This window comes from Oryx dammah, unplaced genomic scaffold, assembly GCF_014754425.2.
Source record: "Oryx dammah isolate SB20612 unplaced genomic scaffold, SCBI_Odam_1.1 HiC_scaffold_8, whole genome shotgun sequence".
Classification (NCBI taxonomy): domain Eukaryota; kingdom Metazoa; phylum Chordata; class Mammalia; order Artiodactyla; family Bovidae; genus Oryx; species Oryx dammah.
The window spans coordinates 22,676,427-22,805,992 of NW_024070192.1; the positions used below are offsets into that span (position 1 = coordinate 22,676,427).

At 46.9% G+C, this 129,566-nt stretch overlaps 2 protein-coding genes and 2 non-coding genes across 4 annotated transcripts; all 4 read left to right on the forward strand.

The window, feature by feature from the left end:
• Positions 1 to 394: 394 nt before the first annotated feature.
• ARL5C (ADP ribosylation factor like GTPase 5C) lies at positions 395 to 9,085 on the forward strand. The gene is made up of 6 exons (XM_040245508.1): positions 395 to 2,533; positions 3,157 to 3,217; positions 4,747 to 4,894; positions 5,751 to 5,834; positions 6,381 to 6,532; positions 8,501 to 9,085. The coding sequence occupies exons 1-6, from the start codon at positions 2,488 to 2,490 to the stop codon at positions 8,547 to 8,549; spliced, it is 540 nt and encodes a 179-aa protein (XP_040101442.1). The 5' UTR covers positions 395 to 2,487; the 3' UTR covers positions 8,550 to 9,085.
• A 1,049-nt stretch (positions 9,086 to 10,134) lies between these two features.
• On the forward strand, positions 10,135 to 10,206 carry TRNAC-GCA. The gene has a single exon. It is a non-coding gene; the product is annotated as a tRNA-Cys (tRNA).
• Positions 10,207 to 10,885: 679 nt separating this feature from the next.
• TRNAC-GCA lies at positions 10,886 to 10,957 on the forward strand. The gene has a single exon. It is a non-coding gene; the product is annotated as a tRNA-Cys (tRNA).
• A 1,851-nt stretch (positions 10,958 to 12,808) lies between these two features.
• PLXDC1 (plexin domain containing 1) lies at positions 12,809 to 76,374 on the forward strand. The gene is made up of 14 exons (XM_040245509.1): positions 12,809 to 12,969; positions 20,544 to 20,722; positions 43,723 to 43,866; positions 44,156 to 44,225; positions 44,820 to 44,942; positions 45,570 to 45,688; positions 46,684 to 46,783; positions 55,913 to 56,008; positions 59,413 to 59,494; positions 62,852 to 62,912; positions 64,246 to 64,381; positions 70,784 to 70,819; positions 73,600 to 73,760; positions 75,054 to 76,374. The coding sequence occupies exons 1-14, from the start codon at positions 12,894 to 12,896 to the stop codon at positions 75,171 to 75,173; spliced, it is 1,503 nt and encodes a 500-aa protein (XP_040101443.1). The 5' UTR covers positions 12,809 to 12,893; the 3' UTR covers positions 75,174 to 76,374.
• The last annotated feature ends 53,192 nt before the right edge of the window (positions 76,375 to 129,566 follow it).

The following is a 129,566-nucleotide window of genomic DNA, read 5'->3' on the forward strand; positions in this document are numbered from 1 at the left end:
ACCAGGACCTGGGAGCAGGGCAGAAGATGGGTTGGTTTCCAGCTCAGTAACCTCAAGAAAAATCTCATCTCAGCCCCAGTAATCACATCAGCAGACAAGTGTGCCTTGCTACTACTGCTGCTGAGTCACTTCAGTTGTGTCTGACTCTGTGCGACCCCACAGACGGCAGCCCACCAGGCTCCCCCGTCCCTGAGATTCTCCAGGCAAGAATAGCTCCCCTCTAAATCAGGTCTTTCCCCCACTTTCTCTTTTTTAGTTTTTTTGTTGTTGTTGCATATATTTGTCTCCCTAACTAGATGGCAAGCTTCATAAGACCCGGACAGGCCTGTTTTGTCTGCTTGGCATGTTTCTAATTCCTGACTCACATTTGTCAAATGAATGAATAAATGAATGAGTCCCCCCTGAAGAGCCTACCTCTGGGCCTCACAGCAGAGGCAGCTCATGTCTGTTTACTGAACGTGCTCCAGTGAGCAGAAACAGTCACTTTCAATTCTGCAATTGATGGTGGGGGCAGGGTGCACTAAGAGGTTCCTTCCCTCTTCCCACCCTCCAACCCCCCCAGGAAACAGATGGTAAAAATGCTTTAAATATTGCTGCTTCCCCTAGCACATTTCTGAGCCTCCACCCTACCCCACCCCAGCGCAACCCAGCCCATTTTTAACTAGCGCAGAAATGGAATCAGCCTAGATGGGTTCTGGTAGTCAATTCTCCTTGCATCTAACTCTGGGCACCACTCTGGGTGGGATGAAAATTCTGTATTTAGTGAACTTTTCCCTCTTCTCTCCACAAGCTACCCAGCCTTCTTCAGTCCTCTTCAACTTCTGTTCATACTCCTTTTTTAATACTCCAAACACAATTTCTCAGGCTGTAACTTAGCTTATAGCCCTTCAGTCCAAAAGCAACACATCCCCACTGTGCACCAGGCTCTGGGCTGATGGGGAGTAGGTGGTGGGGAATACACAGGTGAGAGAGACATAACCCAGCCCTCTAGGACTCACAGTTGATTGGAGAAAGCAGACAGACCAGTCATCATCTCAGTGTAGAAAGGAAGCCCCATTTGACTGGAGAACCAGGCCAGGGCTTGGGAAGTAGGTGGCTTATGTAGTGGGCACTTGAAGGGATTTAGGAACCCACCTTTCTGAGAAGGTGAAAGGCGCTCAGATGGAGGAAACGCAGAAGCAAAATCATAGCTGGGCATGTGTGGGCAAGAACCATGGATGCAGAGCATGGGGGATAACCCGCAAAGGCAGGTGGGACGTTGTTCTTGGGGGTTCTTCAATGTCAGGTGAGGAGATGGATCTGAATCCAGTGGGCAACAGGGAGCCATGGAAGGTTTATGAGCTGTGGAGTAACAGACTCTGAGCTGTGCTTGAGAAAGGTTAATAGGGCTGTGAGGCAGATGCTCTAGGTAAAGGGAAGGCAGGGAGACCAGTTAAAAAGTTGTTCTCTTGGGGGAGAGGAGCACTGATGGGCTGTAGGTGGGCAGTGGCAGTGGGCTGGAGGAAGCTGAGTCTCTTGTGTGGTGATGGGTCTCTCTTAACTGCCCCCTCCACCTGATGTTGGTTTGCTTTCTTCACATCTCCTTTTGTCTTCTGGTTTCCCCCAGTTTATGCAAAGAAGGAAATTCACACACAAACAACAACAAGCAGTTTCCCCCTTCCTCTGTCTCCTCCAGCCTGGTTCTCTCTTGGCCTGGGCTCTCCTTCGCTGGGTCTCAGGATCCTGGACCCCTTTGTAGGGTCTTTTCCTGGCTGAAGGCTCTCTCTTTGCTCCATCCCTATCTTCAGATGCCCACTCTTGGGAATCAGAAAGCTATGTTCAAGCAGGTGGTTTGCCAGCAAATCATGGGAGCAGCACTGCTTTACTCCTAAGAGTTGTTCATCACCAAGGAGCCTGCAGAACGAGAGGACACCCAGCCCTCCCTAAGGAAGCTCACCCAAAGGAGGCCTAAAGGCCCACACTGATGACACAGCTGGAGACCTGTTGAGGGGTGGAACATTCTCCCAGCTCAGAGGGGATCCATGAGCCCTCTCTGCTCACACAGCTAGTAGGTACAGAAGGTGGGTAGCTTAGGGTTTTGCTTGTTTTGAGTACCCCAGACACGGTACTTGGAGAAGCGAGAGCTGGCATCTAGTGTGGGCCCCTGTGCTAGGTCTCCTGATTTGCAGGGGAGACTAGCCCACCCAGAGAACTCAGGGGTTTCCTCAGGGTAAGGGGGAAGATGTAAATTCTGGACCCCGTTTTCCTTGCACCTCCAGGGCTCTGGACAGGTAGCTCATTGTCCCTGTGAGGTCCATGGTGCCCTCTTGGGGCCAGCGTCCCAGGGGATTCCCAGGTCCCTTAGGGGACAGACTGGCGCGGCTTCGGAGACCTCATAGGCAAAGCTTGTGAGAGCCTTTCCCAGGGGGCGGGGCTCCAAGCACCTGGGCTCGACCTGGGCCCCCGAAGAGCCCCCGAGTCTTAGCCCCGTCTGACTCGGGACGTGCCATGGGACAACTGATGGCCAAGCTGATGAGTATCTTCGGGGAACGGGGTAAGAGGCACATAAGTCATCCAAGTGACCACTTTGACCCAGCTCCCACCTGCTACCCGCCCCCTCTCCTCCCCCTCAACCTGTGGGGTGGTCTGGGAAGATGCGATGGGGCATCTCAGGCTCAAAGAATCCTGCGTGGGGGCTGCTCGGAAGTCTCCCCTGCCCCATCCCCGCCCACTCCTCGTCGGTGGCGCGCTTCGGTGCATTCCCGGGCGCCCGGCCCGGCGAGCCTCCTTCCTCGGGCTAAACGCCGTCGCCGGTTTCCTACGGTCGTGACTTCACGCTCAGCTCTTTCTTCAGACCCCTTCTCTTAACAAGAAGCCCTGAGCTCCCCGGACCTTTTGCACAATCATTTTTCTGGAAATGTGGAGAGGGGACAGTAGGGCTCAGCTCTCATTTCCGCTGTCCCGAGGTGGCTCAGGGGTCCCGTCCCGGTGGGAAAGAAACCTGTCCTGTTAGTTTCTTGTGGGGGGAGGGGGCGCGGGAGCAGAAGTAGTACCGTGGGCCGAGGTCCCCCAGCCTGCCGGGAACACTTGTCTCCTTCCTGGGAGGCCTGGTGGGGCACACAATCCCTTGGTCATCGGGTTTGGCCCTGACCTTGCCCTTCCCCCGGATGCCTCCAGAGCACAAGGTTATCATCGTGGGACTGGACAATGCAGGGAAGACCACCATTCTCTACCAGTTGTAAGTGACTCTCGGATACGGAGGGGGCTGGCCTTCCTACTAGACTGACAGGCATTTGGACCAATCACCGGAGCCCTTTCTTGGGTCTCTTGTAGCCGGGAGAACAAACAGGCGGAAGGCTAGTGTGACCTTCCTGGTACAGGGGCCCCTCAGTTCAGTGGCTTCTCGGTCAGGCATTCGAATCCTGCTCGGTATGAGCAACCCACTGCTCCCCGCCATCTACCCGCGGTCCCTGCCAAAGCCGGTTGTGAGCTTAAAGCTGTCCAAACCTGACCGATGATCTCCTGCTTCGCTCCCCCTAGCGGAAAAGGCAATGGCACCCCACTCCAGTATTCTTACTTGGAAAATCCCACGGATGGAGGAGCCTGGTGGGCTGCAGTCCATGGGATCGCGAAGTCGGACACGACTGAGCAACTTCACTTTCACTTTTCACTCTCATGCACTGGAGAAGGAAATGGCAACACTCCGGTGTTCTTGCCTGGAGAATCCCAGGGACAGAAGAGCCTGGTGGGCTGCCATCTCTGGGGTCGCACAGAGTCGGACACGACTGAAGCGACTTAGCAGCAGCAGCAGCAGCGTCAGATCTCTGTTAACTCCGGCACTCCAGCCTTGTGTCTTCATTTTTCTCCCCCTTTCAGTCCCTTGTCAGACTGGCGAAGGAAATGGCAACCTACTCCAGTATTCTTGCCTGGAAAATCCCATGGACGGAAGAGCCTGGTAGGCTACAGTCCATGGGGTCGCAAAGAGTCGGACACGACTGAACGACTTCACTCACTCACTTTCAGACCCAACAGGGAGGGCCGGCTTTGGGTCTGGCTGGACTCTGTAGGTCCCGGTCTAGCAGAGCCTGGCACGTGTGCATTTCCCGATGTTCACTCTCTGGATCCCATCCCTCCTGTTTGGAACTTCCTGAGTATTTACTCAGGAATATTCTCCCTGAAAAAATATAATTTTTCCTGAAGAAAAGAGAAGTTAGAAGAAAAGAGAAATTCAAACAACATGAGCATATATATGTACAGTATAGTAAAGTTCCCTCTCATCCCTAACTCCCTGTTTTACGTCCCACGTTTTCCAGAGGTATTTCCTACATATAAAAACATGTGTTTTTTTTTCTAACTCACTTTAAACAAAGCCCCTCTCTGAAGGCCCTCACTTATGTCTGTCTCCTTTTTTTCAATCCCTTGCTGCTCGAACTGCGGTCCACAGACTGGCAGTACTGACATCAGCTGGAAGCTTGTCAGAGATGCAAAATGTTGGGCCCCAGTCCAGACCCTCCGGATCAGAATCTGCCATTTAGCAAGACTCAGCTGCATATTAAAGTTGGGGGAGACTGTTCTAATGAGTCTCCCCTCTCTGGGGTCCAAGTCAAGCAGGACTTGATCTCACTCCTGTCTGCATTCCCTCATCCCCAGCAGAGACTGTCAGCCTGGGCTGAGTTGCTCTGAGTTCGATTCAGCCTGACTTAACGTGGGGGCCAGAGCTGACAGTGGGCTGGGCTGAATGGTTGGTGACCTCTCCTACCTCCCTAGCCTGACAAATCAGGTGGTCCATACATGTCCCACCATCGGTAGCAACGTGGAGGAGATTGTTCTGCAAAAGACCCACTTCCTCATGTGGGACATAGGAGGACGGGAGTCTCTGCGCTCCACCTGGAACACATACTACTACAACACTGAGGTGAGGAGGTGGCCTGGGCTGGGGGGGCTGTGTGATATTAGCCAGCCACTTAACCTCTCTGAGCCTTGGTTCCCCCACTGTGAGATGGAAACTGCAATAATGACCTCTCTGGGACTTCCCTAGTGGTCCAGTGTTTAAGAACTCTGTGCTTCTGTTGCAGTGGGTATGGGTTTGATCCCTGGTTGGGGAACTAAGAGCCCACATGCCGTGCAACTTGACCAAAGAATTAAAAAAAAAAAAGATCTTATGAGTTGTGAAAATTAAAAAATTAAACAAGAGCTGATTCAGATGTGTTGAATACTTAATGCAGCACAATGCCTGTTAAAATTTTTGAATACTTCCTGGCAGCTTTTTTTGCTTGCTGGCAGCTTTCTGTTTGATGCATCGGATGGGGTAAGCTCTTTGTCTCTGGGGGCCTTACTTTCTCACTCTGGCAGCAACAGAATCCAGTGGTTTCATTCCTGGAGTGAGAGCTGATTTCAAGCTCCAGCGCTACCACTCTTAGGCTGTATGGCTGAGGGCAAGATACGCCACATCACGTCACCGACCTTCAATCTCCTAGTTTGTAAATGGGGATAGTAACAGTTCCAGTTCCACAAGGTTGTGGTGAGACCCAAGTGGAGTTACAATGCCCAGGACTTGGCATAACCTCTGGCACACAATCAGAAGTTGTGCTCTGTCCACCCTGGGTCCGGATAAAAAGGGAATTCAAATGGGACTAGGGCAGTTAGGTCTTGAGACTGGACAGTTTGTTTTCTGTGGGGCTCACATCAAGGCAGAGTAAAGTGGGAAGAGACACATTCATGGGATGAATGAATGTGTGTATCATCACTCACAACTTCCCTCTGCTGGCCAGTTCATCATCCTTGTGATTGACAGCACAGACCGGGATCGGCTGCTGACCACTCGAGAGGAGCTGTATAAGATGCTGGCCCATGAGGTAAGCTCCCTGCAGTTGGGACCCAGGGCACTAGCTACTAGCTGTGACCTCATTCTACTCACACAGCTTCTTGAGTATCATTACTGATGCCCCAGTCTCTCAGCACCTCTATCCTAGCAGCTTGGGCAGGGCAAGATTATTCCAGATGAAGGGCAATAACGCCTTCAGCGCAACTGATCACAGAATTCAGAGTTGCAAGTGCCAGTCCTGACCTCACTTGGCACTCACTGTGGTGAGACCCCACACGAGTTACTGCACTTCTCTAATTCTCAATTTCCCCAAGTACAATATAAGTGGGGAAAGGTCATCAATTCCTACCTCCTGGGATCACTGTAAGGATTCTATGAGCTGGTTGGGAGGCATTCTATGAACTGTTGGTGTCGTTTCATGTGGTTGTTACTGTTGGGCAGGGCCTCCATACTTGCCCCACCTGGGCATGGGGCTGTCTTGCTGGGAAAGCAACAGAGCTAGAGAGGGCTCATGGGGCAGTGAGAAGGGAGGCTGGGTCCTGGCAGGCTGACTGGGGCTGGGTTCCTCTCTCCACAGGCTCTACGAGATGCTTCCATCCTCATCTTTGCCAATAAGCAGGACATGAGGGACTCCATGACCATCGTGGAGATCTCCCAGTTCCTCACCCTTAGTGCCATCAAAGACCACCCGTGGCACATACAGGGCTGCTGTGCCCTCACCGGGGAAGGGTTAGTGGCTGTCCTACCTGGACCTTCAGGGCCTGTCCCAACCAGCTGAGCATCAGAAACTTCTCTCGTCTCTCTCCTGTCAGAATCTGACTCATAGCATCCCTTAGCATCTGGGTCAAGACAGCTGAACAGCTACCCACAGTTACGATCCTGGGGGTAAGCAGTGAGCGAGACAGTGTCTCTGTTCTCCAGGGGCTTGTTCTACTGGGGAGAGACGTGACGCTCCGGTCAAACACAAACATTTTCAGTACTGAGAAATGCTACGAGGAAAGTGAAATTGAATGACAGGAATGTGTTTGCTAGAGCTCTGGTGGTTAGGGGCCTTGTCTACTAGGAGGTGACTTCTAAACTGAGACCTGAGTGAGGAGACAACCATGGGAAGACCTGCGGGACAAGCCTTCCAGGCAGAAATCACTGACTCTGGGCTTGAGTTTCCTTATCTGTAAAGAAAGCTGTTTCCTTCCAGTGTTTCTGTAGAGAATAAATGATATCATTCAATTAACATTCACTGGGAACCTACAGTTGTTCCTCCATATCCATGGATTTCACATCCTCAGATTTAACCAAATGTAGATTGGAAATATTCAGAAAAAAAAAAAAAAAGCCAGACAATTCCAAAAAGTGAAAATTGAATTTATCGTGTGCTAGCAATGATTTACATAGCATTTATATTTACCACTTTTTATATATCATTTACAATATATCAGGTATTATAAGTAATCTAGAGTTGATTTAAAGTACTGATTTAAATCAGTGACTAGGTTATATGCAAATATACGCCACTTTATACAAGGGGCTTGAATGTCTGAGAATTTTGATGTCTGCAGGGGTCCTGGAACCCTGGAACTCCATGGATACAGAGAAACAACTATACTTTGTGCCAGGTACTGTTCTAGGCACCTGAGAAAAATTAGTGAACAAAACAGAAAGAAATCCCTGCCCTCACGGAGCTTACTTTCCAGGAGGGGAGAAAGAGACACTGAACAATAAAAATAAGAAAAATGTACAGTAAGTTAAAAAGTGGTAAGTGTGAAGGGGAAACATCATCAATAGGAAAGGGAAGTTGGATGTATGTTGGGGAGAACGTTGCAATTTTAGATAATGTGTCCAGGGAGGGGCTGCTGAGAAGAGAGCTGGTAATTAAACATCTGAGGATGTGAAGGAGCTAGGTCATGGTCACACAGAAGGGGCCTTAAATCAGGCCTGGAGAATCCCCTGTCCTCTTCCCTCTCAAGTGGAGTCACAGTGGGTTAGGGGCTTGGATGCCCAGTTGAAGAAGGGGAGAATTTAGGCAGCCCAGCGCAAGGAACCACATATTTCTGGCCATATCCTTCTAACTCCTGGGTCAAGAGGAGCCCCCCACCCCCGTCTCCAACCCATATTCAGTTCAATTCAATCAGCATTTCCTAAGTAACCCTCATGTGCCATGCATTGTGCCAAGTGATACAGACATGACCGAGACCCCTTTCTTGCTTGGAGTTGCTCACAGTCTAATGAAAGAACTTGCTTATGGAGCCTCTTCCCAGGCTTTTGAAGCCACCCTGGCACTGACCCAATGATGGAGTGGGTGGAAAGGTGGTATTGGAGGCTTGCCCAAAGACATTGCTAAGGTGGGTCTCCAGGCCTCTTTGTCCAAGAAGCCCTCCCTGACTCCCAAACATCCAGAGGTCTCTGTACATCTCCTTTCTAAACGTTATCACAGTATGTAGTTATACAATTATTTGTTTGACCATCTGTTTAATATCTATCTCCTCTGCTAGACTGCAAGCCCTAGAGGGCATGTCTATTTTTTCACCAGTAACCCCTAGCATAATACCCATTGCACAGTTCATTTATGTTTGTTACCTGAATGCAAAACTGGATATAAATTTGGGCGTTCCAGCAGTCAGCTCTGGGCGGGGCTGGGGGTTGGGAATGCCATCAGCCTCATGGGATATGCTTATCCTCGTCCGTTCTTTCCTTCCTCAGGCTGCCTGCCGGGCTGCAGTGGATGCAGTCTCAGGCCACTGCCAAATGATGTCCCAGCCTGAGGCCAACCAGAAACTTGGAGGGTTTTGCATGGACTATGTGGGTAGAAAACCCAAGTGACTATTTATTATTTTTCTATGACGCTCTAGTGACCAGGGGTATCTATGGATGGTGAGATTCCCACTGTCCACCCAACCCCCACACTGAGGAGCTAGATGGAACACCCTGAGTTGCTGCAGGCAGGACAGCAGAAAAAGCTGCCCTTCACTCCATGGAAGCAGGCATCCTTCTTAAAGACACCAGGAAAGCTGTTGGGGATCAGGAAGTGGAGCCCCCTCCCTTAGTCCTCAACCTCTCTGTAGGAAAAATGGAGGGCAGAGTAAGAGACCCCTGGAATTGTTCTTTATTTCCTAGACCTCTACCCCAACCCCTTAACCCCCACTCCAGCTTTCCGGCCCCTTAGCCATCTTTGTCCCGTACGCTTCGGTCAAAGGAGATTCCAGAAAGGTGAAGGGGCTGGCTCAGGAGAAGGAAAGGAAGAAAGTGAAGTCACCTCCATGGACTAGCCTACCAGGCTCCTCCCTCCACGGGATTCTCCAGACAAGAGTACTGGAGTGGGTTGCCATTTCCTTCTCCAGGGGATCTTCCTGACCCAGGGATCGAACCCAGTCCTTCCGTATTCCAGGCAGACACTTTAACCCTTGAACCACCAGGGAAGGAGGACACAGCCAAAACCTGAAAAGGGAGAGGGTGGAGGACCGGACCTTCCAGCCAGAGACAGTTCCTCACACTGCAGGGGGTTCCACCCCTTCCTCACCTTACCGTTCCCTCTGAGATGCTGGGTCTGACCACAGCTTTTGAGCTTTAAGCTACCCCTTCACTCCCAGTGTCCTTCCAGTGTGAATCCCACTCCTCCCAATATCCCAGATTCCTACAGCATTTGTTTATCTTGTCTTTTTGTAGTGATTTTTTTCCCACACTGTAGTAGGAATTTTATGAAGGTATAATAAATGCCATTGAAAACTGCTCACCTTTTATTGCTGCCTGCTCCTTTGGCTCCACCTCAAAACTGACTTTCAGTTTCATACAAAGTTCTCTGGCAGGGGAAATCCACCAAGGAAATGGAAAGGGGCTGCCTCAAGGGCCCTGGGCTCTATAGCCCTCTGCCAGGTGACTAACACCAGGTTTGTCAGCACTCAGAGCTCTAGGCTCTGCCTGGGCCTAGGGGAAGGAGGGGAGTAGGGGACTTTAGGGGTTGTAAAAGCCCAGGAGTCCTATCAAAGTAGAGCTGAAAACAGGATGGAAACCCAGGCTGCCTGTCCTGTACAGGGAGCAGTGCTATTACCCCCCAGAAAACCTGGGATGGTCCTGAGGTCAGTGGGTATGTTCTCTTCGCAAGTCAGGAAGTGCACAACGCTGTGAGTCTGGACACAGAAACAGTGGGCTCAAGATTTCTTAACCCGGTGGTTTCCATAAAGAGTGATGAGGGGGAAGAACTTAGGAAGTCTAAATGTCTCCATTCAGATGCCGTCTTCCTTCCATTAGGTTAGCTACAAAGAACACAACAGGTAAAAATTAATAATTCCCTTATTCCGTAGAAATTCACCCTAGCTGGCAAAGCTCCCCATTACCACGGGGGTATAGCTCAGTGGTAGAGCATTTGACTGCAGATCAAGAGGTCCCCGGTTCAAATCCGGGTGCCCCCTCTACGGCCTAGTTTGTTTTTTCTTCCCCGGCTTCTTAGTCCTGCAGTGCTCCTCCTGAAGTTCCCTTACAGGCTAAAAGGGAAGGGTCCTTCAACATTGCGGACCTCTTTTGCCGGCGATCAGGGTGGAGCCCCAGGTCCTGCCAAGCCACGCCCTCAGCCTCTTGGGGGCTGTACAAAGGCCCTCGCTCCTGATGGTAAGGTGGAGGCGTGAGCGCCCGCACGCAGATCTACGTGTCCCGTGATCTCAGCTGCCCGGGATCTCAGTCTGTTGGAAGACAGACTGAGTTTCTAAGGGCCGGGCTTGGGCTGGGATAGGAAGGACTGGAGGTGTCTGTGAGCGTGTAGGAGAGAGATGGGCGCCAAGAGAAACGCTAGGGGCGCTCTAGCAAGGCAGGAAAGGCGGACCCAGGCCCAAAGGAAGGTCCAGGAAGTGAGAAATCTAGGGGAAGTGAGGGGCTTCACCTCCCGCAGTCCCAAATTGCTTTTTCTTACATCATTAGAATTCTTTAGTTCAGAGTTTCAGGAAACAAACTCTGCATTCAGATAAGTAGTCTCTCGAGATTTATAGTCTCTCTGTCTCTTGAAAATACTGGATTCCACTTCCGTTTGAGGACGCAGTCACAGCGCCTGCGCTGGAGTACCACTAAGAAGTCATCCGCAGGCGGGAAACCAGCAGAGGGGGTATAGCTCAGTGGTAGAGCATTTGACTGCAGATCAAGAGGTCCCCGGTTCAAATCCGGGTGCCCCCTAGTATACTTTTTTAAGGATCCAAATTCGGATTTTCCCAGCCACCACTTTTCTTACAACTTTCTACTTCCACGATTTTGTATTGACATTTATTTCACCACTTCTATTTTGGGCAAGATGAGGAACGGCGAGACAGCAAAACAAATTTAGAGCAGAGGTTCTCAAAATGTGTTACTGAGAACAGCACCACCAGCTGGGAACGTGTAAGAAATATGAATTCTCGGCCTCAGAACTATGGTACTTGGGGGTGGCTCCCAGAAATCTGTGTTTTATAAGCCCTCCCCCCCCCCCAGGTGATTCTGATGTACACTCAAGTTCTAGAAGCTTACATTAAAAAAAAATTTGACACGTCATTTGCTTCTAATTATTTCCAAGTTGCTGTTTCAGCCTGAGTCCTTTATTAAGAGACCTTTTAAAACAGACCGCGCGCAGGGCATCCCGGACAGGGGACTGTTCAAAAAGATCATTGCCGGAGCTGAAATTCCGTCCTGGGTCCTGTCACCTTGACCTCTCGGAAGGTAGGGGCAAGGAGATGTGAACCTACCTGGCTGGAGTCGGAGATAGCGCGCCCCGCGTAGGAAAATCGAGGAAAACCGCAAAACACACGCGTTGCGGCTCGTCACGTGGCCACTAGAGGGCAGCAAGAAACAGCAGCTGGAAGCAGCAGCCTTTTTGATCCTGAGAGTTGGCAAAACCGCAATTTAAATGAGACAACAAGAAGAACTTACAGACAGGCCTAGCCTTGTCCCATTGTAAGTGATTAGGGGACGTGGGGCTAAAGGAGGTCGGTTCTGGGACCCTGGGTCCTGAGGAAGAAGGAACTGGGATTCTGAAAGATTAGTCTTTAGGGCCCCAGCCTGTATATGTCAGGGCGTCCCCTTCACCCTCATTCTCCCTCCATCCAGCGCGGGATCTCCTTGCCTTCGCACGAAGTAGGTCGAGGAGGGAAGAGGCACCTCCGGGTCCTGACCTGATTCCCTGCCATCTATTAAATCTCCTAAATTGAGGGTATTTTTATTCTGTTCTGGTAGGGTAAAAAAAAAAAAAAATCTATTCCCAGAGCTTGCTTATAAGGTGGTGGCAGTTGGGGTGAGACATTTCCTTGCTCTCCTCTGAAGATTGACTGAGTCGGGCCCTGTGGAGGTCTGGGGTCCCCAAAGAGGAGGGTGACCTCAGTTACTTTCTGGTTGTGGGAAGAAGTCCAGGTTATTTCAAAGTAGGGATGATCCAGGTCCCCTCCATCTCCATGTCTGCGGGGTGGGATAAAGTGGAGAGAAGCCATAAGAGGGCGTGGAATTCAGGCCTCTGCTGCAACGGGAGACTCCGGGGGTGGGGGTGGGCATCAGATCCCTACACAACTCTGTGGAACAGCCCAGAAAGTCGGGAAGCCTGGTGGAAATGGGTCGGGGGTGCATGGTAGGAGCCCAGGGTCTGAGGAAGGGGCGCCCACTGTCCCTTCCTGGGATCTGGCCCTTCGAGCCTTCTCTCCACCGGTTTCCCCCAGGGAGTGGAGGAGGGGAAGGCAGGCAGAAGCTAAGGTGCAGTGTAGGGGTAGCTGATGCTCTTCGCGGGTTCTCCCAGCTCGAGGGTTCCCCGCCCTGTCCCCTTCCTCCTCCCGCTACCCCCCTCCCCACGCCTGGGAAGCGGCCGCGGGAGCTCTCGGGGAGCGCTCGGGCAGGGCTGGGAGGGCTGGGGAAGACTCGGGGCGAGCTCCGGAGGCGCCGCGCCCCCCCCCGCCCCGCCCCCTCCCCGGTCCCCGCTCCGGGAGGCCGCTCGGCTCGCTCGCCGCCCGCTGGCGCTCCGCCGCTCTCGCTGCTTGCCTGCCCCGCGCTCCGCTGCCGCTCCGCCGCCCACCCTTCCGCCAGCCAGCCCGGGGGACCGCGCCGCCCGAGCCGGACCGGGACAGCTGCGGGCCGGGGGCGGGTCCTGGCCTCCACCATGCGGGCCGAGCTCTGGCTCCTCGTGCTGGTGCTCAGGGAGGCTGCCCGGGCTCTGAGCCCCCAGCCCGGAGCAGGTAGGACTGGCCAGAGTTGGTGGGGGTGGGTCAGGGTCGTGGGTCGAGGGGGCAGGTGGGCGGGCGTGGGCATGGACAGGTACCGGCAGGCTGGCGATGTCAGAGGCGCCGGGGGTCGTGTCCGAGGGAGGCCAGGAGCGCTGTGGACGGTGGCAGGTGAACAAGGACCCCTACTTTCCTAAACACACAGGGTGTGTGAGTGAGGGTGGAAGGATCAGACACCGATGCCCCGATTTCTCCTTCCCTCCTGGAAGGACACTGGAGGGACCCCAGTAGAGAGGGAATCCATAAGGCATTGGGCTCTGGCCCCAAAGGGGACGGTGGGAGAGTCACAGGGACCCCTGGCCACACTGGGTGAGGCTGAATTCTGATGAGATGCGGAGTCTGGGATGTCTCTTGCTTCAGTTTTGTTTCCTTTTTCTCTCCGCTGCCCTCACTCCCAAGCTGACCCAGTCTGGGGGCTGAGTGGCAGTAGCCAGGAGGATGGAGGAGACCCACCATCTCTCCTCCAGCAAGGGCAGTGGGGAGCTTGACGCCCTCTCCTCTCTGTTTGGTACTTGAAGAGCAGCGCTGGGCCCAGAAAGAAGCAACTTGCTGCTTCCCCACCCCCAGCCTCTAGGGTCCTCCAGTCACTCTTGCTCTACTCTGCCCTGGTGGCCCTTGGCCTTTAGCTGTTCTGGCTCTAGATTAGGAGGGTGGGGTGTCCTACCTTCCCCACAGCAGTTCTCTGCAATCATTCTCCCACCTGGAAAGTCCTTTTGGAGATCTACCTTGAGTCTCTCCTGTTATAAGGGAGAACCATTTTTCAGCAAGTAATTTTGCATTCTCCTCTTTCTTCCTTATGTATGCAGGCATTCTCTGGGGTTGAGGAGGTGGGTAATTGCAGTCAAGCCTCTTGACAGAGAGAATTGGGAAGATAGAGTTCTGTGCCTCACGGGCATAGATGTCCCCCAGGGTGGGATGGAGCAGGTGGAGGGTTTGTCCACGGGGATGCTGTAGTTGGGCTGCTGTGTCTCAGAGGTCTGTGGGCATCAGGCACAGCATCAGTGACGGCATTCTTGACTTTAATGGTCCCTGAATATAGTTGAGACAGGCCTGGGTTTCTGTTGAGAAGGAGAGTGTGGGCAGAGGGCAGCGAAAACCTAGGTGGCAAGAGGCTGCTGATGCAAAACCACCAGTTTTCAGAGAGACCACACAGAGCGTGGCCAGAGACGTGACTTCTAGTTCCAACATCTTGCTTGCTGTGTGACCTTGAGCAAGTTACTTTCCTTCTCTGGGCCTGTTTCCTCCCTTATAAAGTGAGGCTGTGGGCAAAATCTTTGTGGGATTATAGGATTATGAGAGTTTTTTTTCTTTTTTATGACTGTCTCTCCTTTTCAGATTTGTTATGATGTGTATGAGGTAATTGCAAAACACCAAAAATTAAGTCAATATAAAAAGGAATGCGTTGGAGGCCAGTTTTTGAGATCTTTTGCAAACCCATCCTGATGGGATCTTCTGAACTCTGGATATGACTGGGTTGATGAGGGATGGCTCTGAACCTGCCTGAGATGGGAATTCACGGAAAGGGGTGGGGAAGAGGGCACTGGAAGGAGACAAGGATGGGCAATGCCAGGGCCAGAGCCAGGCCGGGCTGAGGGCTGCCTTTCAGAGGTGTTGGAAGAGGAGATACCCTGGGGGGCCAAAGAGGGGGCAGGCAGAGATTCGAGTCACAACTCTCAGTAGAGGATGCCCTGTCTCAGCTTTGGCAGATTCAGCCAGGAGAAAAGAACTTTTCTCTGCAGCAGCGAGACTGGTGAGACTGAAGGAAGCCAGCGGGGGCGCTGCTGACTCTCAGTATCCAGCTTTTTTTTCACAACGACCAGACTGGGTTTGAGCGGGCCCTGTTTGGAGGCAGGGGTTGTCTTCTAGGGAGAACAGATGTGGGGGTGGCACCCTCTGGGAGAGGGCTGCTCCGATTGGTGGTGGAGCCCTGGTGACAGGTGAGAGGGCAGTGGGGAGCTGGACCTGAGGGGTGGGTGCTGCCATCCAGCCCCAAGGCTCCAAGTCCACTGTGCTGTGCCGGGAGAGGGGATGCGGGTGGGGGGTGGAAAGGGGCGGGGCTGGGGAGGAGCTGAGATCTCCCCTCCCTCTTGATGAACTGGCCTTGAAACTGCATCTATCATTAAAACAGGAGCAGGAGAAAGATGGATGAGTGACCCAAAGATACAGTCAGCTGGTGAGGGAGACCAACAGAGGCTGACAGGCAGATAGACAGGTGGGGAGACCGGAAGATACTAGGGTACATGGTGGGAGCTGGGGGCACCCTGGGTCTGGGCTGAGTGAAACTGGAAGTGCCTACAGCAGAGACAGAAGGAAAAGGCCACTGGAGGCGGCATCCTGTCCTGGGAGCTAGCAGATCAGGCCCAACTCCAACCCTGGGTTACCCTGGCCGCTTTATCCTTTTTCTGCCCCTTGGATTCTCCATCCATAAAATGAAGTTTGGACCAGATTGCCTCTAGGGGCCCTTGTAGCCTTGACTCTGCTTCCAGCCTTCTCCTTGCTCACCAGGAAGGGATCTTCAAACAAATGGAGACTGAAATCCAATCTCCGCCCAGTGGCCATTGGACAGCCTCTCCCCACCCCCACCTCTGCTCACACTCCCCAAACACTCAGGCTGCTGTCCCCTGGGATCTCCAGGTAACTGGCTTCTCTTCATCCGGGTCTCAGTCAGCTCAAGAGCCACCTCTGAGAGAGGCTCCCTAAGGGCCCTGTGCAGAGCAGAAACAACCCCAACCCTTCCGTCCTTCTGTTTCCTCCACAGTCCTCAGCATCTCACATTGTCTTACTGGCTGAATTATTCATCTTGTGTGTGTCTTTCCCGACTAGAATCTTCATGGGCACAGGGCTTGGGTCGACCTGTTCGCTGTTTTTGCCCCAGCACTCACACAGTGCCTGGCACATAGTGTGTGCATGCCAAGTCGCTTCAGAGTCTTTGTGACCCTATGGGCCTTGGTTCGCCAGGCTCCTCTGTCCATGGGATTCTTCAGGCAAGAATACTGGAGTGGGTTGCCATGCCCTCCTCCAGGACATCTTCCCAACGCAGGGATTGAATGTGCATCTCTTACGTCTCCTGCATTGGCAGGCGAGTTCTTTACCACTCTTGCCACCTGGGAAGCCCGCCTTGAACACAGGGCTCAATAAATGTGTATTGAGTGAGTGAATGAATTGGAGGGGCTCACAGATCCCATTTGAGAGAAACTCAGAGAGGCAAATTCCTCTTTTCTCCTCTCCTCCCCTCTTTTCTTCTGAGCCACTGGCCATCCCTCCCTGCCCCTTCCTCATGCCTCCCTCTCGCTCCCCAGATCAGGGTCCTCAGTGAGTCTCTGCCTGCCTGCAGGAGGGAAGAGAGTGCGGTTGGCAGCTTTGTCACTGAGAGGCAGGATTTCAATTCAGGGTCTGGAGCCTTCCCCAAAGCCCTTGGAAAATTGGTCCTCATATGAAACCCAGGAAAGGCAGGAGGACCCTGCAGGATGCTGTGTGTACAGTGTTTTGTTAAAGACTCACAATGACTTGCCAAGTGTAGGTTTTATCATTTCGGTTTTCTAGAGGAGGAAACAGAGCTTGTGCAATTTGTCCAATGTAGTAGTCAGTAAGCGATAGATTCAAGGTTCAATCTCAAGCTTATTTGATTCCAAACTTGTGTTTTTATTGCTGTGATAACAAGGAGGGTTTCTGGGGAGGCTGTGCCCCAAGAGAAGGGTCTTCTAAGCCCTGTGGGTCTCAGGAGTTCTGAGAATTTAAACATGCCTGCCTTCCTTCCTTCCTTCCTTCCATCCATCACCTGTGTGTGCTTGACCAGCATCTACTCTATGTCAAGCACCTAGAGCTTGTGGTTGCCCAGATACCAGTGATTTGTCAGGATCAGGGCTGGGGCTATGCACATAGCATTTGGGGTGAGGCACAGAAATGTCAGAGAAGGTGCTGGGAAGAAGTGACATCTCGTGAGACTTGAAGGATGAGCAAGAGCTCGTCAGCTCCATTTATTTATGGAGCAGAATGCTCTAGGCTGAGAAAACTGCCTGTGTGAAGTCCCATGGCCAGAGAGAGTGGGGCTGAGTCCTGGAAAGGGCTGGGGGACTGAAGAAGCCAGCAGAGATCTGATCACGAAGAGGCACTGCTGAGTGGGAGAGCTGAGCTGTCAGCTGAAGGGTTGTGGCAAGAGGGGAGCACAGGAGGGGTGGGATGGAGTTTTTCCTCTGGACAGGATGCTCCGGCAGGTGTGTGGGAGACTGGCCCAAGGGCATGAACGATAGAGGCTGAAGTCATCACCAGGAAAGAGGTGATGGTGGCCACAACCAAGTGGTGGCCGTGGGGCTGGAATGGCATGCTTGGGTGACGGGTGGGATGAAGGTGGCTTGGCTCAGGCACTGGGATGGTGTGACTAGGCCTCCTGAAGTCAGCCCATTGCTTCTTGCCCTGGAGCAGGGCAGCGGCACCAGAAGAGGGTTGGGGCATGGCCACTGGGTTGCCCCTCTGCATTCCAAGGGGTACAGTCTGCCCGGGAACCTCCCAGGTTCGGGCCAGCAGCACCTGTGCATCCTGCCCTGGGGCTGCCCTGCACCTTAGAGAACGGCCTGGCGTGTGGGTCACCTGGTGTACTGTGGTGTGAGCAAACCTGCCCTTGCTGTGCCTGACTGCAAACCCGGTCATGGACTGGTCACGTGACATGGGTTTCCCAGTTTGTAAAATGGGTCTACAACAGCACCCCTCTCATGAGGCGATTGTGGAGATTAAATGAGTCAGTGGGTTTAAAACCCTGGGAATAGTGCCAGGACAGGGTAAGCGTTTTCTAGAAGTGAGCTATTATTGTTATTACCCCTCACAGTGCGAACACTACACTTGTTCGATACTTGGGGTCGTGGGTGGTGGAATGGATGAATACATGGCTAGCAGTGCTCTGGCAGCTTCTTGCCATCACTCACAGGCAGGTCCCCTCACATGCAGAGGCAGGGGATGGGTGCTGGGAGGAAGGCAGAGCAGGCAGTAGCTGGGGCTTGGAGCCCACAGGAGGAGGACCCAGGCCTTCAGGCAAGTGTGTGTGTGTGCACATAGGCCCTTACATACGCACGTGCAAAGCCAGCGTGCTGGCTCCTTCTGCAAGCTGAGGGAGTGATGTCCCATCCTAGTCAACTGGGTGTCGGGGAGACAGTCGTGGTGGGGGCTGGGAGGGCAAGATTCAGGGTTAGGTCAGGGTGGGGCAGGTTGCTCGGTGACCTCCTTCTCTGTCCCTTGGCCCTTCTCCTTTCTGGATACTTGATCTCTGGTCCTGGCCCCGAGTCTTCCGACTTATAAAATCGTATTTTTGCTTCTTACTGTATGCTCATGGTGGCCTGTACCATAGGCACACTTGTCATTCCCATTTTCTACTTCTACTTAGACGGGTAGACTGGTGGGTCCAAGGCCACACAGCCTGTGGCTGTCAGGTGTGCCGTCCCTGGCCGCACTCCTGGTGGGGCCCTCTCACCAGGTCTCGGGCCGCACCGTCCAGGCTCCTTCTGTCTCGGATGCAGGACTATGATGCCTGCAGATCCCTTGCATCCCTTTCCGGGCCAGCTCAGCTCCTCTGCTTGTTCTGCACAAGCTCCTTTCCTGTTCTGGCTCCTGCCCAGGCCTGAGGGCTGCTTGCAGGAGGACCCAGGCAGCCCAGCACAAATAGTTCTGACTCCAGAGACAGCTGTGGGCCCCACCCGAGAGGGGCAAGACAGCCCTGCCTTGGGGTCTGAGCCACAGGCAGGCTGCCTTCCCATTATTGGGTTCAGGTCCGCCTCAGCCAGTGGGCATCTTGGGGCAGGGGTCTGGAGACCACCCTTTCCCCATCTTCTCCAGAGCATCTGGTTGCAATTAGGGGCAGGGGAGTGAAAGGGGGCCGGCAAGGATCCAGCAGGCGCCAGCAGCCAAGAATGACTTAATTGGATAAAATGTCTAATGACAAACCAGAGCCCCACAGCAAAGAGTCCTGGCCCTAGCCCCAGGCCTGGTCCTGGCCAAGCCTTTTCTCAACCTCCGTCCTTGCTGGCTCCCAAGTTACCTCCAGTATCCTATTCTCAGTTGTGCAGTGATTGAGCACCCACTGTTTGCTAGGTACCAGGATGCACATTTATGGTAGGTGGCAGAGTCCTAGGGGAACCCAAGTCTACCAGGGAGACGGGCACATAGTTGGACCACTGGCGGGTGCTGCAGGAGAGAAGGCTACCCCAGGAGCTCTGGGGACCAGGTGGGGCAGGGCATCTGACACAGGCCTGAAACTGATGGAGGTCACAGGGAATGTCAGCTCCTCCCAGCTGGTGCATATACACGTCCATAATAGGTGTGGCAATTGCAGAAACAGGATAAGACACATCTTTGTGGGCATCCATAACTCTGTTTCTGAAATGGAAAAGCATGATTTCTGTGTCATTTGGAATACATTTAATGACCAAGAGGGAACTGGAGAGAATATTGGGTCGAGGAACGGCTGCTAGATGGCCTGGGTGCAGCCACTCTTCAATCCTGTGCTCACTGCAGACATTGCCAATTGATCATGACCATCTTTCCTGCTAAACACAAATGGAGCCTCAGAATTCTTGCCAATTAGAGCATTCCTGATTCTCACTAATCCATTGGAGGTGGCTTTTGAGATGAAACCCATTTGTTATCCTCAATGAATTTGTAAAGCTCCTTGTTTCATGGGGAAAGTGACTTGCTCAAGGTAATGATAAGAGTAAACAGTGCTCCCCACTATAGAGACATCTTCAGTTGTCACAGCCTGGGAGGAGGGGCTACTGGCATCGAGTGGGTAGAGGCCAGGAATGCTGCAAAAAAAAAAAAAAAATCCTGCAATGCATGGGACGGTCCTCCACAACAAGGAATTATCCAGTCCAAAATGTCAGTGGTACCAAGGATGAGAAGCCCTGAACTAAAATAACTCTGCTCTCTGTCTTCTAGTCCCTGGAGTCCCTTGGAAGATGAGATTATGTGCCATTTCTGGCAGAGAAATAGGGAATTGGTTTGGAAAGTACTAGAGCGGTTGTTCTCACCCTTGTCTGCCTTGTTAGGTCCAGGGCTTTTCAAAAACTCTCCTGGGGATCATTTAAGTGTCCTCATGCACAGGCCACACCACAGACTTTAACTACATCAGAATCTCTGGGGTGGAGAACCCAGACACCAGGAATTTTTAAAGCTCCCCAGATGATTCTAGTGAGGTTGAGAATAATCAACCCTTTAGGGGCAGATCAGCCTGGGTTTGAAACTTATCTCCATCCCTGATCTGCTCTATGACCTTCTTTAACCTCTGTGAGCTGCTGATTCCTGTTCGAAAAATGGAGAGCATCAGATTTTCAGTGGAGGGCTGGAGGGAGGGCTCAAGCATTCCGTATGCAAAGTTTGTGGGGTGGAGCTTGGTGCATGCTGGGTGTCTCCTGCCCTGGTGTCAGTGTCCCCAGAGTCAATGATGGTATCAGAGGGGGTCAGGGCTTTTCAGAATAAGTGGGCTGGTCCCCCTCCCGGCCTTCACTCTGACTGCCAGGACTCAGCTTTCTGTCCCTTTCTCCCAGGTCAGGATGCAGGCCGAGGTTCTGGAGGGGCCATCCAGGGAACCGCGTGGGGCTGGAATCGGAGAGCCCGAGAGAGCCCTGGCCAGGTGTCAGAGCTGGACAGGACTCAGCTGAGCCAGGACCTGGGTGGGGGCACCCTGGCCATTGACAAACTGCCGGATAACAGGACCAGGGTGGTGGTGAGTGCTGGAGGGACACAGAGGGGGAGGGCGGTGGCGGTGGGGGGTCCCCAGGTGCCCCTTGTAAGCTTGTCAAAGCCACAAGTGTATCCTTTGGGGTCGATCCTGGAGGTCAGCGTGGAGAGAGGGCTCCCAGGGGAGGGGATGGAAGCCTGGCCCAGCCTGGGTCAGAAAATCTTAATATCTCAGAGCTTCATAGGCTGCCTACCTCCTTGTGGACTCAGAGAGGGGCAGTGACTTGCTCAAGGATGCACAGCATTACCACAGGGTTCAAGACACTGGACTCTTCCATGTCTTAGGGCCTCCACTAGAAGCAGAATGAAGGTGGCTATTACTAGTCACATTGACTGCCAGCTCTGGCCCTGTGCCTACCTCATTTCTGTACCATCTACAGACCACATGGCCTCAAAGGGTTAATGGTGTGACTGCTCAGCCCCAGGGCAGGACACTCCAGAGCAGAGAAGGCAATTAGGGTGGTGCAGCTGCAGAAAACCTCCTCTGCCTGGGGCAGTCCTGGGGCTGGTGAAGCAGGGAAGAAGAGGAGACTGCAGTAGAAGAGCTGATGGGAGCTTCTGTGTCTGGGGGAATCTGTAATCATGTGTGTGTCTGAGGGTTACTGTGTATTATGTACCTTTGCCTGTGTGTCTGTCACCGTGGGCTGCTGTGTCTGTGATGAGTGTGAGTGTGTGAGAGAGACTGTATGAGCATGGGTATGAGCGGAGGCGGCCACGGCTGCAAGTGAAGAGGGTGGATTCTCAGGAGGCAGAAAAACTACGGAAGGAGAAGCAACAAGAGGATGGGCATTTCTTTATGTTTCAATAACTCATTTTTTAAATCCAAGACACGCATGCAATCAAAAAGGTCAAATAGTGCTGAAGTCAGAAAATAAAACACAGCAGGCCGCCCCTCCGCTCTGGACCTGCCCACCCCTTGCTCAGAATATGGCAGTTTGAGCTTTTTACCTGGCTGTTACCTCCGTGTTCCTAAGTAATTTGCTTATGCAGCTGCCTCTTGATAAATCTGTTTAGACATTATATGTTGATTGCCTGTTGTGTAGATGAAGATTCACCTTCTGTATACTCCCCCAAACGGGGTTTAATGCTCTCAATATTGTTAAATCCATAGGCTCTGCTTTCTATCTTTATCAGGTAAATATTGTTCACTACTAACCGATCAGGGCACTATCATTGTTTCCTTTCTTGCATCATTTTTGCTTTTCCTACCTCCCACCCCCACCTATTGCACCAACAGTATATGTACTTTTTTTTTAATTAAAAAATTTTTTAAAATCTTTTGACTTCACTGCACAGCATGTGGGCTCTTAGTTCTCTGACTAAGAATCAAATCCACATCTCCCTGCAATGGAAGCACTGAGTCTTAACCACTGGACCACCAGGAAAGTCCATGGCTATGTATTCTTAAACATTCACTGGCCTCAAACATAATTTTTGGCATGGTCAAACCTGTCTTTTTTTTTTTGAATCTTTCTCCTGTTGTCATGCTGCTCCAACCTGGCCTGGTGCTCGCCTGCCTGCCCGCAGCCATCCTGGAACTCCCTAATCTCTCTCTTCGCTGGGTGCCCTATCCTCTTGATCCTGTGTCTTTTCTTTCCTGCTTTGCTCCCTCATTTGTTTAGCTTCCTGAGAAAGGTTATAGAAGAAGAGAAATTCTTTGGAGAACTTGCACGTCTGAAAATGCCTTTATTCTATCCTCACACTTGATTGATGGTTTGGCTGAATATAGAATTCTAGATTAAAAATAATCTTCCTTCACGAGTTTGCAGGCATCTCACATGGTCGTCTGGCTTCTGATGTCACTGTTGAGAGGTCTGATGTCGTGCTTATGCTCATTGTAGATAACTGCTTTCCCAGAAGCTCTCAGAGTGTTACCTTAAGTTAACCCCAGCCTTTTAAAAGTGTCTGTCCTGTCTTTCTCTCTCACGGCTCTGGACAGTTGACGGGCTATTTCAACCCAGGCACTTATATTCACCAGTTCTGGGAAATCTTCTTGTTTTATTGCTTTGACTATCTTCTCTCTACTGCATACTCAGTTCTTTCTTCCAGATCCCTTGATTAGCTGTCCATCTAGGGAATTGATTCCCAAATTTTCTTCTCTCTTCTGTTGTCTATCCCTTTGCATTTTTTGTTGTCTGTCTGTTAGTTGGCTTGTAAATGTTGTTGATCCACTTTCTGGGATTTTCTTTCTTTCTTTTTTTTTTAGTATTTATTTATTTGGCTTTGGTGGGTCTTAGTTGCAGCCCATGGGATCTTTGCTCTTTAGTCGCAGCATGCAAACTCTTAGCTGCGGCATGTGGGATCTAGTTCCCTGACCAGGGATCAAACCCCTGCCCTCTGCATTGGGAGCACAGAGTCTTAGCTACTGGACCATCAGGGAAGTCTCCTCGACCTTATTTTCTTAATGTTACCGATTTGTTTTCTACTATCATATTTTTCATTTCCATGAGCTATTTATCCTTTTTTTTAAAAAAAATAGTCTCCTATGGTTCTTGTGTCATGGATGTAATAGCTTTTCTAAGGATATCTTTTGAATTTTAATATTTTTTCCTGCATCATTTCTTTCTTTCTGTTTTTTAAAGAGTTTAATGTAGGAACAGTATACACAGAGGGGCCAGGAGTGGGCAGGGTGAAGGAAGAGAAGATGTTAGGAGAAGCTGCAGCAGGGAGCAGCTAAAACTGTCCACATGAGCCTGAGCTGGCAGGGAGAGAAGCTCCCCAGAGGAGGGAGAGCTGTGCCACTCTGCCACAGGGGCTGCTGGACGGGGCGCAGCAGTGTGCATGGGAGAGGGACCCAGCCTCTCTGCAGCCTGGTAGGGAGGGAGCAGGGTAACACATGCTCTGAACTGTCTTTCTGCATTGTTTCTGTGACTTATTTTTCCCTTTACCTCAGCCTCCGATGTGGCTTGGCACCATTACTGATCCTGTCTTTATTTAAAACATTAATCTTTTGTTCATCGTGGACTTTTTGGCATCAATTGAACTAATTAATTTGATTTAAAAAATATATGGCATTAAAATATTCTCTTGATGGCTGAGTTTGTTGATGCCACTTTATTATTTTAAAATTTTTTATTGGAGTCTTGTTGATTTACAGTGTTGTGTTAGTTTCAGGTATGTGTGTGTGTTAGTTGCTCTGTCGAGTCTGACTCTTTGCGACCCATGGACTGTAGCCCACTGGGCTCTTCCGTCCATGGAATTCTCTAGGCAAGAATACTGAAGTGGGTTGCCATTCTCTCCTCCAGGATATCTTCCCAACCCAGGGATTCAACCAGGTCTCCTGCATTGCAGGCAGATTCTTTACCATTTGAACCACCAGAGAAGCCCAGCTCTAGGTATATATACAGCATAGTGATTCAGTTATACATACATATTTTCATTCTTTTTCAGATCCCTTTCCCATATAGGTTATTAAAGAACATTGAGTAGAGTTCCCTGTGCTATATAGTAGGTCCTTGTTGATTACCTATTTTATATCTAGTAGTCTATGTGTATGTTAATCCCAAGCTCCTAATTTACCCCTCCCCACCGTGTTTCCCCTTTGGTCCCCATAAATTCATTTTTAAAATCTGCAAGTCTGTTTCTGTTTTGTAAATAAGTTCTTTTCGCTGGTGCCATTTTAAGGGTTAGACTGGAAGTCGGGGCCTCCCTCACCTCACCCTAATACCAACCCTGAGTGGAGCCTCAGAGAAGGCAGTCCCATTCACTTCCCATCCTGCCCTGTCTTCTTCATCCTGCAGAACCGCGGAGCCATGGGGGGGTGATGGGACGGAGGGCCAGGGCAGGGGAGGCACCCCGAGGAAGGGAAGGCCTGGAGGCTCACCCCTCCCCCAACCCCCAGCTTTGTTGGGCCATCCGTTAAAGAACTGGTATTTGCTCTGGGCCAGACACCACGGTCAGAGGACTATGGCCCAGTTTGGGCAGAGAGGCCCTGGCGGAAGAGAGCCACAGAGACGTGGCCTTCTGGAAGCAATTGTCTGTGGGCGTTCGGAAAGGGCAGTGGGGATCGTTAAGAGCCAGTATGGATTCAATAACCCCAGAGCCTAAAAAACAACATAAATTCTCGGGCTCCACCCGGAACTGACTGGTTGAGAAACACTGCCGCTGGGCATTTGTTTCTTTAAGTCTCGCCATGTGATCCTGATGGTTCTCTACCTGTGGGAACTTCTGAGCTATAACATTCCACGCCCATTTTAAAATCCATTACCAGACTGATCACCGGAAGGGGAGGCTTTCTCAGGTGCCATGCGTCTGTACTTGATCACAAGACTTCCACCACCCTGGGGGCTTTGTGGCCCCCTCCACACATCAGGAGTCCACACGAAGGAGGACTTCTCTGGTGGTCCGATGGTTAAGACTCCGTGCTTCTACTGCAGGGAGCAGGGGTTCTATTCCTGGTTGGGGAACTACGATCCCCATGTCATTTGGTGCAGCCAGAAGGGGAAAAAAAAAGAGTTCACGTGAAGGAGCACGGCCCCACCCTGGCAGGAGGCCCCTCTGACTGCAGTAGACGTGTCCCTAGCTCTGCCCAGAAGATTGGAAAATCAAACTTCTAGATGAGACTTCTCCGACAGCCGGAAGAGAGTTCAGATGTCAGATTAGGAACCAGAAGCCCTCCTCTGTAGGCTGGATGATAGGTGGCCTCAGGCCGGATGAAACTTTCGGGACAAATATAAATCCTGGCACTTCAGCTTAAAATCAGGTGGGAGAGATGTGGCTTAGCAGTGGTTCATGAGGAAAAGAGTTGGAGCTCCTCACTGCTTGTGGGCTGGGATGAGTCAGGAGTTTGGAGTGGCTGCCAAGGACGGAGGTGGGAACCAGCTGTGTTCATGGAAACCCACAGAAACCCCGACGACAAGGGTTGGGGCTCTGGGAATCCTGTGGTGGGGAGGGAGGGTGTTTCTTGCCTTGACCATGGCTGAGGGGCTTGTGTCCCCTTTCAGATGGTTATGTAGAAACCAGAGTAGTCTGAATGGTTGAAGGAGGCTGGAGTATTTAGCCCGCAATAGAGAAACTTCTAGATGTGGCTGTTTTCTAATAGCTGCAGGGTTGGGACTGGGGCAGAGGGAATGGATTATTTTTCTCTATAGCTCATATCCCTTCCTGCATGGAATTATCTGTTTGTTTTTATTGCCTCTCTTTCCCTGAAACCGAGGCACATGAGATCTGAGATTGTCTTATCACTCTGTCGCCAGTGCCTGGCCCACAGTGGGCGTTCCTCCTTTGAAGGAACAAAGGAGGCAGGGATTTCCCATCTCCAGAGGCCTTGAAAGACAGGGTTGGTGAAAAGAAGAGGTTTTGCCCGGGGTGAATCGTTGGACGTACTGGCCTCAAAGGACCCAACTCTACAAGCTTCTGGGTTCCCACACACGTAAGACGACGTCAGTGCTTATATACCCTATACGCACCGGAACACATGTACATACACTGCGAGCTGGCGTGGGGGCCTCGTGCCTGAATCCTCAGAGGGGTCTGTGCTCCATTTCTACCTGGCCTTGAACCCATTAGGCCTTGCCCTGAGCAGCGCTCAGTGGAGAATGGTAATGACTGCCTCTCTTCAGCACAGCCAGACCTCCACAGCCCCCGGGCTGTGTGCTCACCCTACCCTGGACAGCAGGCCCTCTTGAGGTGTCCTGGGAAGGGGCCCAGAGATGCCTGCTTCTCCTGTGTCTCAGCATCTCTGAGAGCTGGATTCTCCTTGTCCAAAGGAAACTCCATCTTGGCAGCAGAGGGCTGAGCGAGAGGGAAGTGGCAGAAAGGGGACATTTCAGCAAGCTTGATTTGGTCTGCTTCAGGAAGTTCTCTTCGGCTTCTACAGGACAACATTTCCACCGTTTATCCACATCACAGTCTATTCTGTGCCAAAAGGAACCAGACTCTGGTTCCCTCTGCTCAAGAGGCTGAGGGCCTGGCACCTGGGCTACCATCCCTTTTGCCCCCACCCCCCACCCCACCCAGGAGCCCCCTCATTTCCGTTCATGGCTCCTTAGTCTGCCCTCCTGGCCCCGGCTTCCCTGCTGGCCCAGCTCCCTCACCTCAGCCTGCCTGCCCAGCCCCCATTCCAGACCTTCTCCGCCCCGCCCCCCCCCCCCCCTCCCCCATCTTCCTGTCTCACCCCTTTGGCCTCACCCCTTCTTGCTAGTCCCTTCTGCCCAGCACCTCCTGCCTGGCCACCTTGCCACAGTGCTCCTTCAACTCGGACCTCTTGCTTTGGAAACTTTGAGGCATCTGGCCTGTGTTCCCAGGGTGGACTCAGAGCCATCTCCTTGGATTTTATTCCCATGCCCACTCTGCCACCATCTACCATCCTATTTCCCCGTGGAAATAGGATTCTTGTCTGAACTCAAGCTTTCCAGAGATTTTCCACCAAGGCCAATCCTGAGGCCCTGGGGACACTGGAAATTTTATAGGGGAGGGAGGGATTGGGGAAGGGTGTAGTGCTAAGTCAGAAATCTGGGAAGAGGCACAGTTTATCCTCCAAGAGGCTGAAGGGGAATGTCTTCAAACCTGGGGATTTCCAAATCCAAATGAAGGGTTTTCTTGGTTCTGTGGTTCATGTCTGGTACAGTTTGGGAGGAACCAAGTTTAAGAGCATTCAGATTTGGGAGTTCCCCCGTAATAGAACAGTTTTACTCCATAACAGAAAATTCTGACTCCACACCTCTCACCCCAGTATTCCCCCTGGCCTCCCTTCCCTGAATTCCTCTCCTCTCTCTCTGACCCAAGCAAAACTTCCCAGCTCATCCGACCGCCCTGGCAAGCCTCGGAATGCTGAGGAACTCTGCAGCTGGGCAGGACCACAGCATTTAAGACAGTTGGGCAGCAAGAGGGACAAGTGGGTGTGTCTGCCTGATTTCTACACCCACCCAAAGGAGGTAGTTCCCCAAACGAAACCTCTAGAAGGCCCCCTCCCCAGACCTAAGGGCCTAGGGGAGACAGGACAGACAGACTCGAAGCAGGGACACAAGAAGAGCCCCAAGCAATAGCTCGGGGAAGAACCCAGGCATGCCAGTGCCTGCACTCAGGGGCAGAGGTGGGGTGAGGAGGCTGCTAGGGGAAGATTGAGGGTAGAGGGTGAGGTCGGTGGAAGGAAAGTTGTGAGCTGAATTGCAAAGAGAGAAAATAAGAGATTTTGTGAAAGGAGGCGTGTCCTGAGAGGTGAAAGATGGAGTCCGGACATTCAGTCTTCAGCGCTGTGGAAAGAGTACCACCGTCCTGGCCTCCCATCTGGCATGCACCAGCGGCAGACCTTGGGCCGGGCACTTAAAAACCCTCAGTTAATGAACCTGGCATTTCAAACCCCTACTAGCTTCAGATTTCTCAAATGGAGTGGGTAGGTACTGATCTTACAAAGTTGAGACTCAAGAGCAAAACGCCAGGCACTTGATGGGTTCTCAGTCGGGGATATCTCCCCTGCGTAGCTCGGTAAGGGTGCCACAGCGCCCTCTGCTGGCTGCTCAGCCTAAGGCGGTCCGCCTCCCACGCAGGTCCCATTTGTTGACCGTTTCCCTTTCCCTTCAGTCAGCTAGTTGGTCGGTCGGTTGGTTGGTTGTTTGGTTTTCTTTGTTGTCGAGGTGAGATTCACATTTAAAAAATTAACCATTTTAAAGTGAAGTGCGTTTAACACGCCCACAGTGTTGTGCAACCATCACCTCTATCTAGTCCCAAAACATTTTCATCCCCCAAAAGGAAACCCTGGATGTAGGCTGTCGCTTCACACCTCCCGCCTCCAGGCCCAAGTAACCCCCAATCTGTGTTCTCTTTCTATGAATTTACCTGTTCTGGATAGTTCATATATAAAAGAAATACCATATATGATCTTTCATGTCTGGTTTCTTTCCCCTGGCATAATGTTTTCACGGCTATCCATTTTATGGCTGAATAGTGTCTTCCATTATATGGATATACCATAGTTTTGTTCACCTGTTCCTTAGTTGATAGACATTTAAGTTTCCTCCTTTTGGCTATTGTGAACAGTGCTGCTGTGAACATGTATACGTGTACTTGTTAGAGTACATATTTTCAGCTCTTTGGGGTATATACCTAGAAGCGAAATTGCTGAGTCGTAGTGTAATTCTATGCTAAACTCTTTGAGGAACTGCCAGACTGTTTTCCACAGTGACTGAACCATATTACATTCCCACCAGCAATGTATGAGGGTTCCCATTTCTCCACATCCTTGCCAACATTTGTTCTTTCTCTCTCTCTTTTTTTTAAATTATAGCATCCTAGTGGGTGCGACCTAGTATCTCACTATGGTTTTGCTTTGTGTTTCCCTAATGACCTAAATCAAATCCCTTATAATTATACAGTGGAAGTGAGAAATGGATTTAAGGGACTAGATCTGATAGACAGAGTGCCTGATGAACTATGGACGGAGGTTCGTGACATTGTACAGGAGACAGGGATCAAGACCATCCCCACGGAAAAGAAATGCAAAAAAGCAAAATGGCTGTCTGGGGAGGCCTTAAAAGAAGAGAAGAGAAAAGCAAAGGAGAAAAGGAAAGATATAAGCATTTCAATGCAGAGTTCCAAAGAATAGCAAGGAGAGATAAGAAAGCCTTCCTCCGCGATCAATGCACAGAAATAGAGGAAAACAACAGAATGGGAAAGACTAGAGATCTCTTCAAGAAAATTAGAGATACCAAGGGAACATTTCAGGTAAAGATGGGCTCGATAAAGGACAGAAATGGTATGGACCTTACAGAAGCAGAAGATATTAAGAAAAGGTGGCAAGAATACACAGAAGAAGTATACAAAAAAGAGCTTCATGACCCAGATAATCATGATGGTGTGATCACTCACCTAGAGCCAGACATCCTGGAATGTGGAGTCAAGTGGGCCTTAGAAAGCATCACTATGAACAAAGCTAGTGGAGGTGATGGAATTCCAGTTGAGCTATATCAAATCCCGAAAGATGATGCTGTGAAAGTGCTGCCCTCAATATGCCAGCAAATTTGGAAAACTCAGCAGTGGCCACAGGACTGGAAAATGTCAGTATTCATTCCAGTCCCAAAGAAAGGCAATGCCAAAGAATGCTCAAACTACTGCACAGTTGCACTCATCTCACACGCTAGTAAAGTAATGCTCAAAATTCTCCAAGCCAGGCTTCAGCAGTACGTGAACTGTGACCTTCCAGATGTTCAAGCTGGTTTTAGAAAAGGCAGAGGAACCAGAGATCAAATTGCCAACATCTGCTGGATCATGGAAAAAGCAAGAGAGTTCCAGAAAAACATCTATTTCTGCTTTATTGACTATGCCAAAGCCTTTTGCCAAAGACTGTGTGGATCACAATAAACTGTGGAAAATGCTGAAAGAGATGGGAATACCAGACCACCTGACCTGCCTCTTGAGAAATCTGTATGCAGGTCAGGAAGCAACAGTTAGAACTGGACATGGAACAACAGACTGGTTCCAAACAGGAAAAGGAGTATGTCAAGGCTGTATATTGTCACCCTGCTTATTTAACTTCTATGCAGAGTGTATCATGAGAAACGCTGGACTGGAAGAAACACAAACTGGAATCAAGATTGCTGGAAGAAATATCAATAACCTCAGATATGCAGATGACACCACCCTTATGGCAGAAAGTGAAGAGGAACTAAAAAGCTTCTTGAAAGTGAAAGAGGAGAGTGAAAAAGTTGGCCTAAAGCTCAACATTCAGAAAACGAAAATCATGGCATCTGGTCCCATCACTTCATGGGAAATAGATGGAGAAACTGTGGAAACAGTGTCAGACTTTATTTTGGGGGGCTCCAAAATCACTGCAGATGGTGTTTGCAGCCATGAAATTAAAAGACGCTTACTCCTTGGGAGGAAAGTTATGACCAACCTAGATAGCATATTGAAAAGCAGAGATATTACCTTGCCAACAAAGGTCTGTCTAGTCAAGGCTATGGTTTTTCCAGTGGTCATGTATGGATGTGAGAGTTGGACTGTGAAGAAGGCTGAGTGCCGAAGAATTGATGCTTTTGAACTGAGGTGTTGGAGAAGACTCTTGAGAGTCCCTTGGACTGCAAGGAGATCCAACCAGTCCATCCTAAAGGAGATCAGTCCTGGGTGTTCATTGGAAGGACTGATGCTGAAGCTGAAACTCCAATACTTTGGCCACCTGATGCGAAGAGTTGACTCATTGGAAAACACTCTGATGCTGGGAGGGATTGGGGGCAGGAGGAGAAGGGGACGACAGAGGATGAGATGGCTGGATGGCATCACTGACTCAATGGACATGAATCTGAGTGAACCCCGGGAGTTGGTGATGGACAGGGAGGCCTGGTGTGCTGTCATTTATGGGGTCACAAAGAGTCAGACACGACTGAGCGACTGAACTGAACTGAACTGAACTGAATAACTAATGATATGAGCTTCTTTTCTTGTGCTTGTTGGCCAATTGTATGTTTTCTTTGGAGAAATGTCTACTTATGTCCTTTGCCCATTTATTTTTCTTTTGCCCATTTGTAAAATTGGGTGATTTGTCTTTTTGCCTTAGGCAGGTTTCTTAACCTCTCTGACCCCATTTCTTCATTGTCCCATGAGGATGCTATTGCCTAATAGCAAAGGTGTCATATACTAACCTATATAAAGGGGCCTGGGGTTGGGAATGACAGACATTAGCTGACTCTGAATGAGGCTCTGGTTAAGTGACCAACCATTTGTGTTTTCCCAAGATGGTCCTGCTTTTGGCACTGAATGTCCAGCATGCTGGGAGACCCCTCGGTCTCAGGCACGTTGGGACATTGGGCCATCTTAATCTGGTCCCAATATGGTAAATAGTGTGTATCTTTGCTGCATTGTCACTCTAAACCTCGGTTTCCTCACTTAAATGTGTCATAGAGTTTTCATAAAAATCAGTTGAGCTAATTGACTGAAAAGTTAATCAGAAAGGTCTAGGAAAAATGAGTAGTGGTTTCCCCCCAGATCTTAGCTGGAAGTACAAAAATGGGACCCCAGCCGCAAAGGAAGATTTCCTGGCCTTGAACCTTTAGGGGCTACTCTTCATATTATCATAGTTCCTCACTGTATAGTGAGAGCTTGTTAGGAATGCAGTTGCTCAGGCCCCTCAGACCTGCAGAAACAGAATCTGACTTCCAGATGATTCTTATGCACATTAAAACTTGAGAAGCACCGCTTGGTATCAGAGGCTTGGAAGCAGGGATGATAATTCCAGATATGAAAAGTGTATCAACAAATTCATCAGAGTAGTATTTAAAATAGAAAAATAGAGCATAAAAACTGGAAACTATCTAAATGCTCCTGAATAAGGAGATAGTTAAGAAAATTATGTGTTTTCTTCTGAGTAGATGGTCATGACTCATTTACAAATGATTGTTAAAAGACCATGTTCAGCATCAGAAACTGCTTCAGATATCATGAAACATGACAGAAGCCGTCCACACAACTGGGTAGTCAGCAGGATTATAGCCATGTGAAATTACATCCAGATGAAAAAGACTAGAAGGAAATATGCCAGAATGGGACCAGGTGATGGGTGGAGGAGGCCTGTTTTTGTTTTTGTTTTTTTTTTGTTCCTTGTTGTTCTAATTCTCTGTGGTTATGTGAAATATATTGATGCTGTCAAAAATCTCTGGTTGACTGATAGATGCTCCTCCAAAAGCCCACATATTGAATCAGTGTCAGGATAAGATGATTCTTCCATTTCCATGAAGTGTCAGGGGGTATTAAAAAATGCTTTGTCTAGAAAGCCAGTTCACACCCTCTTTCCAAGCCTGGTCCAAACCCCTCTTTCAGCACCTTCTCAGGTCAGCCTCACACACCCTGACACCTCTTTAACCCAGGTCTTCAGCACCATATCAAAGCCTCTTTGTCTAGCCTGGGTCTCTCCCTTTCCAGGCTAGCCCACGGGACCTACTTTCTGCAATTCTGTGATGACAATGTTCCGTGTGGTTTATTTCAGTCTGAGGCTTGAATGCCTCAAGAGGGCAGATCGAAGTTATTATGGAGGTGCATGAGGTGAGGGAGACTAAAGGAGCCCTCCCTGAGAGCTGGCCTCACTCCCCGGCCTTACATTTCATCCACTCAATGACAAAGGTCAGTATAGTCAAAGTTGTGGTTTTTCCAGTAGTCATGTATGAATGTGAGAGTTGGACAATAAAAAAGGCTGAGCGCCAAAGAATTGTTGCCTTCAAACTGTGGTGCTGGAGAAAACTCTTGAGAGTCCCTTGGGCAGCAAGGAGATGAAACCAGTCAATCCTAAAGGAAATCAGTCCTGAATATTCATTGGAAGGACTGATACTGAAGCTGGAACTCCAATACCTTGGCTGCCTGATGCAAAAAGCTGACTCATTGGAAAAGACCCTGATGCTGGGAAAGATTGAAGGCAGGAGGAGAAGGGGACGAGATGGTTGGATGGCATCACCGACTCAATGGACATGAGTTTGAGCAAGCTCTGGGAGTTGGTGAAGAACAAGGAAGCCTGGCGTACTGCAGTCAATGGGATCACACAGAGTTGGGCACAACTGAGCGATTGAACAACAACACTCCAGGAAGCAAGTGTTTCTCATACTATCTGGGAACAGAGACCTAAAGTGCTGGGCAAAGGTTGCACAACTAGTGAGTGGCAGAGCCAGGATGAGGACTCAGGTCTTTCTGTCCTCGGAGATCTCAGAGACAAAAATAAGTGACATGTTGGTCCATACAGAGGGCAGTTCTTGACCAGAGCTTTTCAAACTTTATTGTGCCAAATAATGCCCTGGGAAGCTTGTGTAAATGTGGATTTTGATCCAGCAGTTTCGGGGTTGCGTCTGGATTCTGCAGCTGGCACTACTGGTAAAGAACCCGCCTGCCAGTGCAGGAGACATAGAGATGTGGGTTCATTCCCTGGGTTGAGAAGATTTCCTGGAGTAGGAAATGGCAACCCACTCCAGTATTCTTACCTGGAGAATCCTGTGGACAGAGGAGCCTGGCAGGCTACAGTCTATAGCGTCGCAAAGAGTCAGACACGACTGAGGTGGTTTAGCACACACGCACCTGGATTCTGCATTTCTGGTGAGCTCTCAGGTGAATCTGAAGGTGCTGGTCCCTGGGCCACACTTTGAGTAGCAGGGATCTAGAAAACATTTCCATTGGCCTTGTAAGGCCTCCTAGAGCAGTGGAGGCAGGCAGTGGGATACCGGTAATCCCTTCAGCATGTCTTGGGTTGGACCCTGCTGCCTGGCCCACCATTCTAACCAGCACGGCCAGTTTGGCTTCTTCAACAGGCCCTGCAGGGCACACTTGGTTGCCTGCCCCAGCATTTCCACCTGCCAGTTGGCTGGCAGGTGATGGGCTGATGGTGACAGCTTAGCCAGTTTTTGTCCAGAAACGGCTTGAGCTCAGCCAAGGTAAATGCTGCCCCGCTGTCAGAAATGAAGTGCCTGGCAGGCTCCCAGCATGAATAATTGAGGCAGAAGAGACACTGAAACAGCAGGCGCTGAAGATGGAGCTGGGGATGGTTTTGAGGAGGCAACCTCCACAATCAAGACCTTTCCTGGAAAGGTTCAACAGATTTATCATAACAGCTCCCACTTTTCAAACCCCTACTGTGGCTGCTGGGTTAAGAGCTTTATGTGCTCATGTTTTGTCTAATTCTTGCAAGAGCTCTGTGAGAAAGGTTACTGATGAGGGAACTGATGCTCAGAGGGGAGAGGAATGTGTGGCACCAACTATTATATAGTGAGGCTAGTTGTTGAACTTGGGTCTGCTAACTCCACAGCCCCAGCCCTTGATCCTAGAACAGTGGTTTTCAAGTTGCAGTCCACAGAACCCTAAGGGTTCCCAGAGGTACTCTAGGGGCCACCGTGGATGGAGGGTGGTAGAGAGGGAAATAGAACAGCAGGCTGGGTTCCAGGCCTTCTCTTTTCTCCCTGCAGAGTGCTTTACTTTGATGTAATTTATGTATTGCGCCTCCATGGAAGGTTAATTGGAAGAAAGGGTTTCATGGCCAAAAAAGTTTGAAAGCCACGTCATGCTGCTTCCCCAAATGAATGTGGTTTACCCACTGGGGCTTCTTACAGGCATTTCAAGGAAACATGGCTCCCTTTGGCGGACTTGCCAAGTGGTCTGGCTTGTGCCGCGCTCTCTGCCCTTCTGTAGTGTTAGGTCACCCCCATCACAGCTTCAAGCCTCTGGCCACAGTGCCTGGAAGGCTGCGCTCCGAGGTAACAGGTCTGCCCCACAGATAGCAGGTCAAATGCGGTGTCAGCTGTGAAGTGTGTGAACTCCTCAGGTGAGTTCACTGCCAGGCAAGCCTCTAAGTCCTTTTCCTTTATTGTGCCCAGTCACTTCAACTGTGTCTGACTTTTTGTGACCCCATGGACTGTAGCCCGCCAGGCTCCTCTGTCCATGGGATTATCCCAGGAAAAATACTGGATTGGGTTGCCATTTCCTCCTCCAGGGGATCTTCCCGACCCAGGGATCAAACCTGAAGCTCCTGCATCGGCAGGCAGGTTCTTTACCACTGAGCCACCTGGGAAGCCCTTTCAGGAGACATATCTATGTGGAAAACAGTGAAGAAGGCTTCGGATTGAGTGGCCTAAGGAGGCCCTTTAGAAGCTTGTATTAATTAGGATACAGATTCAGCTATTGTAAAAATGACCAACTGACAAGGTAATTAGACATGAAAGAGGTTTATTCCTTTCTTACATGTAATAGTGTGAGCATAAGTAAGCAGGAGTTGCTATGGTGTCTCTATGGTGTTAGACACCCAGCTTCCCTCTACAACATTTATCTCTCATGTTATGGTCCAAAATGGCTGTTTCAGCTCCTGCCATCACATCTGCATCCCAGCCAATGGAAGCTAAGAAAGGTGAGAGCCCCTACATTCCTATTGAGGGGAATCATTCTTCTCGTCTTCCATTGGTCAGACATAGTCATATAGCTACATGTAGCTGTAAGGAGGGCAGGGAAATGTGATCTAGCCGGATGCCCATGTGTCTAACAAAAACTGGGCGATTCTGCTACTGAAGGAAGGAGAGGAGGAGGATTACTGGGAGACAGTTTTCAGGGTCGACCACGAGTGGACTTGCACCATCAAAACTGCATGCCGGTGGCACATGCTAAGGGACCTGCAGTGGCAGACAGGAAGCACCCCCATGGCTGGTGAATCCCAAGCCACCACCAAGCCCAGAGGCCAGTGGCAACTGACTTTGTAGAAGGAAAAACATGGCAGCTGAGGAAAAATTCTCCCAGAAATTTAGTTTCTCATTTTTCTCTTTCCATGCAGATTCTTGCTGACTATGCTGGTGAAGGACTATCTGGGCTATCCCTCAAAATCCTTCCTCTGATCACCCCTAGAGCACAACTCTTCTCTTTAGGGCTCTTTTGGTCCCAAGGAGCCATTCAAGCTGTCTTGGGAAAGGTTTATAGAGAGAGTTCAGAGGCCTACCATGGGATCCACGGGCTAGAGATGAAGCCTGACCTTCCAGCCTGACCTCCGACCTAGAAAGCCATCAGGAACCAGGGCTGCTTTTTCTGTCTTTCGAGACCCTCCGCAACTTGGTCTCTTTTTCACTTATCCAGCATATATTTACTGAAGCCCCATGTGAGGGCTGGCTTCCTTCTCCTTTCTGTGGAACAGCAGTCACACTTAGGAGAAGGCCTTGATTACAACAGAGGCCCTGTGCTCCTCACTTGCTGCCCTGCTGCCCTCTCAGTCACATGACCGAGTACATGTCCTCTTGGGTCTATTGTGGTTTTTGGTCAGGCGGCAGCATGGGGAACCTCCCTGCCCAGGAATCGAACCCATGCTTCTTGTGTTGGAAATGCAGAGTCTTAACCACTGGACTACCAGCACCTGCTTCGAGTCTGAGCAGGTGGGATCAGGGTTTCCTTGCATGGCCTGAAAGGATCTCCTGCGTTAGCTTCACTTCCTTGGAGAAGAGCTTGAGGAATTAGGCAACATCCTTCCTTCCTTCTCTCCCTCCCTCTCTCCTTCTTTCCTCTTTTGACAAAGAACTGTTTTTCTCATCCTCTCCCCTTGCCTGCGTCTCAAATTCCTCCTACCCTGCCCCACTCCAGATAGGAATACAGCCCAAGGGATGTGCTTCAAGCTGCAACTGTACCAGTTCAGGTCTTTTGACTGGAAGGGCCTCCTCAGGTGATGGTACGAGCCTTTGAGGAGGAGAAGACGGGGAGCTGGAGGCAACTTGCCGTGTGCCTGATGTCCTGCCTGTGGGATGCTGTCCAGAGACTTGCTTCCTTCACAAGTGGTGCTTGTGTCTGTTACCTGCCATCAGGGCTCGGGGAGGATGCCGTCCTTGTTGGAGCTTCAGCTTCAGCATCAGTCCTTCCAGTGAATATTCAGGGTTGATTTCCTTTAGGACTGGTTCGATCTCCTTGCTGTCAGTTAAGATGTGCCATTGGAAGGCTTCTTGGGAACTCCAAGAATGAGCTGATCCTGTCCCAGGATCCCGCAGTAGCACACAGCCTCCTCAGCGGAGGAGCGCTGGCTAGGGTGGTGAGCTGTTTGTCCTTCATGGGCAGAGGACTCAGAGTAACAGGCTGGTAAGACACATCCCCAGTCACCCCACCCTTTGCCTCTTAGGTGACATAGCAAGAGATGTGTCAGCGTCTGTTTGGGCTTCACAACTGCAGAGCGTGGCTTCTGTGCAGGGCTCTCATTTCCAATGCTTGGAGGTTTGCTGAACAATGTCACCAGGTGAGTCCCAGGGATTAGGTGATGGAAACCAGACCCTTTTCCAGGCCTCCAGGCAGCTGTTTTAAACCTGTTCCCCATGAGCCTCTGTCTCGCTTTGTTTGGTAATAACATCCCATCCTGCTCACTAGAATGCATGGCGATAGCAATAAAACAAAGGAAGAGTAGGCTTTCAACAAACTATGGTTTGAAATTATGAATGGTTGGTCATTCATTTATCAACATATCCTCCAATCGAACGCATACTCTGCTTAAACCCCAGAGGTGGGACTTCCCTGGTGGTCTAGTGGTTCACACTCCACACTCCCAATACAGGGGGGCACGGATTGGATCTCTGGTTTGGGAACTAACATCCCACATGCTGTACAGCACAGCCTAAAAATAACCCACCATAGGTAAAGGCTGACCTTACTTTTGAGGAAATTATAGTCTTCTAGGAAAGGCAGGTATGGAGATAACAAGTCTAAAAGTCAAATCAGTCATCGCAAGTGTGCAACACACGGAGAGGCAGAAGACCGAAGTGTGATGACCGTGTAACAGGGACATCAGGAAGCCACTCCTGATGAAAGAGCACCTGAGGAAGTGACCACCGGACTGAGGTCTGAAGGACCATGAGGAGTCAGCTTCTGAACCGCATGAAAAAGAGGTTTTGAGGCATAGGAAGTACCAAGGCCCTGAGTCAGACAAGCACTTGGTATTTCAGGAATTGAAAGCCCAGGTTCTATCTAACTGTCCACTCCACTATCCTATCTTATCTTTATTGCTTCCCTGGTGTCTCAGATGGTAAAGAATCTGCCTCCAATGTAGGAGACCAGGGTTTGATTCCTGGATTGGGAAGATCTCTTGGAGAAGGGAATGGCTACCCACTCCAGTATTCTTGCCTGGGGAACCCCATGGACAGAGGAGCCTGGCAGGCTATAGTCCATGAGGTTGCAAAGAGTCGGACATGACTGAGTGACTACCCTTTCACTTGTCTTAATGCTCACAAGATGGCTGTTGAAGCTCCAGTCATCACATCTGCATTCCAGGCAGGAATAAAGAGAAGGGGAAAGACAAGAGGGATGAGCAGTCAAATTTGACCTCTTGTAAAAGGCTCTACTAGAACCTTCAGTATATCTCATAAGCCAGCCTGTATCACATGGTAAGCCTTAAGTCATCCAGTGAATGAAGTTTTTTAGTTGACTACATTGCTGCTTGCTACAAAATCAATGTGCTATTAATAAAGAAGCAGGGTAATGAATATTGGACAGGCGAAGTCTAGAGTTTGCCTCACAGGGCCTTGGAGGTCATGGTAAGGAATGTGGCCTTCAACCTGAGTGCAGCTGGGAAGCCGCAGAATGTTCCAAGCAGGACTGTGACAAGAAGGGGGAGACAATGAGGGCTGCCCCCTTGAGGCACAGCATCACACAACTGTGGACTTGTGTATTAGCCTCCTAGGGCTGCCGTAACAGAGTATCACAGACCGGGTGGCTTAAAACAATAGAAATTATTCTCTCACAGTTTTGGCCAGAAATCTGAATCAAGGTGTCAGCAAGGTCACCGTCACTCCGGAGGTTAGGGGAGATCTTCCTTGCCTCCTCCCAGTTTCTGGTGGCCTCTGATAATCCTTGGTGTTTCTTTGTAAACTGCATCACTCCAGTCTCTATCTTGTCACATGGACTTCTTCCCTGTGTCCCGTCTGTGTCTCTGTATCTAAATCTCCCTCTCCTCTGTTTTGTAACAATCATATAACAAGCCTGTCATTGGATTTAGGTCCAACCCTAATGCCGTAGAACCTCATCTTAACTTGACATCTGCAAAGACTCTTATTTCCATATATGGTCATATCCAAAGTAGTGGAGGTTATGACTTAAACATAGCTTTATGAGGGACACAATTAAACCTTCTGTGCATTCAAAAGGACTAACCTGGTTAGTTCACCAGGTCAAAGAGGGACTTCCTTGATGGTCCAGTGGCTAAGACTCCCAACTTCCAATGCAAGGGGCCTGGTAGGGTTTGATCTCTGACCAGGGAACTAGATCCCGTATGTCGCATCTAAGACCTGACACAACCAAATAAATTAATTAAATTAAATAAATATATTTTTTAAAAGGACTAGAGTGCCACCTAGACCCTGTTTGGCTCTGTTGGCTGCTCATGTCCTCCTCCCCTACTTTTTATGAAAAGACAGCCCAGGAATTAGGGAAGCAAGTTTACTTCCAAAATCTTGACTGTGCTAGGCACTGGTCCCTCTTACTTCTATAAAAGGGCAAAAGGAAGGTTCTGGGCTCCCTGCACAGGCCTCGCCTCACCTCAGCAAAGCCTTCTCAGGCATCGAGGATTCAGGGATCCTGAGCCATGGTGCAGAGGTGATTTTGCCTGTCCCTCTGTGTCAGGGGCTCAGAGTTTAAGGCGATGGGGTGGAGGTTGGAGAGGACATCTCAATGGTGGGCTGAATAGCATCTAAACTAGGGTTTCCTTTCTTCAGGCAAAATGTTAGGCCCACTGATGCTGCTTAATAAACCACTCCTTTGCTGGACCCAGTGGAGAGAAGAACTGAGCGATGGCTGTGTCTGTGGCAGGTGGTCGCAGCTGAGCCTGAACTGGCTTCAGAGTTGCGGTCCTGCAGACTTTCAGGTGCAGAGTGTTGGTCAGGGCCCCCTGTGATTGTTCTTTGAGGTGGAACAAAACCCACTCACCACGTGATTCCTGGAAGCAGCTTGGGGGCCTTCGGACTCTTCTCGTGGGCACATTTGTACATGTGTCTTTGCATGAGTTGGTGTGCAAGGGGCTTTCTTTCTTGGAAGGTTTTTTTTTTTTTTTTTTTTGGAGCTTTTTTTTTTTAAATTTAACTATAGTTAATTTACCAGGTTTCCCTGGTGGCTCAGATGGTAAATAATCTGCCTACAATGCAGGATACCCAGGTTCGATTCCTGGGTCAGGAAGATCCCCTGGAGAAGAGAATAAGAGAGGAGCCTGGCGGGCTATAGTTCATAGGGTCTGAAAGAGTTGGACACGACTGAAGCAACTTAGCATGCATGCATACATAGTTAATTTACAATGTTGTGTTAATTTCTGCTATCAGTTCAGTTCAGTTCAGTTCAGTCGCTCAGTCGTGTCCAACTCTTTGCGACCCCATGAATCGCAGCATGCCAGGCCTCCCTGTCCATCACCGTCTCCCGGAGTTCACTCAGACTCACGTCCATCGAGTCAGTGATGCCATCCAGCCATCTCATCCTCTGTCATCCCCTTGCTCCTTCTGCCCCCAATCCCTCCCAGCATCAGAGTGTTTTCCAGTGAATCAACTCTTCGCATGAGGTGGCCAAAGTACTGGAGTTTCAGCTTTAGCATCATTCCTTCCAAAGAAATCCCAGGACTGATCTCCTTTAGAATGGACTGGTTGGATCTCCTTGCAGTCCAAGGGACTCTCAAGAGTCTTCTCCAACACCTCAGTTCAAAAGCATCAATTCTTCGGCACTCAGCCTTCTTCACAGTCCAACTCTCACATCCATACATGACCACTGGAAAAACCATAGCCTTGACTAGACGGACCTTAGTCGGCAATACAGCTAAGTGATTCAGTACATATATATATATATACACACACACACATACACACACTTATATATACACATTCTTTTCTATATTCTCTTCCATTATGGTTTGTCTCAGGTTACTGAATTGAGTTCCCTGTGCTATACGGTAGAACCTTGTTTATCCTCTCTACGTAAAATACTTTGCACCTGCTAATCTCAAACTCCCAATCCATCCTTTCTGTACACCCCCTCCCCTGTGGCAACCACAAGTCTGCTTTCTATGTCCGTGAGTCTACTTCTGTTTTGTAGACTGGTTCATTTGTGTCCTATTTTAAATTCCACGTGTAAGTGATATCATATGGTATTTGTCTTTCTCCTTCTGACTTCCTTCACGTATATGATAATCTCCAGTTGTATCCATGTTGCTGCAAGTGGCATTATTTCCTTCTTTTCTGACTGAGTAGTATTTTGTTGTATATATATGCCACGTCTTCTTTACCCAGTCATCTGTCCATGGACATTCAGGTTATTTTCATCTCTTGGCTATTGTGAATAGCGCTGCTATGAAGATAGGAGTGCATGTATATTTTTAAATTATATGCTCAGGAGTGGGATTGTTGGGTCGTATGATAATTCTAGTTTTAGTTTTCTGAGGGACCTCCATACTGTTTTGCATAGCGATGTCAAGTGATTTGGGGGGTCGTTTTTTGCCTTTTTTTTTTTTTGGTGGTCAAGGTGGGGATACCAGCAGAAATGACTAGGGATAGGAAACTTGGAGACCCAGTGGGGAAAATGTGACTTCTGGTCTTTGGCAGGGGGTGGGATGAGGGAAGAAGCAGGAGCTGAAGGGGCTGCTTTCTTGAGAGAGGCTGTGAGCACAGATATTCCAATGCCTGTGGGCAAGCTGAGATGCAGTGCTTCCTCCTCTGGGCATCTTCTAGGACCTCAGGGTGGATGACTGTGGCAGCAGTGGGAGGCAATATCCATGGACACCCATGGTTGGTGGCATCAGGTTGGCTCCCCCTCAGGAGGTTTCATGAGTAAAACCAGAAATCCAACAAGCATGGGCCCAGGTGACTTTCACAAACAGTACCCATGAGTCACCCCTTGAGGACTACTGTGGATGGTGGAGGTCCTCACTGGGCAAGTCGGGGGAGAAGATCAATAACAAGGTGATCTTTAAGCTGAGCATTGAAGAGGAGGGATCTGCCGGGGGAGAAAGCAGAGTCATTCCAGGCAGGAAGATCAGCATATGCAAAGGCCTGAGTGACCACTGGCAGCCTGAGACTGCTGGGGAGTTGGTCTGGTGAGTGGGTGCCCACAGATGCAGAGGTGGAGGAGAGAGAGAAGTGAAGCTAGAGAGAGGGTGGGGCGGGCTCATGGTGGAACCTCATGTGCAAGGCTGAGGTTTGGGTTTTCGTCTCCAGGGCAGTGGGAGCCCCAGATGGCTTATGAGCAGAGGAGTGTGGCCTCATGTGTTTCCGATTTGTTTAGATTTGCTTGATGTCCGTGCTAGGAATGGGTGGAGGGGGCGGCAGTCTAGAGGCTGGAGGGGAGGAACCAGGCAGTGGCCAAAGGAAATCTACCCCCCACCCCCACCCCCACCCCGCCTGGCCCTGTGTTTCTCCTGCTCGTCTTCAGCCAGCCCTGCCCCAACCCCAGGCCCCAGAGTGTGTCACTTGTCAGAAGAACAGAGTCTGCCTCTGGGCGGGTGGAGAGAGCAGGTGACCCTCACCCTGCTCGTGCTGGGACCCTGGCAAGGGCTGCCTGGGCAGCTGGCAGCTTGGCAGGGAGAACATGGTTAGCTCTGCTGTGTCTGCAGCTACTGCCGCCCGACAGCCTGATTAATGACCCGCAACGCCCAGGGCTCTGCACGGGTCAGCAGCCCCATGGCTGTGGCAGCGGCCAAATGGACCTGCCCGCTGTGCCTCCGCTCCTCCTCGGCTACGCTCCCAGATGGGCTGAAAGGCTTTGACATGGCCTCCTCCCCAGGCTCTTCCGCTCTTTCTGCTGATTGTTTCCCAGCCTCCTTTAAATCCTGCCCCTAAATGCTCCCTTGCAGGAGAGGCTTTACAGAATTAACTCCCAGCCCTCTGGATTCTGGCTTATTCTTTATTTTGTCCCAATCAGGCACATAGTAAAGGTTAAGCATATGTCTCGAAGACATCATTGCTGCTTCTTTCCCCATTCTGAACTCTTTAGTGACTCGTATGGGCCCTGTCTTATCTCTCTGCTAGAGGGTGTCTGTTTGCACGGGTCCCACCTCCTCCATTAGACTAGCAATGCCCAAGATCAAGGATCTGCCTCTGTCTTTAGATGGGCAGCTTCCAAGATTCAGATTTTTCTTCTCTGTTAAATTGGGTGCTCCCCAGGGCAGGGGGCTGTGTCTCCCCCTCAGTCTGGGAGCTCCCTGAAAACAAGGCTCTGTTAGGGGCTGCCTTATCTGTTTCTCCTTCATGTCCCGAGTTGAGCTCTGCCTTGGGTATGCTCTGGGGCGGGGGTGAGGTAGCGGGGAGTGGAACTCAGGGCTCCAGGAAAAACCCCCTGGCCTGTTCTGGGGATGGCAGAGTGCAGCACAGGTAGAGCAGGCATGGGTTTAGCTGGAGCAGAGCTGTTGGAGGCGTAGCTAGGGGGCAGGTACTGAGCTCTCCAGGGCCAACGGCACGCAAGGGGCTCCCAGGCCTAAACCAGCTCTTCTGGGCTATGGTCTGGGAGGACTGTGAATTCTCTATCCAGACATCTGGATGGAGGAGGTGCAGAGGGTGGTTGCTAGCATGCTGTCTCCTCACCCTCCTGTGGACTCTGTCTTGGGTAACGCAGGAGGACAACCACAGCTACTACGTGTCCCGTCTGTATGGTCCGAGCGAGCCCCGCAGCCAGGAGCTGTGGGTGGACGTGGCCAAGGCCAACCAGAGCCAAGTGAAAGTTCACAGAATCCTCTCCAACACCCACCGGCAGGCTTCGGTGAGTGCCCCAGTCCCTGGCAGCACTGCCCCAAGCTGGGAGGCTGGGGGCCAGCCCACTCTGCCTGGTCAGTGGGCATGGCTATGGCCTGAGGTCTGGGGTATGGGGAGTGCCTTCCCAGAGGATCCTAGGGGGCTTGACCAGAGTTGGGGTGCCCACCTGTGGTCCTGGGGGCCTGCCCTGGACATGCCTACCCACCCCCCCCATTCCAGATAAGCATGGGGCAGTGTGACTGCCCAGCCACCTGGCCTGTAGGTTGGCCTTGCTGACTCTCTCCTGTCCCCTGCAGAGAGTGGTCTTGTCCTTTGATTTCCCTTTCTACGGGCATCCTCTGCGGCAGATCACCATAGCAACCGGAGGTAAGGCCTTGTCTGTGGGGCTGGGAGAGGGTGTGGAGATTTCAGCCAGAACCTGAGACCTAACTGGGAAGGTTCACGGGAGACAGGTTCTTATAGATGGACTGGGGTGGGTCCCACGTGTGGCTCTCTCTTGGGACCCCACTCTCAGGTGAGAGGTCATGAGTGTTTCGGACCACCTCCCTCACGTCTGCTGACTCAATTGTGTGTGTGTGTGGATGTGGGTGCATGTGTCTCCCTCTGGGTCAGCACAGGCCAGTGTGGGCAGTCCCTTGGCCCTTGTGCTTCTGAGTCTGTGAGTGAGAGGGAGGAGACTGCACTGAGAGCCTGTTTCCTGGGACCAGGCTCCCTGTTAATATGAGGGAGCCCATCTTGGATTCCTGTGCACTTTCCAAGGGACAGAGATGGGTGGAGGGGCAGAGAGAACCTTCTCTAGTCTGGGGCCCTGTAGCTCTATATACACCAGACCCATGCCCAACATGTGATGCTGGGGGCCAGAGGTCCAAGACTCACTTCCAGCTCCATCTACGCTACTCCTTCCTGCACGAGGAAGCAAGTCCATCTCTGATGACTCATCTACACTTCTTCCCACCCCAGGCTTCATCTTCATGGGTGATGTGGTCCATCGAATGCTCACAGCGACTCAGTATGTGGCCCCTCTGATGGCCAACTTCAACCCTGGCTACTCTGACAACTCCACAGTTGCTTACTTTGACAATGGTGAGATCAGAGCTCAGAGTTTAATTCATCTAGCTCCGGGGATCCCTTGGTCTAGCCCCTTTATAGGCGTCCAAGGCCCAGAGAGGGCAAGGGACTTGCCCACAGTCACACAGCATGGCAGCTACCGTACCTTTGTGTTCATTTTCCTCACCTGGGGACAAAACACCTGCTACCTGATGAGAAAATTAGATGAAAACAATTGGCTCTCGGTAGAGGTGAAATAAATACTAGAGACCTTGATTGCTTCTTACTCTCACCAGGTTGTCCCTTGAGAACCTACCTTCCGCCCCAGGAGAACAGAAGTTTCTACTGTTTCTCCTCCTTTTTATCTCAGGGAGTCAGGGTAGGCAAGAAGGACAGGGCCGTGCTTGGGGTTGGAGATGATACAGGTACAATCATAGTACCTGGTTGGCGGCGGGGAGGGTGAAGCAGGGTCTCCTGGCTCCTCTCCAGCTTGGGAGGCAGACTGTGGGCTGCCCAGCTTCTGCCTCCTGTCAAATTTGCAAACTGCCCCCATCATCGCTAAAGGCACCAGCTGGTGTCCCATCCACGTGGGCCACCATTTCTGCAGGGCCCTCCTCCCTGCACGACCTCCCTGACCAGCCAAGTCTCTGCTCTCCTCACCAGGGACAGTCTTTGTCGTTCAGTGGGACCACGTCTACCTCCAGGGTCGGGAGGACAGGGGCAGCTTCACCTTCCAGGCGGCTCTGCACCAAGACGGCCGCATTGTCTTTGGCTACAAAGAGGTGAGTGGGCCATTCTTTCATTCAACAAATACGTTGAAGCTCTGTAGTGCGCCAGACTTAGGGTGTGGTGCTGGAGATACAGAAGTTCACAGGATGGCTGCCGGCCCATCTTTGTGCAGCTGAGAATCTGGCTCGGGGGATAGATAGTAACTGTGAGGGCAAGTGCTCTTAAATAGTGACGCCGGGAAAGCCTTTCACGGAGCTCTTTCCCTGAACAGGAGCCTGGGAGGCTCTCCTGAGGAAAAGAGTTGAAATCTTCAGAACATGTAGGAGTTAAGGAAGCAAAGAGGAGGGTGGAGTGGGTTCTGGGAGGGAGCAAAGCATATGCAAAGGCTCTGTGGCAGGACTGAGCATGGCTGGTATAAAGGACTGAAAGAAGGAGGCCTAGGGATTTCCCTGGCAGTCCAGTGGTTAAGTGCAGGTGGTGTGGGTTCCATCTCTGGTTGGGGAACTAAGATCCTACATGCCTTGCAGCTGAAAAAGCAAAACAGAAACAATATTGTAACAAGTGCAATAAAGACCTTAAAAATGGTCCCCATCAAAAAAAAAAAAAAAATCTTGAAAAACACCACTCTGGCTTCAAAGCGGAGAGCAGAGGGCTGGGACTCAGAGGGAATGCTGAGAGATGATGCAGCAGAACGGGCCAGCTTGGGGTAGGCTGGGGGTGATGGAGAGAACTGGATAGATCTGAGAGCCTGTTAGCAGGCCAGTTAACAGGATTGGAGATGTGTTTGACAGAGGAGGAGGGAAATGAAAGGAAGCCGGGAGAGGCTGAGGGTGACTCCTCCATGGAGGTGCCATTCACAAAGAGAAAGAAAAGAAAAAGGAAACGTATTTGGAGATGATGTGGGGGAAGACTTGGAATTTGGATGGGTTTGAGATGTCTCAGCCCTCCAGGAGCCAACGCCCACCAGGCAGATGGGTCTGAAGCTCCAAGGAGAGCTGGTCCAAGAATGTTTGGGGGGTAGACGGAGCCTCTTCTTCCCCCTCTGCAGATCCCTATACCCGTCCTGGAAATCAGCTCGTCCCAGCACCCTGTCAAAGCAGGCTTGTCAGATGCCTTCATGATTCTCAATCCATCCCCAGATGTACCAGGTGAGACCCCAGGGACCCACAGAGATCACTGGACAGGGCTGGACTCAGCTCCGATTGAGCCAGACTAGTCGGGGAGAAGGGAGTGGCAGGAAGTGGTTGGGGGAGTGGGGAGAGTTAAGTGTGGAAGAAAAGGGACAGAGTGAGTTCCAACTTCTCTTCATTGGAGCTGAGGGACCATTTTTCCAATAAAATCTCCAGTGGGAGGCACTGCTCTGGTGGTGGAGGGGGCTGGGGAGCCAGGGCCCTTCCACTCAGCACATTCTCCACTTAGAAAAATCTCCAAAGACACCAAATTAGGGTTTATTAGTCCTCCCAGAACACAACCATAATTGCCTCCCAAACCCAGATGATAGAAGGAGCCTCACACGGGGCTTCAGGAGACAGGAAAATTAGATTTCTCTCCTGTCCCTGATCCACATCCCCCAATTCCCCTTCCTGGAGGCAACCAGGGCCACGAGGGTGTTTCTAGAGCTACAAGCCTTCAGATAAGTATACATAACATAAACAATGGCATAAGATGTCCTCTGTTCTGCTCCTGAATAAAGTATATCCTGCCCATCTTTCTGGATCACTCTTTTTATTTTTTATTTTTTGGATCACTCTTTATAATAACTGTATACCCCTTGCATGCTGCTGCTGCTGCTGCTAAGTCACTTCACCCCTTGCATGGATGTACCTTAATTGAACCAGTCCCCTGGGCCCAGACTTTTCAGTTGTTTCAATCTTTCATTACAACAAATAATACTGCAGTGAATATTCTTACAAATATGTACTTTTATGCTCTTGTGTGAGTATTTCCATAAGGTTAATTCCCATCACTTCACCTGCCCCTCCACTGTCCCTTCTCCCACCCCCAAACTCCCAGCACTCTAGTGAGTGACTCAGATCCTGCTCTGTTGCACCAGTCAACTTTACTCTAATTGGTTAGTTAAAACCTATACTGAGCTAGTTATGAGTTTCAGTATCACCCTGATTGTATTAGTTAGCTACTGCTGCATAACAAATTGTGCCAAAACTTAGAGGCTTAAAACATTATCTCAGGGTTTCTGTGGATCCAGAAATAAAGCATGACTTAACTGGGTCCTCTGGTCTAGACTCTTTCACAGGCTGCTCTCAAGGTGGTTTCCAGGCTTGCCTCAGTGACTGTTGGGGGACATCTAAGAGCTTTCGTGTGGTTGTGACAAGATTCAGCTCCCCCTTCGGTTCTGGCTGCTGAACGTCCCCATAGGACAGGTCATAATGTGGCAGCTGGCTTCCATCAGAGCAGGCAAGGAAGACAGCAGTAGAGGGTAAGCGAGAGGAAAGCCAGGGCCTTCTCATAACCTCATCACTTTTGCCACTTTCTGCTGGTTGGAAGGAAGTTCCTAGGTCCAGCCCACACTCAAGATGGGATTAAACAGGGTGTGAATCCCAGGAGGCAGGGATCACTGGGGTCATTTAGGGGCACACTGATTACAACCCCATCCCTAGATACTGAGCTTATCGTTATCTTATTGGATTATCCTGCAGCACTGTAAATGAAGTCTGTGCATTTGTCTCTTTCTAAATGAAGTCAAGGAGGCTCAGAGAGGTGGCGTGACTTGCTTTTACACAGCTCTGAGGGTTAGAACTGAAACCCAAATCTTCTGTATTTTAAACCCTAGTGTCCACCATTGAGGCTTTCTAAATCCGACCAACTCCCACTCCATCCAGAGCAGGGAATCCTTCCCTCCTCAGTTCCCCAAACACCCACAGCACTGTGTGCACACACCCAGGCTGCTTTACAGGAAGGACTGCTCTGGGTATCCATGCCTCCCTGCCCCTCACCACCACTCTGTTTGACGCACCTCGGGGGTAGGGTCTGTGCCTCCCTCACAGGCTCTGTGCCCAGTGGCAGGAAATGTGTGTTGGATCCAGCTGCAGAATGAGGTTGAGTTAGAGGAAGTCAGATCCCCCGAGAGTGTCTGCCTCTGAGGCTCCTCTGTGGTTCTAGAATGAAAGGCTGTTTTAGAGCAAGCCAGGGCGATGTGGGGAGGTGTGGTAATGAGGGACGAGGGAGGAAGCAGAACCCACCTGAAATAACAGGAGGGCGGCTGCGCCTGTTCCGTGAGACCTGGAGGAGATACAAGGGCTGTTGTGGGAGCAGCTAGGTCAGGTGACTCCAGCTGTGGTTCGCGAGGCGCTGAGTCTAGCAGCCAAGGGAATCCCACGTCTGACTCCAGACGCTGCCCGGCAGCTCCCGGCCTCCAGGCTCCTGCCCCCGTCCCCTGTCCCCCTGCTCCTTGTTGTCACTGCCGACAGAGCTGATCTTGTCATTCTCTGCCTCCTTATGGCCCAAAGCATTAATTCAGAGTTCTTAGTGCGGCACTTGGGGCCTACACAGCTGGGCATAGCCTACTGTTTTATCTTTCTTTCAGTGTTATTGAGTCGTGTCCTACTCCTTGCTACCCCGTGGACTGGAACCCTCCAGGCTCCTCTGTCCATGGGGATTTTCCAGGCAAGAATATTGGAGTGGGTTGCCATGGCCTCCTCTAGGGGATCTTCCCAACCAAGGGATTGAACCCAGGTCTCCCGCATTGCAGGTGGAGTCTTTACTGTCTGAGCCACGAGAGAAGCCATATAGCACTGTGTAAATTTCAGGTGTTACAGCATAAGGATCTGACTTACACACATGATGAAATGATTACAGTAAGTTTAGTCAGCATCTCCCATCTCAGGAAGATGCAAAATTAAAGAAAAAAAATAGATTTTTTTCCCTTGTGATGAAAACTCTTAGGATTTATTCTCTTAATAACTTTCATGGATAACACACACAGTGTTAATTATATTTCTCACATGTATTACGGGCACAGACCTACCCTTATGGGCTGGTCTCTGAACCCTCCTGTCACCCACCACTCTGTCCAGTCAGCACTGGTCTGCATGCCCTGTGTTCCCCAAACATGCCAAGGGGGAATCTGCATCTTTCCGATGCAGTTCCTCATGTAAAATGCCACCCCCTACCCTAGTCCTTTTACCACTTGGCAAAATCCTACTTATCCATTGGTCCAGCTTCCTCCATGCCGCAGAATTCACGTTCCTCCTCCATCCTCTGGGGACTTTGTTAAGAGCTTTAATATAGAACTCATGACACCATCCTGCCTCATTCGTCTTCTCCCCAACTAGCTGTGAGCTCCTTGGGGCTCCAGCACTTAGCCCAGTGCCTGCAGCAGGGCAGGTGCTCAAAAAATGAGCCCCGGAACGGGTGCTGAAGAGACTGGGTGTGGTAGAGACCCTGTGCTCTGCCCTCTAAGTGAGAACAGAGCCTGACATCTGAGTTTAGGGGTGAGTGCTCTGATAACCCTGGAGAAGGAAATGGCAATCTACTCCAGCACTCTTGCCTGGAAAATCCCATGGACTTTCTGTCAGAGATTTTTCAGCTTGGGGATCAGGTGTGGACTTGAGAGGAACACTGAGGTGTGGGTGAAGTAAATCACGTATGTGCATTTTTCTAGGGCAGTATTCACGGCCTTCAGTGGATTTTAAAATAGGCTACAACTCCTGCTTTACAGAATGATGGCTTTTATGTGGCTGAGAGATCAGATTCCTCTGGGTCTGATAGTCAACCCAGCAAATAGGGAATTCATTTGAATTTGGTTGAGATGCAAATATTGGGTTGGCCAAGAAGTTCATTTGGGTTTTTCCATAAGATATTATGGAAAATGAACTTTTTGGCCAACCCAATAACAACACATTTCAAAACACCAAGATAGAAGTTCAGGGAGAGGCCTTTGGTCCACAGACAATGTCACTGTGATAGTTACTGTGGATATTCCTGTTGTCCCAACCCATCTGTCCTATAGAATAGGTGATGTCCCTGCCCTGGCACCCAAGCTTGCCTCCTCCCTGCCTGGGGTGCTGTGGGGAGTGGCATTTAGTCCTCACTACTCAAGAATCCCCCAGCCACTGAACCATGTCTGGGGGACTTTCTCCTTCCCCCAGGCTCCCAACACTTTCCTCCCACCCCTGTCTGAAGGTGGAGGGAATTCTGTACCGTCTCATTCCCGGGATTGAGGGAGGAAAACAGGCAGAGTTTCTCTTACCATCACTTCCTTGCAGAAACTGCTCTGCAGGCTTTGGAGCAGAGTCTGCAGAGTGTCCTTTGTTGCAGAGAAAAGATTCAGATTAGTAGCGTCTGTTTGCAGAAGCAGGCAAAACATACAGAGTAGTTGATACACTTTTTATTTGACTGGAGGGGGGCCCAGAAGTCAATATAATTTCCTGTATTCATTTAAGAAACCCTGTCTTTCACGGACAGTATAAAAGCAACTTTAGGGTCTCCAATATCAAAACTGATAGATTCTGAATTAATGGAATCGATTAATGAGGATTTCCTTATTAAAAGCTCCAAATGGCAACCTGCCACTTGGCTGGCCCCAGAATAGCCTTGGATGGCCCAAGCACTGGAACCTTCTCCTGTTCCAGAACCTTCCTTTTGTTGCAAAGGCAAACTTGAGAATTGAGGCAGAGGCCCGTGCTGTACCTTGGTGCTGGGTGGGGAAGAGGAGGCCCGGGAACTGGCAGCAGAGGAGTGAGAAGGAGCAGCCAAGTAAGGGCATGGGAGGGGGTGTCGTCACCGTGCCCATTTTGTCATCTCCCTGCTCCTGATAAGGATCCTCCATGGTGTTCTTTGTTGTGGCTTTTTATCCATCCTGGTGCCCTCCCCCCAACCCCGCCCCCATGGCCCTGATTTTTACTTTTATTTTCTGTTTTTCCTCCTACTCTGCTCCGTTTCCTTTCCTTGTCTCCTCTCCTCCCTCAGTCCCTTTTCTACTTTGCATCTGTGCTGAGGGGCCTCCCCCGCTGGGCTGCAAGCTCCTTGGGGTATAGGATTCTCATTGTATTTATCTCTGGGATCCCCTGCTAAGGCTCGAGTCGCGATTATTAAATGAATAACTGAATGAGCAGAGGAAGATGTGAATGAGTAAATGAAAAATTCCTCCCGATCCCCCATCTTCAATTTTTTTGTACGGTAGCCACCATCTCGGAGGGAAGTTTGTGGCTGGATCTGTCAGTCTGATTTCTTCTGACCAAACCAACCCTCTCCCACTGGTGTCTGGTGTGGAAACAAAACGGGACATGCCAAGCTCTCCTTTGAGCCATGGATGTCTCTTGATTGCATGGCAGGGCTCTCTGGGTCTGGATCATAGCATTTCTGAATGTTTGATGAGTGGAAGCAGAGATAACACAGCACGTCTCAAACTGCCAGGAATGTGGCTCTGGGGCGGCCACCATCTCGGTTCCGGGAGGGATCCGTTGGTCATGAAGATGGACGTCATCATCTTTGGGCGAGCCCCAGATGTTGGCAAGATAATCCAAATGCAAGTAACACAGACTGGGATACTAAGGGTTCTGTTGATTGAGAAATAAAAGTCTTACCAAATCAGACACTTAAACAAGTACAAGTTGGCCACTGCAGTGAGCAAATATTTTTAGTCAGAGATATGTTTCCGTCCACCCACCCTCTTCCCCCTTCTTACCACACACATCTCCCCTTCCCTGCTGGTGGGGCTGTGCTGGGTTTTGGAGGATATATCCCATTATCTCTGGCTGAACCCTCACTTGAGGCACATCCCCACTCCCCAGCTGGCTGGTCGGAGACCCATCCCTAGATTCTGGGCTAGGGTTTACTGGAAGCCCTGGCTTCCCCAGCTGCTGCTTGCTCCTCTCTATCCCTAAAATCGACTCTCTTGACAAGTTCATGCATGTCTCTTCATGCCTCAACACTGACCCCTTTGCCCTATTTCACTTCCTTCTAACTGAGGTTTGATTCCTGGGTCGGGAAAATCCCCTGGAGAAGGGATAGGCTACCCACTCCAGCGTTCTTGGGCTTCCCTTGTGACTCAGCTGGTAAAGAATCCACCTGCAATGCGGGAGACCTGGGTTCGATCCCTGGGTTGGAAAGATCCCCTGGAGAAGGGAAAGGCTACCCACTCCAATATTCTGGCCTGGAGAATTCTATGGACTGTATAGCCCACGGGGTCACAAAGAGTCGGACACGACTGAGCAACTTTTGGGGGTGGCCCTTTTGAGAAAGGGCACAATCTGTGGTGGGCTGGGGAGGAAAGGTGTTCTTCCTTTGTGCTGCGGGCTGAAGTTATGATAAACTGCTAGGGTTTTCCTGACTGTTTATAAGCATTTCGTTCATTCACAGTCCTTTCTCAAGATCCTGTTGTGTGCCAGGCCTGGGGCGAGGGGCTGGGGGACAGAGAGGTATTACTTGCAGGCTCTGCCCTTGGGGAGCTCACAGTCTCGGGGGGGGGTGGGGGGTGGCCAGCAGAGTAAGTGTTTGGGAAGCAGGCAACACTGGTTGGGGCACAGGGGGCTGGGGCTCTCAGAGGAGGGGCCACTAACTGCGTCCCTGCTTGGGGGATGTCTTCAAGGAGGACCTGTCGTTTGAGCTGAACCTTGACAGAAGAGGCAGATTAAGGAATAAATGTTTACACAGAGTCTAGACTCCAGGGCCTCAGGCATCTTGGAAGACCTGGCTTCACATTTACTTTTATCCTATTCCATTTGGGTGTTGAAGGGGGTGATTTTTTAGTAGAGCTGGCCCCTGGGGGTGGCGGGTGGGATGGAGCTGCGGAAGGCTGCCTGGAAGTTCCCCATCCTCCACCTAAGGTCTCACATGGCTCAGGCTCAGTCAAGTCCAGGCCACCTTTGCAGAGAAGTTGGTGTCACACAGGGAGGGCCCTACCGCACCTGTGGGCTGTTGGGTGAACTGAAAATTGGAGACTCTTCTGAGCAGATAACCTCTCACCTCAATCTCTTTCAGACCCACCCCTGCTTGGCAAGGGGCCTTTCTTATATCAAAAGAATCTCGTGTGTGTGTGTGCACGTGCAGGCACTCACACACACACATATGACTGTGTGTGTGTGTGTGTATGTGCAGGCGCTCACATGTGCACACATGAGTGGGTGGTACTCACATTTCAAGTGCAGACCTTTGAAACGGGGCTGCAGATTCCTCTTTAGTTCCAGGGGAGCTTTGTGTCCACCTGCGCCAGAGCAGTTGCCTTTGTGTTGCACAGAATGTCTCAAGGACATTCTGTGGTTGCAGACGTTTCAGGGACAGAGGTGTCCCCAGGCTCTGCCACAGAGCAGAGAGCACAGTGGAAAGAGCATGCTTTGGGGTTATCACCTGGGGTTCAATCCTGGCTTAAGCAGAAGGTGTTAGTTGCTCAGTCGTGCCCGACTCTTTGTGACCCCATGGACTGTAGCCCACCAGGCATCTCTGTCCGTGGAATTCTCCAGACATGGTTTGCCATTCTCTTCTCCAGGGGATCTTCCCGACCCAGGGATCAAACCCAGGGTCTCCTACATTGCAAGTAGATTCTTTACAATTTGAGCCAAGCTATAGATTGAGGATAAATAGATGATAGAAACATAACCGAAATGTTCTTTCAAGCAGTATATGCTGCCCTAGATTCTTCATTCAGGTCGGGGTGCCCAGCGGTTGCACAGGACACACTCCTTTTTATGGATGCCCCTACTGAGTTCACTCCAGTGATCTTGCCTGGAGAATCCCAGGGACAGGGGAGCCTGGTGGGCTGCCATCTATGGGGTCGCACAGAGTCAGACACAACTGAAGCGACTTAGCAGCAGCAGCAGCAGCAGCAGCTACTGAGTTCTGCCACCTTAGGAAACTTTCCTTAAAATCACCTTCAGCTGGAAGGAAACTTATATCCTCACCTATTCTGGGCTTCTAGTGATAAAAAAAAAGCCAACTGAAACTAGTTTAGCTGAAAAGGGGTGCATTGGGAATACTGAAGTAGCCCAAAGAACCAAAGGAAGAGCCAACACCGGGAAGACAGGACCAGGGCAGGTCCCGGGACTCCAGGGACTGGGATGCCGCTAGTACTCCATGCTTCTTTCCACAAGGTGGCTTCATCCTCTAGCTTTCCCCGTGAGACTGGAACTGTGGCCATTCATGGACACTGAGCTTGCATCTTCTCAGCATTATTACTAGAGAGCAAACGGCTGCGTGGTTACAATTAAAAAGTCCCAGGGAAGGTCTCTGATTGGTCCAACTTCATCAGATGCCTAACCCTGGACCAATCACTGTTGGCCAGGGAGGCAGAGTCGTGAAAGAAGATACAGTACAGACCACATGTAGGAAGGGGCTGGGGGCAGTTCCTTGTTTCCACAAGGAAGAAGGGGTGCTGGGTAGGCCAAATACTAAGTGGCCCTTTCCCCTCATGGGAAAACTCATTCATGAAACTCAGCTGCTTGGAGCCTGTGTTTTGGAGCTGAAGGAAACCAACCACAAGTCATGGTTCTTCGGTGGGCATGGGGGAAATATCAGAGCATCTCAGACTGCCATTTTAGGAAAAGTCTTTCTATCTACAATTCCAGCTTTTTCCTCGCAAGGGTGTTGGGACAGTAATATTTTTCCACTTCACAGACAAGAAACTGAGGCCCTAAGGGTATCCAACTTGTCAGGAGCAGAACTTGACTCAGAATTCAGGTCTTTTAACTCTGAGGTCCCCTAGGAAGTTTCTGCAGGGACTGAGGCAGGATGTCAACCTGACTCTGGCCCTTGCACCATCGAGGAGGGGAGAGGATCTCCGAGGTCAGCCTGTCCATCTGCAGACATTTGCAGAGCACACACTGTGGGTCAGGTTCAGGACCAGATGATCACAGCTGAGTGGTCCCCACCCTCCAAATTGACCATCATGACCACCTAATGCAGGAGTGCGGTGGGAGGAGGGCCTGGAGCAAAGGGAGGGAGCTGGTTAAGGGGGGCTGCTCAGAGGAAGTGGCCCTGAGCTAGGTCTGAAAGAGTGAGCCAGACAAGAAGAGAAAGGGTGGAAGAGTGTGATGGGCCAAGGGAACAGCAGCTGTGAAGGCACAGAGGGTAGACTCCTGTGTTCTGGCCCTAGCAGCAGCTGGGCCTCTGCATTTTCAGCCTGCTTATGACACAGAGCTCACCGCTCAAAGTCAATTCCCATCCTCCTGTCTCTCCAGAGTTTCAACAGCATCATCCCGGGATGATGGTTTTACTTCCTGCCCTCAGGGGTTCCTCTCACTACAATCTCCTGCCCCCCTGTCAGGCTCCAGGTCCCAAAGCCTATGAAATGCTCCCGATGACAGGCTCTGTCTCTGTTTCAGAATCTCGGAGAAGGACCATCTTTGAATACCACCGTGTGGAGCTGGACCCCAGCAAGGTCACCAGCACATCTGCCGTGGAGTTCACCCCATTGCCAAGTAAGTAGGGCTTGTCCCCACTGATGGAAGAGAGGCATTCCACCATCCTGGCAAGAGCACTGAAGTCAGACTGAGTTCCATCCCAGGCTCACTAGGGTCCCCTGTCTAGATACGGCCACCTGACTTCTCTGGGCCTCCATTTCTCATTTGTAACATGGGCCTCACACTGCCTCCTTCCCAGGGCTATGGTATGGGTGAGAACTGCAAGAGGTAGAGTTGAGGATGCAAATGAAAGTCCAGACACTCACTGGCACATCCCAGGCCCAGGGCATGGCTTGTGCTTGATACATGACAGCTGCTGGTATTAACGGGCTTCCCCGGTGGCTCAGAGGCAAAGAGTCAGCGTGCAGTGTAGCAGCTGCAAGAGACGCAGGATTGATCCCTGGGTCTGGAAGATCCCCTGGAGGAGGGCATGGCAACTCATTCTAGTACTCTTCCCTGGAGAATCCCATGGACAGAGGAGCCTGGTGGGCTACAGTCCATGGGGTCGCAAGGGGTTGGATACGGTTGAAGCGACTTAGCATGTAGGCGCTGTTATTAACATGTAATTGTAACCCAGGAAAGAGATACCTCTGATAACTTGGATTGAGCTCGTAGAAAAGATAATGCAGGAACTGAATGGAACCATAAGTTTATCACTGCATTTTCTTCAGAAGAGGCGTGATGCTGGCATCCACAGGCAGGAGGCAGCGTCGGGATTTAGCCCGCAGCCCTCCAGGATCCAGGGGGCTGGGTCCTGTCACTCTTTTGCACCTTGCTCACCTGCTGTTGAAGGCACGCCATGGTGGAGGCCCCCCACTGCTGCTGCGGAGCCTGAAGGATACAGTCAGGGCAGATGGGGAGAGTGAGGGAAGGACAGTGCTCCTGTTCATATATTTATTTATTTATTTATTTATATAAACTGCACCAGGTCTTTTGTGTGGCTCATGAGCTTCAGGAGTTATGGCACATGTGTTTAGTTGCGGCATGTGAGATCTAGTTCCCTGACCAGGGATTGAACCCAGGTCCCCTGCATTGGCAGCATGGAGTCTTAACCACTGGACCACGAGAGAAGTTGCCACCCGCCCCCATGCTTATATTTCTAAAGACAGTTTTAATTTCCTCTCCTGTTTCATGATACCTCCCAGCTTCCCTCTGGAGCCATGGCTTTCTCCCTGCCTTCTGGGGCGATTCTTGCCTCTCTTTCTCCTCTTCCTTTTCCTTGGAGGTTCTGGGAGCAGGGGGTGAAGAAAGAAGGAAGGGTCTTCTCAAATGCTAGGCCATGTCCCAGCAGGTGTCCTCCCCTGATGCCTAGGGACAGGGCTGGGACCCCTGGGGTCCCAGGCTCACCCCCATCTCAGTCGCCCTCCCTCTGGGCAGAGCTTCCTCTAGGACTGGTGAGAGCAAACCTTGAGTCCCAGGAATGACTAAACTACATTTGGGAGCAAGGACATCCAAGGGCAGGGCTAACCACCCAGGCAGAAAAAGTGAAACATCCTGGGAATGCAGTTTCTGGGACACGTTTGTACATTTAAGCCTCTTCCCACCCCTCCAGTGAATTTTGTGAGCATTTAATAGCACACAGGACATCTGAAATGCAGATGAAAGTAAAGGTCAGTGTGTTTTTTTAATGTCTCATGAGGCTCCTAGGGATTTTTCTCAGTTTGACTGGAGCCATTTAAGGGGCCTCCAGAGTCACTTGGGAATGACCAGGTCATGGGCTCCCAAGTCCAGGAGGGAACTGCTACCGAAACTGTGATTTAAACTCCTGGAAGCTGGTTGCCTTGTTCTCAGAAAACTCTGTACCCCACAGCCCCAGGTTTTCTCCCTTACCTTTGGGGGTCAGGGGGACTTAGCCAAAATTCTTCCAGAGATGTGGCTCTTCAAGCCAGAAAAGGTGGCCTGGTGTGAAGGTGGAAGCTGGGGAAGAGGGTCTCCCAGGGGGACCTCAAGGCTAGGAGCTCAGGTTCTTGGCTTAGACAGACCTTGGTTCAAACCCAGATCTGCCTCTCTTAGCTCTGTGACTCTCTCCAAGCCTCAGGTTCCTCCTCTGTAAAATGGGGATGAGAGCAACTCTGTATTGATTCCATAAACTTTTGTTAACTGCCTACCACATGCTGGGCACTGCTGTAGACCCTCGGGGTGCCAGACTGCTGTCATTCTGGGGTCAGGCCAGTCCTTGCTTATTCTCTGCCTATGGAGTTCCCTCCACCCTTCCAAAGCCTGCCAAGCCCTGGAAAGCACACAGTGCCCCCTGCAGCCACTCCCTCCCACAAGGCAACCAAAGGTGACCACGCTGTGCCCGAAGCAGCTTTTCTTCCCCTCAGAGGGCCGGTTCCCAGATGCTGCCTTGCTGGGGGTCCACAGAATGCAAACTGGTTCCCTAATTAATGGATTGTGGTCCAGGCCCATGAAAACCCACAGAGTGAAGAAATTCCTATTGAATAAGTGGTCATTTTCTGTGGTTAGCGGTCACTTCTTGCTGTTACCAACATGTTCTGTGCAGCTGCTCATCAGATGAGTCCTCAGACCGCATACAGTTATTCCGGGTCAGTGCCTATCTGTCCTTACAGTAAAATGGATGGATTTTGTGGCAGCTGCTTGCCACTCCGAGGTCATTTAAGTGGGCAGCACTTGAGCGCATGAACAACTCTTAAAATCCAGCCCCCATTCTCCCTGCTCCCCTGGCTCTCTCTGCTTTTCTGGCTGGCTGGTGACAGAAGGGATCCATACACCCTCCAGCCGCCGCTTCCGCTAAGTTCCCTGCTTTCCACTCCTGCCTTGCCCAGCGAGGCCCCAGCTGCCATTCCTCCTCATTCCCACCACCTTCCACCTCCCCACCCTGCAGAGTGCTGCCTGCTGTTGGGAGCACCCTGGAACCTACTCCTCCTGGGCCTCTGCCCAGAGGGGCCCTCTGCTTGGACTTCTCCCCCAGGAGAGCTGCCTGCTGGCTTCCCTTCTCTGCCTCTCCTCAGAGGCCTTCCCCAGCCTCCCTGAGTAAAACACATCCCCCGCTTGTTCTGCTCCACTTTTCTCCTAGCCCTTCTCACCACTGGAAACCCCAAAGTAATGTGCTAGTTGCTCAGTCGTGTCCGACTCTTTGCAACCCCATGGACGATACCCGACCAGGCTCCTCTGTCCTTGGACTTCTCCAGGCAAGAATACTGGAGTGTGTTGCCATTCCCTTCACCGGGCATCCTCCCGACCCAGGAATCAAATCTGGGTCTCCCGTATTGCAGGTAGTTCCTTTACCATCTGAGCCACAAGTGAAGGACTCAAGTGAGGGTGGCCTTATAAACATCTAGGGTCCCTGCTGGTCAGAGCCTCCGGAGTTCTGTAAGGACCTAGCATTCAGGAAAGGTGCACTTCTGGAGGTCTGTGGCGGGATTGGTGCTGAGTGACTGTTGCCTTCTTCTTCTTCGCAGCCTGCCTACAGCATCGGAGCTGCGATGCCTGCATGTCCTCAGATCTGACCTTCAACTGCAGCTGGTGCCACGTCCTGCAGAGGTTTGTACCAGGCTCACCCTCTGGTTCCCACAGGCAGACTGTGCAGGGGCAGAGGGTGGTACCGCCCTGCTCCCTGCCTCAGGTCTCATGGCCAACATGAGGGTAACTTTGGCCAGTGCTACTCTGATGCTTAGGACAAGAATATTACAGCAGTGAGTGTCTCCCTGAGGCTTGTGACCCATCAAGGTGACTCTGTCACCCTGCAGTGACTCTAGACTTTGGAAGACCATTCAGAGATTCCAGCTACTGCAGCTCCCTCCTCACAGCCGGGAGGGTTGGTTCATCCTCTGGCAGGCCTTTTTCAAGAGTGGTCCACAGCTGTGAGCATCCCAGAATCAGCTAGGGCTCGAGCTAAATGTGCAGATTCCTGGGGCCCACCCCTGGCCCCCCGCATCAGGGTCTTTCAGAAAGAAGCCAGGGAGCCTACATTTTACCTCATTGTCTCATCTGTAAGCAAGCATGAGACCTGCCAGCTCAGGGGTGAGCCTAAGACACACCGTCATTGGGCAAGAGCCCCACGATCCCGAAACCGCACCTCAAGACTGTTCTAAGGCTACAACAGGGTTCCCTGAAATCCAACGGTGTGGACATTGCAGGCATCTGTGGAAAGCTGGGGCAAGTTACAAAGCTGTGTCTGCTTGGTTTTGGAAGCAGGGAAAATTCTGGATAAGACTCAGTTTCAGGGATAAAGCTCCTAAATCCTGCTCATCCTCTACTCCTTGTTCTGAAATCATTTCCTCACAGATTAGACTCAAAATTGATCCCTGTTCTCCTGTCCAGGATAAATAAATGGTGGGGGGAGGGGGGGTTAGGGGGGGAAAAGACTTTCTTGGGGGACTAGAGCTCCCATGAGATTGGGAAGACCTATGAACTCTAAGAACCTTGGAATCTTGAAAATTGCAAATTACAGAGGCTTTGAGTTCCATGCAGTTGTCCCGTAACTGTCAATATTTCCTTTGCTCCTTTCCGATGTCCTGGTGCAGAAATAAAAGCCACTGCCTTTACAGGTGGCCTGCCTAGCAGACAAGACACAGCTCAGGGCCAGGAGGAGAAAGGGGCCCTCATCAGGCCTCCCAGCTCTTCTTCCCACCAGCTGTGCTCTTATTCACTCTCTTGCGCCCTCAGTTTATTTTCCCTGTAAAATGGGCTGGAGTTATGTGATTCAGGGAGATGTGGGTGAGGAACATGCCTGATATTTTAACTCCTCAAATACCAAACAGAATTTTTGCAAAGTGTTCAGAGTCCTTCACATGAAATGCACAGAGCCTCAGAGAGAGTACACGGGGGAGACCCGAGATTACGTCTTCCTGGCACTGAGTCTTGCGGTGTGATCCATCTTGTGCACTCTCAAGTGTGAGAGCCCCGTGTGAGTGTGAGGCGATAAACCAGATGACCTCAGATGAGCCCTGGAATGCTGCGGCCGGCTGCCACCATGTGACTCAGCACCGTCCAACAACAGCTGAGCCATGAGGACTGCAGAATGGTTCAGATGAAAGCAAAACCCTAGCTTGCTACACCCCCACTTAATGCATATGCCCATACCCAGAAAACCATGACAGTTTAATGAGAGTTGGTCAGGGAGAGGGCAGGGCCTTGGCTGCAGACATTGTCTTTGCTGGATTATGTCAACTAGAGGACAGAAAAGCTCCATCAGGGATCCTGTCCCCAGATGTACATGGGCCTGGGCTCACCCGAGCCAGGCCCGTTCCTTCCTGACAGATCTCTGGAGCCTCAGCTGAGAGCTGACTCCAGATTTCTAAAAAGCCAGAGATCAGGGCTGCTGCACGGCAGTCGGCCACTGTGGTCTCTCCCACCAACTGCTGCTTGAAACCGCCTCATGGTTCTTGGCTTTGCCTCCACCTGCTTTGCCCTCTGCAGCCTTGCAGAGCCTTCCTTCCCTGCGTGGGGGCCAGATCTGACTCAGATGATTTCACTCATCATGCAGGTATTTTCCTTTCGTCCCACATTGTCCCCTAACAGCCCACCTTGGAGTCTACAGGTGACCCTGACTCCAGGATTTGGCTCAGAAAATGAGCATCATAACCCTTGCCTTACAGTGTCATCGCAAAGGTCCTGTGAGATATCGCAAAGGTCCTGTGAGATAGCGCAAGGGCAGCATGTGGCTGGGGCAACACCTGGCATTCAGCAGACCCTCAAACAATGGCCATTTCTCATGCCTTTCTCCTTTGCGTCTGGGTTGGTTGGCCCCGGGCTTGGAATGGGGTGCTTTTGGACCTATATCCAAGGCTCAGTCCTTGAAAGAACCAGTTAGTTTGGCCTAAAGGAAGCTTCAGTTCCCAGCCCCCAGCGGTGCCCCTAGTCTTCCACGCTTCAAAGGAGGGGGCACGGAGGACCCAAGAGAGGGGGCTGTGGATGGCTCCGCTCAGTGTCCCTGGTACAGGAAGAGGAGCTCAGAGGCGTCTTCAGAAGAAAGGACTGACAGAGCCTGGAAGCCTCGGCCTTGCCAGATCTTGGACAGATGGGCAGGCAGTTGCCGGTGCAGAGTTCACCAGCCTCGCATCCTTTCTCAGCACTGGTGGCTGGTGATACTGGCTTTCTGTGCAGAGGTCCCTGCACTTGAGTAAGACTTGGTGGATTCTCCTGGCACCAAAGAGTGAAGAACGGAACTTTGAGCATGACGCTGAGGAGAATATTCTCTGGTTCATCCTCGTACCCCACCCCTTCCCTAGGGAAGCACTTGATGTCTTCCAGCCCAGCTGAGCTGTGTGGTGTCCTCTCAGGGGAACCTGGTCAGCCAAGATCTCATCTCTCCCAGTCTCTGGCAGGACCTCACCTCTGCCCTTCAGTGACCACATGGTGGGTGTTGGCCAGATTGGCTGATGTCCATCCTTGGCCCTGCCCCTCCTTGCCAAATTTAGGCTCCTCCACAAAGAAGGGGTGCTCAGCGAATGAGCAAGACTTTCCCCAGATGAGAACACGTGTGTGAACTCCCTGGTTTCTCAGCAATTTCTGGGCTGCCCGGAGTTGCAGGGTGGGGCTTAAGGTCATTAGAGGTCATGCAGTCTGTCAGCTCCATAAATACAGAGACACATACAGACACACACACACACACACACACACACACACATGCATCTGAGTGGGTGTGGCCTTGGTCCTGGAGAGCTGGGTCAGGAGAAGGGTGAGGATGCCACAAATAGCTTCCCCTCCTTTGGGGGAAGGAGTAGAGGGGGCAGGAGGGGCTTGATCACAGCCACTTGATGCCGGGGCACCTGCTCAGTGGTCTTGGGGAGGTTCGCCTCCTCCTTGCTCTCCTTGGAGAGCTATTACTGCATGGGGGTAAGGGAGGGCTTCTCTGTCAATCCCATCACACCTCCGGCCTCTTGATTCCCCCTGCAGATGTTCCAGTGGCTTTGACCGCTACCGCCAGGAGTGGCTGGCCTACGGCTGTGCCCAGGAGGTGAGAGGCTGAAATGAGCCGGGTGGGGAAAGGGCAGGGCTGCAGGCTCGCCCCTTGCCTGGTCTCTCTTCTCTTGGTGACATTCTCCCCTCCACCTGGGGCTCACCTCCCTCTCTGCTCTGCACCAGTGAGACCATTGTGGGAGGTTTTTGAGGGCTCAGTGGGTCCTTGAGACAAGCACTTCTCCAGGTGACTTGGCCCGGAGTGGCAGTTCTCCAGGGGCTCTCTTGGGCCTTGCATAGGGTATATTGGGTGTGGCCTTGGCCACATTGGAATCTTCTAGGAGACTGTGTGCCTGGTAACATTCAAGAAGCGACTGCCCTGGCTCCAACCTTCAGGCATTTAAGGAAGGCAGTCATTCTGGGAGCAAAGTGGGTTGTACCTGGCACCTCCCATTTAGAATCCCATACAGGTTCAACCCCTGGGTTGGGAAGATCCCTTGCAGGAGGACATGGCAACCCACTCCAGTATTCTTGCTTGGAGAATCCCATGGACAGAGGAGCCTGGCGGGCTACAGTCCATAGGGTCTCAGAGTCAGACACTGACTGTCTGAAGTATCTTAGCACGCATGCACAAGCACAGGTTCCTTGTCACTTGGAATTTTCCAGAATGCTCAACACTTTGGATGGGTAATGTCCTATTCTCACACCTTTTACTGACACAGAGAGACCCATTCATGTATGCATCCCTTCCGCTCCCTTCCTCTCACTTTCCCTTCTTGCAGGGCAAGCACATGGCATGTGCCCAGCATTTGCTCTGATTTAATCCTATCATGGTCCCAGGAACTAGGGACCAGTGTCCCCACTGATCAGGGAAGGAAACTGAGGCTCAGAGAGGTTCAGTGACTTGGCTTTCAGCTCACAGCTGGTGAAATGGTGAAGGTGCTGGGCCCAGCATTTAAATGTGAACTCCCAGAATTACTGCTATGCTTTCACTACCATCTGTTTTATCAGTGAGGCTGGGTGAGCTGTTTCTGGTCTTCAAAAAAAAACCCAAAACCCCTTGTCCATCCAGCAGCCTGTTTCTGACATTGGCTGTTGGTGAATGTACTCATTCGCTTTATTTATTTAAGATTGGCATCTCAGCTCCTTCAGGAAGGATTCAAAGCGGCTGACAGATAAATTGCCCTGTAAGATAAGACACTTTCAGGATAAAGTAGAAAGCTTAAATGCATTCAGAGCCCAGCTTTGGTTAGATTACCATGCTTGGACCACTCACTGGAATCTTAAATCTTCTGGCCGCTGAGGGATGAAAGCACCCCCAGGGTCCTCCTGTGTGTGACGTAGCTGCTGGCAAGGCCTCTGTCCATCGCAGCACCCGGTCTCTCTTGCAGGCAGAAGGCAGAACGTGTGAGGATTTCCAGGACGAGGACTCTTACTCGTCCTCCCCCGACAGCTCCTTCAGCCCCTTTGATGGAGACTTCACCACCACCTCCTCCTCCCTCTTCATTGACAGCCTCACCACGGAAGGTAAGGGTGGGGAGGAGCCATGGTCCTGGAGCATCACTGCCCCTGATGGGGATTATCTCAGGGAACATAGTTGTTGCATCCTGTCACATCTGAGGCTCCCAGAGCAGAGGTCACTTGCCAGTGAGACACAGAGCTCGGTTTAGGACGAGTGGACTCCACGCCCGTGTCAGAGTTGTGGAACAGAATTCACTGTGGCGACGGGAAAAATTACTGTCCCAGCACAATGCCAATTTGTTTACATAATAACTTGATTCATCTTAATAGCAATTCTCAGAGAACCTGTGAGATCTTAGCATCCTGGTAGCAGGTATGAACTCAGTCCCACACACTCAGACATCAGAGAAAGACTGCATAATTTTTCTGTTCCCTTCTGGTTCCCACCCCTCATTGGGCTGGCGTGGTGGGAAGTTGCACCCCCGCCGTGCTGGGGCTTGACTTTCCACTCCTGTGATGTCTAGGGAGTAGAGGGTCGTGCAGGACAGCTCTGACCATCTTGTGTTGTTGCTGAACTGCTTCTTCAGGCCTGGCTCTCCCTGGGGCCTTCTCTGCCATCCCCATGTTACTGGTGGAATGGTGATTCCTGGGTTCTTATCCTCACAAGGGAAAGAAAGCAATCTAGAGACATGGAACAGTTTTAAGCAGCAGGAGTTTTAATAAGCAAAGGAAAATGTACACTCTTGAGAAGGGAGGAGAGCAGACTGGGGGCCAGAAGCAGCCCCACATTGAAGTTTGTTCAGAGTGATGGGAAGTCCCTCCTTGTGTCCTCCATCACTGGATTGATGAGTTGATTGACAGCTTTAGGTTACATAACTTTTCTCCTGTGTGCAGCCGCTTACCCATAAGCACCCAAGTAGAAACGGGTTGGGGGGGTGGTGGGCAGGGAATGGCAATACTAATTTATTATAAATACTGCATAATGAACCCCAGGCTATTCCGAGTCACCTCTTAGGTCTTGTTGCACCTACACCAACCAGTACTAGCGGTTTGGAAAGCCCCGTTGGGTTTTTGTTATCTGACTTGGTCCTGATAAGGCTGGAAACTTTGCAGTTCTTAACCACAAAAAGGGAGCTCTCTGGGCATGTTCTGGTCACCAGAGTCCAGGTCAGGCAGGGAAAGGTGACCCTGTCCAGGATGGGATGGGACCAGCTCATGTCCGACTTGCTATCTACCAGTCTTCAATTCCAAGGTCAAGTTGCTTCCATTTCTTTGAGGCCAGTTCTCGGAATTGTGGCAGTTATGGCTGCAGTCGGCTCAGCACGCAGTTAGCTTCTTCTACCTGGTGGAGGTCGTGGTGTCCAGAGGTCCTTGACTGTGCCTAATCCTTGACTGTATTATCATTTAGTCTTGTTGAACTGTTTTCCTGTGTTTCTGTGTTTTCTCACCTCTCTGACTAATCTTATTCCTTGGTTAAAGTTTTTCCACAGAGAAAAGGTAGGCTGAGGACATGGGGGGCAAGGGCCATAGAATCTTGCTCTGTTTCACCCAGGCCTAGGGTTTTATCAAAGCTGCTGGAGGTCCATCCACCCTGTGAGGAAGCCCGGGCAGGGTCCCTGGATTCTTTGGCTATGTCTGAGAAATTCCTCCCTCATCCTTTTTTGATACATGGCATCTAGATTTTAAGCCCTTGCCCTAAGTCTAAGACTGAAAGACGTATGGGGTCTTCCTACCTCCCCTGAGCCCAGTTACCTGTTTGAAAGGAGCAAATGGAAAGGAGAAAAAAGTTGGTATTTTTAAACATTTTTCATCCGCAATCCCATTTTATAGACAAGGAAATGGGCTTGTGAGGGGCAAAGTAGGTTGCTCAGCAGTGGAATATTCTTTCTAAGGTCTCTGCCTGCCTTTGAAATGCAGCATAGAGAACCAGAAAGCAGGAACCCATGGATCTGGCCGGAGGGAAGCGAACAGTTGGTAGAAAGAGCAAATATTTGAGGGGACTGACATGGGCCACATAGGGTGCTGACACTGTGTACCCATTAATACTCAATCCTCCTAATTATCCTGAACTTTGATGCTCTTTGATCCCCAGTTTACAAAGGAGACACTATGGCTAAGAGGTTGATGGGCTTACCCAAAATCACACAGCCAGGAAAATGTGGCATCGGGTCTCATCTGGTTCCCAAAGCAACAGTCTGGCTCGCTCAAGCCCACTGCCTTTCTCAGTGTTGAAAGGAATAGAGAAGGGTCTTCATGGGTTCAGTGGGTGGGAGAATAGTGAAGGGTGAACAGTGAAGCGGGAGATTCAATACATTACATGAAAAAGGGGCAAGAGGAGACCTTGCCCTCAGGAATTATAATGGAGTTCAGGGGTGACCTTCCAGTTAAAAGAAACGCCACTTAAAAGAGCCCCCCGGCCAGTCACCCTTGAGTTAACCCTATGTGCTACCGGGGGCTCAGTCTGAGAGGTGAGAACCCAGCCTTTCCCTCAGGGGCTTATGTCTGGGTGAGCCAGGGTGCCTGAGCCCAGAGGAGTGGCTACAGTGGGCATGGAGAGAGCCCCAGTGTCTGGCATCTGGAGGTTGGCTTCAAGCCCTGACTTGGAATTATTCTCCTTTAGTCCCGGGCTACTGCCATGAAGGGCTGTCCCTACACAGTGTGTCCCGGTGATCAGTTTTATCATGTGTGTATCTCTTGTCAGCCCAGGAATGTGTCCCTCCTGTTTGCTATGTAATAAAATTCCACATGGGAAACATTAATTAGAGTAAGGACAATTATGGCTTTATGGCCTTCCAGTCCTGGAGGAGGTGGCAAAGATTAGCAAGCTGCCTTTATAAGAAAAAAATGTGACAAGGACTTGTCCCCGCAACAAACTCTCAAGGTGTCTGGAGGGACAGGTTTGGGTCACCCCTTGCCTGTGTTATTACAGCCTACACAGGGAGATGACGTGCTGGGGGCAGAGGCTAGCTCAGGGTCCAGGATGATGCTGTGAACGAAGGGGATACAGCACTTCAGCCAGGGGGACCCACCTGGTCAGGGCAGGGGTGGAGAGCAGAGAAGTTAGTGGGAACGGCTGCTGAGCGGTTGTGGACCCCTTCTCTCCCCAGCCAGCCAGAAAAGCAGAAAGGGCCAGGGAAGCAGGAAGTGTGGGAGCTGGATTTTAAGTTACTTCCTTGCTTAAATGCTGCTCACTTAAATGAACCAGAATGACCTCAGAGTGGCGAGCAGCTGCCACAAAATCTATGCATTTTATCATTAAGGATAGACAGGCACTGCCCTGGAATATCTGTGCAGTCTAAGGACTCATCTGATGAGCTGCTGAACAGAACATGTTGGTAGCAGCAAGAAGTGACTGCTAACCACAGGAAAATGAACACTTATTCAGTAGACATCACACACATTTCTTCACTCTGTGGGTTTTCATGGGCCTGGACCACAATCTATTAATTAGGGAACCAGTGTGCATTCTGTGGACCCCTAGCAAGGCAGCATCTGGGAACCAGCCCTCAGTGAGGGGAAGAAAAGCTGCTGTGGGCACAGCATGGTCACCTTTAGTCATCTTGTGGGAGGGACTGGCTGCAGGTGTCTTTTTGTCTATCAAGACTACATGTGGCTTGGGCTACAATGTATTTCCAATGGTCTAGATTCAAAACAAGTTGATTCAAAAAATCACGTTAACTCGTCCAATCATGTTTAGGATTACTTTAGTCAATTTTGAGTAATCAATTTATCATTTTTAACTTGTTAAAAACAGATTGAGAGGCATATATAAATACCTTGTGTATTGCAATTCCTGAAGAAAAGGTATCTTTCTATTATAAGTCAACAATTCTCTGTTTTGTTTTACTTTGAATTTTTAGGGTGTTTCTATAATTTTATTCATTTATTTTTGACCCTGCTAGACCTTCGTTGCTGCACAGGCTTTTCTCTAGCTGCAGCTTCTCCTTGTGACAGCTTCTCTTGCTGCAGAGCACTGACTCCAGGAGGTGGGCTTCGTTAAGTTGCAGCACACGGGCTGAGTAGTTGTGGCTCCTGGGCTCTGGAGTGCAGGCTCATTAGTTGTGGTTCACAGTTGCTACACAGCCAGGGGGATCTTCCCAGACTGTAGATCAAACCCATGTCTGCTGCATTATCAGGCAGATTCTTTACTTTCTGAATTTAACTTACCTGATGTGAACAGTCAACTCACTGGAAAAGACCCTGATGCTGGGAAAGATTGAAGGCAAAAGGAGAAGAGAGCAGCAGAGGATGAAATACCATCGCTGAATAGCCTGCTGATTCAATGGACTTGAACTTGGGCAACCTCCAGGAGATAGTGAGGGATAGGGAGGCCTGATGTGCTGCAGTCCATGGGGTCGCAAAGAGTCGGACACGACTTAGCGACTCAACAACGATGACAATACATGATAAACAATTAAATGATTCCAAAGTCAAATCTACAAAAGCAACTGTATCCAAAGAAGCTTAGTTTCTCGTTTTCTTCCTCCATTCTATTCCCCATTTTCCCTGTGAAAGTGAAGTGAAAGTGTTAGTTGCTTAGTTGTGTCCAATTCTTTGTGACCCCATAAGCTGTAGCCTGCCAGGCTCGTCTGTGCATGGGATTTCCCAGGCAAGAATACTGGAGAAAAGAGGAGTGGGTTGCCATTCCCTTTTCCAGGGGATCTTGCCAACCCAGGGATCGAACCAGGGTCTCCTTTGCAGGCAGATTCTTTACCATCTGAGCCACCAGGGAAGCCTCTTTCCTCTATGGGGTACTATTTTTAAATTTTCTTATGGTTTGTTCTTCTACTGTCCAGTGTGATTTTTTTATATTTGAAGATTTATTGGAAACACATAGCAGAACCGGGTGTTATATTCAGGTACTGGGAGCGTAAAATGGTTGGTTGCTGAGAGGCTCATAGTCTATGGAAACAAGGGGACCCAAGATGCTCCAGAAACAGATCAAATGCCATGGGACACGGGGGAAGACACACCCATCTATCCTCTGGGAAGTGACAGGGCTGGGACCAGGACTAGGCTGAGGTAAGTGACACACTCAATGCAGATATAAAAGTTAAGGAGGCACACATACACACACACACACACACACACACAAGCACACACAAAAGCGATAATTAAGAGAAATAATCTTTTCATGCAGTATTTGCAAAAATCAAAAGTAATGCCAACAATTCAACGGTGAACAAAATATCAAAACATTTTTAAAAAGACAGAATCAGACCCTGTTTCACTTGTGTCACCCTAGCCTCAGCCCTGCAAGAGGCATTTCAGGAGTGGGACTTTTGAAAGAGGAGTGGTGAAGGGGAGGAAGGGCATGTCCTGTAGGAGGAACAGAATATGCAGCGACTCAGAGATCTGAGAAGACCCCAAGGTCTGGAGAGCCTTGCTTGGCTTGTTACAGCCACTGTAACAAGTCTATTGAGTTGACCCGAGTGACAGGAGAAGAGAAGACTGGGACAAACTGCCAAGGGTCTTGAACATCTGTAATCAAAGGGGAGTCAGTGGAAGCTCCCCTTTGAATGAGGAGGACAGTGGAGGGGGAGAAGGGACGCAGAGCAGGTTCCAGGTCCTACATTGTGCAAGGTTCCATTCGTTTAATGTTTGATGCTTGAAGCAGTAATCTCTAGTCATCTAGAATATTCTCCTGACGTGGAAATTTTTGCTGTCCTTTCCCCACAGGAATCTGTGGGGAAGAACCACAGGAAGGGTCAACCATTGGAACTTATTTAGGAGGCTCCAGGGTACGGTGTAGAGGGAATGTGTTGGCCTGGAAATCTGTCTCCCACATTGTACCCTGGGGGTCTTCAAGCAGATTTGATCTTGTGACTCACATACACCCCACCTCAAATCCTTTCTCCCCTTCCTGCTGCCCCTTAGGATACTGTGAAAGGACCTGAATTTGGCTTTCCAGGCCGCTGTCCACCCCCACCCCCAGCCTCACTCACTCTCATCACCCCCTGCTCACAGCCTGCCTGCCCTCCAGCTGCACTGAACTGCTTTTTATGCCTCTACTGGCCAAGTTCTTGCTGACTCCAGCCTTTGCCCCACCGTCTATCTGGGACTCTGTCTCAGCCCCACATCTCATCCTGCCTTCTTGATTGCCTTTGTGTGGACAATTTTCATTGTCCCTCCATTCCCCGCACCCCACCCCCACCCCATGACCTTCCTGAGGGCAGAGATCACATCTATCCACAGTACTTACTCCCTGGCCTCACCTCCCAGCAGACACTCAATAAGTATCTGTTGAATGAATGAACACTGGGAAAAGTTGGCTTGTCTGTGGCCTTTGACCTTTAGACTGCTGTGTGACTTTGAGCAAGTCACCTCCCCTCTCTGGGCTTCAGTTTCCTAACCTTCAGAATGAAGGGCTGAACTAAACCTCCCTAAAGTCTCATCCAATCCAATCCAACGGGACAAAGGCCATTGTGATTCTGCTAACCTTGCACCTTCTCTCCTTTCCGTTTGAAGATGACACCAAGGTGAATCCCTACGCAGGAGGAGACGGTGAGTACAGAGACACCCGCCCCTCTTCCTCACACCGCTGCCTCTTGGACTCACCCCTCAAGAGGGTGCAGCCTTCACCTGGCCTCTTTGCTTTTACTCCCTGAGTTGGGGAGGGGAAAACAGCAGCAGCCTGGGCTTCTCCAACCTCCTGCTCGGTGGGAAGGTGCAGGACGTGGGCGGGGGCTTCTGGGCACACACTCCTTAGGCTGAAAAAGCAAATCTATGTCTAGACATTTCTCATCTCAGGCAGGAACCTCCTGCAGTTCTTCTGACCACAGTGCTCTTGAGTATTCACTGCCCTGAAAGGAGCGAGAGGCAGAGGAGAGGCTGAGCTAGGGCAGGCATGGCCACGGACCTGTGGCCCTGGCCTCTGTCCCCAAGGGGCCTCCCAACCAATGATGGGTGGGGAGTAGATTCTCTCATTAAAGTTGTTGCAGGAAGGGGGACCCCTTCCAGGGCCGGAGAGTGAGCTCTTGTCTAACACTCTGAAATGAATTGTCCGTGGAGACACATGGGCTGATAAAGCAAGAGATTTTACTGGGAAGGGGAGCCCGGGTGAAGGGCAGCAGGGTAAGGGAACTCAGGAGGACTGCCCTGCCATGTGCTTTGCAGTCTCTGGTTTTATGGTGATGGTGTTAGTTTCTGGGTTGTCGCTGGCCAGTCATTCTGCCTCAGGGTCCTTCCTGGTGTAATGCGCATCAGCCAAGATGGGCTCCAGCCAGGATTCTGGGAGGTTGGTAGGGTGCATGAACTGGAGTCTCCTCTCTCCTTTTGACTTTTCCCGAATTCTTCCAATTGGTGGTAGCTTGTTAGTTCCACGTTCCTTACTGGAACCTCCAGTTTAAGATAACTCATCCAAGTGGGCACTATGGGGTCTGGCCAGGGCAGGCGGCTTCGATCAGTGTTTGCCCTAACAAAGTTGCCTTTGATTCCCAACGTGGGTTGTCAGAGAGGACACAAAAGTTGTCCACCACAATTTTACACAGCTTAAGAAGGTAGGGTCCCTGCTCCCAGGACTGCCTGGGGAGATAATTTCCTCTCTGGTGATGTAGAGGCGGGAGCGGCCATCTCCCCTTGCCTTTGCTCAGAGCCAGCTTAAGCCCTTGCTGCAACTACCACAAAGGGGAGATGGAGAAATTTCCAGCTCCAGGGGCTGGGAGACTGTTAAGCTGGCTCCAGCAGGAGGAGGGACTGTTAACACAGCACAGTTAGATGGTTTCTCCCACCAGAGATGGAGCCATTGCTCGTCTGTGGGCAGCAGGCGTGAGTGTGCATCTGTGTCCATTGGGCTGAGGAGAGGCAGGGGGCTTTGAGCCACGTTCGTTCCCCTTATTCCACGAGGTGTGCTCGTCAGCCCAAGCCCTGCCCCCAGATCATCAGGGTCTCTGAAGGCCGCAGGCTGATGGCCAGGTCAGGAGAGGCCGGCTCGGGGTTTGTCCTCTCCACTCCTCCAGTTCTTGGCAGATACCCTGGCAGTGCCCCAGCGTAGTTTCTCTCCTAAGCTTTTTTCTCTTGCAGAGAAAAGGGGATGGGGAACACAATGACTTTGGATGTATGCAACATTTTATTAAAAATCCCCACCCCTTGTTGATTCCCATCACACCCACCAGCGAAGTAAAACAGACTTCAATATTTCTGTTGCTCACATGATCCTTTGTCTTCTCTATGTCATTAGCCCCACATCCTTTTAGGATATAAGGAGAAGCAGCAAAAAGCCACCACAGGTAATATTAGCGAACTAGACTTCTTAGCATCACCAACTCGATGAACATGAGTTTGAGCAAGCTCCAGGAGTTGGTGATAGACAGCCTGGTGTGCTGTAGTCCATGGGGTCTCAAAGAGTCGGACATGACTGAGCGAATGAACTGAACTGAGGCTTCTTAGTGACTGGCACTGACTGTGTCCTTGGACGAATCCCTTTACCTCTCTGTATTTCCATTCCTTCAGCTGTACGAGAAAGGGTTGGGCTGGATGTGCTTCCAGCTCCATAGTCTATGGAAAATATTCAGCCTTCTCCTTGGGCTGTATTTCAAACGCTTGCAATGTTCTCAGAGAGTGTTTGCTGGCTTATTAGCCCTTAGAGGACCTAGTTCATTTCTTTTATTGAGTTCCTCTGATGGGTCTGCCATTTTTTCTAAGAGTTGAGGACACTGAGATGAATAAGACACTGTCTCTGCCCTCCAGGAGGTCACAATCTGGTAGTGGACAGTGACAGGTAAAAATGTGGTCATTTTGCTCTCATAATAGCTACATTCATTGAAGTTGTCCCAGAGACTGGCTGTGCTCCTTAGCAGTTAACATGGATTATTTCATTTTAATCCTCACTGTAATCCTATCAGATAGTTATCATTATTATCCTGTTCTACAGAAATGATGACTGAGACACACAGAAGTTAAATAAGATGCCCAAGATTACAGTTAGTAAGTAGCAGAGTCTGTATTTGACCAGACAGCCAGACTCCAGACCCCACAACCATCAGATCTCTTAATCATCACATGCCCTTTGAGAATTCCTTAAAAGGACCTATATGGGATGGGGAAGCTTTTATGATCCCTAGGAGACATTTGGGCAACTTTTAAGTGATTTTGGGAAACCACCTAAATTGTGCTAAGAACAAAGTTAATGTCACCTTCATTATAGTTCCACCTGATCCACCCTTTCATGTATTTGATAAGTAGATCTGAAGGTTTTGTCAGCTTTCATCTCTGGGACTTTGTCAGAACCCAGGACTCCGCAGCGCCCCCTTCCTCGATCCCCTGACCTAATGGTCTCTTCGCAGGCCTTCAGAACAACCTGGCCCCCAAGACGACGGGGTCCCCACTGCACCTGGGCACCATCGTGGGCATTGTGCTGGCCGTCCTCCTGGTGGCTTCCATCATCCTGGCTGGGATCTACATCAGTGGCCACCCCACCTCCAATGCTGCCCTCTTCTTCATCGAGGTCCGTGCGGGGTGGGGCCACCCCTCTGCCATCCCCGTCTGCGTCAGCATTCCCCAGCCAATGAGTCCCTATCTCTCCTCATTTCATCCCTCACCCACCTCGCACCAGGCTCCTGTTTCCACTTGAGGGGCTTCATCTATTCCATCCGGGCATATCTCCCACTAGCAGGCGCTCTCTGAGTCCCTAACCCCCAGGGCTTGGCCCCTCAGGACGCCTCTGGCCTGCTTGTCCTGCTGAATGGCCTCTGCTTTGCCTCCACCATTTGTGGAATCAGAACAGTGACCATCCCCAGAGGAAGGAGAGAAAACCACAGATGCCTCACATGCCCTTGAGTGCTTATGTGACCATCCCCAATGAGTTATGGTTTCTCACACCCAAATTCCAAGGCCTGGGGCTTATCCAAAGCCATAATGAAACTGAGGTCTTGCCTTTTGGCCTGCTGTGTGTGTTTTTCTATTAGATTTGACAGGCCATAGTAATCATAAGAGTCGCTCTGTCTGGGAGCTTTCGTTGAGGAGGCTGCAGTTTTGAATGTCTCAGAATTCAGAGGAGCCAGCCTGACATGCAGCACGGGAAGTAGGGCCTGGGCTCCTTCACTGTGAGCCACAGAGCTCAGGAGCCCCTGCCCACCCGCCACCCGCGGTGACGGACCAGCTCTCTGAATCCCACAGCAGGGTGGCCTCTAGGTCCACAACCCTCCACGTGGGTCACACGCCCCTTGACCTCATCATCCAGAGGCCTGGGTGGTTCGCTCCCCTCTGGTTCAATGCCACCTGTTTCTTAACGAATTCTAACCAGTCATTGGTAGGTTAACACTAAGACCAAGGCTAAGAGCTCCCTGGTTTCACCTGGGGAACCTGCAGATCCCCAGCCCCAGGGATGCAGACAGGAAGGTCTGGGACCTGGGAATCTGCGTTTTCTTCAGCTCCCCACCTCTGATGCAGGACCTGTCCTGTCTAGAGGGTTATCTTAGCATTTCCAGAACCTCCCAGATCATTCCATCTCTTACCCATTTCCTCACTTTCTGAAGTCTTAGGGCTCCACTCTGTGTATTGCTGAGTTTGACCTCCTTCCCAACTCCTGAGGCTCCCAGCGGGTTTCCCAATGCGCCAAGGATCACAGCTGGGAGCCTTCTGGGGAGGGGGGTCTACACTTCACCTGGCTCACACACAGTAGCCCCCAAGAGCCCTTGAAAAGTGCTCAGAGCTGTCCCCCTGGGTGAAGGGGAGAGAGTGGGGAGGGTCCCCAGTGGGTGGGATCACGCCCACTCACTCTGCGTCTGTGCCCCTACAGCGGAGACCTCACCACTGGCCGGCCATGAAGTTCCGCAACCACCCCAGCCACTCCACCTACACAGAGGTTGAGCCCTCAGGGCACGAGAAGGAGGGCTTCGTGGAGGCGGAGCAGTGCTGAGAGCGCCAGGTCTCCCTTGGAAGGGTACAAAGGAAGACCCGGGGACCTCAAAACACATGAGTCAAAGCAAAGCAGAGAAATGACTTTTCTTGGCCTCCTCTGAGCACACTCTGGCTGGGAAAACGAGCCCGTGGTCTGCGGTGCCTGCGCTACAGTTTGGCCATCACACCCCAGATATTGAAGCAGGGGCAGAAAAGCCACAATAACCAGTAGCAATCACCAGTGCCAGGGGTCTCCCCTTCTGAGTCTCTCAATGGTCTACTCTGGAGCTGCCTCAGAGGTCCCTTCCCACCTGGAGATGGACAGATGCCCTGCTCCCATCACCTAATGCCCCTGTGTACGACAAGGAGAACCAAGCTCTTGATTGTGGCCACCGCATTCCAGGGTCCATAGATTCAAGAGCGGGTCCTCATGGCTATGGATTCAGCGCATTTTGCCCCAGCTTCTGTGGTCTAGAAGTCTGGAGAAGGAGTTCTCACCATCTGTTACACACAGGTACGGCTGCTCCCAGCGCTTTCGGCAAAACACTGATTGGCATGCTGGCATCCGAAGAAAGCCAAAGGAGAGGAGAGAGAACTTGCGGGCAGATTGCATTTTTAGGCTTCGCTCCCCCAACTTGCCCTGTCTGCTGAGAACCAGTTAGTTTCTGCATTGAACATGTGTGTGGCCCATGTCATGGGCTTTATCCAATGGCAGCCCAGCCCACCAGGTGAGCCGTGCTGTGCGTGGCCACATCTGCCAGGTAGGCCCCTCATTCCAGTGGCACGCTTGGGTGTCCACTGTCTTCACTGGCCTGGTCTTCCATCTGTGCCAGTCAGTACCTCCAAAGGCAGGGCCTGCCTGATCAATACTTTGCCTCCTCTGAGCTGGAATTTTATAGCCATTAAAGAGAAATAAGGTGGAGAGATGCTTCTTGAAACATACCCAACAGGGAACTTCAGCTGGATTCTGTTGAAAAGCAAAACCTCTAGAACAACTGGGACAGAGGAAACTGATGCGGGAAGGAAGGACTTTATATCTGCCGGAAATTCTTGGGGCAGAGAGTTTAGGCTCCCAAACCTAATCTGGTTTTAAGTGAGTTCTGTCCTAGAGATGAGTTGGTGTTGCTTCTGAAGAGCATTTCAAATGAAAACCTATAGTTCACCCTCATTCAAAGTAAAAAAAAAATAGCAGCAAATAAACAGTAAATCATCGTCTCCACTGTCCTTTGTTGTTTAGTCACTAAGCTGTGTTAGGCTGTTTGTGACCCCATGGACTGTAGCGTGCCAGGCTCCTGTGTCCGTGGAATTTCCCAGGCAAGAATACTAAAGTGGGTTGCCATTTCCTTCTCCAGGGGATCTTCCCAACCCAGGGAGCAAACTCATGTGTCCTGCATTGGGAGGCAGATTCTTTACCACTGAGCCACCTGGGAAGCCCTCCACTGTCCTTAGTCATGTCCTTTTATGCATATCACCAGCATGCTACCAAAGAAAGACGTTTATGTACAAAGCCTCCTGAAGGGGGGTAGGGGGTCTGCAAATAACCGGGCACATACCAACACTGGACTGATGGTCTTGCAGATGCTCCATGGTTTATCCTTGGTGAGAATGCTAATAGCCATTGGAGTGGGAAACATGCTGGACCTCTGCTTTCCATAGGTGTCCTTCATAAGCCAGGCAAGGAAGAGCTATGATTTTGAGAAATTGTATCCAAATTTGAGAAAGTAAAAGGATAATGCAACAAAGAGAATAGAGTTCTTTTCAAGCTTCTGAAGGCAGGCCCCTGACTCTGGAGACTGCCTCTTCATGTCTTCAGGTCTCAGCCTGGAACCTGAGGTTGAAAATGTCCTCTTGTCACTATTAGAGGTTCTCGATGGGCCTATGGAAGCAATTTTTAAAATTTGTGTGTTTTGCCAGGACCCTACTGTGTGATGGAGCCCCTGTGTATGCATATACATTTATACAAACACACACAAACATATATGTACAATTGCTAAAAACATTGGATGAAGCTTATAGCTGTGCTCAGCCTGTAGCTTGATGTGTTAAGACAGTGGGAAAAGCTGTCAGTCAACCACACTGTGTGAAAAGCAGAGTATTCACTTGAGCTGTTCACTTATCTCATTGTGGACAGAGCTAAGACTGTCTTCTCTGGGCGCTGGAGCAGATTTGCACAAAGCACTGATCAGAAGCCACATCCAGACTCCCCACAGCAGGTAGAGTCACGGATCAAATCAGCCTCTCTCTCTGTCTCCCACCATCTCCCATTCTCCCCTCCCCCAGGTGCCCCGCCTCGAAACAAAAAGACACCTGAGCTTACAGCACAATTCAAAGGATTTGGGATATGAGGGCACCGTGTGTGCGCGTGTGTGTGTGCGCGCATGCGTGCTTGTGCTCAGTCATGTCCGACTCTTTGGGACCCCATGGACTGCAACTCGCCAGGCTCCTCTGTCCGTGAGATTTCCCAGGCAAGATTGCTGGAGTGGGTTACCATTTCCCCCTCTAGGATATCTTCCCAACCCAGGGACTGAACCCATATCTCCTGCGTCTCCTGCACCAGCAAATGGATTCATTACCACTGGCTCTACCTGGGAAGCCTACCTGTTTTAAATGCAATCTATTCACATATTTAGCGTGAGAATTCTTTGCACAGATTCCCAGTGTTAATAATAAAAGGCAACATTCTTTATAACTTCTGCCATGTGCAAAATTAAGTGCAAAAGATTTTGAATGACATTCTGCAAGTCATCACACAGCCCTTAGTCGTGCCGACTGCCTTCTCTGAGGACCTACCCTAAGGAGCAGAGGAAGAGCCTCCAGCAATCTGCCAAGCAGTCGTGTTCTTCCCAAACTCCTGTCCCACCTCAAAGAGAAACAGCCTGGAAAGAGATTCTAGCTATTTATTTATTAGAGATTTGTAAGTCCCTGGAAGTAAACTACGTGGGTTTCTAATCTACTATCTAGAGACAGAAAATAAATCTGCTAAGTTGATGCTGCCACATTTCTGGAGATTTTGCTTTTGAACCGCCTTAGCAGCTTCGCCGTGTTTTTATTACTTCTCAGTTTTGCTCACAAAACATGGTTAAGCAAGTCAAAACAGAAAGAGGAAAAATTTGAACTCCTCACAGCCAAACTCAGCTATGCCAAACTTCAGGCTCCAAACAAGCCAGCTTATAAATAAACATGCTGTGTTTGTCAAATAAAGAGGAGTGTATTGGAGAAGGTGATGTGGATTGATGAGAAAGCCCTGGGTTACTCCACAGTGCTTCAGAAGGTGGGAGCTTTGGCCCCTGCCCCACCCCTGAGAAGCTGTGTGTTGTTGGCCAAGTCACCCAACTTCCCTGGGCCTCTGCAAAATAAGAAGTGGGAGGACTAACTGAACTAAGGAAAGGATGTTTTCCTCTCCTTAGCAAATACGCTCATCTGGTTTTGTTCTTTCCAATTAACAAGCAGCTTGAATGGAAGCATCCCTTTGGTTTCCATTATCCTTAATAAAGTGACCAACTTGTTCTAGTTTGCCTGAGACTTCCTGACTTTAACACTGAGAGTCCTGTGTCACGGGAAACCACTCGATCAAGAACCCACTGGGACAGTGGTTAGTCTATCCTTGGAGTCTATCCTGAACCCACTGGTTGAGGAGATGTTAACAATCTCAAATACCTGTAGAGTATTAAAGTGTGGTCCATACAGGCATCCCCTGGGGGTTAGCTGGTAATGCAGAATTCAGGCCTACCCACCCTAGACCTACAGAGTCGGAATCTGCAATTGACCAGCTGCTCAGGTGACTCGGGTGAGATGCATGAACATTTGAGAAGCATTTCTAGGAAGCAGTTTTACTGACATGATCACAGCCTGTTGCGGAGGCATTATTTCCCCATCTCTCAGATGAGGAAATTGAGACTCAGACAGCGGTTTTCTTGTTTATCTACTCATTCTCTCCATACGTATCAAGCACCTACTGTGTGCCAGGCATCATTAAGTGACTTGCCCAAGGTCACCCCGTAGTTGAGAGAATTCCCAAACCCAGGACTTTGGGTTACCGTCTGGGGTTGTTCCTCTAGGGTGGGGCAGTGCCAGAGCAAGTGGCCACAGTTTAATTGGGGAGCAGGGACTTCCCTGGTGGTCCAGTGGTTAAGATTGTGCTATCAATACAGGGGGCCCTGGGTTCGATCCTTGGTCCGGAAACTAGATCCCACATGATGTAACCAAAGATCCCAGATGCTGCAACTAAGACTCGGAGCAGCTAAATAAATAAATAAAGATAAACAGAGCCGTTCTAGGCCTATAAGAGTCTTAAAAAGATGCAGAACAAGGACATGTACTCTTATTTCCTGAAACTGTGAGCTTATCAGCTATGTATTTACACAGTCCAAGCAAGACTCACTGTTCTTGCCTCCTCATCCGGATCCCCCCGCTCCAGTCACACTCCCTCAGGAAGATTTGGCAAAACTGTCCTTAAAGTTTTACAGAACACAAGCCTTGCCCTGGGGCTTATTTTTTTTGAATGGAAGACAATTGATTACTTCACTGTCCCCAGGGGGCTGGAGAGAAGGGAGATGGGAGGGGAGGGAGAATCCTTACTTTAACTGCTGACACCAAAGAAATTCTTCAGGGGATGGTTTTTCTGATGTTCATAAAACATTTTTACATTTGGTCCCTAGAGATGGCTGAATCATACCCACAGTTTTCCACAAAGCTAAAAGCACAAAGAAACATCTGAATGTAGGCCAATAAAATCTCATCATACATTCCCAGTCTTGGGTGAGAAACTTCCTTTCCAGCTTGTCTTTCCTTTTCACATTTTTCTGTTCAGAAGGTGGCTGTCACCACATGGGGTATCCAAAAGGTATAAGAATCACCGTAACCAGTGGCGAGAAGTCTGAAAAGCCTTAAAAAATAACAGATCCCATCTCTCCCGCATTGATCCATCTTACCATCTCTCAGTTTAGACCCCATTTGGTTTTTTTAAAGTTTTTATTTTTTAATTTTTATTTATTTGACTGACCAGGTCTTAGTTGTGGCACGTAGGATCTTTAGTGGTGTATGTAGGATCTAGTTCCTTGACCAGGGATTGAACCCAGGCCCCCTGCAATGGGAGCACTGAGTCTTAGCCACTGACCACCAGGGAAGTCGCCTAGACCCCATTTTGAATGCAGAGTTTTGCTGCTCTCAACTAACTCAGGCACAGTGGAGGCAAGGGTCTAGTGGTGATCTTTTGTTCTTACTGCCCCCACCCCCAAGGAATGGTATATATTAATAATTCCAAGATCGCCCCCTCAAGTTCAAAAGGGCAGCCAGCCCCAGCTTCACTCCTACCTCCAGAGCTGCAGACACCCCTCTGTGTTCCATGGGGCTTGTTGGGCTGTACCCCACAGGCCTCCGAGGCCTGTGCCGCCCAACTTCAAGACCGAAGGAAAAGCCCAGAGTCAGCATCAGAATTATCAATGGTTTCATGAATGGGGAGCTTACACGTGTGAAGCAAGGTCCTGGGGTGACACCCTACTGTGTGTAGCAGATGGCAGTGGGCAGGACACGGTGGTAGTCTTCACTGCTTCCCAAGGGGAAGGGGAGCTTACCAGTTATAAGGGAATTGAGGTGGGCTCAATTAAGGGAAACCAGGTGGGCTCATTAGTTACCACAGAAATCAGCAGTGGGGCATGCTCCTCATTGCCCCTTTGACAAGAATGATGACTCGCTAGGGCCAGGGGCAAGCAAATGGAAAGGTCAGTTGTGTGGGTAAGACAGAAGTGAAGCAGACGCTGGTTGGGCAGAAGATGTGCAGAGAGCAAGAGAATGGCCATCTTGAGTAGCCTGACCATACAGAGTTCTTCTCCCCAAGCCCTCTGTGCTCACAATTCCTTCTGCCTCCAGAGACAAGCACTCAGCCCTCCCTCACTGTGAAGGAGGAACCAACCCAACAAAACCAGGCATTAGCAAAGCTTACTTACCAATACCCTGATCTATTTACTTTTGAGATGATGATCACACAGGTGACATTTGCTGAGTACTGTGTTCCAGGCAGTGATTTATGAGAGTTATTCGTATCATCACCTATGGGCCAATGCTACTGCTATATCTATCTACTTTACCTAGGAGGCCACTGAGGGTCAGAGCATGAGGGAATTTGCTCAGGGTCACCTATGAGGTCACTCAGGCAAGGTATCTAGAACTTGGCAAGGGTATCTGAAGCCTTTGGCCCTCAGCTTTGGTTCCTGAGGCCAAGGTATACCCACTCTCCTACCCTTAACACCTTGACTCACCATCCTCTTTCAAAGGCACTGTGGACCCTGTCCTCCACAGAAGACTCATTTCCCAGCCAGGAAGTGAAATTGGGTGGGAAGAGGCACCGTTGCCCTAGTTTCAAGTGGAAGTTTTAAATCTTTGAGACCCCACAGATGGGGTGACTCGTCTTTCGCCCTGTAGAAATGAACCCTCTTGGGATGCTCTTCCCATCCGTGGGCCACACATCTAAGAGACTCTTACCTGATGTTTTCTCATTTGTAAGAGCCCAGATTGTAAAAATGACTCTCTTGTCCAGTCTCTCAATCCCTGAGTTTCATAGATGGAAAACTGAAGCTTCAAGAAAGTCAAGAATCACACCCAAGACCACACAGGAAGTGAGAGAGCTGCCTCTGCTGGTTCTCCAGCATGTATGGGGGGTAAGTGGCTCTGATGCTACCAGGCCTGAGCTGAATCCTGGTGATGCCACATGCCACCTCTGTGACTTCACGAAGTGGCTCAATGTCCCTGCGTACTTTCTGCTTTGGTTAAATGGAAGAGATGAAAAGCAGCACCATGGATTTCCCTGGTGGTCCAGTGGATGAGACTCTGTGCTCCCAATGTAGGGGGCCCAGGTTTGATCCCTGGTCAGGGAACTGGATCCCACATGCCTCAACAAAAGATCCTGCATTCCACCACTAAAAAAAGTGTCCCACATGCCACAACTAAGACTCAGTGAAGCCAAATTAATAAATACATATATGTATATTTAGAGCAGACCACCTTACCTGTCTCCTGAGAAACCTGTATGTGGGTCAAGAAGCAACAGTTAGAACCATACATGGAACAACTAACTGGCTGAAAATTGGGAAAGGAGTAGGACAAGGCTGTCTATTGTCACCCTGTTTATTTAACCTCTGCAGAGTACATCATGCGAAATGCCAGGCTGGATGAATCCCAAGCTGGAATCAAGACTGCTGGGAGAAATATCAACAACCTCAGATGCCCAGATGATACCACTCTAATGGCAGAGTGAAGAGGAACTAAAGAGCCTCTTGGTGGTTTAGTTGCTAAGTTGTGCCTGACTTTTGCAACCCCATGGACTATAACCCACCAGGCTCCTCTGTCCATGGGATTTCCCAGGCAAGAATACTGGAATTAATTGCCATTTCCTTCTCCAGGGGGCTGCATTTTGTCAGAACTCTTCACTATGGCCTGTCTGTCTTGGGTGGCCCTGCACAGCATGCCTTATGAAGCTTCATTAATTTACACAAACCCCTTTGCCATGACAAGACTCTGGTCCATGAAGACTCTGATATTGGGAAAGATTGAAGGCAAAAGAAGAGGGTGGCAGAGGATGAGATGAAAGTGAAAGTCACTCAGCCATGTCCCACTCTTTGTGACCATGTCCATAGGTCACCATGTACATGTCTATAGTCCATGAAATTCTCCAGGCCAGAATACTGGAATGGTAGCCTTTCCCTTCTCCAGAAGATCTTCCCAACCCAGGGATCAAACCCAGGTTTCCCGCATTGCAGGTGGATTCTTTACCTGTTGAGCCACAAGGGAAGCCCAAGAATGCTGAGTGGGTAGACTATCCCTTCTCCAGGGGATCTTCCTGACCCAGGAATCAAACTGGGGTCTCCTGCATTGCTACTGCTGCTGCTGCTAAGTCACTTCAGTCGTGTCCGACTCTGTGTGACCCCATAGACGGCAGCCCACCAGGCTCCCCCATCCCTGGGATTCTCCAGGCAAGAACACTGGAGTGGGTTGCCATTTCCTTCTCCAATGCATGAAAGTGAAAAGTGAAAGGGAAGTCGCTCAGTTGTGTCCGACTCTTAGCGACCCCATGGACTGCAGCCTACCAGGCTTCTCTGTCCATGGGATTTTCCAGGCAAGAGTATTGGAGTGGGGTGCCATTGGCATATTCTTTACCAACTGAGCTATGAGGGAAGCCCCTCGAGGATAAGATGGTAACATAGAATCACTGACCCAAAGGACATGAATTTGTGCAAACTCTGGGAGACAGCAAAGGACAGGGAAGCCTGGCATGCTGCAGTCCATAGGGTTGCAAAGAGCAGGACATGACTTAGTGACTGAACAACATACATTTATATGTAAAATAGCACCTGCCTCCTCAGGCTTTGTGAGGGTTAAACATTTCAGTGTTTGGAGCCAAGCATAGCAGTTAGTGTTCCAAAAGTCTTGGATTGTTTTTGACTTGTTAGTTACTGAATACAACACCACCTATTATCCAGGGCAGTGGATGGATTTTCTGGTGCTTCTTGCTGTCTGTATGTTTGAGCATCACTGCTACAGAAGGAAATGCTCTGTTGGTTAATCTGCTCAGAAAGCATCCGTCTCAGACTGCCTCCCACTTTCCCCGGAGATGGGGACAGACATCAACAGACACCCATGTAACAAGGTGGCTCTGGTTTCTTTCAAGGAAACAGGCATTGAAACTCGTCATTCTAAGCTTTCTATAATTATATGCAAAAGCTCATTTTCGTGTCCTTTAAGGGAAAAAAGGGAATATGAGAAAGGAATATTGCAGAAATCAAACCTTAGAAACTTCCCTCAGTGAATAATTTTGAAGGAAGGTCTCAGTACTCAAGGCTGACTTTTTTTAAGTAGACTAGATGAGGCACTGGGCTGGCTTTTCCATTTCCTTTTCTTTTCTTTTTTAGCTTTTCTAGTTCCTTTTCAACGTAAATCAGATTAATTGTTGCAATTTCTTTTAAAAAAACAGATTTAACTAATAAAGCACCCACAATAAGTGTATATTTGCGTATTTGTAAAAAAGATGTATGTAGAAGGAGAGGAATTCCTCTTAACCAGAAACTCTTCCTCACCTAGGAAATCATGGATATTTTGATGAAAAGGAAAAGAATGAAAAGCCTTTAGTGTTTTTTCAAAGTGAAGCCAAAATAAGCCGAGATGTGGCTCTCCTGCAGGTCCACAGAACAACCAGAAAACCCAAATTTAGAATCCTCATTCCTCTGATTCTTAGCTTCCTCTCCTTCATGAGGGGAGATGTCAAAGTCCCCGGCAACCCCAGAATCAGGAGAACAGGTCATTGGACACAGAAGCACTTCCCACTCATATAGGACCCAGGGCTGGGTCTGCCAGTTTCTGATTATTTGGGAGAAAAGGCACAAATTAGCTCTCAGTCCTCAGCACCCAAGTACAAGACTCATAGGCAGCCCCTGCACTAGAGAAGGACACAAAATGCAGAGCAAAGTGCCAGAGGCGTTTCTGGAACAAACTCCTTCCAGGCCGGGTCTTTGTAATCTGGTTCTCAATTTCTGGGTAAAATTGCTTTTTGCGGCAGAAACACCCAAGCAGAGTGGGAGGCACGGAAAGGTTCATGGCCCTATGGGATCAGAGTTAAGCACCAAAAGGCTACAAAGGAATATCTCCTTTCCTGTGTTTATGATGATTTATTGAAAAGTCCCTTTGAGGGAGTCATTATGCCTCTCAGGGCTCAGAGAAGCATAAAAGCTCCCATGAGCCTTCTCTAAGGTTTCTCCTGGTTCTTTTACTTGGAGCTGATAGTTAAAGAAGTATCTACCACAGTGATTTCTGTTAGTTCCACGAGTTCCTTCTTCACAGGCTGTAGATCTGACAACCAGCAATTACAAGAACCTAAATGAATACAGCTCTTACAGCGTTTGTATTTCCCTAAGCTCTAGTAAAACAAAGCTCCTCACCAGTTTGGCATAGCGGGGGCTCCCTCTCCCGCCTCCACTCTCACTCATAATAAAAAGATAGCTCCCTTAGGGCTTTACAGTTTTCAAAACACTTTTACTCGTTCAAGTTGTATGCCTCGAGGACCATCTGGACCCCTGATCCTGTCCTTGAGGCGAAGTCGCTCCGTCGTGTCCGACTCTTTGTGACCCCATGGACTGTAGCCTACCAGGCTCCTCCGTCCATGGGATTCTCCAGGCAAGAGTATTGGAGTGGGTTGCCATTTCCTTCTCCAGAGGATCTTCCCCACTCAGAGATCGAACCCGGGTCTCCCGCAGTGTAGGGCAGACACGTTACCACCTGAGCGACCAGGGAAAATCTGATCCTGTCCTTACTCCCAGCCCAACACCAAGCAAGATGCCGAGTTTAGTACTAGTATAATCATACATGATATTGACAGATCTTCTTGGCTTTCAAAACTCTTTCTCAATATGGTATCTTATCTGAGCAATGTAGTTCTCCTTTGAGATTGGCAGGGTGGAAACCTGCATCTACTACTAAGGATGAAAGAAACCGAAGCTCAGAACACTGAATGATTTTCCCAGGTCCCACTGCCTCTGAAAGGAAGATCACATTAGAGCTTCACCTCCACCATTGATAATTTACCAATGACAGCTAATGTTTATGGAGTATCATTCATGGTCCAGGCAATACTAAGCATCTCATAGGCATTTCGGCCAGAAAGTAGAAAAGAAGCCAGTGACTTCATTTACTGTTGAATTCCTAAGGACACCAATCAAAGTGCATATTTTAGGCATCAATCTGAGCCCAGTAAAACAGGAGTTTAGGAGTACAAAATACAGGGAGTTCCTTGGCAGTCCAGTGGTTAGGACTCGGTACTTTCACCATCAGAGCCCAAATTCTACCCTAGTTGGGGAACTAAGACCCTGCAAGCTTTGTGGCACATTACCCCCTACCAAAAAAAAAAAAAAAAAACAGAGAGAGAGAGAGAATACAGGAGCTAGTTGTCTTTATGGTACTCACTGTAGAGTCCATCAGAGAGAGGATGAGATGCTTCAAGACAGAAAACAATACAATCTGATTTATATTTATGGCCTAAATTGGTAAGCTTCCCTGGTGGCTCAGTTGGTAAAGAATCCGCCTGCAACGCAGGACACCTGGGTTTGATCCCTGGGTTGGGAAGATCCCCTGGAGAAGGGAAGGGCTACCCACTCCAGTATTCTGGCCTGGTGAACTCCATGGATTGTATAGTCTATGGGGTCGCAAAGAGTTGGACACGACTGAGCAACTTTCACTTTCTTTCAAATTGGTAAGCAGACTAAACTTTCAGAGTTACAGTAGCTTAAAGGAGAAATAAGATGGAAGATTTAAAGTAATTTTTTGAATATTCGTTTATTTTTATTTTTGACTGTGCTGGGTCTTCGTTGCTCAGACTTTTCTCTAGTTGCGGTGCACGGGGCTATTCTCTAATTGCGGTGCACGGGTTTCTCATTGCAGTGGCTTTTCCTGTTGTGGTACGTGGGCTCAGCAGTTGAGGCTCATGGGCTCTAGAGCACAGGCTCAATAGTTGCAGCCAAGAAATTAAAAGATGCTTGCTCCTCAGAAGAAAAGCTACGACCAACCTAGGCAGCATATTAAAAAGCAGAGACATTACTTTGCCAATAAAGGTCCATATAGTCAAAGCTGTGGTTTTTCCAATAGTCTTGTATGGACGTGAAAGTTGGACCATAAAGAAAGCTGAACACAGAAGAACTGATGCTTTTGAACTGTGGTGTTGGAGAAGACTCTTGAGAGTCCCTCGGACTGCAAGGAGATCAAACCGGTCAATCCTAAAGGAAGTCAATCCTGAATATTCATTGGGAGGACTGATGCTGAAGCTGAAGCTCCAATACTTTGGCCACCTGATGCAAAGAACTGACTCACTGGAAAAGACCCTGATGCTGGGCAAGATTGAAGGGGACGACAGAGGATGAGATGGTTGGATGGCATCATGGACTTGATGGACATGAGTTTGAGCAAGCTCTGGGAGTTGGTGATAGACAGGGAAGCCTGGTGTGCTGCAGTCCATGGGGCCTCAAAGAGTTGGACAGAACTGAGTGACTGAACTGAACTGAACTATGGGCATAGTTGCTCCACGGGACGAGGGACCTTCCCGGACCAGGGATGGAACCCATGTCTCCTGCATTGGCAGGCAGATTCCTTATACTGAGCCATCAGGGGAACCCCCAGAAGGAAGACTTAGAGTTGCACTGTTTAGTATGATAGCCACTAGCTACATGTGACTACTGAGAACTTAAAATGTAGCTGATTCAATCTGAACTCTGGATTTTTAAAAATTTAGTACCAAAAAAATTATTGTAAACATATCACATTAATAATTTTTATCTCGATTACATGTTAACATTATAATGTTCTGTATATGTTGGGTTAAATAAATTAGTAAAATCAATTTTGCTTTTTTAATGTGGCTTCTAGAAAATTTTAAATTACATATGAGATGCTCATTATATTTTCTTTTTTTTAAATTTAAGAACCCAGGTCTCCTGCAGTGCAGGCAGATTCTTTACTGTCTGAGCCACCAGGGAACCCCAATTTAAGTATAGTTGATTTACAATGTTGTGTTAGTTTCTGGTGTACAGCAAAGTGATTCGTTTATACATATACATACAATGCATGTTCTTTTTCATATTCTTTTCCATTATAGGTTAGTACAAGATAGTGAATATAATGCTGTACAGTAGGGCCTTTTTGGTTGTCTACTTTATATATGTTGTTGTTGTTCAGTCACTCAGTCATACCTCACTCTTTGTGACCTGTGAATGGCAGCACACCAGGCTTCCCTGTCCTTCACCATCTCCCAGAGTTTGCTCAAACTCATATCCATTGAGTCAGTGATGCCATCCAACCATCTCATCCTCTGTTGTCCCCTTCTCCTGCCCTCAATCTTTCCCAGCATCAGGGTCTTTTCCAATGAGTTGGCTCTTTGCAGCAGGTACCCAAAGTATTGGCACTTCAGCTTCAGCATCAGTCCTTCCAGTGAATATTCAGGGTTGATTTCCTTTAGAATTGATTGGTTTGATCTCCTTGCTGTCCAAGGGACTCTCAAGAGTCTTCTCCAACACCGCAATTCCAAAGCATTGATTCTCTGGGACTCAGCCTTCTTTATGGTCCAACTCCCACATCCCTGGGCTTCCCTGGTGGCTTAGTTGGTAAAGAATCCACCTGCAATGCGGAGACCTGGGTTTGATCCCTGCGTTGGGAAGATCCCCTGGAGAAGGGAAAGGCTACCTACTCCAGTATTCTGGCCTGGAGAACTCCATGGACTATATAGTCGCAAAGAGTCAGACTGTATAACTGAGCGACTTTCACTTTGTCACATCCATACGTGACTACTGGAAAAGCCATAGCTTTGACTATGTAGACCTTTGCTGGCAAAGTGATGTCTCTGCTTTTTAATATGCTGTCTAGGTTTCTCATAGCTTTTCTTCCAAGAAGCAAGTGTCTTTTAATTTCACGGCTGCAGTCACCACCACCTGCAGTGATATTGGCGCCCAAGAAAAGAAAGTCTTTATATATAGCTATATATATGTGTGTGTGTGTATGTATATGTATATATACACATATATATTTATTTATAGCCATTTGTATCTACTAATCCCAACTCCTAATTTATCCCTCACCCGCCTTTCCCCTTAGGTAACTGTAAGTTTGTTCTCTATCTCTGAGTCTATTTCTGTTCTATAAATAAGTTCTTTTGTGTCATATATTAGAGTCCACATGTAAGTGATATATTTGTCTTTGACTTACTTCACTTATTAGGATCATTTTTAGGTACACCCACATTGCTGCAAATGGCATTATTTCATTCTTTTTATGGCTGAGTAGTATTCCATTGTGTGTGTGTATCACATCTTCTTTATCTAAATACCTCAGTAGACATTTAGATTTCATGTCTTGGCTATTGTAAATAATGATACTATAAACACTGAGGTACCTGTATCTTTTTCACTTAGAGATCCATCTGGATATATGCCCAAATCCCATTTGTTTATTTTTGCTTTTATTTCTATTGCCTTGGGAGAATGACCTAAGAAAACATTGCTACAAATCATGTCAGATAATGTTTTGCCTATGTTCTCTTCTAGGAGTTTTATGGTGTCCTGTCTATATTTGAGTCTTTAAGCCATTTTGAGATTTATTTTTGTATATAGTGTGATGGAGTGTTTTAACCTCTTTGATTTAATATGGCTGTCCAGCTTTCCCAACACCACTTGATGAAGAGACTGTCTTTTCTCCATTGTACTATATATTCTTGCCTCCTTTGTTGAAGACTAACTGACCGTCTATGTGTAGTTTTATCTCTGGGCTCTCTGTTCTGTTCCATGGATTCATATGTCTGTTTTTGTGCAGACACCATGCTTGTTTGGTCACTGTAGCTTTGTGGCATCCTCTGAAGTCTAGGAGTTATGCCTCCAGCTTTGTTTTTTTTTTCCTCAGCATTGCTTTGGCAATTCTAGGTCTTTTATGATTCCATATACATTTTAGGATTATTTATTCTAGTTCTGTGAAAAATGTCATGGGTAATTTGAAAGGAATCACATTAAATCTATAGATTGCTTTGGATAGTATGGCTATTTTAATGATATGGATTCTTCTAATCTAAAAGTATGGTATATATTTCCATTTCTGTAAATCATCTTCAGTTTCCTTTATCAGTGTTTTATAGTTCTCAATGTATAAGTCTTTTACCTCTTTGGTCAGGCTTATTCCTAAGTATTTTATTCTTTTTGATGTGACTTAAAAATAATTTTTTTTTTGCTTTCCCTTTCTGATATTTCATTGTTAGTATAAATAAATGCAACAGATTTCTGTATGTTAATCTTGTCACCTTGCTGAATTTTTTTTTATCATTTCTACTATAATTTCTGTGTGGAGGCTCACATAATAGTCTATGGGACAATGATGGTCTTGAATAATGATCAGTCGTCATGTTTTAGATGCCTAACTAAATGCTAAGCATTTTATGTGCATTCTCTTATTTAATTATCTCCACAATTTTATTTGTTATTCTGTTTTACGAATGAGGAAGCCATGGCTTGGAGGAGTAAATTATATAACTATGAGAAAAGGATAAGTTAAAAATTAAATGTATTACAATGGAAAATGTCCACAATAAATTGGTTTTTTGGCCATGCTGGATCTTAGTTCCCCACCCAAGGATCGAACTGTGCCTCTTGCATTGAAAATGCCAAGTCTTAACCACTGGACTGCCAAGGAAGTCTCCAAAATGTTTTTTTTTTTTAAAAAAAAAACCACAATTATCATCATCAGAAAAATAAAATATACCTATATCACTTATTTTAAATTAAGACATTAAGAGACTTGCTTGCAGCCGTCCAACTAATCATAGGGCCAACACTTGAATCCTGGGCTTGTGATGACTCCAACTTCATGCTTTTATCCCCATGAGGAGCCATAGAGATAAAAAGGCTTTGGAGGGCCTAGGAGCTAAACGACAACACATGACAGGTCTTCTTTCTGCAATAGTCTTGGAAAGTGGCCAGCTAGCCCCTGCTTGAATACCTATAGTAATGGAGAGTTCATTACCTTCCTAGGCAACATGCCCCATTGTGGACTACTTAGGAATCTGTTCATCCTAAATTCTGTCCTTAAGTTTGGAATGCTCTTAGTGGAGGTGGCCCCCTTGAGCTAGACTGAAAGGATAAGCTGGTTTGCACTGGTCTCTTAGGAGAGTCCAGCATGTTCCCCACTGCTTCAAGGGGATGGGAGCCCTAATCTGCCTCCACCCCTGCTCCCACCTGCCAGACCCAGCACTTCCTGTGGACTGACTCAGGTGAACCTTACCAACTCAGCGTAGGTTGCCTCCCTCATGTGGCTGTGGGGCCACAGCTGATGCAAATGCCTGAATTTCCATTCATGGTAAAGCCTCCCTCTGCTGAAAGGATAATCAACTCCCTGCTCCACTGACAGGTTCTCATTGGGTGAGGGCTGAATGCTGGGTCTTTAGAAAAGACACCAGAAAAGACAAGTTCTTGGCCCAGCTTTGACAGATTCCCTCAGCCACTTTAAAGGGAAATTGCTGGGATAAAGATTAGGCAGTGCAGGGGGGGAGGATGCGTAGAGAGGAAAGAAGCAGAATCTGGGATGCTAATGAATTTCCTGTGATCTCACTTTTCTTCTTCCAGCACAGGCTCCTCTACAAAATGGATGGCGCTGCCTTGCCAGCCCGGGCCTGAAAATGCGCCCAGGTGGACAGAACCCCAAGTCCCTGGACAACCTGTGAAATGCTAGCTGCCTGTGAACAGATGAAAGGGAGGACAGGCAACTGTCCTGGAAGGACGGATCTGCAGACAGGACCTCCCCCAACTTTGACCATGTACATCTCGGGGTCTGCTTTCCCAGTCTGATCCGTGCCAGTGACAGCAGAGCTGTGAACCCAGGAACACTGACAGCCAAGAAAAGTGGCATCATCAAACTCCTCCCACTGCCTCTTCTCTCCTCTCATGGCTGCTTTCAACATCAAAGAATAATGAACTACTCCACTGCACATCTGAAACTCATACAATATTTCAAATCAACTATGCTTCAGTTTTGAAAATTTTATAAAGAATAAAAATGCTGAAAAAAAAAAAAAAAAAATGCTGTAAAAGAAATGCCCCCCAGGAGTTTTAGTAAAGGGTCTGAAGCCTATAATTTGATCCCCAGTTCCATTCCATCTGCCAAAGCTGTGACAGACCCTGCGGTCAAGACAGCGGGCAAGCCATCTGCTTGCAACCATACCATGATTACAGGTTGTTCCTAAGAGTTGGTATAACTAGAGGGTTAGGCTCAAGGAAACTCATAGTAGCATTACTTATTGCCAACCATGTTTTAGGCTTTGCCCTAAGGGCTTTATGTCCTTGCAGCAAATTTGTGAGCCTGGAATTATTCTTCCAAATGTTTTAGGAATTGGAGACTGGACTCAGAAGCACTAAATGCAAGATTGCCCAGGCAAAAAAATAGCAGGAAGGGATTTGAACCTAGATCTGTCCTGGGCTAAAACTCTGTGCTTTAAAAAAATAAATAATATTAAACAAATCATAACAAAACAAAACGTTTATTATGGAAAATTTCTAATATACATAAAACCACCACAAACTAGTACCATGAACTGCCATATACCCCTCACCAAGTTATAACAACCATTAACACAGGGCCATCTTGCGGCAGCTCTACGTCCACCCATGCTCCTTTATTGGGTTATTTTGAAGCAAACTTAAGTTGTACCATTTTATCTGTAAATAGTTCAGCCTGTGTCTCTATTGGAGAGGGATGCTCAAAATCTGTGCTCTTGACCTCCTCAAAATAATGACACAATGATGAGAAAATACCCCCAAATATGCAAAATTTCCATTACCTCCAGAGGAGAATGAAGCATTCTCTGGCTGCACCTGACCTTTCCACATAATGTGGGGAGGATATAGTCATTATCTGCTAAGTCCAGGAATGCCCATCTGGCAGTCCAACATCATGGGGACTTGGCCACCAGGCCACGTGGATAACATTCCTGCCAGTTACCCCTGAGTAACATTTATCTGCTGGAAAATATTACCTAACCAGTTCTCTCCAGCTGCACTGTCTCACAACTTGTTACCTTGTTGGCTGTCATGTGCCCATGGAATAACATTAACACCAACTTGGCACACCTACCATATGTCAGACACTGAGCTAGGGGCTTCCTTCCTTATGTGTCTGGAACCAAAAGCATGATTTTTGAAAATTTCAATCTGATTTTTCTCTGCTCAGATTTCCATTTGGAGACTTCCTTGGTGATCCAGTAGCTAAGACTCTGCTCTCCTAATGCAGGGGGGCCAGGTTCGATTCCTAGTCAGGGAATTAGATCCGGCATGCCGCCACTAAAACCTGGCACAGCCAAATACTTAAATACAAATTTTTTAAGAACAAATTTCCATTTGGTTCAGGATTCCATCCTGCACTGGAATATTATGGAAAGGAGTCTATATAGTCCTTTCAGGGGCTGAATCCATCAATCAGCAGCATTTCTGGAGAATGTACATGTTCGTAGAATTCACCCGATGAGTGACCATAGGGGGTACTAAGAATAGAATATAGTTCCTGCCTCATACTACAATGCAAGACATTTCTCTGTATTCAAGTCTGCAAATTACTTAGTAATAAGACAAAATATACAAATAAAAAGATCTACAAAGGGGAACATACCAACTGGCACAGCAGATGTAAAAATAACATGTCCAGGGAGTTGAAAGGCGATAGCCCTTATGTGCGACTGAGGGAAACTGGGAAACTTTGGTGGTGGAGGTGCAAACAGATTGCTTCCCAGGACTTGGTGCAGTTCGCTGTGCATGCCCCAAGCCAGCGACTCTAGAGGCCACACACTGTGCTCTCCGCATCATGACACTAGCGATGGCCCTTACTGAGTGTAGCTGGCTTTGGTTCCATCTGCATTCTTATTCCATGACTCCAAGGTGCCCCTGACTGCTCTGGACTGCTGCCTCTCCCATGGAACCCTAGTTGCTGCTGCTGCTGGCTCTCAGGGTTTGCTTGTTAACCCCAGAAGGCAGAGTGATGCTGCAGCTCTCTGCATCTCCAACAGATGTGTTTGCTCATCAAACCATCTGTTTCCTGAGTATCATGAAGATGATAAGGCGGTTTGAAGCTCTATTGGAGGAAAGAGATACCTTCTAGGGTTGGGAGTGCAAATAGACCCATTGTTAAGGTTTTTACAGATAGAGGTGATGGGAGAGGTAACTATAAGAAGAAAGGCAGAGGCAGGATATTCCAACTGGTGGACGAGCTGCAGTGAAGGGCAAGATGGGGCCAACCATGGAGGTGTATGTAGAGAAGCAGGCTGGGGCATTTTGTGAACACCATAAGAACATGTTGAGGACTTACATTAGCAATGAAGAGCTAATGAAGGGACCCGGCAGAACTGTCACTGTACCTTAGGAATGTCAATTGGGCAGAGCAAGTGACATGGATTGGAACGGAGGAAATAAATGGAAGCCAGGAGACCAGTTAGAAAGAAGGCCTAGGGTCTAGCCTCTTTGTAATTATCTGCTTACTTACCCCCACTGGGAAGTAGTCCTCTTGAAATAAGCCTTCTACTTGAATTGCAGGAAGGATGACTCTTTCCAGGGCCTGAGAGTGAGCTCTTGTTCAACATTCAGAAATGAATTGTCTGAGGAAACACATGAGCTGACAAAGCAAGAGAATTTATTGAGAAGGGGTGCCTGGGCAAAGAGCAGCAGGGTAAGGGAACCCAGGAGGACTGCTCTGCCACATATCACAGTCTCAGATTTTATGGCAATGGTGTTAGTTTCCAGGTTGTCTGGCCAATCATTCTGACTCAGGGTCCTTCCTGGTGGCATGCGCATGGCTCAACCAAGATGGAATCCAGCCAGAAGGATTCTGGGAGCTAGGTAGGATATATAGACTGGTGTCTCCTTTTGACCTTCCCAAATTTTTCTGGTTGGTAATGGCTTGTTAGTTCTTTACTGGGACCTCCTGTCATAGAATAACTCATGCAAATGGTTACTACACTGTCTGGCCGGAGCAGGCAGTTTCAATCAGTGTTTTCCTTAATACTTGCTCTAAACATCTTGAGGAATGGGTCTGCACTGTGTTAGTTTTTTGTTTCCCTAGTGCCTGACATTAGTAGGTATTCAATAAAATTATTAGCACCTGGCGCATAGTAGGTGCTCAACAAATAAATGTTGCAAGAAAGAAAAAAGAGGAAGAGAGGGAAGAAGGGAAGGAAGAAAGGAAAAAGTCGCAGCTGTGATAAGCTATGAAGACAGTTTAGGGATGAAGTACTGAGACCTTTCTGAAGGGGTGGCTGTAGTAGAAATGGTTAGGTGGGGGAGCCACAGTATTTCAGCATCAGCATCTAAAAACCTTGGCAAGTGACTGGACATGGGAGGAAAGCAAGAGCAAGGACTCTAGAATGGAGGAGAGAATGGGAAGACCACTGGTAGAAATAAGACAACAAGGGAGAAGCCTGTCAGTGGGAAAAGACAGGGTTGTTACCTGAAATCTGGGTTCGCCTCGGGTGGGTGCCAAGCCAAAAGACACAAGCAAGCCAAAGAACAGGAGGAGGGGTTTATTTACTTGGAGAAAGTAAGAACACCAAGGATCTTTCCCAAAGCAGTCTCTGAACAGCAAAATTAGGGAAGTTGTGAGGTAAGGATACAAATAGCTGAGAAAAGAAGAGAAGTGAAAAGCAAAGAAGAAAAGGAAAGATATATTCATCTGAATGCAGAGTTCCAAAGAATAGCAAGGAGAGATAAGAAAGCCTTCCTAAGTGATCAGTGCAAAGAAACAGAGGAAAACAATAGAGTGGGAAAGACTAGAGATCTTTTCAAGAAAATTAGAGATACCGAGGGAATATTTCAGGCAAAGATGGGCACAATAAAGGAGAGAAATGATATGAACCTAACAGAAGCAGAAGAGATTAAGAAGAGGTGGCAAGAATACACAGAAGAGCTATACAAAAAGATCTTAATGACTCAGATAACCATGATGGTGTGGTCACTCACCTAGAGCCAGACATCCTGGAGTGTGAAGTCAAGTGGGCCTTAGGAAGCATCACTACAAACAAAGCTAGTGGAGGTGATGGAATTCCAAATGAGCTATTTCAAATCCTAAAAGATGACACTGTAAAAGTGCTGCACTCAATATGCCAGCAAATCTGGAAAACTCAGCAGTGGCCACGGGATTTGAAAAGGTCAGTTTTCATTCCAATCCCAAGGAGAGGCAATGCCAAAGAATGTTCAAACTACCACACAATGGCACTCATCTCACAAGCTAGCAAAGCAATGCTCAAAATTCTCCAAGCTAGACTTCAATAGTACATGAACCGAGAACTTCCTGATGTTCAAGCTGGGTTTAGAAAAGACAGAGGAACCAGAGATCAAATGGCCAACAACTGTTGGATCATAGAAAAAAACAAGAGAATTCCAGAAAAAAGCATCTACGTCTGCTTCATTGACTATGCTAAAGCCTTTGACTGTGTGGATGACAGCAAACTGTGGAAAATTCTTAAAGAGATGGGAATACCAGACCACCTTACCTGCCTCCTAAGAAATCTGTATGCAGGTCAAGAAGCAACAGTAGGAACCAGACGTGGAACAACAGACTGGTTCCAAATTGGGGAAGGAGTACGTCAAGGCTGTATATTGTCACCTTGCTTATTTAACTTATATGCAGAGTACATCATGTGAAATGCTGGGCTGGATGAATCCCAAGCTGGAATCAAGATTGCCAGGAGAAATATCAGTAACCTCAGATATGCAGATTACACCACCCTTATGTCAGAAAGTGAAGAACTAAAGAGCCTCTTGATGAAAGTGAAAGAGGAGAGCGAAACAGCTGACTTAAAATTCAACATTCAAAAAACTAAGATCATGGCATCTGGTCCCATTACTTCATGGCGAACAGGTGGGGAAACAATGGAAACAGTGACAGACTTTATTTTCTTGGGCTCCAAAATCACTGCAGATGGTGACTGCAGCCATGAAATTAAAAGACGCTTGCTCCTTGGAAGAAAATCTGTGACCAACCTCGACAGCATATTAAAAAGCAGAGATATTACTTTATTGACAAAGGTCCATATAGTCAAAGCTTTGTTTTTTCCAATAGTCATATATGGATGTGAGAGTTGGACCATAAAGAAAGTTGAGCGCTGAAGAATTGATGCTTTTGAACTGTGGTGTTGGAGAAGACTCTTGAGAGTCCCTTGGACTGCAAGGAGATCAAATCAGTCAATCCTAAAGGAAATCAGTCCTGAATATTCATTGGAAGGACTGATACTGAAGCTGAAACTCCAATAATTTGGCCACCTGATGAGAGGAACTAACTCATTGGAAAAGACCTTGATGCTGGGAAAGACTGAAGGTGGGAGGACAATGGGATGACAGAGGATGAGATGGTTGGGTGGCATCACTGACTTGATGGACGTGAGTCTGAGCAAGCTCCAGGAGTTGGTGATAGACAGGGAAGCCTGGCATGCTGCAGTCCATGAGGTCCCAAAGAGTTAGACATGACTGAGTGACTGAACTGAACTGACTGAAGGATATATACCTATTCATGAAGGAGCTTGGGCTGTAGGTAGTGTCTAAGCTTTAGTTGATTGAAGTTACAAGGGTCAGAAAAGGTCACATTGTCCCCTAGTTTCCAGTTGATCCAGTTCCAATGGTTGAGCACTTCAGGCTAATCTTCACCATTGGAAAAAGGACTTTACAACTGATATATCATCTTTGCTATTGTTACTTCTCTTGCCTGATAACAGGTAGAGTTCCTGCATTCTTTTGTCCACTTAAGATAATTAAATACAGAGATATGATATATCATCTTTGCTATTGTTACTTTTCTTGCCTTTTCTGGTGTCTTTTCCAAAGACCCAGCATTCAGCCCTCACCCAGTGAGAACCTGTCAGTGGAGCAGGGAGTTGATTATCCTTTCAGCAGAGGGAGGCTTTACCATGAATGGAAATTCAGGCATTTGCACCAGCTGTGGCCCCGCAGCCACATGAGGGAGGCAGCTTACGCTGAGTTGGTAAGGTTCACCTGAGTCAGTCCACAGGAAGTGCTGGGTCTGGCAGGTGGGAGCAGGGGTGGAGGCAGATTAGGGCTCCCATCACCATGAAGCAGTGAGGAACATGCTGGACTCTCCTTAGAGACCCGTGCAAACCAGCCTATCCTTTCAGTCTAGCTCAAGGGGGCCACCTCCACTAAGAGCATTCCAAACTTAAGGACAGAATTTAGGATGAACAGATTCCTAAGTAGTCCACAATGGGGCATGTTGCCTAGGAAGGTAGTGAACTCTCCATTACTATAGGTATTCAAGCAGGGGCTAGCTGGCCACTTTCCAAGACTATTGCAGAAAGAAGACCTGTCATGTGTTGTCGTTTAGCTCCTGTGCCCTCCAAAGCCATTTTATCTCTATGGCTCCTCATAGAGATAAGAGCATGAAGTTGGAGTCATCACAAGCCCAGGATTCTAGTGTTGGCCCGATGGTTAATTGGACGGCCGCAAGCAAGTCATTTAATGTTTTAATTTAAAATAAGTGATATAGGTATATTTTATTTTTCTGATAATGGATGATCATTGCTTTAAAAAAAAAATTTAGAGACTTCCTTGGCAGTCCAGTGGTTAAAACTTTGCACTTCCAATGCAAGAGGCACAGGTTCAATCCTTGGTTGGTGAGCTAAGAGCCAGTATGGTCAAAAAACCAATTTATTGTGGACACTTTCCACTGTGATACATTTATTTTTAACTTACCCTTTTATCATAGTTATATATAGCTCCTTTAAGCTATGGCTTCCTCATCTGTAAAACAGAATAACAATAAAACTATGGAGATGGTGGAAAGATCAAATAAGGGAATGCACATAAGGTGCTTAGCATTTAGTTAGGCATAGGCATCTAAAACATGACGACTGATCATTATTTGAAACCAGCATTGTCCCATAGAATACAATGTGAGCCTCCACATAAAAACTAATAGAACTGATAAACAAATTCAGCAAGGTAGCCATATACAAGATTAACATACAGAAATCTGTTGCATTTATTTACACTAAAAATGAAATATCAGAAAGGGAAAGTAAAGAAAATATTCCTTTTTAAATCATATTAAAAAAATAATACTTAGAAATAAGCCTGACTGAGGAGGTGAAAACATATGCTGAGAACAGTAAACATTGATAAAGGAAACTAAGATGATTTAAAGAAATGGAAATATATACCATGTTCTTGGATTAGAAGAATCAATATCAATAAAATGGCCGCACTACCCAAAGCAATCTACAGATTCAATGTGATTCCTATCAAATTACCCATGACATTTTTCACCGAACTTGAAAAAATAATCCTAAAATGTATATGGAACCATAAAAGGCCTAGAATTGCCAGTGCAATCCTGAGGGGAAAAAAAACAAACCTAGAGGCGTCACCCTCCCAGACTTCACATGACCCTACAAACCTACAGTAATCAAACAAGCATGGTGTCGGCACAAAAACAGACATATGAATCAATGGAACAGAATAGAGAGCCCAGAAATAAAGCCACACATAGACGGTCAATTAATCTTCAACAAAGGAGGCAAGAATATATAATACAATGGAGAAAAAACAGTGTCTTTGTCAAGTGGTGTTGCAAAAGCTAGACAGTCATACGTAAATTATTGAAGTTAAAACACTCGGTCACACTATACACAAAAATAAGCTTTTTCTAGTTGAAGAGAGCAGGGGCTCTCTTTGTTGTGGTGCATGGGTTTCTCATTGCAATGCCTTCTCATTTAGTCCTTGTGATAGGCATGTTATTATTATTTCTACTAAAATATAAGGAAGTTAAAAGACTCATTCAAAGTCACACAGATAATATACAGAAGAACTTGGGAAGAAGAAATCAATCAAGAGACACTCACTGATTAAAATCCCCAGCACCCTGTAGGTGCCAAAGATCCCAAACAGAGCAGGAAATAGCTCCTACCCACAAGAAGCTGACAACCCTGTAGAGTGAGCTCCATGGTATAGACAGAGGCTCTAAGACATAAAATTGCTCACCAGAGGTGCTAATTCAGGAGGAGGAAAGGAGAGGAATTATGTGTCAAGGGAGCTTTTCAAGGGGAGGTGATGCTGAGCTGAGTCTGGAGGGATAAACAAAAATGAGCTGGCTGAGAAGTGTCAAAAGGAGAAAAGCATTCTCAGCAAAGCACAGTGGCCTGGGGCCTTTGGGAACTGTGAGTTATTCAGTCTGCCTGCACACAAGGGCAGGTGTGGCCAGGAGAGGCAAGTGCCAGGATAGAAATAGGGGAGCTTGCATGCTACCCTGAGGGATTCTAATGTGCCCTGAAGGTAAGTGCCCCAGTGAAGGATTTTAAGCAAGAGAACAATATCCTCAGATTTGCATTCTAGAACCTTCACTCTGGAGGACCCCTGGAGGCAGAGTGGAGGGTGGATGCCTAAGCAAGAAAGGATAAGGGCCAGGCTGAATAGGGCAGTAGCACTGGTAATGGAATAGAGAATGAATAATATCATATCATATTATTTGGTATTAATTATGTATATTGGAGAAGGAAATGGCAAACCACTCCAGTATTCTTGCCTGGAGAATCCCATGGACAGAGGACCCTGGCAGGCTACTGTCCATGGGATTGCAAGAGTCAGACACGACTGAACTACTACTACTACAATTATGTATATGAAGAAAGAATTGTCAGCCTTAGAGGACAAAGGAGATAAGGAAAAAAAGGATACAGAATGATGTAGAATTATTGCCAGATTCTGGCTGAAACAGAAGCAGGAAGAGAAATGGATACTAGTGGAGGTGGGACAGCTGAGCAGAAAAATGAGTTTGGGAACTTCCCTGGTGATGCAGTGGATAAGAATCTGCCTGCCAATGCAGGGGACATGGATTTGTTCCTGGTTCCAGAAGATTCCATATGCCTTGGAGCAATTAAGCCTGTGAGCTACAACTACTGAAGCCTGCGAACTCTAGGGCCTATGCTCCTCAACAAGAGAAACCACCAAAATGAGAAGCTGGCGAACCGCAATGAAGACTAGCTCCTGCTTGCCGCAACTAGAGAAAGCCCATGTAAAGCTATGAAGACCCAGCACAGCCAAAAATATAAATAAATGAAATTGTTTTAGAAAATAAAAATAAGTTTGGGACATACTGGGTTGAGAAGACCCCGGGCCATCCAGGAGGGGGTGTCCAGTAGGTAGTTGGGTATGGGGATCTGGAGCTCATGTGAAGGCTGACCTGGAGATATATCTTTGTGAATCATCAACATATGGTAGTGGATGGAGCCAGGGGTGGGGGTGAGTGTTTGGATAAAGAGAAAATGGTCTCTCATACAGCCTTGATGAGCACTGGCATTTAAGGAATAGGTAAAAGAAAAGAGCTGGGAAATCGGTGAGAAGGAGAAGAGAAGCCAGAGAGACAGGAGAGCAAAAAAAGAAGAAAATGATGTCCCAGAAAGCACTGGGATCTAAGCAGGTCACCTAGGAGGATGCTCCTGAAAGTGAGAGCAGTCTCATTTTTGTTCCCTTTCTGAAGGATGGAGGATGGCTTCCTCCAAGCTGGTCAGAGGTTTTAGCAAATAAAAGATAAGTGAGAAAAAGAAAGGCCCCTTTGAGTTGAGAAATAGAAGAGAGAGTACAGTCCATCTCCTCTCCTCTTTGCTGTCTTTTCTTGCTCTTGCTGCAATAATCAGAGCACTCATAGAAAATATATCTTGTTATTTGATAAAATGTGGAGAATCAGATGCTCAAAATGCTTCTTATTATGTGCTTCAAAACCAAACATGCTGAAAATGGAGACCATCCAATTGCTCATGCTGTCCTTAAAAATGTTACTTTGATAAACATTAAGCTGTTCTGTTTACCAGAAATGTTAAGGAGGAAAATAAACAGGGCTATTTAGAAGTATTTAAAAATTGAAGTTTAAACCATAAGAGAAAACAAGAGGCAAAAATGACCCAAAACTGCATGAACATTGCAGACCTCAGCTGCCCTTGAAATCTTTTTCTCTGCCTAACATTACATAATTCTTCATCAGCCAAAGATATCAGTTTCACATGCTAAAATTCAATGAGTATGTGTCATGCTTAAAGGACAGGGTATTGAAAGGAAAGAATAACATAAAGGGATGGAAAAAAAGGTTTGGCACATAAAGGCAATGCACTTAAAAGCCTAAGTATTTTCTAAAGAAACTTTATGAATATAATTGAAAAATAAGTGATGCAGGCTTCCATTTCAGATTGATGGGGACAGAATGGGATAGTTAAACAGGTAGTTGCAGAGGGTCCCAGTAGGGGACTGTGGATAGAGAAGGAAACCTAGGAAATGCTGGGAGATGACTATAAGTTAATGATCGTTCAAGAAAGCTATTGGAACACTGTGGAACAAAGCAGACTTAACTATAAAGGCATAAATAAAAGAATGAGATGTACTCCAGGTCCTTAGGTGAAAGAAAAATGTTACCACCCTTCTGTTGATTTGAATAAGTGCTATGATAATCCTAGTTTGACCTCATATGGTCAGAAACTCTCCTGCCCAACATGAAGGAGGAGCTAGTGATGTAAGCCTGACATCTACGTGAAGAAGGTGGTCTTTTTGCCCTCCCCCACTTTCCTTTGATTATAAACTTGTAGCCCACTTAATCCTCAGGGCAGTGCCCCCTCCTCTGCTCACTTGCATCTCTCACAAGCATCTTACAGTAATAAATCTACTTCTTGCCTATTACTGTGCCTCTTGCTGACTTCCTTCTGCATGGAGACACAAAGAATTTGAGTCTCAGTAAGTCCAGACACCAGATGAGTGATTCTAATTAAAAGAACATAGTCCAAGTCCAATTCAGGGTTTTGGCTGGGTTCAAGTCTCAATCTGACTTTAAGATGGTGTCATAAACCCAGATATCCTAATTCCTCTGCTGAAAACTAAAAATTTGGGATAAAATACTGAAAATACCTTCTAAATTCATTAATAAAAATAAGGAATATTCAGCCAAAACCAAGTGATGGTAGGAACCCCGAGAGATAAGTGGAGAAATTATCAAACCATGTAGCTTTCAGTTTTCGAGACGTCAAGGAGATCAAGGAATAAGAAAGAGCCCCGGGTCTGCCTAAGGTGGAGATTCTAATCGATACCCCCTTTCACTTTTCACTTTCATGCATTGGAGAAGGCAATGACAACCCACTCCAGTGTTCTTGGCTGGAGAATCCCAGGGACGGGGGAGCCTGGTGGGCTGCCGTCTATGGGGTCGCACAGAGTCGGATACGACTAAAGCGACTTAGCAGCAGCAGCATGTAGGTGAGGCACTTAAAGTCTACACTTTCACTGTTAGGCTAATCCAGAAATATATCTAATCTTTCCATCTGGAAGATCTGCAACCAGAAGGAGCTGCCTTGATTCTTGATACCACAGGAAAATGAAACAAACTCTGGAAAATGTATAACTAAAAGCTAGCCCTAACACAAATCTGCAGCACAGATTCATATTAGTTGGATGGTCTGAAAAGCCTCTAGCAGAAAATGTAATGTAAAGTGATCCTAAGTGCTGAAAGAGCAAATACAAAGCCTCTTAGGTGAACCCACCTTTATCCTTGGCCCTACAAAATTCCCACAGATAAAATTTTAAGAAATATTAAATCACAGTCAAAAATCATAAAACCCACAAACAATAAGGTCCTACTGTATAGCACAGGAAACTATATTCAACATTATATTCAACATCCTGTGATAAACCATAACGGAAAAAAATATGAAAAAGAATATATATATATATATATAAATAACTGAGTCACTTGGCTGTATAGCAGAAATTAACACAACATTGTAAATCAACTATACTTCAATAAAATTTTTAAAAAATAATTTTAAAAAATCACAAAACCCAAGGAAATTATCATCAGAGATGAAATGTTATACAGGCAGCTGAATCAGATTTATAAAAACTTTAGATATAGGAATGATCAGAAACATAATATTAAAAACCTACTTAAGAGCTTTTAAGAAAGAAAAAGAAATAATATAAGTAAATAAGAAGAGCTACAAAAATGATTAAGAAGTTTTAAACAATTAAATGCTGGAAATGAAAAAATGTAATAATTAAAATTTAAAACAGTAGACAGAATAGCAGATTAGACACACTGAAGAGAGAATTATTGAACTAGAAAACACCTGAAGAAATTCAGTGAGACAAAGAAATGAAATATGAAAGAATATTCAGATTCAAGAAGCCCAATGAATTTCTTTTTTTTAAATATTTTTATTTATTTATTTGCATTTTCTGTTAGTTACAGCATGTGAACTCCTATTTAAGGCATGTGGGTTCTAGTTCCCCAAGTGATGAAACCCAGGCTCCCTGCATTGGGAGCCTGGAGTCTTGGCCACTGGACAACCAGAGACATCCCTCCAGTGAATTTCTAATAGAAATAAAAGGAGGTTTGCAGGGACTTCCCTGGTGGTCCAGTGGTTAAGACTCCATGCTCCCAATGCAGGGGGCCTGGGTTCAAATCTTGGTCAGGGAAATAGATCACATATGCCTCAACTAAGACTAGGGTAGCCAAAGAAAGAAAGAAAGAAAGGAGATTTGCAATCCAGCACATCATAATAAATTGCAGAATACCAAAGACATACCAGATCATAAAAGCAGAGACAAAAGTCAGATAACTTCAAAGCTGCAACATTAGACTGAAAGCCAGCTTCTTAACCACAACAATAAAGGTAAGAAGATAATGGAAAAATATCTTCAATGTGTTGAGAGGAAATTACAATCAACCTAGAATTCCATACGCACTGAAAATCTATAAAGAACAAAAGCTAGAAAAGAAGGAATATTAAACAAATAAAAAGGAGTGTAGAGTGGTAAGGGGTAAAATAATTAATCAAATATTGACCATCTATTTTATCTAAGCAATTGACTACGTAAAACTATAGTAAGTTTCTAAGGCATAAAAAAACCAAAAAGAGGATATCTGTGGTCACCTGGCCCCAGGGCCTGCAGTATAGGTCCAGCCACGGCTCTGTGCTACCCCATGTCGCCATGGGCTTAACAAGGGCCAGAAAGGGACCAAGGTCATGACCCAACCAAGACACAGCTGTGGCCTTGGGCACCTCATCAAGCACACTACCAAGTTCTCTCAGGACGCGATCCAAGAAGTGCTCAGCTCTGCACTAAATGAGCAACATGGCCCAGAACAGTTCAAGGTCTCCAAGGACAAGCAGGCCCTCAAGTTCATCCAGAAAATGTTAGGGACACATATCTGCGCCAAGAGGAAAGCAAGAGGACTGAGCAATGTCCTGGCCACCACGAGGGAAGCAGTTGCCAAGAGACTGAGTCCCCTCCCTGCTCTGTGCATAATAAAAACTTTACAGGAGAAGACAAACTCAACTAAGGTAGAGCCAAAATACACAGCCCAGGAACATATAAGTCAGAAGGTGGGTGATTGGAATTAAAGTGTTTTAAGGTTCTCACAGTGTTTGGAAAAGGCAAAAGAGTAATGATTTACTTTGGACTTTGATGAGTTAAGTACTCATAATAAAGTTTTAGATCAAACCACTTAAAGTCTAGGAATAAAATATTTAGCTTCTAAACTAATAGAAATGTAATGATAACAAGTTAGCAATCAAAACAAACTTAAGAGAGAAGAGAAAAAATAATCATAAAAAGAGGAACCAAAGAGACAACTAAAAAAAAAGTATATCAGTAATTGCAGTAAGTATAATGTAATAGATGCTTCAGTTAAAAGCTTGTCAGAGCAGTAAAAAATCCAGCTTTATATACTTTTTAAAAGACTCATCTAGAATATAAGGATACAGAAAGGCAGAAATCAAAAGAATGGAAAAGACACATTAAGCAAATACTAAGTAAAAGAAAGCTGACAAAACTACACAAGTAACAGACAAAATGTACTTGAAAGCCAAAAATATTATTAGATATGAAAAGTTCACTACGTGCTGATGAAAAATATACAAAAACTGGCAGACTAAAAGATGGGACTGAACAGTCATCATAACAAGAGATAGCAATATCCTCAAGTGATCAGGAAACGAAGCAGGTTACCAAACAAAGCAAACTCAGTAAGGATTTATGAATTTGAATAGAACAATTACCAAGCTCAAGTTAATGGACACATTAAATTAATTTAAACTTGATTGATTAAATTAAAAACAATGTCAAAGCAACATTGTAAAACATTACAAGAATAGCACAGAAAGGAAAACTATATGCCAAGTTCACTCACAAGCATAGACGCAAATACCATAAGTAAACTATTAGCAAACTGAATTCATCAGAGTTTAGAAGAATAATACGCTTTTCTCAGATTGGATCTACCCCAGGAATATCTTGTAGACTGAATATTAAGAAGTCAATTAATTATTCATTTTCCTAGGTGTAATAATTTATTGTGTTTTAACAGGAAAATGTCCTTTTTATTTAGGAGCTGTATGCTGAAGTATTTTATGGGTGGTATGTCATGATATTTGCAGATTATCTTTAAATAGTTAAGAAAAAGGATACAGGGAATTCCCTGGCAGTCCAGTGTTTAGGACTCTGTACTCTCACTGTGCAGGACCTGGGTTTGATCTGTGATTGGGGAACTAAGATCCCACAAACTGAGAGGTGAAGCCAAAAATAAATAAATAGATAACAAAATGTGTGGAGTCAAAGTTATAAAAGTTAAAAAAATATATACAGCCTATTCCAAAAAAATGTATACAGACATGTATATTACTTATATGATACAATTACTTATATGATACATGTGTTAGTTGCTCAGTCATGCCTGACTCTGTGCAATCCCATGGACTGTAGCCCACTAGGCTTCTCTCTCCAGGCAAGAATACTGGAGTGGGTTGCCATTTCCTTCTCCAGGGGATCTTCTCCACCCAGGAATCGAACCCAGGTTTCCTGCATTGTAAGCAGATTCTTTACCATCTGAGCCACCAGGGAAGCCCAGATGGTACAGATATAAAGCAAAAATAGTAAACTTTTCACAGTTTTTATGCCTAAGTCATAGATATACGTATGTTCACTGTACCATCCTTCCAACTTTTATGTACATTGGAAAATTTTCATAATGCAAAGTAATGAAAAAGGAAAACCAAGTAATGAAATGTACCACATTAACTGAATAAGGGAAAAAAGGTTTTGACAAAATTGAACATATATTAATGATTTTAAAAAAGAAAAACTATTAGCAAACATAATGGTGATATATAAACATTTCCTTTTTTAAGACTGGAAACAAACAAACAAAAAAAGACTGGAAACAAGAATGGCTGATTTCCAATACTGTATTGAAGACCATCAGAGTAGCAGCACGTACAAAAATTGGACTGAAAGAAACAAACCTGTCATTATTTGCAAATGATGAGAGTATTTACAATGAAAATCTTAAAGGATGTACATGTATATTTGTAGATTTAATAGGAGAATTTAGCAAGCAATTGTATTAGAAACAAAACCAATAAATGAATACCAAGAGCACTTTTCTACACCAGCCTCTAAAAGAAATTGTACTTTTAAAGAGATATCATTTATAATAAGGTTAAAAATAATGAAGTACCTAGGAATAAATCTAACAAAAGATGTGCCAAATCGCTATGGGGAAAAATTGTAAATCTTTGTTAAGAGATATTAAAGAATACTAAAATAAACAGGGGCTTTATTATGTTCATAAACTGCAAGATTTGCATTAATAAAAGCATCTGCTGCTGCTTGCTAAGTCGCTTCAGTCGTGTCCAACTCTGTGCGACCCCATAGACAGCAGCCCACTAGGCTCCTCTGTCCCTGGGATTCTCCAGGCAAGAATACTGGAGTGGGGTTGCATTTCCTTCTCCAGTGCATGAAAGTGAAAAGTGAAAAGTGAAATTGAAGTCGCTACAGCCTACCAGGCTCCTCCGTCCATGGGATTTTCCAGGCAAGAGTACTGGAGTGGGGTGCCATTGCCTTCTCTGAATAAAAGCATCAGGTGTCCTCAAATAAAACTTTTAGATTCATGGCAGTCCCATTCCACAGATGAATTTATTACTGACCAGACTTCTTGGCCTTCCCCAATCAATAGAAAAATAGAAATTGACTAGAGACCCGACAAGAAATTCAGGCAAGGCCTTATTGGGGCCTCTGCGAGAACAAACAACAGTCTCCTTTGCTTGCTCCCTGGTGGATGGTGGGGGTGGGGTGGGGGCAGGGTCGGGGGGTGGGCAGGCTTGTTCCTTATATAGGATGAGGGTACGGGTGTGTCCAGGAGTCAGGCTGAAGGAGGTGTTTTGTCCACCTCTTAGGTGGTGGTGTGTGCAGAGGACATATGCAGTACCCCATTTTTGCTCCATACCCCCTGATTTTGCTCCAGGCTCCTCAAAAGTGGCAGTTGGGTCTTTTAGTCTCTTGTATCTTTTGTCCAGAATTTGTCCCAACTGCACAAACACGCAGTCATTTTTAGTCCCATGGAGTTTCTTTGTATTTTATTGCTTGAAAAGAGGTGTGTCCAGGTGCAAGCACTGCAGTATTGCAGTAAATGGTCCCAGGTTCTAGGCCTATCTCAAATTTAAGCCTCTTTTTAAAAGGAAGGATATTCTGACACGTGTTACAACGTGGATGATGCTCAAAGACTTCAGGTTAAATAAAGGATTAATAATGTATTGATAAGATTCCATGTATATAAGGAACTAAAGTAGTGCAATTCATAAATTCATGGCTGCCAGTACTCTTGCCTGGAAAAATCCCATGGATGGAGGAGCCTGGTAGCCTGCAGTCCATGGGGTTGCTAAAAGTCAGACATGACTGAGCGACTTCAGTTTCACTTTTCACTTTCATGCGTTGGAGAAGGACATGGCAACCCACTCCAGTGTTCTTGCCTGGAGAATCCCAGGGACAGGGGAGCCTGGTGGGCTGCCGTCTATGGGGTCGCACAGAGTCGGACACGACTGAAGCGACTTAGCAGCAGCAGCAGCCACAATCTGTGGGGAGAGAATGAAGGGTTAGTATTAATGAGCACAGAGTTTCAGTTGGGAAAAAAAAAAAAATTCTGGAGATGGATGGTGGTGATGGTGGCACAACAACATGAAGGTACTCAAGGTCACTGCACTTGTATATTACACATAGTTAAAATGGTAAATATCATGTATATTTTACCACAATAAAAGTTGTTAAATCACCACGTCATGTCCTACACTTTGAGACTCCATGGACTGCAGCATGCCAGGCTTCCCTATCCCTCACCAGCTTCCGGAGTTTGCCCAAGTTCATGTCCATTAAATTGGTAATGCGATCCAACTATCTCATCCTCTGTCACCCTTTTCTCCTTCTGCCTTCAATCTTTCGCAGCATCAGTGTCTTTTCCAGTGATTCAGCTGTTCACATCATGTGACCAAAGTATTGGAGCTTCAGCGTCCTTCCAAAGAGAATTCAGGACCGATTGCCTTTAAGATTGACTGGTTTCATCTCCTTGCTTTCCAAGGGATTCTTAAGAATCTTACCCAGCACCACAGTTTGAAAAGTTCAATTCTTTGGCTCTCTGCCTTCTTTATTGTCCAGCTCTCACAATTGTACATGACTACCAGAGAGATCATAGTGTTGACAACGAAAAGTGGTTAATATTAATTCAAAGCTCCAGATTAATATTCATCTCTGGGATGAAGAAAGGAGATACAATCGAAGAGAAGTAGGGTCTTGACAATGTTCCCTCTTGGCCTGGTAATAGAGTCATAGGTATTCATTGCTGTTTTTTAAACTAAAAGACTGTATTTTCATGCCTGATACTGTATGCATGCCATATTTCTCTTAAAATTTTAAATACACATATACATATAAATATCAGGAATATAAATGTTTGTGGCAAAACTATCATGAAAAACAGGGGAATTTATAAACACAAATTCAAAATAATGGTGAGAAGGAAGAGGGGAAGGGAGGAGAGGGAAGGAAAAGGATCTGGAAAGGGGGACCCTAGGGGATGTCACTGATCATGATGTTTTTTGTTTCCCTAAAATTGGAGAGGTGAGATATACACAGGAGTCTATTATTTCATGATTCTTTTTTCTTACACATATTTTTCAAATATTCTTTTTAATTTATTCTGTATTTAATAAATGTAATTTTTTAAAAGATCCCTAACAGTATATATTTTAGAGGTTTGGCTTTATTTGTAAATCTGGCACAGCATCAAACACTGAGGCCAACCGCTTCATTAGACTGGTCTAGGCTACTTCTATCCTACTACATTTGTGGTGCCATGAGGCGATCACAGCCATCTGAAGAAGTACTTGTGATGTGATGAACAGACAGCTTTAGTGCAGAATAAACCATAGCTCTCCTTTATGCAAGTGGTTAAAAGGAGAATGTGCCCTCCTCTGGGGTATTAAAGTTTTGCTGTGGCCCCTCCAGTCCCTTACAGCGTAGAAAGTGGGCCACTATGTCCCTTGGCTGCATTCATTCCATTAACTTTCTCTGCCTTTTCCCCAACATCAACAAAGGAACAATACATAAAATACAACCATCTAAAAGATCCTGTCATATTTGACAAAGGAAACCTTTTTCCAGGATAAAGTACCAAATATCTCTACTATTATATTAGAAAGTAAGTGGGCTTATTATGGAGGACCAGAGGGCTGTTTGGAAGAGCCCTTACAGTTTCAAGGAACCCCAAATTTAGATCTTTGACCTCATCTCCAAATAAGATTACAATACAGTCACAGAGGCACACAAACAAGAGTTTTAAAAGACATTTGTTATGCAACTTGAAGTGTGTGTCCCAGTAGCAGGCCAAATCCCATTGTTATCTTTTGATGAGAATTTATAAAAATTACATTTCTTGATTCAGCATTCTAATTTATTAAATGTAAACTTGTTAAAATTTACAATTAATTGTATAACACCGCTTTGGTGTTTCTTCATTTTGTAATAAATCAGGAGCCTTTAAAATTTATGATACAGGTTTAGCAAAGCAAAATACAGGAAACCCAGCTAAATTTTAATTTCAGATAACCAAGTAATTTTTAGTATGAGTGTGTCCCATGCAAAAATGAAAAGGTTACACCTTTTCAGTGTAACCAGGTCCCATATTTTTCATGAGATGGACTCATACTAAAAAACTACTTATCTGAAATCATAAAATTCAGCTGGGTATACTATATTTTATCTGGCAGCCCCCATTAACATACATACCCAGCTTCTCCACCTCTGTGTGCCCCAGAATGGGTAGAAAAAGAAAGAAATGTTTGTTGAGTGTTTGCCCAGTACATTACAACTGTGATCTCATTTAAACTTTACAACAACCCCATGGGATATATATTACCATTCCACTTAAAAGCGAACAGTATACCACAAGGAGCTATATATAACCTAGAAGGGAAAAGAATTTGAAAAAAAGATATATGTATGTGTATGTGTGTATATATATATATATATATATATAACTAAATCACTTTGCTATATACTTTGTTTAAATATATAAAATAATTTTGAAAGATAAAAAGAAAAAAATTTAAGTGAACACAAAGCTTGAATAAGTTATTCAAGATGAGGCAACAGAAATGAGGTGGATGAAGCATCAAATTCAGGCTTGCTTCCCAAATCTGTGCTTTTTCCCTCAGTGCACCTCCCATTTTAGAAAGCTTTCAGATGACCTTCCTTTTTTCTTTTAAGTTTTAACCAAAAAAAGAAAGTGTTCTGCAAATACTCCAAACAAAGGCTTTCCTATCATAACTTAATATTTCATATGAAATATATTTTTCATATCAAATTAATTTGTTTGCTTTGAGTATAAAGTAATTATAAGTGAAATTTGCATAGCCTAGTGAAGAGTTTTGCTTTAAGAAGTTCAGATAATCTCTTGCAGCTCAATTTCTTCATCTATTAACTGAGGATGTTCTGTGCTAAAGCTCTTTCCAGTTCCCCATCTTTAGGATTCCACTCATTTGAGAAAACATATTAAATTTTACACAGCTCTCTGCTGTCACCTGCTGGAAAAATTACAGAAACTGTTTCTGCTTGAAATGCACTCTTTCAGTAGCCATTGAATTCTCTAGATCCTATGGCTTGTTTACTTAGTAATTTCAGTCAATTAATGAGAATTATAGATTTCCAAGTTTTCCCAGTTCTAGCATTTTGCATTTCTTGGGGAAAAAAAAGTAAAAGTGAAAGTTGATCAGTCATCTCTGACTCTTTGTGACCCCATGGACTGCAGCCCGCCAGGCTCCTCTGCTCGTGGAATTTTCCAAGCAAGAATACTGGAGTGGGTAGCCATTCCCTTCTCCAGGGGATCTTCCCAATCCAGGGATCTCATTGCAGGCAGATTCTTTACCATCTGAGCCAGCAGGGAAGCCCTGTTTTCCATTTTTAAAACATTCCAAATGAATCAAGCCATCTGAGTTGACCATCTAAAAATCAATTTCCAATACCTAAGACATGGAAGCAACCTAGATGTCCATCAACAGATGAATGGATAAAGAAGCTGTGGTACATATGTGCTATGGAATATTACTCAGCCATAAAAAGGAACACATTTAAGTCAGTTCTAAGGAGGTGGGTGAACCTAGAGCCTATTATATAGAGTGAAGTAGACCTAGATAAAAACAAATATCACATATTAATGCATATATATGGAATCTAGAAAGATAGTCCTGATAAACCTATTTGCAGGGTAGCATGAAGGAGCCTGGTGGGCTGCCATCTATGGGGTCGCACAGAGTCGGACACGACTGAAGTGACCTAGCAGCAGCAGCAGCAATGGAGACACAGACATAGAAAACAGACTTATCGACATGGGAGTGGGGGGAGGAAGGAGAGAGTCGGACTAATGGAGAGAGTAATGTGGAAACATATACACTTTCCTTCTTCAAACATATATACTACCATATGTAAAATAGAGAGCCAATCTGAGCTCTGTAACAACTTAGAGGGGTGGGATGGTGTGGGAGGTGGGAGGGAGGTTCAAGAGGGAGGGGACATATGTATACCTATGGGTGATTCATGCTGATGTATGGCAGAAACCAGCACAACATTGTAAAACAATTATCTTCCAGTTAAAAATAAATAAATTAAAAAAATTAGTTTTTAGCAGTTTTTCCCATAATACCCAGTGTTATGCAATGACTGTCCTCCCAAATCTACTCAAATAAAATTATGTACTGTTACTGCTGCATTTATGAGATCTGATAAGAAGTACTCAATAGAAGAGAAAAAATGATTTGTTAAAGTATCTTATAAAGATTTTTGGGATATTTAATTTTTGTTTTCTACAAACACTCAACTATTTTCACACACTCACACATAATCTGGAATACATATACCTATTTTTAAAATCTGCTCTATATCTGCAAAGTCTAGTTTTTTTTTAATTATAACTGGAAAAATGTTCCTGAATTAAAGACTAATTGTTGGCCTTAACTTTTTTATATATAGAGTTAGGGGTTTTTTGAGCAGTTTTAGGTTCACAGTAAAATTGAATGGAAGGTACAGAGATTTTCAATATACCTCCTGCCCCTCGCCTGAGCCCCCCTGCTCATAAAACAGCCCTCAGCATCAACATTTCTCACCAGAATGTAACATTTGTTAAACTTGATAGACACATCACTGTCACTCAAAACAAAGTCCAAAGTACATTAGGTTTCACTTTTGGTGTTGAACATTCTAAGAGTTTTGACAACATACAATGACACGTAGGAAAAGGAGTACGTCAAGGCTGTATATTGTCACCCTACTTATTTAACTTATACGCAGAGTACATGATGAGAAACGCTTGGCTGGAAGAAGCACAAGCTGGAATCAAGATTGCTGGGAGAAATATCAATAACCTCAGATATGCAGATGACACCACCCTTATGGCAGAAAGTGAAGAGGAACTAAAAAGCTTCTTGATGAAAGTGAAAGAGGAGAGTGAAAAAGTTGGCTTAAAGCTCAACATTCAGAAAACGAAGATCATGGCATCCAGTTCCATCACTTCATGGGAAATAGATGGGGAAAGAGTGGAAACAGTGTCAGACTTTATCTTTTTGGGCTCCAAAATCACTGCAGATGGTGACTGCAGTCATGAAATTAAAAGACGCTTACTCCTTGGAAGAAAAGTTATGACCAACCTAGATAGTTGAAAAGCAGAGACATTACTTTGCTAACAAAGATCCGTTTAGTCAAGGCTATGGTTTTTCCTGTGGTCATGTATGGATGTGAGAGTTGGACTGTGAAGAAAGCTGAGCACCAAAGAATTGATGCTTTTGAACTGTGGTGTTGGAGAAGACTCTTGAGAGTCCCTTGTACTGCAAGGAGATCCAACCAGTCCATTCTAAAGGAGATCAGCCCTGGAATTTCTTTGGAAGGAATGATGCTAAAGCTGAAACTCCAGTACTTTGGCCACCTCATGCGAAGAGTTGACTCACAGGAAAAGACTCTGATGCTGGGAGGGATTGGGGGCAGGAGGAGAAGGGGACAACAGAGGATGAGATGGCTGGATGGCATCACCGACTTGATGGACGTGAGTTTGAGTGAACTCTGGGAGATGGTGATGGACAGGGAGGCCTGGCGTGCTGCGATTCATGAGGTCGCAAAGAGTTGGACACGACTGAGTGACTGAACTGAACTGAACTGAATGACATGTATCCAGTATTGTTGTTGTTCATTTGCTAAGTTGTGTCTGACTCTTTGTGACCCCATGGACTGCAGCATGCCAGGCTCCCGTGTCCTCCACTACCTTCTGGAGTTTGCTCAAATTCATGTTCATTGAGTCGGTGATGCTATCTAACCATCTCATCCTCTGCTTCTCCCTTCTCCCTTTGCCTTCAATCTCTCCCAGAACCAGGGTCTTTTCCAATGAGTCAGGTCTTTGCATCAGGTGGCCAAAGGATTGGAGCTTCAGCTCCAAAGGATATTCAGGGCTGATTTCCTTTGGGATCAACTGGTTTGATCACTTTGCAGTTCAAGGGGCTCTCAAAGTCTTTTTCAGCACCACAATTTGAAAGTATCAATTCTTTGGCACTCAGACTTCTTTATGGTCCAACTGTCACATCCAGTACATGACTACTGGAAAAATCATAGCTTTGACTATACAGGCTTTTGTCAGCAAAGTGATGCCTCTGCTTTTTTAAATATGCTAAGTTTGTCATAGCTTTCCTTCCAGAGAGCAAGCATCCTCTAATTTTAGGGCTGCAGTCATTGTCCGCAGTGATTTTGGAGCCCAAGAAAAGAAAATCTGTCACTGTTTCCACTTTTCCCCTTTTATTTGCCATGAAGTGATGGGACTGGATGCCATGATCTTCTTCTTTTTCTTTTTTAATATTGAATTTTAAGCCAGCTTTTCCACTCTCCTCTTTCACCCTCATCAAGAGACTCTTTAGTTCCTCTTCACTTTCTGCTAATAGAGTGGTATCATCTGCGTATATGAGATTGTTGATATTTCTCCTGGCAATCTTGATTCCAGCTTGGGATTCATCCAGGCTGGCATTTTGCATGATGTACTCTGCATAGAAGTTAAATAAGCAGGGTGATAATATACATCCTTGCTGTACTCCTTTCCCAATTTTTAACCAGTCTGTTGTTCCATGTCTGGTTTGAAATGTTACTTCTTGACCCACATGCAGGTTTCTCAGGAGGCAGGTCAGGTGGTCTGGGATTCCCATCTCTTTCAGAATTTTCCAGTTTGTTGTGATCCACACAGCCAAAGGTTTTAGCATAGTCAATGAAGCAGATATTTTTCTGGAATTCCCTTGCTTTCTCTATGATCCAGAAAAGATTGGCAATTTGATCCCTGGTTCCTCAGCCTTTTCTAAACCCACCTTGTACATCTGGAATTTCTTGGTTCACATACTGTTGAAGCCTAGCCCAAAAGATTTTTGAGCGTAACCTTGCTAGCATGTGAAATGAGTGCAATTGTTCAGTAGTTTGAACATTCTTTGGCATTGCCTTTCTTTGGGATTGGAATGAAAACAACCTTTTCCAGTCCTGTGGCCACTGGTGAATTTTCCAAACTTGCTGGCACATTGAGTGCAGCACTTTAACAGCATTATCTTTTAAGATTTGAAATACGTCCGCTGGAATTCCATCACCTCCACTAGCTTTGTTCGTAGTGATGTTTCCTAAAGCCCACTTGACTTCACATCCCAGGATGTCTGGCTCTAGGTGAGTGATCACACCATCATGGTTATCTGGGTCATTAAGTTCTTTTTGTATAGTTCTTCTACATAAGCTTGCCACCTCTTTTTAATCTCTTCTGCTTCTTTTAGGTCCTTACCATTTCTGTCCTTTATCATGCCCATCCTTGTATGAAATATTCCCTTGATACTTCCAATTTTCTTGAAGAGATTTCTAGTCTTTCCCATTCTATTGTTTTCCTCTTTTTCTTTTCATTGGTCACTTAAGGTTTTCTTATCTCTCCTTGTTATTCTCTGGAACTCTGCATTCAGTTGGGCATATCTTTCTCCTTCTTCTTTGCCTTTGTGTCTCTTCTTTCCTCAACTATTTGTAAAGCTTCCTCAGATAACCACTTTGTCTTCTTGCGTTTCTTCTCCTTTGGTACAGTTTTGGTCATTGCCTCCTGCAGAATATTATGAACCTCTGTCCATATTATGGTATCATAAATAGTTTCCCTGCCCTAAACATCCTCTGTGCTCTGCCTGTTCATTCCCTCCTCCTCCCTAGCCCCTGGCAACCATTGACCTTTTAGGCTCTCTCCATAGTTTTACCTTTTCCACATGTCATATAGTTGGAACTATACAGTATGTAGCCTTTTCAGATTGGCTTCTTTCACTTACTAATATGTGTTTTAGCTTCCTCCATGTCTTTCAGTAGCTTGATAGCTCATTTCTTTTCAGCACTGAATAATCCGTTGTCTGGATATACCACAGTTTATTTATCTATCACCTACTGAAGGACAGGATTGGTTCCAAGTTTTGTCAGTTATGAACAAAACTGCTATAAACACCCATGTGCAGGTTTTTGTATGGACATAAGTTTTCAGTTCCTTGGGGTAAATACCAAGGAGTATGACTGCTGGATCATATGGTAAGAACATGTTCAGTTTTGTAACAAATTGCCAAACTGTCTCCCAAAGTGGCTGTACCATTTTGTTTTTCTGCCAACAATAAATGACAGTTCTTTTTGTTCCACAGCCTCACCAGCATTTGGTGTTGTCAGTATTTTGGAACTTGGCCATTCCAATAGGTATGTAACGGGATCTCACTGTTGTTTAAAATTTGCAATTCCCTGAAGACGGGATGCATGGCATCCTTTCATATACTTGTTTTCCATTTGAACGTCTACCTCTTTTAATACTTTTATTTTTTGGCCACACTGCATGGCATGCGGAACCAATGATCAGATCAAACTTGTGCTCCTTGCAGTGGAAGCACAGAGTCTTAATCACTGGACCGCCAAGAAGTCCCTGTATATCTTTTTCGGTGAGGTTTATCTATCTGTTCAGGTCTTTCGCTCATCATTTAATTGGGTTGTTCATTTTCTTACAATTTTAAGAGATTATAGTATATTTGGGGTAAATTTCCTTCATCGGACATGTCTTTTGCAAATATTTGCTCCCAATTTATGCCTCACTGGCCTTAATTATTTAAGTAATTAAAACCACTTTCCAGAATTCTCAACACAATGCTAAAAGTGTAGCCTAAATAATTCAATCATGAAATATAAAATATAGGACTAAATGTATTGCTAGTTGGACAAGAAAAAGTGCTCAACAATGATAATTATTAGGGAAATGCAAAACAAATCACATTGAGATATCACCTCAGACAGGTCAGAATGGCTATCATCAAAAAGACTACGAATAATAATTCCTGGAGAGGGTGTGGAAAAAAGGGAACCCTCCTATACTGTTGGTGGAAATGTAAATTCGGACAGCCAATATGGAGAATAGTATACAGGCTCCTCAAAATACTAAAAATATAGCCACCATATGATCCAGTGATTCCTCTCCCAGACATGTATTCAGAAAAGATGAAAACTCTAATTCAAGGAATTCCCTGGCAGTCCAGTGGTTAGGACTCCATGCTTCCACTGCATGGGGCATGGTTTCCATCCCTGGTTGGGGAACTAAAATCCTGCAAGCCATGTGGTTTGCCACCCCCCCAAGAAAGACTAATTAAAAAAGATACATGCACCCAGTAGTCATAGTAGCACTATTTACAATAGTCAAAACATGAATGTAACCTAAGTATCCATTGATAAATAAATGCACAAGAAGATGTGGTACATATATACAATAGAATATTACCCCAAAAAAGAGAATGAAATAATGTCATTTGCAGCAAAATGGATGAGCCTAGAGATTATCATACTAAGTGGAAATAAGAGCAAGACAAATATTATATATCACTTACTCGTGAAATCAAAAAAATAATACAAATGAAGTTGTTTACAAAACAGAAACAGACTCACAGACATAGAAAACAAACTTAAGGTTACCAAAAGGGGAGGGAGGAAGGGATAAACTGGGAGTATGGGGTTAACAGATATACCACAATATATAAAAAAATAGATAAACAACAAGGATTTATTTACTGTATTGCACAGTGAGTTATAGTCAATATCTTGTAATAACTTATAATGGAAAATAGTCTGAAAAAATAACTAATTCACTTAGCTATATACCTGAAACTAACACAATATTGTAAACCAACTATACTTCAGTTTTTAAAAATTTATTGCCAGTTGGGATTGAGTTGGCTCCCAAGGGTAGGAGCCAATAGCCAGTCCCTTCATATCTGAATCCACAGTATCTAGGGGTTTCTTGGTACAGCTGCCTGGACCTTCATGCAATCTAAGAAGTAACAAAATCAGAATCTTGGGGAATTTCTTGGCAGTCCAGTGGTTAGGACTCTGTTCTCCCTGCCAAGACTAAAATCCCACAAGTCGCAAAGTAAAAAAAAAAAAAAAATCAGAATCCAACACCTTTTTAAAAACTAATCTTGGAGGAGGGCTCCTTTTGAAAGGAGATTGGAAAAAGATTTTGGGAAAGGGGGGTAGTGCCCACTAACTTCTGTGCTATTTGTTCTTCTGCCTCATGATTTCCCAGACAGCTATCGACTGGCTTAAATATTTGAGTATATTTATTTATTGATATCTTTCAGTTGATGATGATCCTCATTAAAAAATATCCAAAATGAGTTTTCAACCCTCTTCCATCTCTTCCATTTGTCCTACAGTAATATGCAACAGTGTATACTTTAAATAATGCTTTTAATAACACAAATAACACATACTCAATACAAAGAGCTTAGAAAACCCAGAAATGCACAAAAGAAAAAAGAACTTACTTAAATCTCCCTTAATATTGCCATGGAAAAATAACTACTATACTACTCAGTAGAGCTTCCCAGGTGGCACAGTAGTAAAGGACCTGCCTGCCAATGCACAAGACTCAGGAGACGAGGGTTTGATCCCTGGGTTGGGAAGATCCCCTGGAGAAGGAAATGGCAACCTACTTCAGTATTCTTGCATGAAGAATCCCATGAACAGAGGAGCCTGGAGGGCTATAGTCTATCAGGTCTCAAAGAGTTAGACATGACTGAGCATGCATGCATGACATACGACATATTACTAGTGGGATTTCTTCTGTTACCTGAAAACTGGCTTCACCTCTTAGTGGGTTCTGAGCCAAAGGAGACACCCAAGCCAAAGTTTGGAGGAAGGAGGGAGTTATTACTTGCAGAAAGTAACAACACCACAGAGGATCTTTCTCAAAGCAGTATCTCCCCAAACAGCAAAATTGGGCAAGGTTTTAAGCCAAGCGTACGTACATATTTTTGAAGGGACTTGAAAAGAGAAGTCAGCATAGAATTGGGGTAAAGGACAACAGAATCCAAGGTTTAGTTGATTAAAGCCATGGAGGTCAAAAGGGGTCAATACAATCATCATTTAGATTCCAGTTGCTTTGGTGCTGAGGAGGTTTGAATTCTACAAAACAGCTCAAGAAAGTGCTTCAGGCTGATCTCTACCTTCGAAACAGAACCTGAAATCTTTACAACTGATATGTTATCTTTGCTTCTGGTACTTCTCCTCCCTGCTAACAGATTGTTCTTTTGTTTCCTTAAATTCATTATTACTGAGCCCTGTTCAAGGGCGAGCACTGAGACCAGGCTTAGATTACAAAATGGCTTAGGCCAAAAATGGCTTCTCTTATGTCAAAAAGCTATGTCTGGTTCTCTTTCTCCAGGGAGCCCCAACCCTATCAGCTTACACTCCCAGCATTTTATATACTCATGTATACATTTTTTTTCGTTTTAAAATAGTATAACACTATGCACGTTATAGTAGACTTTTTTGGCCTCTTTTTTTCCCCTTCTTTTTATATAGTAGAGTTTTTGTGGACTGCAGCACACCAGGCTTCCCTGCTTTGCACTATCTCCCAGTTTCCTCAACTCATGTCCATTGAGTCAGTGATACCATCCAACCTTCTCATCCCCTGTCACCCTCTTATTCTCCTGCCCTCAATTTTCCAGGCAAAATTTGACATGACCCAAATGTAATTACTCAAACTGGCTTCATAACAAGAAGGATACTGGAGATGAAAATCAGGAAAGACACATTTTTTGGACCTAGGTGTCCTTGCCTGAAAAGTGAGGAATTTCTTGCCATTCTGTTGTCAGTGCTTACTGTGGGATGAAATCTTGTCACCAAGTTACAGTCTAAGAACTTTATGTAATAGTCTCTGGTTCCATATACCCTTACACGGTTTTATTCTTAGTATATTTTTTTTTCTGACTGCCTGATTCAAGTGCCCAAGGCACATGAATTTGCTTTATTATTTTTGCTGGCAATCTTTCTGATTTAGTTGACTAGTCTTTAAATATAAAAATAAAATAAAATAAAAACATAAAAATACCCATCTTTTCTTAAAGAAAAAAAAAATGAGGACCAAAGAAATGATTAAAAAAAAAAACAAAAATCATCAATTGAGGGACTTCTCTGGTGGTCTAGTGGTTAGGACTTGTGCTTCTAGTGCAGGGGCCATAGGTTCGACCCCTGGTTGGGGGACTCCCCACACACCATGGGGTGTGGACAAGTTTTTTTTGTTTGTTTAATTAGTCAGTGGACTTTATTTTTCGTATTTAAAGAAATAAATGCTCAAAAGTAAAGGACAGAAATCACTATGTTTCAATTCAATTCAATCAGTTAGGCTTTAGTCAAAAAAAAGGTAACAGACTTAGGGTCCAAATAAAGCAACATTAAGAGAAGATAAGAAATATCCCAGAAGGATGGAATAGGATTTGGATACGCCAAGGAAATCAAACTAGAAAGGAAATCACTGTCTAAACAAGGGAATTTAGAAGTAGCTTTAATTATTTTCAATGATATAAAAGATATAAGCCAACTATGTGGTCTTCTCTATCAAGAACCAACAGGAAATTGATTTAAGCATTAGATTAATTTGGACATTAAAAAATGTTTACTAAGGGTTGGGAAACCAAAAGATAAAATGTACCAAAAGTGGAAAATGTGCTTACTATTTGTACAGGGACTGTTGTTGTCCTCTGATACCTGCTCTTCCCTTATATAGTAATAGCATCCCCTATTTTTAAGCTGGACACAGAGTCTTCCAAGATGTTTCTCAGTTAGGACTGACCATGTTACTAAATTCTGGTTAAATCCACGTCAAAGGAAGGGTCTTTAAACTGTCAGGGAGAAGTCCCTTCTTTCCTTTCTTTCCTCCTGCTGACTGGAATGTGAACATGATAGCCTGAGCTCAAGAAGCCTTTTTGGGCCATGAGGTGGAAGCCACAGGTTGAGGATATGGAGCAACTAGATAGAAAGGGCCTGGGTTCCAAATGTTTGTGGAGCTGCCATACCAGTCCCAATTACTTATCTCTAAACCTTTTTTATATGAGAAAAATAAACTTCTATCTTGTTTAAGCTACTATATTTTGGCGTTTTCTATCACTTGAAGCTTTTCCTAATTTTAAGTGATAGCCTCTTACAACCAAAAATTTTAAAAGTTTATCCTAAGATGAACATACAAAGTGCTCTTTGCAGGATTATTTAATATAAACAAATTGGAAAAAAAATAGTGATGCTGAACCAGTTAAACCAATGTCTGATGTATCTTTATAGTGAAATACCATGTAACTAGTGAAAAAGATGATACAGATCTATATTTACAGACCAGGGAAGATTCCATCAGGAAGGCAATGTACCAAAGTATTATTATTGGTTAGCCTCAAGTAGAAAAATTAAGTTGATTTTTAAGGGATGGAGGGAAAGAAGACTTGTGTATATTTTTCTTTCTTCTGCACTAAACAATGATTTCTAATAGGAATTTTAATATTTTTAAAGAAAGAACGTATGTATTGGTTTAATCAAAGAAATTTGTGAAATTTCCTTTCCTAAAATTTTTATGTGATGTTACAAGTAACCAGCTGTTTTTGAATACTTTATGTCAGCTCTCCACTTACTCTGGAATTCGCGAATGAAGACATAATATGATCACTTAGCCACAGTTGAAGGTAAACGGAATGATAGTCTAGGCTTTCATAACATAAAGTAATAGTTAAATGTTCATTTTCTTAAGTAAAAAATAACGGCAACAGGGGCTATATGTATACTTGTGGCTGATTTGCAGTGCTGTATGGCAGAAACTTCTGAACACTGGTGGAGGACACCAGGCACCCAGAAAGGCAGCCCATTCTCTTCGAAAGCGCGAAAGCACGTAGGACAAAATATAAAAGACAAAAAGAGAGACAAAAGAGTTAGGGATGGAGACCTGTCCTGGGGAGGGAGTCGTGAAGAAGGAGAAGTTTCTACATAGTAAGAACCCTCTCACAGGCGGGTCTATGGGGAGTTTGGGGATCTCAGAAGGCAACATAACTGGGAGAAAAAAAAAAAAAACAACCCACAGAATACTCACCTAACCACAACTGCACAAAAGAGAACTTTCCTGTGAAAGGCTCTAACCTAACAGCTTAAGACGCAGCCTGGCCTGCTCTTAGAACAAAGGATTGAGCGAATACAAAAAGAGAGCTAGCTGGCTGCCTACTGGCCCCTCCCCACCAGGAGGCAGAGAGGCAGGCTCTGAAGGTAAGGGGCTGCTACACTCTTAGCCCCAGAGATGGCATCTTCCACCAAACTGTGAGCAAGCTCCCAGCTGCTAATCACCTCTTCCTGAGATCCTGGATGGTTGACATCTGCCAGGAGGGTCGCAGCCTGAGATCAGCTCTCCAGAGGAGTTATTCGGCATACCTGAGACGGTGCTCTCACGGTGTGCCCGGGAAACCAAGCGGCCGGGATCAAGGAGGTGGTTAAGACACACGGCCAACCTGTGACAGTGCGCAAGAAACTGACCCAGACATGCCCGTGAGTGTCCAGGAGTCTCCAGCAGAGACGTGGGTCAGTGGCGGCCTGCTTCAGGGTCGGAGGCACTGAGTCCAGCAGTGCAGGCTTGGGACCTTTTGAAGGAGGTCGCCATTATCTTCATTACCTCCACCATAGTTTGGCTTCAGGTCTAGCAACAGGGAGGGAGCACAGCCCTGCCCATCAACAGAAAATTGGATTAAAGACTCACTGAACATGGCCCCACCCATCAGAACAAGACCCAGTTTCCTGCTCAGTCAGTCTCTCCCATCAGGAAGCTTCCATAAGCCTCTTAACCCTATCCATCAGAGGGCAGACAGAATGAAAACCACAATCACAGAAAACTAACCTAACTGATCACATGGACCACAGCTTTGTCTAGCTCAATGAAACTATGAGCCTCGCTGTGTAGGGCCACCCAAGACTGACGGGTCATGGCGGAGAGTTCTGACAAAATGTGGTCCGCTGGAGAAGGGAATGGCAAACCACTTCAGTATTCTTGCCTTGAGAACCCCATGAATGATAAGAAAAGGCAAAAAGAAATGACAGTGAAAGATGAATTCCCCAGGTTGGTAGGTGCCCAATATGCTACTGGAGAAGATGGATAAATAACTCCAGAAAAAATGAAGAGATGGAGCCAAAGCAAAATCAATATCCAGCTGTGGATGTGACAGGTGATGAGTAAAGTCTGATGCTATAAAGAGCAATATTGCATAGGAACCTGGAATGTTAGGTCCATGCAAATTCAAAGTGGCAAAGAGGAGATGCCAAGAGTGACCATTGGTATTTTAGGAATCAGTGAATTAAAATGGACTGGAATGGGTGAACTTAACTTAGATAACCATTATATCTACTATTGTGGGCAAGAATCCCTTAGAAGAAATGGAATAGCCATCATAGTCAACGAAAGAGTCCAAAATGCAGTACTTGGATGCAATCTCAAAAATGACAGAATGATCTCTGTTTGTTTCCAAGGCAAACCATTCAATATCACAGTTATCCAAGTCCATGCCCTGAAAATTGAAGAAAGTAGGGAAAACCACTAGACCATTCGGGTATAACTTAAATCAAATCCCTTACAATTATATAGTGGAAGTGACAAATAGATTCAAGCGATTAGGTCTGATAGAGTGCCTGAAGAACTACAAATGGAGATTCATGACATTTTACAGGAGGCAGTGATCAAGACCATCACCAAAAGAAATGCAAAAAGGTAAAATGGTTGTCTGACAAGGCCTTACAAATAGCTGAGAAAAGCCGAGAAGCTAAAGGCAAAGGAGAAAAGGAAAGATACACCCATTTGAACTCAGAGTTCCAAACAATAGCAAGGAGAGATAAGAAAGCCTTCCTCGGTGATCACTGCAAAGAAATAGAGAAAAACAATAGATTGGGAAAGACTAGAGATCTCTTCAAGAAAATTAGAGATACCAAGGGAACATTTCAGGCAAAGATGGGCACAATAAAGGACAGAAATGGTATGAACCTAACAGAAGCAGAAGATATCAAGAAGACATGGCAAGAATACATAGGAGAACTATACAAAAAAGATCTTAATGACCCAGATGGTGTGATCACTCACCTAGAGACAGACATCCTGGAATGTGAAGTCAAGTGGACCTTAGGCAGCATCACTACAAACAAAGCTAGTGGAGGTGATGAAATTCCAGTTGTGCTATTTCAAATCCTAAAAGATGATGCTGTGAAAGTGCTGCACTCAATATGCCAGAAAATCTGGAAAACTCAGCAGTGGCTACAGGACTGGAAAAGGTCAGTTTTCATTCCAGTCCCAAAGAAAGGCAATGCCAAAGGATGTTCAAACTACTGCACAATGGCACTCATCTCACATGCTAGCAAAGTAATACTCAAAATTCTCCAAGCCAGGCTTCAACAGTATGTGAACTGAGAACTTCCAGATGTTCAAGCTAGATTTTCAAAAGGTAAAGGAACCAGAGACTAAATGGCCAGCATCCGTTGGATCATTGAAAAAGCAAGAGAGTTCCAGAAAAATATCTACATTTGCTTTATTGATGATGCCAAAGCCTTTGACTGTGTGGATCACAACAAACTGCAGAAAATTCTGAAAGAGATGGGAATACCAGACCACCTGACCTGCCTCCTGAGAAATCTGCATGTGCAGGTCAAGAAGCAAGTTAGAACTGGACATGGAACAACAGACTAGTTCCAAATCGAGAAAGGAGTATGTCAAGGCTGTGTATTGTCACCCTGCTTATTTAACTTCTATGCAGAATACATCATGCGAAATGCCAGGCTGGATGAAGCACAAGCTGGAATCAAGATTGCCGGGAGAAATATTAATAACTTCAGACATGCAGATGACACCACCCTTATGGCAGAAAGCGGAGAAGAACTAAAGAGCCTCTTGATGAAAGTGAAAGGGAGTGTGAAAAAGTTGGATTAAAATTCAACTTTCAGAAAACTAAGATCATAGCATCCGGTTCCATCACTTCATGGAAAACAGATGGGGAAACAATGGAAACAGTGAGAGAGTTTATTTTGGGGGGCTCCAAAATCACTGCAGATGGTAACTGTAACCATGAAATTAAAAGACGCTTGCTCCTTGGAAGAAAACCTATGACCAACCTAGACAGCATATTAAAAAGCAGAGACATTACTCTACCAACAAAGGTCTGTCTAGTCAAAGCTATGGTTTTTCCAATAGTCATGTATGGATGTGAGAGTTGGACTATAAAGAAAGCTGAGCACCGAAGAATTGATGCTTTTGGACTGTGGTGTTGGAGAAGACTCTTGAGAGTCCCTTGGACTGCAAGGAGATCTAACCAGTCCATCCTAAAGGAGATCAGTCCTGAATACTCATTGGAAGGACTGATGCTGAAGCTAAAACTCCAATACTTGAGCAACCTGATGCGAAGAAGTGACTCATTGGGAAAGACCCTGATGCTGGGAAAGATTAAAGGCAGGAGGAGAAGGGGATGAGAGGATGAGATGGTTGGATGGCATCACAGACTCGATGGACATAAGTTTGAGCAAGTTCTGGGAGGTGCTGATGGACAGGGAAGGCTGCATGCTGCAGTCCATGGGGTCGCAAAGGGTCAGACGTGTCTGAGCAACTGAACTGAACTGATGGCAGAAACTAATACAACATTGTAAAGCAATATCTTCCAACTTTAAAAAAATAATAATTGCAACAGATAGTCCCTCCCGCACATGGCACATATTAGTCAATTTACATATGGATCCTGGCAAATTCTGAGTATCAATTACAACACTAGCACCACTTAGGTTTGGGTTGGTTTACCTGTGTATATGGGAAGTAGCAGAGCATCAAGCAAAATACCAAGTCTACTAACTTTAAATTGAGATTTTACTGCTACATCCTTCAAAGAGCTCACAACCTAACAGGATAACTAAGACCTGTACGTAATTAATTATGATTCAAGACCAGATGAAGTGACCGTTGAGAAGTACTGAAACAGGAGGGAAGGGGGCAGGGTACAACCTTTAAAAACATCACATAGGTATTGTTATTGTTGTTCAGTCACTAAGTCTTGTCCAACTCTTTGCAACCCCATGAACTGCAGCACACCAGGATTTCCTGTCCTTCACTATCTCTCAGAGTTTGCTCAAACTCATGTCCATTGAGTCGGTGATGCTGTCCGATCTCATCTCACCCTTTGTCACCCCCTTCTCCTCCTGTCCTCAATCTTTCCCAGCACCAGGGTCTTTTCCAATGAGTCAGGTCTTTGCATCAGGTGGCCAAAGGATTGGAGCCTCAGTCCTTCCAATGAATATTCAGGGTTGATTTCTTTTAGGATTGACTGGTTTGATCTCCTTACTGTCCAAGGAACTCTCAAGAGTCTTCTTCAGCACCATAATTCAAAAGCATCAATTCTTCGGTCCTCAGGCTTCTTTATGGTTCAACTTTCATATCTGTGCACAACTACTGGAAAACCATACCTTTGACTATATGGACATTTGTTGGCAAAGTGATGTCCCTGCTTTTTAATATACTGTCTAGGTTTGTCATAGCTTTTCTTCCAAGGAGCAAGCATCTTTTAATTCTGTGGCTGCAATCACTATCTGCAGTGATTTTGGAGCCCAAGAAAATAATATCTGTCACTGTTTCCACTTTTATCCCATATATTTGCCATGAAGTGATGAGACCGGATACTGTGATCTTCGTTTTTTGAATGTTGAGTTTTAAGACAGGTTTTTCACTTTCCTCTTTCACCCTCATCAAGAGGTTCTTCAGTTATAGGACATAACAAAAACTGATTAGAGCTAAACTAGCTCCAGTAGACCCTGAGCCTCATTATATGTTCATTGTAATATGTTAGCTAAATATGACACTAAATATGTCAGTGTTGTGACAGTTCAGAGCTTAACCATAAAAGTCCAAAAAGTGGGCAGTGGCTCAATTCCTGGAAATGCCCACCCTCTCCCATGCCCCTCCTCCCCACAAAATAGTTGGAATAATCCTCCCACTCATTAGCCTATGAAATAGTCCAGCCCCTATTTCAGGGCCTCTCACCTTCTGAGATGGCCCACACTCTGGAGTCAGTGAGTGAAAGTATCTCAGTCGTGTCTGACTCTCTGTGACCCCATGGACTGTAGCCCACCAGGCTCCTCTGTCCATGGGATTTCCCAGGCAAGAATATTGGAGTGGGTTGCCATTCCCTTCTCCAGGGGATCTTCCCAACCCAGGGATCAAACCCAGGTCTCCTGCATTACAGGCAGATTGTTTACTGTCTGAGCTACCAGGGAAGACTCTCCACACCCTCTGTGAAGGCCATCCTAAATAAATCCACTTCTTACATATCACTTTGTCTCTCACCGAATTCATTCTGCCAGGAGACATCGAGAACTGAGCTTCATTAGGTTCTAAGACCAGGTGTGATCTCAATTAAAAGACCGTAGATTCAAGTCCCAATCTGAGTTGCACGGTTTCAGTACAAGCAAAGAATGAAGAAGTTTCAAAAGAGGAAAAATATTTCTCATTTAGGAATTTTAAAGCATTGAAAAGGAGGAGATGGCCTGTGAAATGGCCTAAATTAGTATATATCAAACTTGACTGTGGATTTTGTTAAAATGCAGATTCTGAGGACTTCCCTGGTGGTTCAGTGGTTAAGATTCTGCCCTTCCAAGGCAGAGGGCAAGGGTTTGAGCCCTAATCAGGAACTAAAATCCCACATGCCTCCAGGTGTGACAAAAAGAAAAAGAAAAAAGCAGATTCTGATTCAGTAGGTGGTCTGGAGCTTCACTGTCTCCCTTTTCCCAATCTCTGAAGAGATTCTGTTCTTCTATTGCAGAAAACTCTTAAATTTATATATCCAGCCCAGATTTTTTTCCTCGAGCCCCCAGATGTAATTCAACTGCCTTCTTGACATCTCCCTTGATATCTCATAGATACACCAGACTTACCATCTGCAAAATTAAACTTTTTATTTTCTGCTAGAACAACTCCAGCCTTGAGAATCTCAGTAAATGAAATTAACATCTATCCACTTATGGAAGTCAGAAGGCTAGGAATCATCCCTATCTCCTTTTTTCTCCCTCCCATATCCAATCCAGCAACAAATTCAGTTACTTTTATCCCCCCAATATATCTCTAATCTGTCTTCCCAGAGCAATCACTCCAGCCCTGCACAACAATTCTAATAGATCTTACCTCTTCTACCCTCACCAGCCTCATTCATTCTCCACACAAAAGCCAGTGCAATCTTTAAGTGATGTAAGTCAGATTGTATCACTCTCTGCTTAAAAGACCTCCATGACTTTCCATGACATTGAATAAAATCTAAGTTTTTTTTTTTATCACTCTGTATCTTTGTGTCCATTAGGCACTAGAGGCCTAGAGGTTGATATCTTGTCATGGGCCTAATAAAAAACAAGAGGAAAAAAAGAAGTAGCTCCAAAAAACTTTTTTTTTTCTGTCTAGTCTTTTAATTCACTTATATATTTAAAATGTATGTGTGTATATATATATACACAAACAGAATATTTAAATTTGGAGTCATATTATAACTTTCTTAAACCTTAATTTTACATCCTATGTCATTTTTCAATGAAAAATCTTTAATGAAGATTTTTTTCATCTTTGAAAGGATATTGTTAATAATGAACAAAGTTGTAGTGTAAAGAGGCATAATTTATTTAGTCATTCTCATATGATGAATGTTTGCAGAGTTTTCGCTGTCTTGGGGTTACTGTTCTCATGTATAAACCTTTTATAGCATCTCTGATTTTTCTTATAAAAGGTTTCTAGAAGTGGGATTATTGGGTAAATAAGTATGAATATTTTTGTGGTTCTTCATGGATCTTGCAAAACTACTTTTCAAAAGTGCTCATTTGCTTGACAACTGACCCTCTGGACTGTCTGGAGATTAATGGCAGTGTGTTCATCACGTTGCAGAACAAACACATGTCTTTCTACCTAGCTTATGGTGGACACTGTGAGCCCGCAGCCACCTTCTCCTGTGTGGCCCTCCTAACAGACCCCTACAAGCACAGTTCTCACAGTACTTGTTTCTCAGAGCCAGCAATCTAAAGGGCTAGGTGCTCTCGAAAGAAATGCAGCTGCATGAGGCGACTTGGTCCCGGTCAGCTCCATGAAGGGCCCCAGAGAAGACTGCAGAACCAAGAACCAGGGGATGCTCCAAAGAGCTCAAATTTGA

Bases quoted from the DNA above. Each gene is read 5' to 3' on its own strand.
- ARL5C (XM_040245508.1), top strand. From the start codon at position 2,488: ATGGGACAACTGATGGCCAAGCTGATGAGTATCTTCGGGGAACGGG. The intron at 2,534-3,156 runs GTAAGAGGCACA...GGATGCCTCCAG, and splicing joins GAGTATCTTCGGGGAACGGG to AGCACAAGGTTATCATCGTG. The intron at 5,835-6,380 runs GTAAGCTCCCTG...CTCTCTCCACAG, and splicing joins ATAAGATGCTGGCCCATGAG to GCTCTACGAGATGCTTCCAT.
- PLXDC1 (XM_040245509.1), top strand. From the start codon at position 12,894: ATGCGGGCCGAGCTCTGGCTCCTCGTGCTGGTGCTCAGGGAGGCTGCC. The intron at 45,689-46,683 runs GTGAGTGGGCCA...CCCCCTCTGCAG, and splicing joins TTGTCTTTGGCTACAAAGAG to ATCCCTATACCCGTCCTGGA. The intron at 64,382-70,783 runs GTAAGGGTGGGG...TTCCGTTTGAAG, and splicing joins TGACAGCCTCACCACGGAAG to ATGACACCAAGGTGAATCCC.